The sequence below is a fragment of the Pocillopora damicornis genome, chromosome 9 (assembly GCF_964200805.1).
Source record: "Pocillopora damicornis chromosome 9, jaPocDami1.2, whole genome shotgun sequence".
NCBI lineage: Eukaryota > Metazoa > Cnidaria > Anthozoa > Scleractinia > Pocilloporidae > Pocillopora > Pocillopora damicornis.
Window position 1 is genome coordinate 17,539,684 of NC_142678.1, and position 143,125 is coordinate 17,682,808.

The window sequence follows — 143,125 nt, forward strand, 5'->3', positions numbered from 1 at the left end:
TGTGACTGAAATAAACGCCATTTTGATTTAATGCGTTAACGGAATAGCTTTACACATTCTTGTAATCTGTTTTAGTACACTGTACAAACATCATTGAATAATATTCCGTGAGAGCAGGTTTAATGGTCACGGACACCAAACGACAGAAGAAAGGGTAAAATAACCACACTCAGTGCCGGCCCTCCTTTCCGGGTGGGAAAAATCATTTGAATACAAATGATTTTTTAAGAAATTAATATTCATGTTTGCGACCAGTCTTGCACGTGGTTAAAGCTTGCGAACTACAAGAAATTTCAGCGTCTTTTGCAGCTATTTTGGGGCAAGAAACAAGTCAGTTCAACGTTAGTACCTTGAATTCCGTCAGTTCATTCAAGGCAGACTTGCGTTTCTTTGAAGTTGGCGAAGCAAGGCTGTGGTTTAAATTCGACCTCGTGGATTTATGGATGTCGTTTTATCACGAAACTCCTCGCGGTAAGTTACCTACGAATAAATTCCTTAATGTAAAGAAACACAGTTTAAGTGCTCTTGAAATTTAATAACGGAGTCAAATGTTAAAGGAAGAACATTTTGTACACTTTTAAGAGTGAGACACATCCTCACTTGTGGCCGCCATGACAGCTTTTATTGAATCACGGGACTTGTAAGGAAAAATCGAAAACTTCGCAGTTTATAGTTGAGGTATCGTCCGTTCGTTTTATTTACTGGTATATCTATTTTTATCAGTGTGCTTCTTTTAATACTGTATGCAGTTAAACCTATCAACCCCTGAGAGTGATAAGCCCCTAATTTCTCCTTTACACAATTGTCCCCGAATCACACATTTAGGTCACAAGAATGTAGGAATTGATCACCAACTAAAGAAGCTCTTAATTGTTCAACAAATTCTCCTTTTCAGCGTCTTTGAAAATGTATAGAGTATAGTTTGGAGAGTTTGCATATTGATGTTAGGGTGCAAGGGGTTAATATATATGCTGATGGTGTTTTAACATTAACTTGCTGCAGTTTAATTGTCCTTTTTTTATTTCGCCCGCCTCTTGTATAGAAGCTAGAGCCATTTTTCTCGAGTGGACATTGGGGGCCTTATTCCCATTTCCAGACAGGATTGTATAGCTTCTTGTTGTCTCCCAATCCTGAGCGTGTGGCAATAATCATTGTAATTTTATGCCATAGCAGCTAAACATGTCCATCTCTTACAAAGGGATGACCTCTATCTCGCGTATCTTTATTCCACCTGTCTTAACCCTTTAACCTCTACGAGTGGCTAGCATCTAATTCCTCCTTACAATATCACCCCTGAATCATGCAGTAAGATCATGAGAATACAGGAAATGGTCACTTACTAGAGAAGCTCAAACAAATTCTCCTAATCAGCTCCTTAGGGATTGTATAGAGAACATTATGGAAAATATGCACACTGATATTAGGGTGGAAAGGGTTGAGGATGTGCCTCACAGTATCAGACCCGCACCTTAACTGACAGTCTTTCGAAGAACGCCATCTATCTTACTTCATTAATCCCTTTACACCCTAACATCAGTTTGCATATTCTCTATACTGTATTCTATTCATTTCCCAAGGTGTTGACAAGGAGAATTTGTTTAACAATCAAGAGCTTTTCAGGCTGGTGATTATTTTCCTTATTCTCATGACCTTAATGTTTGATTCAGGGGTGATCTTGTAAGGAGAAATTAGATGCTGGTCACTCTTAGGGGTTAGAAGGTTAAACAAGACTATCACTGTTAGAAATGAGGGATTCAACCTAGTTTTTCCTTTTTCTTTCGATTACAAATAGTTCTCAACCGAAAAAACAGGCTCTATGCATGTAATTTTTGCAAATTCCTCATTTTTCTTCTTTGTAGGACAGTAGCAAGCGCAGGATGAAAATAAGCAGTTAAATTGAAGGAAAGAAAAAGGTTAACATCTAAAAAGGTTGGTTGTCCATTATTTGTTACAATGTCACTTATCAGAACCTGTTTGTCTGATCAATTTTCAACATCAAACCATCTATTCAGCAATTATTTTCAATCTATAGCTTACTTACGCGTGTTACACGAACTGAAGAAACTCAAAGGAAGACAGCACAACAGAATAACTTCCAACGAGGTTAGAAATTTAGTTCATTTTTTAATTTTTTTTAACTTTTATTATTTTTTTTATTTTTAAAGTTGTATTAATCAGAGTGAGCCCGGCAATCCCTGTTCTGTGTTATAAAGGATTTATGAACTTATTCGAATTGAAAAAAATAACATATTTTGTTTCCCTCATTCACAGTTAACGATCTGCCAATTACGTTGGGTTGGTCTGCATTAAACGATTACACCTTGATTAAACGAACGTCTGAAAATTTCAAATGTAAGACAGCAGAAGAAAACCTACAAACGAAGAAAAACAGTCATGTTTCTTTTATTTTTGTTTCCTTAGATATCTCTATCACGTTTTAATTGGTTTTCAGTGGTCGTGAGACTAAGGTTGTTTTTAATAAATCAGACTACAATTTTGTCTCTTTGATATTAAAACACTGGTGTCAAAGAAATACCCAGCGCTTTGGTCCATGTTATGATCAGTCATCTTATGGTTGAAATTACTATAGCAACGGTTTAGCTGGTCGAATGCTCGTTAATTTCAAGAATATGTTGATAGTCAGAATTAGCTCGGTTATCCCCTTTGACATAAATCGAGAAAATGCAATACGAGAAAAGCTAAGAGAGCTAAGACTGATAATAGTCTTGTGTCCTACGAACAAACGAAATCCCAAGAATGTATTCCGACTCAAATTGTTAGCAGAATTTCTTCGTATATGTGCGATAAGCTTAAATTTCCACTAAGTATTTCATTTTTTTTAATTGAAAAATAGAAACCTCTTAATTTAGCTTTAATCAGCCAAACAATTGGAACCCGAATGTGAAAAGTCTTTATCTCTGGGGCTAACACCAAACTCACATTGAAAATTCTCGAATTATTTAAATCATTTGTAAATCTTTATCTATTGTTTTGTTCTTTTTTAGGCTCCTATAAATTTAATGCGCCTGTTATTTTTAAGCAATGGTGTTTTTACTCGATTCAATGATAATATTGTCACCTCTTTTTGGCTGAAGCCAAATTCAATATCAACTTTTTTGAGGATCCTTTCTAGACCTCTTTTTCTTTGAATAAGACCAGTTGGCTTAATTCAGTGAAAATATTGAAACCTTGTTGTGTAGCGTTGAGACTCTGGAGGCTGAATTGAATACTAGAGGCTGAAACCGAATAAAATGAACTTGTATTGCCGTAAACAAATATAGCTAAATTGTTTCAAGGATTCATTTTCAAAGCACGGAAAGGTATTTACTATTGAACGAGAATTGACCATTTCTACTTTTTCAGCATAGCTCGGAACTTTTTTTAAAAAATGCATCCTCACTCATAATTTCAATTTCCAGGTGCCCGATTTTTTATCACCTCACCTAGAAATGATACGACTCTAAACCAGGCTGACTCTAAACAAAGCTGGTTTTAAATGACAACAAAAATTTATCGGAAAATTGATTGAATAATTTTCCAACGAGGAAGAGTAAATCAAAGGAACAGATGACATGATTTCATTTTAAAAGATCATTTGTATTCAAATTATTTTCCCACTCTGAAGGGTGGGCCTACACTGAATGTGGTTGCTTCACCCTTCCTTCCTTTTGTCATTTGGTGTCCATGACCATTAAACCTGCTTTCGCGGAATGTTATTCGATGATATTTGCACATTCTACTAAAACAAATTACAAGAATGTGTAAAGCTATTCCGATAACGCATTAAGTCAAAAATGGCGTTTATTTCAGTCACATTTCTCAGTCGAATTAGACACAATATTTATGAATGTAAAATAGTGAAACATGTGTAGCGTTCCAATTTGTCGCGTTTTAGAGATGGAATCGTTATTGACGAGCTTAAGATGCGTAAAACAAAGATGTGGTAGATTATCGAGTTGTACCATACGTGAATTTTTTTATTGTAATCTTCGATTTAACTCTGCATGTTTTTGATTGGGAGCAGTTAGGTGATGAGTAATTAGCTATCGAAAGAAATATTTTTATTATGGAAAAAAAATTAATCAAGCAGGAGTTAGAATTAAGATAACCGTTCGTATCAAGAAAAGTGGATCAGCTTAGATTACAGCAGGCTTTGTTAAACGATTAACAATGACCACGCTTTTGATTGAAAACGAGAATAACTCAAAATAGATGTTCTCTCAAAAACTAGAGATAATTTCCTCCATCAGTACATATTGTGCCATCAACATCGTTGCAAGAATTCTGTGATTTTGTAAAAAAGGAATCCTCTTCTTAGGTAGACATGTGGGTTCTAGAAAGTGAGCGCCTCATTAGAAAACAGCTGTGCGCCAGCGCCTGCTCTCTGTGAAAATTTGGAGAAGCTGTTGATAGCTCCTTAATTTAACACAGATTGTTAGAATCCGCTGTAAAACTCTGATAGTTTTTAATGGGAGAGACTTAATTTTAAGCAAGACCTGCTTTATTTTCAAAAGATAAATTAAAAAAACTCGCACCTTCTTATTTGTGAGACTTGTGAGTGAAAAAAATATCGCACCCTCATCTTGCCACGCGTTTGATTAAAAAAAGGAAAATAAATAAAATACATGCTCTTGCAAAAACTAGAAATCATTGCTTTGATCAGTATATCTTGTATCATCAACACAGTTACACGAATTCGGCGCTTTTGCAAAGAAGGATCCTCGTGTTAGGTAAACATGTTGGTTCTAAAAAATGAGCGCCTCGTTTGAAAACAGCTGTGCGCCAGAAACAAGGTTTTTAATCGCCTCGAGGCTCTCCACAGAAAACCGTCACTTTCGATTGCATTTAACATTTAACAGTAGTAAGACCAAAAATATATTTGTGCGTTGACTTTTTACCAGGCGACTTGACTAACATATGGAGAGAGGTGGTTTAAATGAGTCACTGCAATACGGATAACTTTAATTATTTTTGAATTTGTTTCCAGGCTAGAAAAAACCAACGAGGTGGAAATAAGGCGATAAGAACAAGGATTGCTAAATATGGCAAGAAATGACATAGATTGCAGATTATGGTAAAACGCAGGCCTCCATTTAAGCTAAATGCCCTACTTATACCCTATTGATTCCCTTGCTACGCAGGATATCAATAGAGAACTTATTTACTGGCGTTTATAAATGTATAAATAGCACTCCTCTAACTGCTTCTCCAGTAGAAAAGGAATCTTTTCCTTGTTTAAAAGCCTCCATCGTCCAGCTTCTTCCAGCTCTTTAAACTTTTGTATGTAATTCCTCTCTTCCAAGAAGCTTATATTGAAGCACAATAAGCCACCTGCAAAACGTAACAAAAAGTTATTTCGCCGAAAACAGCTGGGTATTAGAGATGTCGTTTTCTTGCAACTCCATTGTTGCCGTGTTGATTGGACCAAGGGGCGTGGCTAAGGGGAGTTAGGAAGCCTCTTTCCCTCACCTTTTCTAAATACAATAGTCAAACGAACGTCCTAATTCAAAAATGCGCGCACCCGAAGAATCTACACGACATGGAAAAGATCGCCTTTGATAAAACACAGCGTGGGTGTTGATTAAACAGTAGGGTAGGCAAGATAATTTTTTTTAATCAATTGAGTTGATAATATAAATCGGACACCGTTAAGAGTTTCTAAGTTGACATTACGAGCGTTGGCCCTTCGTCAGAGGGAAAGGGAAGGGCCAACGCTCTGAACGCCACCTTAGAAACTCTTTACGGTGTCCAATTTATATGGTTTACTCAGTTGATAAACGATCGTATCTTGTTATAATCCACCACCGACGCAGCACTACAGTTTCTTTAGATAAAAATCCTCGCTACACACTGGGATCACATCACTTATTTAAGATGTAGAGAAGCTACAAAGAACGAGCGGAGGAATGGGGAGGAATCTTTATCCTTCCTTACCAGGCTTCACCATCATTAGCATCTCGCTAAAAGCACTGGGTTGAACTTGCCCAGCACATACTGCAGAGCTGCATGTCAGTGCATCATACTCCGCGGTCTCGATACCGTTTATCTGCTGATCATTTACGGCAGTGCAGATGAGTTTGGTGTAAACTTTCTTGTTTTTAGCTCTGTTTAGCATTTCTTGCGACATGTCAAGGGCGTCAATATAAGTATATCCAAGTTTGTTTAATTCTAAACCCAACAGTCCTGTTCCAGCCGCCACGTCAAGAACTTTAAAACTTTTCTTGTCGACATCTGGAAACAGATTGCACACTGTAGCGTCGAAGTGCCTGACAAACGGCCGAGGTACGCTGTATTCGGGTTCCTGCATGATCTGAATGAAATAAAACAAAAAAATAATGTGACGCTAGCGACATGTTTTTTTTTTATTGTACCACCAGTTCCCTGTCTAATGATCAACGCTCCGTGTTACCTGATCATATTGTTCTGCCCATTCGTCGAACAGTCGGATGACTTCGTTGAGCGAAGATTCATTTGTAAATAGCCAGAGTTGATCATGATAGTACTTGAAAATCTAAAGATAAGATGATAACAATTTTAATGGGGTAGGCTGCAAGGGTCATCTCTTTTCGCCCTATGGGGTCTCACGATATTCGTAACGTATTTTACAATTGTAGTTGTAATGTATTTACAAAACTGTAAACTGGTAAAATTAGTGTACAGACTAGAATGACCATAGGGGCTTACAAAGCTCTCTCTTGGTTTCTGACCTCCTCAAAGTAAACAGATGTTGGTCGTCATGAAAAGCCTTCTCAGTCCTTACTAACATGATACGATTCTAATCATGCCATGTTACACAGGTGAGGGTAGCTGGCGGGATTTTGCGCGCTGAATTCAAACGGCAAGTCCTCCAATTTGAATACGAGCGGAGCAGCTGCGGAGTAGTAGCAAGAACTGGGTGACTCAGAGAAGTGACCGAGGGACTTTCTTTCTTAGATTGCGGAAAATCGACCTATCTCTTAGGGAAATGTCAGGGAGTGGGGCTTTGCCATTATAGCTTTACGGAGAAACTGAAATGCCATGTATTCTTCTGTTCCACTTGTATTATACCCCATGGTGAAATACACATGGACAATTGTACCACTCCACTTGTTTAATTTTGGAATGTTAAGAACCCAGAGATTCACAGAAAACAGTCCAAAAGGAACACGGTCACCTCTCAAACGGGAAAAAAAAGATTAACTTCCTATAGGCAGTTGGGAAAAAAGAAAAAAACTCCCACAAGTGATCAAGACAGAATTTCTCCTTTCAATATCAATACAATATCAAGCAGAAAAGTGACGAGAAGAAAGTTAAACAACAATTTGGAGATTGAAAGTTGATCCAACACCAAATTCTCAGAACTAACATTATAAGAATTGTATGACAGATAGTAAAGAGAATTACTTATGAAAATTTGAAAGTGAAAGGTTTAACAAGAGACATAAAACTGAATATTCTCATTTGAGTGGTTGTCATCACCAACAATGCAAGATTCTAAATTAACCCTTTAACTCCCAGAAGATTAACATGAAAATTCTCCCTATAATATCCATACATTATTCAGCAAACAGGAAATGAGAATATACAAACTTATCAGGTTAAAGCTGCTATTTTGATCAAGCACCAAGTTCTCATAACTAAGTGATTTTATGATCTGCCAATGAGAGGAAAAGGTATTCTTGAGGAATTCGGTGAATATCATTCCTGACTAACGGGCATTTAGGGACCGGCTGGTTACGTCGAGATAAAATTAACCAATTCACCCCACTCCCCCACCCCCTCCCCCACCTTATAGGCTCTGTAGTGTGCTAATGATCCTCCTAATGGGCGGTCAGTTTCCCTTAGTCCCCCCTTTTAGACTTTATAGGCAATCATGTGACTCCCCCAGCCCCCCAAAAAATCTCTAACTCCGCCCCTCCTCCCTGAAGGGGACGAATAGTGACTGGTCCCTCAGTTTATTTGAGACCTTGCCCCACTGCGAAAAACATCAAATAGACTTGTCACGCATTCCAAAGTAGACCATTCACCGCGCTATTGGATTTGATACTGGATCATTTCATCGACGTAAGACTATTCCATATCAGAATATATGTACTCATGACACCAAACCACCCCTCTAATCCGTCAGCGCCGTAACAGTCATTCGCTATTTTCTGTGACATTTTATACATTACGCAACGTAATCATATTCACTGTCACGCAAGCATACAACGGGTGACGATCTCGCTGACATTCTTTCAAAGCTGGTTCACGCAATGCTGTTTCATAGTACAGACGAAAAAGCCTCCTCTTTTATCAAGTGGCTATTATACCTGGAGGTCATAGCTATTAAAATTAGGTATAAAACTTACGGCCGACTGGCTACATAACATAAAATTCGTTTGTAGTATCCCAGGGTCATGCTCGGTTAATCTGGGTATTGTCATGTGCGTGACATTTCAGCAATATCATACCGGCAAAATTATTATCATACCGGACGACAGCGAAAACGCTGGTAATCCTCACCGATCGCCTAGGCTTCTTTCGTCAAAAGAGAACCAGGCTTTGCACGGGAGTTTTTAATTGACCTTGGGGAGAGCTTGAATGATTGTGACTGATGTAATTAAATGGGTATAGATGTCGAATTTTTGGCTGAGGTAAATATTTCATCTGAAGCAACTGGCTTGCATCGATTCAGTTCGACACGAATCGACTAATTAAACCCCAGATTCACTCTTCAAGAACAAAGGAAAAAAATGGGCTTTCTTACCTTACTCGCCATTTATATTTGATCTTACTTCATAACACCACGTTTAACCAGAGCAACGATAACCTGATATTGATTTCACCGTCAGGTTTATTTCAGGGATGGGAGGGTGAAGATTAAAATATAGCAGGAGATGGGTGGGGGTAAGGCATCTTGATTTGGATATCATCCTTTTTCGGTGATGTCAATTTCACGAATTAACCACAATTCTCGCATGTCTATCCTTTTAACGACTATTTGAGTTAGAATTTTTGGCGTAATTTCTGCTATTATAGCTTTAAGAGATTGACATCAATTATTTTCAACACAAAAATTAGCGAAAGAAATGTACGATGTTTCCACATCGCCGGATCTCAAAGTCAAGTAAATGTGTAGCTATCGTTAAGTGCCAACGAGACAAGTCAAGGCTTTGACCTTTTGGCACGCTGGCCGGTAGATCCACAGATGGCCCAAGCTTCAGCTGTGAGAAGACCATCCTGCGAAATACGAGTCATGGCGAAATTATAAGAGTTTTTATGGGAAAATTTACGACTGCTCTTAGGAATAAAAAAATACAGTCAAATTCTCAATGAAAATACCTCACCTTACTTTCGCAGTGCGTTGCTTGTTATCTGACAGCTTTCTATGTTGAAAATAACCAATTTTAGCGAGTTCTCCATTTCAAGGTTCACCGCATAAGAGAAGCCCAAGGCGGCACGCGCCCGATCCGAGAGGCGAAAAATCCAAGCTCCAAATGACTGGGCGGCCACAAATCCAATAATTTGTTGGATCAATTGTAAGAAAGAGAGGAAAGAGAGAAGAAAGTTGTGATCGATTCACTACATATTTAGTAGAAAAGTCGAGTAGCAATTTCTGCTTAAGCTTTTAAAAAATACAGTCGAACTTGTATTTTAATACAGGTTAAACTGTACTAGCGGCACGTGCACCCACGGGGAATGGCGGGATGACTGATACAGTTCACAGAATAAAGGTATTGTTAAAAACGATAAAAACGACATATTATGCCATAATTGACCACTTAATGCTCATGAACTCGCTCAAAAATACTAAACGAGGATTAAATTTTACTCGAAAGATTCTTCCTAGTTTCGAATTTATTCGAGTAGTTCCGCTTTAATGACCGTTCAATACAGGTGGAGAACGATACAAGCAGGCCATTGGGACTCAGTCAAGGGTGACTACGACCACTTAATCCTTAAACTCCCATGAGTGACCAAGACAGAATTTCTCCTTACAATATCTATACAATATTAAGCAAATAAGTGATGAGAAGAAAGAAAAAGATCAATTTGGGGCTAAGTAGTCGATCCAATGCTAAATTCTCTGAACTAATATTATAAGAATTGTATGGTTGATAATAAGAGGAATTACAAATTTGATCTGGGAGTTAAAGGGTTGATAAGAATGAAAATTACAGTAATTAGAGGGGAAGAATCTCGAGAATTTGAAAACCGACTGCCTTACATAGGGTGACTGCTTAATACAAGTTCGACCGTTCAAAATTTGAACGTGAGAAGATGTAACTGAGATTTTGAAAGGGCAACAAAGAGTGCAGCGAGATTACGTCCTCTTTCAGCCGGGCAAACATCATCATTAAGTGATGTTCGTTAGTATTCATAAGCCCATTTTATCTTTCGTGACAGAAACAGCACGACTATCATTACTTGATAGTAAGGGTTAATCAACCGTGAACAAGTCGAATACTCTGCGTTCAGTTGGAACTTTGCTATATTGGTCTTTAACTACGGAAAGCGAGGAAAATTTCAGAAGATAATACCACATCTGGCAAAGTAAAAATTTCCCTCTCAGTATAAATTGTATAATCCTAATTAAAGTCGATGAAAATTCAAGAAAATGTACCCACAGTTGTGGTTGTTACCCACAATGCAGTATGAACCTAATTCTTTTCTGTAACGGAAAAAAATCTTGCCAGCCGAAAAAAAAAAAGTTCCAATTGTTCCCCGATATTGTTATTCTTGACAATTTTGTTTTGTTCGTAGAAGAAATAATTTTCAGCAGAAAGAAACATTCGCAAAAATGAAAATTCGTGATCGGTCCCTCATATTATCTTTAGAACCAACAGTTTGTGATGTGCAACCCGCAGGTCTTTTTAGTCATTAAGAAACTACCCTGTTGTAAAATCATATTTAATTTGTTAAAAATGACACTCTTGTGATACTCGGGGTCAGAACACCCGCGAGACAGGTGTACTCGCTACGCGGATTGGCCATAAAAAGGCCAAAAAGTTCTATTGGATCTCTTTTTCATAGGTGTGCCACCAAATGGGGTTAAGAAGTTTGCCTGGGGTCAGTAAGCTAACGCCAAACTAAATACTGACCACCTCGAAGGCGAATTAGGATTTTGATTAAAGACAGTCAGAAAGAAGGAAATATGAAAGAAGAAAAAATAACGAAAATTGCATTTTTGCTTATGGTGGCGCAGATTTCTTTAGCCGTGGAATTTGAAACATTCGCAGCGTTCTCTAACCACAAACAAGGAAAAAGCAGGTTCAGTATTTAAAAATCTTGATTTGACGCAAATTTCTCCTTCGTCTTTTAACGTTTTCGAGCATTTCTCTCGATTTTTTTTATATATTCATTTCCGGCTCCTATACAACCTTCTAACCTATTTCCGATCCTAAATCACAGAAATGACGAGAAGACAGTCAACTGTTGTCCAATTATTGGTAAGTGAGTAAGCAAACTTTTTGAAAAATAATAATATGCCAGTGAAAGGGTTGTCGTCATATGAAAAGGTCTGTTATTATTATTGTAGTTTGGCTGTCTTGCCAAGACTTGTTTGGTCATACGGTGAAACTACAATTATATTCTTCTCTTGCTTTAGAAACGAAAGTAAGAACTGCGATTTGGCCTTAAGAATTAATGAATAAAACGCCTCTGAAAGACACTCTTATCAATACTATGCGCGATGTTTTCTTAGGAAAAATAGAAATAAACAGCGAGCACCGTCTTATAAGACAAAGGAAGGGGAAACACCTATAAGCTCGAGCATAACGCTTGATTACGCCACGAGCGCAGATTGACAAAAGGACAATGAAAAGGTCGTTCAATTATTATTGTTTCCTATTTCTGTTTCACTAAAGGCGTGCTCGCTCAAGAAACGGATGGAAGTGTGACGAAATTCGGAAGTCAATTAATTGCAGCCACTTACGCCAAGTTTATCGAGTCTGCAGGAGGGAGAATGGTGCCTATTTTGTATCCTTTATAAATCTGGCCCTCTTGGAATCATGTATTGGCTCAACCTCTTAAAGATGTGACTTAACTTGACATAACTTGCCTCTCTCCACCCGGGAGTATAAATGGATACCGGCGAATTATCAGGGTAACCTGATTGTAACCGAGGTCATGCAAGGAATCGAGAGATCCTTTCGAACACGAAGGAAGGAAATGCTGAAAAGCAATAAGAGGAATCCCCCGAAGGGGTCTTAATACGATACGCTCCGAACTGTTTATTTTTTTAAGATTATTTCAGATATAGCAGTTATTCATGGACGTTTTCATAAGTCTCCCTCAGATTACTTACGAAAAGGTAGGCCTGTTTGGCCAAGTGCCTTTCGAGGCCGCTACTAAATGGCGAAACTTATTGTCATACCGTTTCCCTGTGTGTATAGTGTTTTTACGTTTCATTACGATATGAGCTCCACTTATATAGATAGAACATTCTATATGATTAGATAAAATGCTTTTTTTAAATCAGTAGCAGCATGGCTACGCATAACATGATAAATAACGGAACATTCCGGAATATTCTGGAACATGACCCTATAGGGAAAGAAGCGTTCCTTGTGAACGTTTTATATTTAAAAAAAAACTGGAATAAATTACAGCTGGATAGGACTCTTGGCTCAAATGCAAACTTTATCTTTTACTTATACCCATTTATTATGAGTCCATGAACCATGAGCCCATGAACCATGAGCCCATGAAATAATTTCCCCTGAAGGCCATGGTTGCTATTGTGCAAAAAAAAAAAAAAATGGAGGAGTTGGGAAAAGAATATGGAAACCTTTCTCAAAGCTTTCTCCCTACAAAACCGACAACATCTCTTTAAATTCACAGAGGTTTCCATGTTTGATTTTCTTGTGGTCGTGTTGTCGGCTTGTTCAGGGGCGTTACACGTCAGTATGCTTAACCGGGGAGACTTTCTGTAGTCTTTATAACATTCCCAGCGATTTGTTGTAAATGTATGATTCTTAACCCTTAAATCAACATCCTGCAGCATTAACTCCACTGCTAAAGAAATTGAAAAATTATTTTATTCAATTAATGGGTAAGTAGAACGACAGTCAAAGCCGACCTCAAAAGATGGAACCGGCAAAATTCTTTACTATTAAGGTATTCTTTACGGTTAATAATAATTAATTATTAATAATTAATTAATTATTAATAATTAATAAATAATTCTTTACGGTTAGAATAGAAAGACCGGAAACGTGGTATGGTGTAAACGTCGATTAAGACTATCATTTCTCACAATGTTCGCTCTCGCTTGTTTCAAGGGCGTAGGCGAAATTAAGAGAAGGGGGGAGGGTCTGCTTACAGCTTGCGCCACTTTCTGAAATAATTAGGGTTTTTATCATTATAGTTTTATTATTTTGAGGTCTACAAAATTCACGTTTTATGAATCAGATTTGCAAAAACGTGAAAATCCTAAGGGTCTTTGTGGCGCGACTTTTCTCCGGTGTCAGATGCCCTATTTGCTGGTCCCTCTCACTGCTTAAATATCAGTCCTCTGATACACAATATAGACCCGCGTTATAAGCCACCTCATGTAAGACACTCGGAAATTCATACCTGGGATACCTCCCTTTGAAAAACCCTTGCTATTGCGCTACGAACCTATACTGCCTCATTCCCGCTCACCCCCCCTTCACCGGGCCACTTCTCATCATACATTTCATTTGTTCCTCATTCTCGACTTATTTTACTTTCGCTACTTTTCCTTGTCTATGACTTTTACGTATTTTAGTGCCATATATCCCGGAGGTCATAGGTTATTACACCACACAAACTACACACGAGTAGGGAAACAGATATTAGAGCTGGCAATGAAGGTAAAGTTTCAAAACCAAATAAATTAACTTCTACGGTGATTTAGTGTTATCAACTGAGTTGATAGCGTAAATCGGCCATCGTAAAGAGTTTAAGAGCTTTTCAACTCTTTACGGTAGCCAATTTACGTTATTAACTCAGCTGATAATACTAAATTACCCTGTTATACTCTCCCACCGACGCAGCACCAAAGTTTCTTCAGAAACTTACCCTCTTTATTCAGTAAACTTCCACAATTCTTCCACTAACTCGCACTGAAGTATGTCACTTGTAGATCAGTTTAGGTACCCTAATCTCCTTCAGTGAGAGTGATTAGTTATTTATAAAATTTATCAAGCAGTAGTTTTTGGAAGGAAGAAGCCTTAAAGATATGTCAGTGAAATGCAGCCATTTATCATCACCAAGCTGAATGGAATGAACAAAAAAATGCTACTTTGTGAAAACGCAAATAAACTGTCAATTAAAGAACTAAATTGTGTCCCTGAACCACCAAGAATGGCAGCCTATGATTTATATTTAGGCACTTTTGTTGGAATCTACCCAAATTCATCTTAAAGCAAACTCTCTCAGTACTAAATTAATACTATTATATTGCTGTTATTATTAATATTATTGTTATTATTATTATCATTATTATTATATTCATCACTATTATTATTGTCATCTAATGATTAAAATATACGATCCAAATTTATCATTATGAAAAAAAACTAGATTGTGCACAATTGCCTAAAATACATCATCTAATTAATAACGATAAAATTATTATTATTATCTTTTTCTGTCGTTACTGATGATGATATTTTTGGATCTACTCGCTCTCCGACCATCTGTACCAAGTTAATTGCAAAAGGATCCCAATTGGCTGATGGGTTTTACGGTAGTGGTTTAAATTGTGGCATTTTAATGACTAACGGTTATCACAAAATGACACAAAATGACACATTATAAGAGAGTAAAATATTTTTACGGTTAACTTTTCTCACGACTAACAGTTAAAATTTATCAGTTTTTACGCATAACGTTTAGATTTTATGACCGTTTCACGGCTAACGATGAACTCCATGGAGACCCTCTCAGAAAGTGAACAGCTTTTTATTACAAAGTATAACAAATATTTTTACAAAGAGCAACGATTTTATTACAAAGTACTTCAGGACAGAGGTAGACATGCCAACCCTAACAGGAAATTCAATTCCGCTGTCATTTCAGAAAAAATGTCATTCCAATATCGTTACACACAGATTTCTTTTCCCCATTGCAGGCCAATGATAAAGGCGATATCTTTCCGATCTGGGGAGAATGTCTGGGCTTAGAGTTGCTTTCAATGCTGGTTGCTGGGAGAGATTTACGAGTGGGGCAACTTGACCACGAGTTTTTCAGCGAAGTCGATGCAAAAAATGTCAGCCTGAAATTAATTCTTCCAAGAAGTTGGTGATGCATCTGTTTTATTATTTATACTAACAATCATGTAGCCAATTAGTATTTCAACTCTGTTATAGCAGTACCGCCACTGTTTTTGTTTAGTTTTGGTGGATAACGCTTACCTGTAAGATGGATTCAGGTGATGCAATAACATCTTTAGAAAAGAATTCCAAAGACATTCCGAAATTTTAGTTTGTATTATCTATTTAGTTTAGATGGATGACTGAGCACTGGACATTGGCCCGATGTTACAGGGATCTTCAAACTGTACAGTTTATCAAGAGGTTCTTCATGGGGTCAACCTTTGGCCGTAAAGCAGCAAAAAAAATTACAGTCAGCCATAAAATGGCAGGAATCTTAACTATTAGCCGTAAAGGCCATCACCCTTTTATCAAAACATTCGATAGATTAAATTCGCAGCAAAGGGACACTTGAATCGGAAGATCACAGTTCGGTTTAAGCTGTCAAATAGACACAGATGTGACCCTCTACTGATACAAATCATTTTCGTTTTGCAGATTATAAAACGACTTCTCTATGGAAATTTGCTCCAAGACACGTTGTGAAATTCTTACAGAATAACAATGCAGCATACAACAATCACAGGAAGGCCATCACACTACAGGTTAGATGAAATTTTATTTCTTCTATCCTTGACGGAGGAATCTAAGTTATTATTATTATTATTGTCATCATATTATCGATTTCTATTTTGGTACAATTCATTGCGACAGTTTTAAGGGAACAGTCCGTTTATTTTTTGCTTGGTGTTAGAGGGGGATTTTGGGATGGATCACATGGTTTTCAGGGGGTACGGAACGGGGATCAGTTATTGCCAATTGCAACATAGCACATTGGGGAACTATAGAAAATTAACTGCACAATAATTGCTAATAAGGAGGAGCATAAGAATATTACAGTCAGCCTTATGATGAGGAAATAAGGTAAATTTCATTGTGACATCATCCAATCCTTCCCCCCCCAACCCCTGACAAAAATATCAACCGGTCCCTAAACCTAAAAAATTATCGTATTGTTAATTTTGAGATCTTTCCAACAATTTTTTTAGTGTTGGTGATTCTGTAGATGCGAAAATAAGGACAATAAAAAGAGAGAAGAACAGTATCGAGAAGTTTTAGCATCCATTACAGGACCTCCATGCTAAAGAACAACACCCACTAAACAGAGGGAGAGTTAACTTTAGCCTTGTGATTTAACCCTTCATCTAACCCCCTTAGAGTGACCAGCATCTGATTTCTCCTTACAGTACAACCCCTGAATCAAACATTGAGGTCATGAGAATAAAGGAAATGATCACCAACTTAAGAAGTTGTTTATTGTAAAACAAATTCTCCTTGTCAGCATCTCAAGAAATGTATAGAGAACAGTGAGGAGAATATGCATACTAATGATAAGGTATAAAGGGTTATTAAGTCTTTACGCCCTCACTTGTTTCAGATTATACATTGACCCATACTACTCTGTTCTTTCGCGCCAGAATTATGGCAAGTACAGACGTCTAAATGCTTTTTTCAGAATCGTTTCAACCAGCAAAGATCGCAACGGGGTTGAATTTATTTCAACTATGGAAGGTAAGAACAAAAAGTATAAGGAATCTTAAAAAACAAACCCAAATATCATAAGCTTCGTCTAGCTTCCTCGCTCCAATAGTTGACTCTTTTCAAGTTACAGTTTGTTCTGAAAAAATTATCAGTTCTAAATTTCTTACTTGTAATGTTTTTGTGCAAATAGAAAAGATAAATAGGAAGAATTCTTTTATCATATACTTTTGGTGATGGCAAGAGTCTAATTGTATTATTTACAGGTAAGCGTTATCCCGTCTACCTTTTCCACTGGCACCCGGCTAAATCCCAGTTTGAATGGCGCAGAGATCTGGACATTAATCACTCGCTGTCCGATGTTCTTTCAGGCCAGTATTTTGCAAATTTCCTAATTCAAAAAGGTGAGCTTGGAAAAAGATTTTAGTTCCTCTTCCATAACAAAAAATAGCTGTAACTGATAGCAGATAATTTTTGTAATGATATTCCAGTGCCATTATTATTATAATGATCCGCTGACCAAAAAAAATCTCAGTAATCAAATTACACAAAACTAGTGGATCAAAATGCAGAGACGGAACTAGAAAAAATAACAGAAACTCAGGCAACGATCTCTTCTATTCAAAGCACGTGATTCAAGGCGAAAAAATGCTTCCCTACATACGGGGGATCAGAGTCAAAACAACACGTCACACAACATGTCACAACCAATGATGAACAACACCTGAACTTTTTGTTATATTTTGCTTGTTTTGCCTAAAATTTGAATTGAATTGGAATCATTGTTTATTTCCTTTAGTGTGATCGGTTAATTTCGTTTAAGTGATCCTGGTAACAGCAGTGAACTTATGAGAGTGTTGCGATCTAGACATGTTCTATTCTGAGCTTGTAGTATCATGGAAGAAGATACTTTATTTATTAACCCTTTAACTCCCTTTGGTGACCAGGACAGAATTTCTCCTTACACTACCAACACAATATCAAGCAGACAAGTGATGAGAATAAAGAAAATATCAATTAGAGGATTAGTTGATCCAATACCAAATTCCCTAAACTAGCATCATAAGAATCATATGGCAGAGAACAAGACAAATTATTAATAATGAAATCTAGGGAGGGAAAAGGTTAATTATAACAACAATAATTGTAATGATAGTAATTCCTCTCTGTTGTCGGCAGCGCGCTTCAGCACTCATCGATTCTCAAGAGCAGAGGAAGAGAGGGCTTCTTTAATTTATAACTACAAACAAACTGCTGTACAAGACTACTTGCCTTTTATACAAGCTTACTTTTTTTAAGGTCACTCAACGACGACCTGTAGAAATCCTGTATAGAAAAGATCACTTAAACGAACAACAGGCGAGTAAACCAAACGGCGGTAAAGGTTTTCACGATCGCCAACGGAAATTACCGCCAACAAAACCTTTTTCTATCTGTATTTTCCACACTAGTGAAACAATACTAACAACATACAGGGAATGTGAATTTATGAAAGGTCTAGTTTTTGTAATTATTCATCTTTCTATGCCCTAATTATGGCTGAAATGACTATTGTAAAAGTAAGTTTATTATCCTTTTAAATCAAACTATAAAAACAACAAATCTGCGTGCGTGCGTTTCGTGGTCGTTTCTATCGGCGAGGGGGGAGGTGGGGGGAGGTGTGGGAGGGGCTGGAGCATCAGGTTTGTCGTTAAGATTCATCTCAGTTGAATTTAAATCTGATTAATTTAAGCTGAAACATTCAATGATATCAGTTAGGGATATATTTTAGTGCATCACCTTCGTCCACCTAACTCTTCAATGGTTATTTCTGAATCCTCATTGAGATATCCTCCAATGGGAATAAGCGATTTCAGAGCTAATGTCGTCATGCATCAGACAAACAGCGGCAAGTCCCCAAAATTCGTTTTCTCTCCTACTTTCATATTCTGTAGCCCAATATGTCCTAATAATTGTGGTGTAGTTTTTTGGTGAAAATATATTTTAGTTTTAGAGAAATGATCTTTTTCGTTCGACCGCTCAAATATGCAAATTTTCACCGTGAATATTACCCGAATTGTGTGACCTCATGTAACGAATTTACTTGACCTCCGATATTTCTGTCAGCATAATCCTTTGTTTTAGTAGTAGGGGAGAAAACGAATTTTGGGCGACTTGCCACAATATTTCACATTTGTTCGATGGATGCTGACATCCTCTCTTAAAAAAAGGGACATATGCGGGGTTTTGTTTCAAACCGGGATCCTTTCTTATTTCTTAAACAGAAACAAACAAAATGGATCCAAATCTACCCTATTTATGATAGTGAAAGTTACCTTTTAACCATATTTACAAAACTGCCTCGAAAGGTCCGCGAAGGTAGCGTAACACCCAATTTGCACAATTCCTCTGAGCATTAGACAGCTCACTAGAACTCCCCTGTATCCCGCGCTGTTTTACGCTTCCCTAAACAGTTCAAATACACGGAGTTCCATTGACTTAAACTCGTAAAAATTCAGCCTGATTTCCAAGAACTTTCTTGAATCTGGCCTTTCGGGAATCAAGTGTTTAAACTTGAACCCTGCAGAGTCACTACGAATGTTGGGTCAAAATTCTTCCGAACTGACTGAGGAACCAAGAAACAAAAGGATTCGTATTCTTTCCGATCAGTAAAATTCCATCACTTTGCAGGACTTTTTACAAGACCTTGTTAATGTTTTCCATACCCTTTTACCAAAAAGTTGCTTTCACGGATGGTACGCGATCATTGGATTAGGGCATTTCTTCGTTGCTGATTATTTTGGGAAAATCCGCAGGAAAACTTCCACGACTTTCTAGGTTAACGATAAGTTCATTAGGTTTTCCAGCTGCAATATATTTTTAGGTTTCCTTACAGGAACGCTCTCAAATCGGGGGAAATAGCTCGGCGGGAACGGAAACTTGATATCATTTCCTGGCACACGGAGATCAACCTCAGACAAGGATTTTTAAAATAGTCAGCACTCGGTTCCAACATTAATTTATTGGGAATTTATCGTAATAAGTAATGGTAATCGGTCTGTAATCATACGAGTAATAACACTGAGGATTCCCTGTGAACGCGGCAAGGTGTACATCGGAGAGACTGGAATTAAGGAGCATGATCGAGACATCCGACTCGCCCGTACCGAGACCTCCGCCGTTTCAGAGCATGCCCACAACACCAGACACAAGCCACTCTGGAACGAAGTAAAGTTTATTGATCGTGACCCATATTACTACACGCGCAGGGTCAAAGAGGCAATTCATATAAGACTTCACCCTGACAACATCAACAGGGATAGTGGAATAGAAATTCCAGAAGCGTGGATGCCCACGATAAAAAAACACAACAGGAGAGCCGCGCGACAGCGGACCGCCGAGGGAGCAAACCACTGGGTGAAACAGCAAGGATCGAAATGCACCAATCAGAGCTATTGAAAAACAACCAGTCACAGCAGAGCATCATGCTTTATAACATCGCGCATGACCAGTCGACCTCATAGCCTGAAGAAGAATAGCAGTATGCAGTCGAAACGTCGCGATCTACATCACACGTGACTACATCGTGAGACAAACGAAAAACATAGCTGTTATTGTTATTCACCACGATGACTAACCACGGTCTTTTTTACGAAATTATTTCGAGAATATAATGTCCAAGTAAAGTAACAGGAAGATAACTTTTTCGATTGATAAGAACTTATTGAGATTATCGCAAGGATATCTTTTCAGCTGCACGCCTATAATTATGAGTACAAACACGGCTCGATAAAATTGAAAACGTAGGATGTTTGGCTACTAAATGAGCTAAGGCTACGATAGCATCGTCAAAGGAACAGTTTCCAAACATAATAAGTGCAGTTTGTGCTCGTTAATTGAAAAGCTGAACTACTGTTGACTTTAACACTTTTCTTCACAGCAAAGCTGTCTAAGATTAAAAAAAAAATTGCCAGATAAGAATTGCCTCATGTTTGACAAAAGATAAAAAATATCCTGATTTAAACTTATAAAAAGAAGAGGAAAGCCAATCGAAACAAGTCAAAACACGAACAAGTCCATTCCACCTATTCGGAAAGGTTTTGATGTCAAGAAACATGCTGAACACGGACTGTTACGAACAATACTAATTTAATCTCGTGAGTTGTATGTAAATCTTCGGGTTATGTTACGAAACAATTCCTTTCATTGTCTCGTCTGGGAATCTCAGCAATTCAAGAAAATGACTTGTAACTAATTCTTACGATTTCTGTCCTCCTATTTCTCATTCCTTTTTTGTCTTTCGCTTTTTAGAGGATTTAACACTACTTTCAAACGAGCTTTGACTCAAGGCATCGACCCCATCGTTTATAACTGGAGCAAGACTATCTCCACCTGCACGTTTCCGGGAACAGTAGTTAGTGGCAGGAACATGACACCCCTCGGTTTGCTGTAAAATGTCTTGGGCCGAATGAACAGACCTCACGAGACTTTTGGTAACTGGTACAGACGCATCATAAACACGCACAGGTCGTGGCTTTTTCTGGTAAATACTCAGAGCAAGTTCGTGATACTCCTTGGCCTTCTCAAAGTCGCCCAGTTTGTTGTGCACCAGACCCAAGTTATTGTAACTAGTTGCCACTTGTACATTCTCAGGTCCTAGCTTTTTCTTTTCAATACTCAGAGCAAGTTCGTGATACTTCTTGGCCTTCTCAAAGTCGCCCAGTTTGGAGTGCACCAGACCCAAGTTATTGTAACTAGTTGCCACTGATACATTCTCAGGTCCTAGCTTTTTCTGGAAAATACTCAGAGCAAGTTCGTGATACTCCTTGCTCTTTTCAAAGTCGCCTAGTTCTTTGTGAACAGAACCCAAGTTATTGTAACTATTTGCCACTTTTACATTCTCAGGTCCTAGCGTTTTCTGGCAAATACTCAGAGCAAGTTCGTGATACTCCTTGGCCTTCTCAAAGTCGCCCAGTTTGTTGTGCACCAGACCCAAGTTATTGTAACAAGTTACTACGTATACATTCTCAGGTCCTAGCTTTTTCTGTGTAATACTCAGAGCAAGTTCGTGATACTCCTTGGCCTTCTCAAAGTCGCCCAGTTTGCGGTGTACCACAGCCAAGTTATTGTAACTATTTGCCACGTCTACATTCTCAGGTCCTAGCGTTTTCTGTCTAATACTCAGAGCAAGTTCGTAATACTCCTTCGCCTTCTCAAAGTCGCTTAGTTGGTCGTGAACAGAACCCAAGTAATTGTAACTATTTGCCACTGATACATTCTCAGGTCCTAGCTTTTTCTGGTAAATACTCAGAGCAAGTTCGTGATACTCCTTGGCCTTCTCAAAGTCGCTTAGTTGTGCGTGAACAGAACCCAAGTTATTGTAACTAGTTGCTACGTATACATTCTCAGGTCCTAGCTTTTTCTGTGTAATACTCAGAGCAAGTTCGTGATACTCCTTGGCCTTCTCAAAGTCGCCCAGTTTGCGGTGTACCACAGCCAAGTTATTGTAACTATTTGCCACGTCTACATTCTCAGGTCCTAGCGTTTTCTGTCTAATACTCAGAGCAAGTTCGTGATACTCCTTGGCCTTCTCAAAGTCGCCTAGTTCTTCGTGAACAGAACCCAAGTTATTGTAACTAGTTGCCACGTTTACATTCTCAGCTCCTAGCTTTTTCTGGTAAATACTCAGAGCAAGTTCGTGATACTCCTTGGCCTTCTCAAAGTCGCTTAGTTGTGCGTGAACAGAACCCAAGTTATTGTAACTAGTTGCCACTTGTACATTCTCAGCTCCTAGCTTTTTCTGTGTAATACTCAGAGCAAGTTCGTGATACTCCTTGGCCTTCTCAAAGTCGCCCAGTTTGTGGTGGAACACACCTAAGTTATTGTAACTAGTTGCCACTTGTACATTCTCAGGTCCGAGCTTTTTCTGTTTAATACTCAGAGCAAGTTCGTGATACTCCTTGGCCTTCTCAAAGTCGCCCAGTGTAGAGTGCACCAGACCCAAGTTATTGTAACTAGTTGCCACGTCTACATTCTCAGCTCCTAGCTTTTTCTGTGTAATACTCAGAGCAAGTTCGTGATACTCCTTGGCCTTCTCAAAGTCGCCCAGTTTGCGGTGGAACACACCTAAGTTATTGTAACTAGTTGCCACTTGTACATTCTCAGGTCCGAGCTTTTTCTGTTTAATACTCAGAGCAAGTTCGTGATACTCCTTGGCCTTCTCAAAGTCGCCCAGTGTAGAGTGCACCAGACCCAAGTTATTGTAACCAGTTGCCACGTCTACATTCTCAGCTCCTAGCTTTTTCTGTGTAATACTCAGAGCAAGTTCGTGATACTCCTTGGCCTTCTCAAAGTCGCCCAGTTTGTCGTGCACCAGACCCAAGTTATTGTAACTAGTTGCAACTCTGGTGTGCTTAGGTCCAAACTTTTGGAGGAAAAATTGCAATGAAAATTTATAGAATTTCTTTGTGGCCTGAAAATGACAATGGTTCTCACATATCTTGCCGAATTTTTCCATTTCTGGCTGGAAGACTTGAGGAAGGGCAACTTTCGAAAGTACGTTTTCAAAACTAAGAATGAAATTTTTTAAATGTAGGGCAAGGGCGTGGCTTTGCAAAATTGAATCTGACGATTCCTTCGGTAGGTTGTCATCTATAAACTGGTTAAACGCCGCAACAGCGCTTTTGAAAGTTTTCATGTGACGGCTTTCCAGATAGTCCTTAATCAAAGACTTTACGACATCGCGCACAACCTGATGTACCCGTATGTGGAAACCAAACTCATCTTCATGTGTTAAAATTAACGAACATCTTTGGAGTTTCATTGTAATCATCTCTTCATCTTTTATTCCTTCATCGACGCTTACGATATAATTCACTACGATATCCCCATTTAAGGGCTGTGACGAAAGGAGGGAGAGAAAACTTAATGCATGATCTATGATTCTGTCTGATTGCATCACTTCTGTAATGGCCAGTATTGTTGCTCTTGTCATCGATTTCTTGTAACATGGGTTGGTCTCTGTAAGTAGTTTCTCTGTCGCATCACGTTGCCCTTTCTCTACTTTCCTCAGAAAGTTATTCCATCCAAACTCTGAGAAAGGTTTGCTCTGTCGGAGTTGCTTCACATAGGTGGCTGCGCTTGCTAAAGCAAGAGGTTGGTAGTCGAGTTCTCTAGCTACTAGTTCTCCTATCTCACTATCACTGATACCAGAAATAAGGGCTAACAAAGAACACGCCTCTTGGGACTGCATACCCTCGCTTACTGAGATATGTCGAATGGAAGTGCTTGTTAACGGTATACATGTACTGTCTTGGGTTGTGATCAACAGATACCCCTTTCCCCATTGTCCATGTCCTTGCTGGGGTAAATGAACATGCATTTCAGATAAGCTTTTCACGTTGTCAGCCAACAGAAGCCAGGACTCGTACTGACCGATCTTTGAGCTGATTAAGGATATCAGGCTGCTAATCTTGTCCTTTGTCTTCAAATCTTTGGAGATATGGATTTGTGTAATCGCATCTTCGGGGCACTTTATTTGTCGAGCGAACGTGATGTAAGAATCCAAAAGTGAGCCTAGCGTCTCGGCATTCAGTGTCATTACAAACACTTCAGAGCAGGAATCTTCTTGGGCTTTCTCGTAAAATCTCTTGGCTACAAGACCTGCCAGTTGGGATTTACCGCTGCCAGGATTCCCGGATATATACAAGATACTTAAGTTGCTCGCATCAGCTTGCTTAAGCTCCTGCAACTGGTCTGTGATGTTAGCAACCTCGATATCGCGACTTGCTATGTCGTGTGAAGGTTTAGGAGGAAGAATGCAAAACGGGGAGGTGTCGTTCAGTAGTTGTTCTGAAAGAACCTTAAGCTGTTTTCCTTTCTCTTGTAACTGATCTTCGAGGCTCTTTCGTCTCTCTTCTGTTTCCTTTAAGTTATCTTGAAGGTTCCTTTGTCGTTCTTCTGTTTCCTGTAGTTCATTTTCTTTTTTCTCTAAGAGGTCCCCAAGACCCACTCGTTTTTCTTCTGTTTCGTTAATCTCATTTTTAAGAACCTGTAGTTGTTTTTCAGTTTCCTTGAGCTGATCTTCAAGAAAAAATTGTTTTTTTCTTGTTTCCTTCAGCTGATCTTCCAGATCCTGGCGTTGACTCTTTGTCTTCTTCAGCTGATCTTCAAGGTCCTTGTTATCTTTCTCTTTGATGTCCAAGTCTTTCTTTAAAGCTTTCACTTTGTCTAAGAGATCTCTTACCTCCTCTGTCAGAAACGTCTTTTGGTTTTTGATCTCTTGAATTTCTACAGTGGAAAGACCTAGTGCTTGGAATGCATAACAAACTTTGGCAATAGCATTTTTAAATTCTAACTCCGAAAGTTGACCTTGTGGCATATGAGCAAATTCATTGCGAAATTTTCTGAGACCGTTCACATGCTTTCTCACCACCGCCTTTAGATTGTTGATGCAATCTGCGTAGAGAATGGCGTAAAACAACATGGTACAATCCCATTCCGCTCTATTTCCTCTTATCATGGTCGACAACATATGCTTGTTCCTCCTTTGGTTTCTCGGGGACTCGTTACTATAAAAGTCTTTCCCGTTACTAGGATCATCTTTCCATTCTCCAAAAGTCGTCCTGTAACGACTGTCCCATTCTTGTTTGAAAATTATTCGCAAACCTTCGGTCAGGATATGAGTTGCGACGTGACAAATCTTGAAATAGTTTAGTTGCTCATCAGTATATTCTTTTGCAGCGGTCATGTCTTTTGTGGGCGTGTCTTGTAAACCTTTGTTAAAAATACTAATATCAGCTAACAGTCCAAAATAATTACCAAATCTAAAACTTTAGTAATGAAACCATTTTAAGCGACAGCAAAAAACTGGTAACAGTATTTTTAAGACCTGTGCAAGCGTCAAAGGAGCTCCGTGCTGAAAGATATCATGCAGTCTATTAAAAGGGTGTTAATCAAATAATTAGTTAATTAATTGATAAATTAATTTCGAACCAATCAGTTATAAAATCAGTTAAACGAAGTAGAGAGTAAAGGAGAGAAAATAAAGCGTTGGGTTTAAGGACCATTGATAAAACCAGGTCCATGGAACATTCTGGCAAATTCCGTAACATTCCTGAACATTCTATATTACAAATAGAGAAGCCTTGACTGTGTTCTGTTCTGTTGTAAAGCACGCAGGAAGCGGCTAGAGCGCGAAAGAAGTGAGGTGTTTTGTCTCTGCTCACGTTATAACGTAAATAACGGCGCCTGGCCTGTTGCTAAATGGTTGGACCTAGTACACGCACCTGAGATGCGCACCAACATGGCGAACGTTTAACCTGCATAAATGTATGACGTTAGCTGCAAACCGAGAATTTGGCAGATAACGTGACAGCTTTAGCTCAGCTCTGTGCTTTGTACTCTGATAGATCTGAGGTGTTTTGTCTCCACTCACGTTATAATAACGTAAATTACGGCGCTTGGCATGTTTGCAAGGCTTTGTTTGGTTCTCTTGTTGCTACATGGCGGCTCGCTTGTTCCGAAATTTCACTATCAATTAACGAAAAAAAGCTAGAGAGAAGGCCGAATATTTTGGCGTTACAGCTTTAGCTCAGCTCTATTCTTTATACCTGGATCGAGCACGCTTTTTCAACCAATGACAGCGCGCATTATATACGAACTTTATCATAAAACATCCTGGATAATTTTTGAATAATCCCAAAAACCCCAAAAAGTCAACGATTGCGAAGATTGTGAAAAAAATAAAAGTATCTACAGCCCACAATTCATCAGTTTGCATCTTTTAGGTACATTTTAGTGTACAAATTAATTTTTCTTAATACCCAGTTTCATGCAAAATTTCTGTCAAGCAATCAAGCGAGGAAGGTAGTCATAGAAATAAGGCAATAGGATGAATTTTTTTCATTTTACATTTAATGTGAATACATCTGAAAAAACCCCCCAACTAATGGTTATCGCTTAACCTTTTAATCCCTTAGAGTGACCAGCACCTAATTTCTCCTTACAATATCATCCCTGAATTTCACATTAAAGTCATGAGAATAAGGAAAATGATCACCAGTTAGAGAAGCACTTGATTGTTAAACAAATTCTCCTTGTCAGCACCTTAGGAAATGTATAGAAGACAGTATGGAGAATATACAAACTGATGTTAGGGTGTATATGATGTTATATGATGGCACATAGATCATGTTTTATTGATATGATCGTTATATATGTACTTATATTTCATGTCAGCTTGGTGACAGGAAAATTAAATACCATCCCCTTTGCTCTCTATACAAAGAACGACGTGTTATCCTCGCTCCCTGAATGAGTTTTACATACTGCCCCCTTCTCGATTTTAGCTCCCTCCCTTCTGACAATTGTTGCACAATCTCTAAAAAGGAATATAAAAGCGCATGCGTCACCAAGTCAGCCGCAGCAATCGAGCTTCGGGCGCGATATACACCATTTTAAAGAAGATAAATAATCAATTTGGATGTTTGGATGATAAACCTTTACCAGTTTGTATCCAAATCATGTGACTGAAGTTGTGTCGAAACGACTTTCGACGTGTATCGGATCGACTTAATCGATGTATCGAATCAACTTCAGCTTGTTTCGAACCACCTCATAAGGAAACGATCGTAAACGGTTAAATTTATTCTACGCCCGGCGTGGTGAAACATCGCATGACCTAACGTACTCCCTTAAAGCCTGTCACGCAATTGCAAAGTGCACGCATCGCCGAACATGTGTTGTTTCCAAATGAGTAGTTGTATGGGAAATTGTGCCCTTTCACGACAAGACATTGTGGAAAAGTACCTTATATATTCCTGAAACTATTCCAACCCGCACAAAAACGAAGAAAAAAATGAATTCTAAGATACTGATTTTCTGGTTTCAATTCTAAAAATAAGCGTAATCACATCATCAAGAACTCGAAGGTCAGTCTTTTACGTACAGTGCCTGGTCGATGTGGTCGCCACTGTGATATCGAACGATGTACGATGTTTAGTCGCCTTCTCTGAAAACAGGCGACGAAAAATTTCTAAAGATCACTGATTTAAGAGACTATTGTATGGATAGTGCCTACAATGAGTTATTGCACTCGTCTAGTGAATCTTTGGTAGTGAGCCACCAGGTGCACCGAAACAACATTAGCAGACGTATACAAAAAAAGAATCAGTAATCCTATCACAATATTTTATCTAACATCGTGTAATCGCCTGTAGCGAAGGCGGAAATTTCTCAAGTAGGACTCGCTGTTTATCACTGCAGTGCAAGATAGTGGTTCTTCTGTTGGGTTTGTGGTGACCGGAGCGTTACATTGAATTAGTTGATTGGTTCGTGACGGAACAAACTCACAATCAATCAACCCAATCTCACTCATCTGTTCCACCATACAATCTCAATCTCATCTGTTCCACCATACAAGCCAGCTACCAAACCGCCTCAATCTAAAAGTTTTCAAGCAAATCAACGTGAAGTAAAAAGAAGACCACGCGTCTATTGCGACCAGCCAAACCACTCATCGACAAACTGTGATAACGTCACGTCGGTCTCCGAGCGAAGAAAGCTTCTTATTCAAAAGCAATTACGTTTTTTAACTGCACCGGTCCAAATCACAGAGCGGAGGAGTGCCGCTGCGTTACGAAATGTTCACACTGCCGAAGGAGACACCACTCATCAATCTGCGAGAACATCTCTGGATACAAAAAACCTGAGCACCTGTTAGACGCTACTGGGAAAAGCAGTGTAACATACCCGCTGGTTGTCGTTGAAGTTTGTGGTATTCGGTGCCGTGCGCTACCGGACACCGGGGCCGGAAGCTCATACGCCTCAGCAGCCTTACTTGATTGAATAGGTAAACAGCTAGTGCGGAAAGAGTTCAGAAATATCGAAATGCTCATGTAAACAACAGTTCAAGAAATCGAAATCCATGATGGGGTGATTGAAAACCTCTCGGGAAATTTTCGCCTGCGCACAGAGATAACAAAGGTGAAGCGTGGTGTGCCGCTAACTCTAACCAATCCTTGGTAAAAAGACATCTTGGCGGAGTACGACCACGAGAGAAGTGGAAATAAATGACGTTGATTTGAAGAAAGAGCTCCCCGCCCACTTAATCCTCGGAACGAGCGAATACGCAAGAATTAAAACGGAGACCACACCCAAAATGGGGAAACCTGCAGAACCGGTAGTTGAACTAACGCACTTTGGATGGATCCCCATGTCTTCTGGAAGCGAACCACTCCTAACCCAGTTGTTTCTGAACCAGACATCCAAAGTTGATTATGAAAAGCTTTGCAGACTCGATGCATGTGCTTGGATTAGAGGATTGTTCCGATGGCAACCAAAACCTAGTGTACGAGGAGTTTAAAGAGAAGTGAGTGAAGAAGCCCCGAAGGATGGTACGTATCCAGTCTACTCTGGAAGGGAAACTATCCACCCTTGCCTCACAACAAGCATGGGAGTTTGAAGCGCTTGGAAAACCTGATGAGAAAATTGGAGAAGCAGCCAGGCATGTTGCCAAAGTGTGATAACATCACCCAGGACCAGTTGACGCAAGCAATATTGGAACGAGTGCTCAAGGAACCAGAAGAAAAAGAGTTTTACCTTCCACACAAAGCCGTAGTGCGGGAGGCAGCAGAGAGCACTAAGACCCAAATCGTCTACGATGGACCTGCCCGAAGCAGTAAATCAGCACCCTCCCTTAATAAGTGTTCAGAGACAGGTTCCACCCCCGCAGAATAAGCTTTAGAGTGTACTCGCTCGGAACAGATTCTATCCCGTGGTTCAAGCAGGTGATCTAAAACAAGCGTCTTGCAAGTAAGGACCAGAGAGGGAGACCGAGACACGATACGATTCCATTGGTTGAAGGACCTAGAGACCACGAGCACTATTCGGGCTGTCCACGTCACCATTCAATCTTGGAGGAGTTATAGATCAGCACTTGCGAAACCTTCAGTAGAACTTCCCAAACGAAGTCGAAGAAGTTAAACGGAGCCTCTGTGTTGACAACCTGACTAAAAACAATTCCGACCTTTGTCGTCTCGTGATCTCTTCGCACAACTGTGTGATGTGGCGAGTATTGAATTCGTTTGTGTTAAGTTTGCTTTTATCGAGCGTTTGATCTTCGGTCTCCGGCACAGTTTTCGACGATCCCTTTCTTTCTTTTTCTTCCTTCAGCAAATTCGGCTCCCTCTTCGATTTTGAATGCAATGACCGTTACACACATTTCATAATTGTTAGATTGGGGTAAGCAGTCACCCCTTCAAGGCAGTTCGACTTCATAATTGAACGTAATGTCTCCCTTTCGTTTGACTTATTCGCTTTCGTAGTTGGTTTCCACTATTCCTAGGCCTTCAACGTCCCAGAGTCTTTCCAGCATGCCCGCCATCTCGTCGCTTTCCTTTGCACCGTGCGAAAAAGACTCGCCCGTTATGACCAAATCAGAAACGACATTTGTTTCGTTTTGTGAATTATTGGTGGGACCAGAAAGAAGCCATCCCAGCTTACTTTTAACGGCGGTGGGACCAAAATCTCCTCGAATAGATTCGCCTGTAACAAAGTCCCAGTAATGATCTGAACTACTCAAGATGTCGATTGAATTTAGACTCTGAGCACTGTCAGCTAGCTCTAATTCTTGTAAATGCAGATGATCTTGTAGGTGCACTCTTCCAGTCAGCGGTGAGCAAATCATCGGGAACTTGAGCGCTCTAACATATTCATCGTCATTGGTCCAAATCGGCAAACTGACGACTTCACACCTTTGTTTTCGATGAGTAAATTTTCCGAACGTATTTAGATGCAAGGTTTCGGTGTTCGCTGACTTCAGACCTAACTTCATACTTACATTGCCGGTCATGTAAGATCTCTGACTGCCGCCGTCGAACAGAATACGCACCGTCATCGATTTGTTCTGATCTTCATTGATTCATTCATTCATTCACAAAACACTCTCCTTGCTACTCGACGTCGAAGTTGTTCGTTGAGTTGTTGGGGTTTCTGTATCAGTTGTACTGACTCTCTTTTCGCTATTTGGGACTTGAGTCTCCGGTTCGCCTTGGGGCAATTTTTCCTCGGGAGGTGGCAGATGACAATTCAGTGTTTCACCGGGTGATTGTGCTTGACAGATCGATTGATGATGTCTTCGCTTGCAATTTCTACAACTCTTGTGGCAATGATCGACTAAATGTCCCTTCTTCTAACACATAAAACACCTTTTCTCGCGTCTAAGATTGTCTCTCCTGGCACTGATATCTGTTACCTTGTGGCAAGACGCTGAGGAATGTCTTTCAGTGCAGTAGGCACATTTTGGAATAGTTGACTATGTGTTTGAAGTAGCACCAAAAAACATTCCAGCTGTCGGTAGCGGGGGTTTTGAGGTCGGTGGACACTTAACTTGCTCGGTCGTGGCTTTCGTATAGGATCGAGCAAGGAGTCGATCTCCCCAACGTCTTCAGACGTATTTCTTGCCACTCGAGTTTGGCCATAATAATTGGAATGAGCAAACTACCGTACTGCTCGAACTTGACTCCCAGAGCTTCAAGTCCCCTGATGTTAACACTTATTTTGTCGAACACAAAACTATGTTGACCTGGTTTATCCACCGCACAGATGTTAAGTTTGAGGAGCTCTTCATATAACTGGTGAAACAACTGCAGCTGCATTAATGGCATTCAAATGTGTCATCCATGGACGAGCCACCATCCTCAGAGAAAGCGGCAGAAGAACATTCAACCACTCAACAGGAGGCAAGTCACAGCTTTGCCACGCCCGTGGAGGAAACAGCAGGACAACAAGGCAAAGCTTCGCCAAGTATCATATGGGTATAAAGACGGGGGAGACCAAACTGCCAGGCGCGTACCGTGGAACAAAACATTGGACACAATAGAAGTCGCCTTTCCCGCCCCAATCGTCAAAGTAACCAAGAGAGAAATCCTCAGGAAGATATCTAAGGCTTACGACCTTTTAGGATTAGTCGAGTACCGAGAAGAAATCTTAAGTACCGACCCTCACGCTTTCGGAGATGCTGGTAGCAAAGACAATTCAGCAGCCGTGTATGCAGTCACACACAAATCGTCAGGCATCACCCAAGGTCTGGTAGCCTCAAAGTCCAGACTGGCGAAGAAAGGTTTAACCACACCAAGGCTCGAGTTAGTCGCTGGGCACATGACAACCAACCTTGTGGACAACGTGAAGGAAGCCCTACAAGGATTCCCAATTAGGAGCGTGTATGGTCGGCTCAACAGCAGTGTAGCCCTACATTGGATCAAAGGGGGTGGAAATTACAAACAATTTGTGGGAAATCGAGTTTCGAAGATCTAGGACAAGAATTACATCCGTTGGCGACACGTCGGGACGACGGACAACCCTGCCGATCTCGGAAGCCGAGGTGGTCAGTTATTTGAGACAACAGACGTGTGCTGGCGTGGACCTCTATGGTTAGCAGATCAACAACAGTGGCCTCCAGATATTGTGACAAGTCCGACCAGAGAGACGCAAGCTGAGGCCACACTTATCAGGGAAGTACTAGCAGTCACCATTGAAACAAATGACGGACATGATGAGCTGATGCAGAAATGGGACCTATGGACAACCATCCGGGACCAGTGGTGGGTTTCGCGCTTTATTCGAAACTGCAGAGCCAAACACTAGTAGGCAGATGAAGTTCTGGGAAAAAGGGACACAGGTCAGATGTCAGGGTACGAGCGGTTTTCAGAAGATCAGCAACGTCTCAATCTCCAGAAGAATGCAGATGGACTGTACGAATGCAGAGGGCGTATCCAGGGAGACTACCCCATTTACCTTCCAGATGATGCTTTGTTCAGCAAAAGGCTGGTATTGCACGCCCACCTTCAGACCCTTCATGAGGGAGTCAGTTTGACAATGGCGAAGATACGAGAGAAATATTGGATACCTCGCTTCAGAAGACGAACAAAGAGAGTGATAAATTAGTGCGTTGAGTGTATACGCTTTCAAGTAACCGCCTTAGCAAACCCACTGACTGGAAACCTACCCAAGGAAAGAACAGAAGGATCAGTACCCATCAAGTCAATCGGAGTCGACTTTGCTGGGCCTATCAAGTACTTCAGCAAGAATAAAAGCGATATGAAGGCATACATTCTACTATATGCGTGCGGCTCAACCCGTGCCGTCTATTTGGATCTACTACCAGATCAAACAACGGAACACTTGTTGGGCAGTCTGAAACTTTTCGTGGCGAAACGAGGACGGCCAGAGAAAATCTTCTCCGATAATGGGAGAACCTACGTTTCAACATCCAAATAGCTAAAGAAAGTTCAACAAGATGAGAAAATGAACGACTGGCTAGCCAAGCAAAACATCCGGTGGCAGTGTAATCTCAATAGAGCTCCGTAGTGGGACAGTTAGTTCGAAAGACTGATTGGCATCATGAAGCAGAGTATGTACGAAGCAATCGAAAACGGTCACCTGCGCTGGCATGAATCGGAAGAAGTCATCTTGGATGTGGAGACAACCCTTAACAACAAACTTCTTGGTTATGTAGAAGACGATATTTAAATGCTAGTTTTGACCCCTAACCCCAAATTCCTTAAGAAGAACCAACCAACGTTGAAGATTATGAGCTCAGAAAACGCGCCAAGTACCTACGGAAATGGAAGGACGTCCTATGGAAAAGATGGACAATTGAGTACCCAAAGGCCCTAAGAGAGCGTCACAATCTCAACCATTAAACGAAAGAAGCTTCCTTGAAAGAATAAGACGTAATGCCTATCAAGGGAAAGGAGCGTAACGGAAGCAAATGGAAGATTGGTGTGGTGGAACGCCTGATTCAAGGTCAGGATGGAGTGATAAGAGGGGCGCAGCTAAAAGCTGGGAAGACACACACAGAGAGACCACTGCAGCTGCTTTATCCTCTTGAATTAACCTGCAACAGACCTGAACGAACGAGAGGAGAGACGCTAAGAGATGACGTCAGAGAATTCCAACCGAGAAGAGCCGCATCAGATGATTTGGGTTGATTGATTGTAAGATCGGAGTTACTAGTGAGTAGGGGAATAAAAATAGTGTGCATCAAACCAGTGTGATTGTTTGTTGCGAGATCATTTACGACACATAAGCAAAGAGCTTCCACGTGTGAACTTTGTCAAATGCGCGATGTAAACAAAACGAGCCCCAAGATGAGCCGTTGCCGCGGAAATTCTCTTAGGGTACTCGCCCAGGTACGAGATTATGACCCCTTCCTGATTATTAACTTTTATTTGAAATTACGTTTTTCTAAATAACTCGGGTGCTTTTGGGGATTTTTTTTCTTGGACAGGTAAAATGTTTTAATTCCGTTTAGTCAAATAAAAGAAAAAACAATTTTTTTTCGGTCTTTGAAGGTGGGAAGTAACCTTAAAGGGCGTTAATCAATTAATTGATAAATCAATTTCAAATCAATCAGTTATAAAATCAATAAAACGAAGTAGAGAGTAAAGGAGAGAGAATAAAGCGTTGGGTTTAAGGACCATTGATAAAACCAGGCCCATGGAACATTCTGGCAAATTTCGTAACAGTCCTGGACATTCTAATTAACAAATAGAGAAGCCTTGACTATGCTCTGTTGTTTTGCAAGCAAGCAGGAAGCGGCTTTACAACTACCTCTCGTGTTTCTCCCCACTTCTTAAGTAGCGATCGCTGTAAGAGTGGTTCAGGCATCTCGCATTGGAAAAAGTTTTGCCTCATACTTTGCCCATTAAGATATCTTTGGTAGTTAGTAAATAGAACCACGTTGGTTTTTGGAAATACGCTAAAAAAAGCTTGAAGAGAGCTCTCAATAAAAAAAGCTGCAAAAGGCTCTTTTTTGACCTCTTGAGAAATTTTTTCATTTTTTTTTTTGACAAGCTCGCTCCTCGTGACACACTACATGCAGCAAGAAATCGATTGTGTTCCTGACTATTGTGTGACATCTAAGGGGTTTGGAAAGTATTTCAATTTTGATATGTGTTTATACAGAGCTTCGCCATAATTTATTAAAAAACACCCGTTAGATAGCTTTCTGAAATTGGACGAAAGTACTCTTTCTTTCCTGGGTGATATTTCTTAAGTCCGGACCGGACCATTAAAAACTCCGGTTGACTTCCTCTAATAAGATGTTCGAAAGCATAGAAATGTAAAAACATCTTGCAGTTATTAATTTCTTTTGCCGTTGTGACTTCAAACTTTTGGTGATTTTGCTAGCGTGACGGCAAAATTATGCAAATTAGTCTGTTGAACAAACTCTGACCGTTCTTTATTAGTAGCCTTATAAATCTCAGATTGTAACAATTTTGAAAAGGAAAGATAGTAGGATTGAGCTTTTTAGAACACACCGATTGATTCTCAAAAAAATTAAACGGCTAAAATCTGGCAAACGATTCTGTTTCGTGACGAAAAAGATGAGCAAAACGTATCGAATATCATATAAAAAAAATTTTTAATGTATCTTCAGAAACCAATGTGGTCTTATTTACTAGCTACCAAAGATAGTTCAATGGGCAAAATTTGAGGCAAAATTTTTTTCCGATGAGAAATCCCCTGAACGGCTCTAACAGAGATCGCCACTTTATTTGCATGTTTGGTTTGTAAACCTTTACTAGTTTGTATCGAAATCATGTGACTGAAATTCTGTCGAAACGACTTTCGGCGTGTACTACAGATAGACTAAATCGATGTTTCAAATCAACTTCAACTTGTATCGAATCGCCTTATTTGGAAACGACCGAAAACAGTTACCTTTATTTTACGCCCGGCGTGGTGAAATCGCGTGACCTAACTTGTCCCATTACAGCCTGTCAAGCAAATTGCAATCATCGCCGAACATGTGTCATTTCCAAACGCGTAGTTGTATGGAAAATTGTGCCATTTCACGACGAGAAATTGATGAAAAATACCTTATTTATTCCAGAAACTATTCCATCCCGCACAGAAACGAGGAAAAAAAGTGAATTCTACGATGCTGATTTTTTTGGTTTCAATTCTAAAAATAAGCTTGATTACATCATTAAGAACACGAAAGGTCTTCTATTACGTACAGCGCTTATTTGATGTCGCCGCCACTGCGAGATCGAACGATGCAAAATGTTCGGTCGCCTTCCTTGAAAACAAGCGACGAAAAATTTCTTGAGAAGATAATTGATTTCAGAGACTACTGTTTGTTTGTCTGTTTGTTTATGATTGCGAGAGCGAGAGCGAACTGATTGGATAATGTGAAGCGCATCAGCGGTGCGATCCTACGTAGAAAGTGACGACTTTATCAGACAAACAATAACTATTTTACTGCTGAAGTAGTCACCGCCGTGAATAACCACAACAAGCTGTAGGCCAATACGTGACAATATATGAAAGAAGAGATTTGTAAAGGCAAAATCAAATTAACATTGTCATTGCCCATTTGAAAAATAATTCCCAGTGAGGTACTGCACTTGTCTAGTAAATCTTTGGTAGTGAGTCACCAAGTGCATAGGAACAACATTAACAGACATAAAGAGAAAAATGAATCAGTAATCTTACCGCAATACTTGATCTCACATCGTGTAATCACCGGTGGCTAAGGCGGATTTTTCTCAACTAGGACTCTGTTTATCAGTGCAGTGCAAGATGTTGGCCCTTCTGTTGGGTTTGACGTGAAACAGCAGTCACCTCAACGTCACCGTAAGTAAAGATTACGGTCTTGAAGCGATTTATCAAAGTTCCCAAGTTGTCACACAGCAATTCAACGACCGGCTGACCAACTACAAAATCGGTGAATTAAGGCGTAAGCGGAAGTCGAAACTGAAAGTACTTGGTCAGCACAATAGTTATGGTTCGTTTGGAGCCTGGGAATAGTGAAAGGAGGATAAGAAGAAATGTACAGGGTGGAATTACGAGATGGGAAATGACAACATTTTAAAAAGGATAAATAATTAATTTAGATGTTTGGATGATAAACCTTTACAAGTTTGTATCTACATCATGAGACTGAAGTTGTTTCGAAACGGCTTTTTACGTATATCGGATCGACTTAGTCGATGTATCGAATCAACTCCAGCTTGTGCTGAATCACCCTATATGAAAACGACCGTAAACGGTTACAATTATTTTACGCCCGACGTGGTGAAACATCGCGTGACCTAACATATCACATTAAGGCCTGTCACGGAAATTGCATGCATCACCCAACATGTGTCGTTTTCAAATGCGCAGTTGCATGGAAAACTGCGCTATTTCACGACAGGAAATCGTTAAAAAATACCTTACATATTCCAGAAACTATTCCATCCGGCACAGAAACGAGGAAAAAAATGAATTCTAAGAGACTGATTTTTTGGGTTTCAATTCCAAAAATAGGCGTGATCACATCATCAATAACACGATGGTCTTCATTTACTGTTCTACTTACACTGCTTTATTGATGTGGTCGCCGCTGCAAGATCGAACGATGCACAATGTTCAGTCGCCTTCCCTGAAAACAAGCAACGAAGAATTTCTTACGAAGATAACTTATTTAGGAGACTATTGTATAGAGAGTGCGTCTTGAGCGGAGCAAACTGATTAAATAAAAGTGAGGCGCATCAACACTGCGATCCTACTTTGAAGTTGACGACTTCATCAGACAAACAATAACATTTTTCATTACTGAAGTAACCACCGCGGTGAATAACCACAACAAGCTGTAGGCCATTGCGTGAAAATACATGAAACTTAACTCTTTCCTTGGAGGGCATTTTTGGTACAAGAGTCGAGATACAAATACGAACGCACCAATTTACGATTACGAAGCAGTTCGTTTACATTCTCCTCTAAATGATACAGTTCACATGCACCCTAACTTAACTACAGTGATTTGTTACTTGTTCCAACAAAGGCATGTATCACGCACAAACAATCGGTGAACTGCGAAATGAATTTTGATCATCATAATTTCTAGTGATTTGTAAAGGCAAAGTCAAATTAATACTGTTATTGCCCATTTGAAAAACAATTCCCAATGATGTATTGCACTTGTCCAATGAATCTTTGATAGTGAGCCACCAAGTGCACGAAAATAACATCAGCAGACATAAACAGAAAAAAGAATCAGTAATCTTACCACATTACTTGATCTCACTTCGTGTAATCACTAGTAGCGAAGGCGGAAATTTCTCAAGCAGGACTCTCTGTTTATCACTGCAGTGCAAGATGTTAGCCCTTCTGTTGGGTTTGATGTGAAACAGCAGTCACCTTAGTGCCACCGTACGTAAAGATTACGTCTTGAAGCGATTGATCAAAGTTTTCAAGTTGTCAGACAGCAATTGAACGACCAGCTGACCAGCTACGAAATCAGTGAATCAGGGCGTAAGCGGAGGTCGAAACTGAAAGAGGTCGGCACAATAGTTACAATTCGTTTGGAGCCTGGGAATAGTAAAAGGAGGATAAGAGGAAATGGATAGTGTGGAATACGGGATGGGAAATGAAAACATTTTAAAAAGGATAAATAATTAATTTAGATGTTTGGATGATAAACCTTTACTGGTTTGTATCTACATCATGTGACTAAAGTTTTTGGCGAAACATCGCGTGACCTAAGGTATTCCTTTATAGCCTGTCACGGAAATTACATGCATCGCCCAACGTGTGTCATTTTCAAATGCGTAGTTGCATGGAAAACTGTGCCATTTCATGACGAGAAATTGCTAAAAATACTTTATATATTCAAGAAACTATTCCATACCGCACAGAAACGAGGAAAAAATGAATTCTACGATACTGATTTTCTGGTTTCAGTTCTAAAATAAGCATGATCCCATCATCAACAACACGAAGGTCTTCTTTTACGTACATTTCTTAGTTGATGTGGTCGCCACTGCGAGATCGAATGATGCACAATGTTCAGTCGCCTTCCTTGAAAACAAGTGACGAAGAATTCGTTCAGAAGATAACTGATTTTAGAGACTATTGTAGGGAGAGTGCCTCTTGAGCAGAGCGAACTGAGTGAATTAATGTGAGGCGCATCAACAGTGCGATCTTAAGTAGAAAGTGACTACTTTATCAGACAAACAATAAAACACTTCATTGCTGAATTAGTCACCGCTGCAAATAACCACAACAAGCTGTAGGCCATTGCGTGAAAATACAGGAAACTTAACCCTTTCATTGATGTGCATTTTTGGCACAAGAGTCGGGAATTTCAAATATGAACATGCCAATTTACGATTGTGTAGCAGCTCGATTTACACTCTTTACTAAAGGATTCACTTCGCATGCACCCTAACTAAAACTATTGTGATTTTTCATTTGTTCCGTCAGAGGCATGCTTCAAGCACAAACAATCGATAAACTGTGAAATGAATATTGATCATCATTTCTAGTGATTTGTGAAGGCAAAAAGGCAAAAAGATTACGATCCTGAAGCGATTGATCAAAGTTTCCAAGATTTTACACAGCAATTCAACAACCGTCTGACCAACTACGAATTCGGCGAATTACAACAGCTTAGAACGTAAGCGAAAGTCAAAACTGAAAGTACTTGGTCAGCTCAATAGTTATGGTTTGGAGCCTGGGAATAGTGAAAGGAGGATAAGAGGAAATTACAAGATGGGAAATGAAAATATACTGCAGCTCAAGTTTGCTGTTGTTGTTGTCTTTTTTAAATGTAATTTTCTCATTTTCCCTCGGTTTTCCTTGGGACGTAATATTTTATCCCAGTGGCTTACTTTATAATTTTTTCTGGGTATTTTTTAGTATAGTGTGTCTCTACTATCATTTATTGCTATTAAAAAAAAAACCAAAAAAACAAAAAAACCACAACATCATCAGGTCTAACAGAGGTCCCTGACAGATACATGTAAGCTTTCAAAAAAAGGAACATCATTTACGTAGATTATTTAAAACATCCTTTTCTTTTATTCTATACCACTCCCTCCTATATCATTTAAATAATATGTTTTATTTTAGTCTTGGTCCCATGTTTCTCTCTGCATTCTTGAGGGGCTGGGGAGTGGTATCCTTTGACATTTTAACTGTAACTATCATGACAACTGAAAGTTAGTTACAACTTTGGGCAAGACATTGAAAATTGTTGTGCCATTAACCATCGAATACACTGAAGAAAACTTTTAAACTGTTTTCTTTTTCAATTGTTTTGACAATCTGTGAATAATGGACAATACAGGCTAGTCACAACATAGAACTGTATACAAAAATGAGCTCACACAAATGTTTGATTCCTTTCTAAAGGAACATTGTTTCTGTATCAATGAACTATTTGTCACAGACTCTCATCCCTCTAATAACCAAGCTCATCTCCACTCTAATCTATTTTAAAAGAATTATTCCAAATTAGAGACAAAATTTTAAACTCTCCATATATTTTAAACAATCTTGGATCATTCAGTTACATCTGTTGAGTAGAGTTTCCATTCCATGTGTTATTGTCGTCATCTTCATCATCTCTGTTGTGAAGCCGATGAATTCCGCCTTCTTTCTTTACAGATGAAACACCACCTGGGACTCTATGACGTACACCAGAACTGCCATGGGAAAAAAAAACAAAAAAAAAACAAAAAAAAACAGCAAGAAGGTTGGCATGTAACCTTAGGAAGGAAGGGGCTTAGATATTGTTCATGACTCTGAATTTGACTAGAAGAGCATTTCTTTCATTACATTTTGTTTTTGCTGTGTTTTCTCATAAGATAGAAAAGCTTATGAGCCCAAATTCACAAGAAAGCAATATTCTACTTGCTGAAATGACAATCTAAAACAAGAGACCATCTTTGTTTTTGTGAAATTTGCAAATTGTGATAATTAAATATTTAGTATAGTCACCAGTGGAAAAATATGTGTACTTTCAAGCATTCACAAGTTGATTAATTCTCCAAAACTTTTATCTGTCTAACAACAAGCCAAAAAACACAATAGACAATAAAATTGACTGTAAATAAGATTCTTCAAACTTAATATCTGGGAATTCTTTATGCTTTTTCTTTTTTGGCTCTTGAGAAAAGAATTTCATTCTTAACACCAACAAGCAAACAACCAAACTAGTGTGATAAAGTTGAACAATAAGCTATGCAGCTGTTTACAAAAGGCAAACCACCGAAAAAAGACTCACTTTGATGGTTGTGACTGTGTGCTGCTGTTTGTTCTCTGTGAAGGAGGATTCTGTGTCCCTCTAGACTGATCAGGACTACCAAATAGGAAAGCTTTCAGGAAGTTAATCAGTGTGAACAGAGGTGAAAGAATCCATAACAACAGTTCGGGGAATGATGAAGTCCCAGATGGAGTGAGGGAATTACTTCCTCTCTGTAAAATGAAAGTTTAGTATTGATTATTTATCTTTTCAAGTTTTGGGAAATTTCTGAATGATGGGAGAATGTGGAAATTCACTCAAAAAGAATTTAAGGAAACATTTTTCACAAATACAATTATAATTAACCAATGAAAAATAAAAACAAACACAACAAAAGATTAAACATTTATTGGGATTGAAGAAAAAGCTAAAGTTGGTTGCATGTGGTACCCAAGCTTTCCTAAAACACTACCTTCCTTTGATTTCCTAAAGTTTTAACTTCCATTACCTAACTCTGAGTTACACAAATTAAACAAAACTCATTGGTAAGCCAGGCCATATGCCAGGTTCACATGAGACAAATATTCACTCTTTCCAATGGATGAATGTTTTAAAAACAACCTAATATTGATCTTAAACTTACCACAGCTACAATTAAAGTGGAACTTGGTGCCAGACCTAACTCAGCCAAACTCTTTAACAGGTCTTCTTCAGTCAGCTCCCGCCTAGGGTAGGTGGTGAACATTGTTATTGAGCTGGAACTGGGTCCTAGTTGCTGAGAACAATTGAAAAGATTCACATAATTAATAAAACTTATTTTCAGTAAATTTATTACAATTTGGTCAAAAGATCTCACTTATGTTTTGGAGGGGTTGATGGCTGTGAGGACAATTGACAAAAATCAAATGGTCTTGAAGATAATCTTTGATTGGACACACACAGGCAAGGTTGCAGATATTAAGAATCTAATGCAGACCTAAGAATTGGGATATCTAGTCTGTTTAGGAGGAAGATTAAGAAAACTATTTCTGGCCCCTAAAATAAGAACCTAACAATTATAGTTCCAATACATTTAACACTGAATTCTCCTCTACTTATCTGGATAGAATTCTCTGAAAGCTCCTTAAATTTTGCTCATTTTTATAATTATATACACACATGTGTTCTTGTAAAAATCAACTACTCACAGTGATGATATACTGTTGGATGGTCTCCAAAGGAGTATCAGGTGGGAAAGAGTTTGTTAACAAACTGCCATCTGGAAGATGAAACTGGAGCCGGGCAGAAATGCTAAGTAAAAACAAAAAGTCTCTGTTGCATGTACAGAGCAGTTAATAACAATACAATACAACAATGTATAACTAAAGTAATCATGGCTGATGTTATAAATCACATGTACTTTAATTACTTTTACAATGTAAGTGAAGGATATTCAAGAACTCTAAGCCTGTACAAATGATATGTTTCAGTGTATTTCTACTTTACTTACCACTCAGTCTTTCCCAACGCTTCACTGCCCCCAGTCATGGTAGTTGAAGGTGAGGGTGAGGCAGCTTGAGCACGCTGTCTCTCCTGCACCTCATTCTGCCGCCTAGCTTCCCTTTCTGCTTTATCTCTAGCAATCTGCTGCCGCACAGCTTCCCTGTGGGCCCGCTCTTTGGCTCTGTCTTCTTTGATTTGATTCACAATATTTTGTGCCTGTCTCTCTTCTCGGTCCCTTTTTGCTTTACCAAGTTCTTGTCCCTGATGACGTCTATCAAATTCTTTCTTCTTGGTTTCTGAGAATGCAAAGAATTCTCTTTATCATCTCTTCACTACCCAGGTGGAAATCTTATTAAGATCTTGGAAGATCTTGTAAGATCTTGGAAGATCTTGTAAGAATCTTATAAGATGGCAATTAAGATGAAGATCTTACTAAGATCTTATTAAGAATTAATAATCTTAATAAGATCTTGCCAAATTTCTTGAACAAATCTTAACCAGGTTTGAGCATTGTAAGATCTTAAAAGATCTTATTAAGTTTATACAAGAATCTTGTAAGAATCTTGACAAAATTTTACAACACATGGGAATTAAGATCTTGGAAGGTTCTTAACAAGATCTTATTAAGTTTATTTAAGAATCTTGTAAGAATCCTCACAAAATTTTACAAGAAATGGGGGTTAAGATCTTGAAAGGTTCTCAACAAGATCTTATTAAGTTTATTTAAGAATCTTTTAAGAATCCTAAAAAAAAATTTTACAACACGTGGGCATTAAGATCTTGAAAGTTCTTAACAACATCATATAAAGTTCACTTAAGAATCTCAGTTGTAAGAATCCTAATCTTTAAGAAAAGGAAGATCTTACAAGCTTCTTGACAAGATCTTGGTAAGTTTGTCAAGAATCTTAATAATTAAGTAAGATTTGTAAATGTAACATCATAAAGATTCTAGACAGGATTTCATCTAAAGTTCATCTAAGAGTTTTGTAAGAATCAAAATTTTAAGATCAATAGGAATTTAAATGTTCTTGACAAGATTTTATCAAGTTCATTCCAGTACATTCTTGAATAACTTGAAATGCTTATCCTGTTCTGTTCATAAGAGAGCATGGGGATGTATAAGGCTTGAAACCTCTCACACATGATGTGAAAAATCCCATGTCCAAAAGGGGATCAAATAACGTCAAGTAAGCTTCTATGGTATGGTGTGCAAATTTCAGACCCGAGAACATAATACACATGCAGCTGCTTTCTAACGAGGTAATTGTTCCTCTGGAATTATGGTATCAACCGATTAAATTTGGACAGACTTTTCAGATTACATTTGATGATTGATTATGAAATATACTGAACAGCTAGTTTAAATAATCTCTAATCATGTTCATAGGGAGTGTCTAGAAAGGGATTAAACCTTCCCATCTTTGCCTTGAACATAAAGACACCCATAGATAATGTCACCACATTCCACAAGCAAGAGACTTTCGCTGATATGGTTCAGAAAAAAAAATATGGCAGTATGCAGACAGATGGCAGAATGAAAAGATGTATTTAAAAAAAATTCATAGCTAGCTACTTGTAAAAATATTTTTCAAGAAAGTTGCACGAAATTTGAACTTTCACCAAGGCATTCCACGCCACAGTGCATACGCAGAATTGCAAATTGTACACTTGATCGTTGTTGTTAACCGTTTTTGCACCATATCGTTTCGGACAAAGTTCGACAAAAATTCTACTTTGGTCGAGTGATATCTGCTTGGTTGCGAAATTTAACTGTGCCTTACAGCCCTAAAGAAGAAGAATGATTTTGAGAATTAGGATTTTACCGACCAAATTCTTTACAAAATAACTAACAAATAAACGTCGAAAATTTGCAGACCGGTCAGATAGCAGAAATTAAAAGTATTTTTAAAAAGTTTATAGGTAGTTACTTACAAAATACTTGCGAGAGTTGCGTGACATTTTGTACTTTCACTAAGGCTCTCCCCAGTCTCCCGCTACGGCCGGCGCAAAATTACAAATTGTTCACTCGACCGTTGTTGTCAACCGTTCACGCGCCATTTCGTTTCGGCAAAGTTCTACAGAAATTTTACTTTGGTTGAGTGTTATCTACCTCGTTGCGAAATTTAATTGTGTCTAAAGCCCTGGCGAAGAATAATGATCTCGAGAATTAGGATTTTACAAGCCAAGTTCTTTGCAAAATCACTAATGTTACTGTCGCTCAAAATACAGAAAATGACGCAGTCGGTAAGTAACATGAGTTTACAGCACACCAGAGAAGATAAATCGCGTTTTGCTTTTCTTGTGAAAGAACACTACGATTACACATTCAAGGTTGCGATATCCTTGTTTTATTCTGTCACGTGAAGTGGTCTCAGGTGCACATAGAAAGCACACGTATGATTGTGCACGACACTCGCTTCATAACTCAAGGAACACATTGGTCTTGGTAGTTTAAGTATCTTGAGAAGATTTCCAAAAGAGCAACTAGTGCACGACTGCAACTGAAGCAAATGAAGGCAAATCATCCCGAAGGTAAGTGCAACTGACTTTTATTCATTAAGTTCACGTTATCAACATTACACATCTGGAAGGTGATGCGATAGACTTGTTTCTCGCACTTTTTAGATTCTTTTAGCATGGACGAAAAAAGTGACGATAAGTTTATGTAATTGCAAGGCCACGGTATTTTTATATAAGGCAAATCATAAAATCTCGTTAGGGTTCGATTTCGTCAGGAAGCGTTTTTGTTTAGAATTGAGTGGAAACTGACACGAGATGTAACGCTATCATCATCAAAACCCCGTAACGGCGGCTGCTAACCTTACTGCACTTGTAGCAATTCTCTCAAGTCAGTTTTAAAAGAGAGATTGTTCCGGATTTAAGTGTTGTAGGCAGAATCATCGTAGCTTCCAGTCGTCTCGCATGGAAATGGTTCACAATAAACAATTAATTTGTCTTCGGCTTTACTAATAACCACTAGAAGTTAAACTAGAAGGGTGCAATAACAACGCGAAATCGATTATGGAATTACTTTATTCCCAAATAATGAATTATAAATTTCCACGTTCTACTTAAAAGTTTCCACTGATGATGATGATGATGAAAGCCAAACTGGGTTTGATTATCACGACCATGTCCACAGTGATGGGAATCTTCCCAAAGCAAACAAAAATTACCAAAAAATGGGAAGTTCTTCTGATGATGTAAGAACTCTAAATATTCAATGTTGGTGCATGATAGTTTATTTCCCTCCCTCCTTCAAGACTTCATTGACTTAAATGGCTTAAGGCAGAATTTTGGCACTGTTATCCTGTTAATTTTTACTCTAACACATTCTATACCTGTATTAATTCCATGCAACATTTTTTGTATTTTGTTTGGTTCTGTTTAGTTTTTATTTGTTTTGTTTTGTGAATGTGTGTGTATTTTTTTCTGGTTTTCATTTAATGCTGAGTTATGATTCCTTGCTTCCCTTTCTCACAATTTTCTTTGTTCTAAAGGTTAATGAAACTTAATTCAGTGGAGGGATTGCTCAACAAATGTGAACATTTTTTCAATTCATATTCACAGGAGAACTGGAGAGATAGGATCACCTGTAAAAATGATTTTATCCTGAATAAAGTAGACTTTGAGTCCCATATTGATGCTACAAACACAGAATGGGATAGAAGGGTGGCAACTCCTGATTGTAAAAAGGTAATTTTTCATTTATCAACTTTTTGTGGGAATTTGGAATAGCTGTTTCAGCAGTGCAAAGTGTAAACAAAGTTTGTTGGATTGGAGTTGGGCAGTGCAAATTGCCAAGATTCATAACTGGGAACCTGTGCATAAAAATTTCGCTCTTCAAGATGATAAATTCTTGTTAAAGATAGTCACTACCTCCTTTTCTTTGCGTACAGATGAGGCATGATGGTGATCAAGGAGAACCATTGAGAAGCTCCTCCCCTCTATTTTACTAAGTACTCCTCACAATGAAACCAAGCTCCTATTACTCCTCTCTGGCAGGGATTTTAAAAAATACGCTCTCAAGGTTTTAGTATATTTTGTACCTGTATACAAATTACTATTTTCTTTTTTTCTTTTTTTCTTCCCACAGGAGCCATAAAACAGAAATTTGGTGATGCCCAAATGAATAAGAGGTGGTCTCAAATAAGGCTTTACTTGAATAAAAAAAATTGCTTGGATTCCAAGAGAAAAGTTCACAATGTAGAGGGCAATGTTGAATGAACTAAGGCTTGGTTGATATTTGTACAAAATTGAAATATTTGCAAATTTGCTTGTCAAATAGCTGTCAAATTGACCAAAATGCCAACTGAGATGAGTGATAGTGAGCTTTAATTCTTTGAACACGTTTGCTGCAATACAAAATTTTGTTGTTTTTTTTGTTTTCATGCTTAAATTATTCTAAAAGAAGAAAAACCATTGCAGTTTGAATCAAACGAAGAACAATTTAAAACTGGGACATGCCTTAAGTTATTATGGCTTTTTTGTGCAAGGATAACTATGGTAGTTCAAATCAAACTGTCAAATGACTCCAACAATTAAAACAATTGTTTTTTTAAATTTTTAAAACACACCAAAGGGAAGAACAAGAACTCTTCTTGTACAGTTGTCATTTAAATCGTGCATGTTTACCAGTTAACGCTTCTTATCAAGATCTTTTTTAGTAATTAATTTCACAGTGTTGAGAATTTGCAATAAATTTTGCTTGATGTTGGATGAAGAAATTCTTTCTTAGTGGTGATCTCCATTCCTCAATCATCCAGTTACTGCATATTGCATAAACCATCAGTTACCTACTATGGTCTGAAAAAAATATGATACTTAAGAATTTTTACAGATTCTGCAAAAATTCTTGTAAGTTGTTTGAAAATCTCACAAGTTCTTGTAAGTTCTTTTAGAGATCGTTAAGACATTGTTGAGAATCTTAACAAGTTCTTTTGAAAACTTGTGAAGGTACCTAATTAAGATTCTTGTCACAGGAATCCTACCAGATCTTGTAAGATTCTTGTAAGTTTCTTACTAAGATACTTATCAAGATTCTTAGTTAAGAATCTTAAAGAATCTGGTAAGATCTTGTCACAAGATTCTTGCAAGAATCTTGTAAGATCTTACAAGATCTGGTAAGATCTTGTCACAAGATTCTTACAAGAATCTTGTAAGATCTTACAAGATCAGGTAAGATCTTGTCACAAGATTCTTACAAGAATCTTGTAAGATCTTACAAGACCAGGTAAGATCTTGTCACAAGATTCTTACAAGATCTTGTAAGATCTTACAAGATTCTTAATTAAGAATCTTAATAAGAATCTTAGTAAGAAACTTACAAGAATCTTAGTAAGATCTTAATAAGATTTCCACCTGGGTAGTGAAGATAACAAATTTGTATTTTGCCAAATCATAGTGCTAAAGCAGTGAGTGGTTTATAACATTTATTTCACTATTATAAACTCAATAAAAACTGAAACATAATTGCCTATTGGCTAGAAGTAAGACACTGGACTTCAGATTAAAAGGATCAGAAGGTCATTTTGTGGTGTTCTTAAGAACAAGACAATACATTCTCACAGTATCTCTCTCCACCAAGGTTTATAAACATTTAAATGGGGTACTGTCTGGGAAACATGAAAGAGTGCAAAAGGATATCTTGGAATGGACTACCTTGCTTTTAAGGGAATTTCGTAACTCTTAGTGATGTCATGCTCCAGAAAATGAGATAAGCTTGATGTTGGCTTATTAACAAAAAAGCTTTGTTTCAAGGGAAAAAACTGCTTAGAAAAGTCATGAAGTTCTGGACAAAATAAAAACATAACCGAGAACTTGAATAGGATTGATAATGATAAGAACAATAAAACTTACAAAAACAATAATACTAATAATTATTTTAATATGAACAATTATACTTCATATAATAATAGTAATAATGATGAGTTTGTGCCTTAGAGAGAAAAATATTTGGAGATTGATTGATGACATTGTTCATTTTTAGAAGGTGTTCAAACAAGTACATGTTAGTGACTATATTGTGTATTTCACAGAAATATCTACTAAAAAGATTAATTTACAAGTAGATAATTCATCCATAATTTACAAAGTGCAGAGCTACACCATGAGTTTTAACAACCACAAAAAGAATACTACAACTATAATATTTATTTAGATTAGAAAATTGGACTCACCTGATTTTCTGATTCCTCTTTCTCAAGTCTCCTCTGTTCAATAAGTTGCTTTACTCTGCTCAACAACAGGAAGAAAGAGTTAAAATTAATAGTAGCAGTAACTTATTAACTTAACTTACTCAAGAATCTGACACGATCAACCATAAGATGGAGAAGAGTTTCAAACTGCCTACTGCTCTTACTTTCGAGACTAAAACATAAATACCATATTTTCTTGATAAAATGCAGCAGGCTTATGTTTAAAAATGGGCAGGTGTGACCCGCTTCTTTGTGAGGCTGTAATTGGGGTCTGTGGTTTATTAATGAAATGAAATTTTAAGCCATTTTAGCAAGGTGATTTATTATTACTGATTCGCAGAGACCTAGGGGCAGTTTCTTGGTGCAGGACAATTTCTCCCTTTGACATGCACCTGGATTACCCAAAGTTACAGTATTATGGTACTGAACATATGGCATGTGTACCATGTTGCAATCAAGATTTGTGTCCCTAACAAACTGAGCATAAACAAAATGTGAATGATGTAGGAGCAAGTAAATGATATGAGTACAAAGTTTTAATTAACTTTATAAACAGCAATGTTGCCAATGTCCTCCTCATTTTAATTAACTTTATAAACAGCAATGTTGCCAACGTCCTCCTTGTTTGTGTCAGCCAATGTACGGTACACAAATAATTTATGTTTTTAATAACATACTAATCTTCATTCATTAAGTTCTTGTGTGTAAATGTCTGGCTCTTAATTAACAAAGGTCTCATTTTCATCTACAAGAGTGGCTTATTCCAGCACATTGAAAAATGCAGCCACCCTTTCTGTGAACTCATGCTTTCCATTGCTTAGTGGACCTACTGCCTTAAAACAGTGGATTTTCTCATCCTCTGATCTATTTATAGGCAAGAGATTACTACTTACTTATGACTGGTCTATGTGACCTCAACTGCAAATAAACACCGGGACATTGATCAAATGCCAGGGCCCCCATTAAATGCATCTGGCATTTATTTAAGAAATTGACAGTTTGAACCTGATGTTTATTAAGGGTCTGGCACAACCATTCCTTGTATCAAGCCTAGCACCACAGGCTACTTTCTCAAGCTTATGTACATTGTGTAGATTGGTGACCTGTACAAAACTTTTCAACAGAAATATGACTAACCTTTCCACTTTGTCTTCTAATAATTCCCCCTGTTGGTCTCTGCCATAAGGCTCCTAAGAATCAAACAATAAATAAATTACCAACTGTAGTTCACACTTTTCCTAAGTTTACAATCCTCAAATCCATTCACTTATGATTTTTTTGTCTAAAAACTACATGTACAATCATAGCCTGGGCCAAAACTAACCATCTTCACTTGAAAAATTTCCAATTTAGACAATATCATTTTAAAAACAGTGGACACTGTGGTAGAAATCAAATCCACACTTTTCCTGTTCAAGGAAATTGTCATATTCCTTGACAATGCCATAGATCTGCAAACCTTGGAATTAAAAAGAAGTACAGCTGTAGCTCATGGCCTTCTTAACTGAATTATCCATTTAAGCAACATGCTACTGAATGACAACTTCATATGTTAACTATCTCTACAGTAAATGGTTTGAACCTAGGGGTAACATGTAATACTGTTGTTAGAGACAAGGAATTAACTCTAATGATGATGATGATGTTGAAACTTCTGTTACCACTACCAACAACTGTTGCACTATATAACTGTCACCTTTTGCACTTGCACAGCATGCACAACTATGCAATTAGCAAAAGCACAAGCACTGCACTTTGTATAAACTATAATGATTTCCTAATAAATAAAGGTTATCAGTTTTAACATGGAACTGAGCAAGTTACACAACAGTCCTTCTCAGGACTACACTCACCTGAATAACCAAACTACACTATAACATGAACTATCTCATGTATTTTTTCCCACCTCTGATGGTCCTGGTCTAGGTTCAGTCTCTCTGTTAGAAACCTCTTGGTTCTCTTGTGATGCAGGCTCTGCTGCAGGAGAGCTACTCACTGAAGATTGCTCACTTGAAATAGAAGCTTCACTGTTTTGAGACACAGTGCTTGATACAGGTTTGATTGAAGTTGACCTCAAGTGAGTCTAAAATGTAATAAAGCCCAAAATTCAAAAAGGTAAACATTGCACAACTAGATGGGTACAAAAAATTGAATACCTCAAGACAATTTACAATTATATAAAGCTAGAAGGAAACCTGCTTTTGGTGGATGGCACATTTTGTAATCTTTCCATTGATACAGAGTTTATAATGGTTACCCATCAAATAGTGCAAATTTGAGTAAGAAAGTATACCACATCCTGAATAAAAATATTTACAGTACCTCAAAAACTTTCTCTGCTTTTGTAACAAATTGGTCCACAGGAAGACTTCCACCAACAACCTCTAAAGGCAAACCACTTTCACCAATAAAATATGTGGCAGGAATGCAAACTAGAGGGTCTACATATTTAAGATGGCAAGTTAAGGCCTCTTTTATATTGCATCAAAAAAAAATTTTTGCAAGCAGCAATATGATTAAAATTTTCTTAGGATCTGTATGTGAATATCAACAATTGACATAATAATAATAATAATAATAATAATTATAATAATAATAATAATAGCATCACTAAATTACCTTTTGGAAGAGTTGATTGGTCATTGAGCGCTCATTTGGTTGCCTTACAATCACCTGAGAGTTACACATCTATTGACTATATAACTAGGAGTGAGTTATAAATGTAGCAAATTAAAGCATATTTTAATGCAGTTTTTACCATTAACCATTCCAAGCAATTAGCAATTTTGGGGCACTTGAAAAAATATGATAATCCGATGGCGTTTCCCATACATGTGTATCTTTAAAAAAAAGTCTACAATTCTTTAGATGCATCTACAACAGTTTCAATCACATGTGACTTCCATGCTCTCAAAGGATACAAAGTTTAGAAAACTGCTTGTAGTCCTCACTAGAGTAGATCAAGAAGAAAGTAAAAGACTGAAATTTTCTGACTGAATTATGTTGCTAAGCAAAACAGAATAAGTGTAATCATTTCCCTAAAAACTGAAAAATGCACAACCATAGTATTGGGGATGCTTTCTCATATGCAGAGATCTCAACTCAAACATAACCTCTATATTTAAACATTCAAATAAGCCACATTCACTTTAAGGGGTTAGGATTAATTGATTAAAATTTGTTTCTTTATTCTTTAGCAGCCATGAGCAAACATAACAATTTCTTAAACTGCTCTGTCAGCTGCTTACAGACACCATTCTTGTACATGTAAATAGTTTCAGTATAACTCCTTTTCAGTGTCCTTGGGGAATCGGTTCCTAGAACTTCTATTATTCAACCAAAAAAAAAAACTTACACCTGACAGGAAGTGGTAATCTACAGACTGTACAAAAATACATATTTTAGATGCGGACAAAGATCGCATTTTAAGACTACTGCAGCTAACCATTTAACCATAACCAGCTAATCAAAATAAGTTTCACAAAAGATACACTGAAGTGTTCCTGTACCTGTTTAAGGTTAATATGGTGTCTGTTAGTAGTATACAAGTTTATCGATTGGTTACTGATAAATATTACATTATAAATAAATAAATTTTGCATTCCAAAGGAAAAATTGTATTTTCTACTGAGTAATTACCTCTTGTGATCCAATTTTATTGCCATGCATTTCTCTCTTGAAAATATCCCTGCAATCTGAATTTAACATTCATTAGCTTTTCCTATCACTTATTAGTAAAGCTCTTAAATTTTAGTTCAGTGTAGGGTATGAAATTTTTATTTTTACTATTATGGGAATTATGGAGCAGAGGGAATTCTTATCCAAAATCCAACTCCCTCTTTTCGTAACAAATGCAAAAGTGAGGTTCTTTTCTGCAACCATAATTCTTGGAGCTGAAGTTTGAAAAAAGCAAATAAAACAAACAACAAAACAAACAAGCAAGTGCATCTCAGTTCTACCAATCTTAGGGAGGATCTGACAGGATTGAAATTACATGAACAGTTACATGTACCTTAGGATCTTCCCATGTTGCATTCATTCTGATTGTTTCTCCATTGTCTCCTGTGGAAGATTCAAAAGCTTTTTAACTCTTTACAGTGGCCAATTTACGTTATCAACTCAAATGATAATACTAAATTACCCTGCTATACTCTCCCACCAACCCAACACCACAGTTTCTTCAGAAACTTACCCCTTTGTTCAACTGACCTCCACAATTGCTTTCAATAACTTATTTCGTGCAGAAGCATACCACTTATAGACCAGTTTTGCTACCCTAATCTCACTAAGTGAGAGCGATTAGTTATTTTATCATATTTATCAAGCAATAGTTTTTGGAAGGAAAAAGCCTTAAAGACATGTCAGCAAAATGCAGCCATTTATCATCACCTAGCTGGATGGAATGAAAAAAAATGCCACTTCGCGAAAACACAAATAAAGAACTAAATTGTGTCCTTGAATGACCAAGAATAGCAACCTATGATTTTTGTTTACTGGAATGTACCCCTAATCATCTTAGAGTGAAGTCTCTCAGTACTAAATTAACCCTTTCACTGCCAAGATTTCATCAGTAATTCTTCTTACTGTATTTCATACAATTCTTTAGATTTCATTCGGAGAATTTGGTATTCAATCAACTAATAATCTCATTATTTATATTTTTCTCTAATCTCATCACCATCCTGCTTGATATTGTATTGATATCGTAAGGAGAAATTCTGTCTTGGTCACTCATGGGAGTTAAAGGGTTAATACAATTATTATTTTTATAATACATCATTAACAACTATTATTCTTATAAAACATCATTAACAACTATTATTCTTATAAAACATCATTAACAAAGTCACGAGCTGGACAGAAGAAATGGCCAAGCTAGCCGAGTTTGCACTGTCACAGCCTCAAGAATGCTATGTTGCTTTCACCTTTGGCCTGAAACACAGCTGGATCTATTTCCTTCCAACACTGCCTGATATTCAGGATCTTATACGGAGGAACCTCTGGATAATGCAATATCAAATGTCCTTATTCCAGCTATAGCGGAACGTAGCTGCAGTTCAAGTGGGCGACATATTCTGGTGGCCTTAGAATCACGAACCCCTGTCATGAAGCAAATCGTGAGGATCAATCGTCAGTGAAAGTAACTATGCCATCAATTGAGAAAATCGTTCCCCAAACACATGAGCTACCAGACGACTTCAGTCACAGGCGGCCCAAACATCAGCTGTGAGATGCTCACCTTGCGAAATAAGAGTTACGGTAAAATTATAATTTGTATGGGAATATTTACGACCTCTCTTAGGAATATAAAAATACAATCAAATACTCAATAAAAATACCTCACCTTACTTCCACAGTGTATCGCTTGTTATCTGACAGCTTACTATTTTGAAAAGAAGCCATTTTTGCGAGTTATCCATTTCTAGGTTTACTACATAAGAGAAGCTCAAGGCTGCTCACTCCATTCTCGAACGTCCGATCCTATATATAAAAGCAAAAAATCCAACGCAGAATCCAAGACATATGTTTTAGTTTCATTTCAATTCACTAGAACTTCAATCTTCCAAGTGAAACCGACGCTAAGCCGCACCTTCCTTCAAAAATTTCCAGTTTAGATGTTTCAGATAGCAGCACGACACACAACCGTTGAAAACGGTCAGCATTAGATTCCATCCACCAAAACCACCTCGGTCGAGAGGGACTGAGATGGAATATTTAATGACTTGCAAAACATAACCGAAGATTCTCGGAAATCCGCAAGTGATGTAGCCGAACATCCGAAGCTGTAAATCCCATGATTCTTGAGGAACAAACAGAAACAGCATAGCGAGAATTTTAAGTCGCGAACCATTGATGGTAGACATGCAGATAATTTAGGATACGTAAATTCTGTTGATGAGGCGCTTAAACTTATTGCGGAATTTGAAACAGGATTGACGACGAAGTTTTCTTTCTTTAAAGCTGTCAAAGGTTTCGGGAACATATATTTATATATATTTGATATAGCTCTTTAGCATTACAAAGCTTTGCTATCGCTATTGTGCATTCTCACTAGTTTGTCTAGTTCAAGTCCTCTGGCATGGCTTGGATGATACCACAATCGTGGAATCATTCGGGTTAATTTAATGCTTACACCTCCTTCCTCGGACAGAAGTCACAAAATACTGGGGGAAGATGCATGAGATATTTAAGGAGCAAAAATTCGTTTTTTACTGGTGTGCCTTTCCTAATTTTGGGAAGGAAAGTGTTCAATTGCCAGCACGGCATAGATTGAACAGCTGGAGAGAAAAGGAAACGAAAAGATACAGAAGAAGTACTGTATATAATAATTTCTTTTTATCCTCAACCTTTGTGTTTCTGTCAACTATGGCTTGCTAATTTGAAAGGTCAAATACATGAATGGGTCATATGACATTGATCTCAGAATACTTTTATGACAAACGTGATAACAGTTCAATCTTGGCTAAATTGAAGATGGTTTAGAAGTTAACAATTGTAAGAACTTTTCACTAACATATGCTGCTGACAAAGGAGAAAATATATGCAATTCTGCATTTTTTGCATTCTATCAAGCAATCATATGTTTGCTCCTTATCACGCTACGACACTTCCGTTTTGTCACATTCCAAAAAATAACTTGAGAAATACACTGTCACTCATCTTACACTGTTATATTTACCTATTACAGAAGGCTGGAAACAAAGATTTTGTTTTCAAGAAAATAAGATTTCTTGTCCAAGACACAAGGAAGTTTGACTGCAAAGCACAGATAAAAATGTGAGAAATTTTATTTTTTTCAGAGAACAAGGTAGTTCTACTCATGTATAAACAGAACAAATGCGATTTAATAAATCAGATATGCGGCATGACTCCTTTTCTTCCATCCCCACTCAAAACAAGCAAACACACCTATAGAGGTTCCAGTCTGGTCTGCAAATCAAAAGGAGGAAGGTGATCACTGCAAAATTAAGCATTAGGGTTCTTATTTATAACATATTGATTATTGTATACTGATATCTAGAAATTAAGGTTGCAAGTAGCAGCCAGCTGAGTTATAGTTTGAGTTTTATCAAGTCCATTACTTTGTTAAATTTAGAGTAACCTTGACTTGAGAGAGGAAAATTGAGGAGCTGTAATATACTAATCATCAATTAGGGACCACAAAGAAAAATTTATTTATAGAGACTTTTGAAGGAGAGGGGTAAGACTTGTGACAAGCTGGCAGACATATAGATAAACTTTACTGCTAAATGGGTTACAATACAAAGTGCTCAGTATTTGGATCAGCTATGGCTCAACTTAAACTTTGCTCTAGCTTCAAGTTTAATCCTTTGTGGTTTCCTTTCTCTGTGTTTATTTTTCAAGTTATGTACACAGAAGAACACAAAAATGACAAGGAATGCTTTTGAATATCAAGAGGCTGGAATAAGCAAGAAACCAAAACTGAATTTTAAACAGTACAAAGTTAATTTGATCTTCCAATGTTATTTAATTTTAACCATAGAATTTGCTATTTAAATTTATCCCCTCCATTTTTCTGGGTATTGTGAGCAAAAACAAACAATTATCACAAAATGCATGGTATACAATGGTTTGATTCACCAATGTGGCAAAGGCCTTTCACTGTCTATCCATAAAAAGGGAAATAGTTTGTAAACTGTAAGACATTCTGCATGTTGAGTGTATACTTATTCATCCATGTGAAATTAAAGGTTACTTGAAATAAATGTGAAAGATTTATAGGATTTTCAGACCCCTGATAACAATTACTAATGTGCTGATTTGTTGTACTTAAAGGTTATGATTTTGGCGGAAATAGTGGAAGAAATTTCTGGACCTGGAATTTTGTTGCAAATGTTTGTTTAAATCAGTTTAAGTCAGTTAAAAACTCTCCTGTTTCAAGATTACATGATTACCACACCAGAACCTTTTGTATTCTATATTATGCACTATGTTATGATTATGGTTTCAATAATAAAAGGTGCTGACTCAAGAACTTTCCAAAATATCTCTACATACAAAGAAATAGATTGTGGTTATGTACTCCAAATAGCAGGTCACATCAGTCTTCTGTAAGGAAGTAGCAGAAATTTCTGTGGTGGTTTTGGTGGATGGAGAGAAACATCCACCAAAACCACTTTATTCTGTGTTAAGAGTTATGATAATCATTATGAACGTTTGGTCGGTCAGCAATTGTGCACCATAAAAAATAATTAGCCAGAGCACTAACTGCTAATTAGTGGTATAAATCTTTTGTCTCCCTGAACATCTAACGATGGCTATAGATAAAATTTAAAAAATATATTGTTGATGGTTTTGGTCAAAGTTTTGGTGGATGTTCCCTAACGACATCCACCATTATTTTTGTGTTCTTTGTGTAACATAACTTGAAAAATAAACACAGAGAAAGGAAAACACAAAAGATTAAACTTGAAGCTAAAGCAAGGTTAAAATTTGAGCCATAGCTGATCCAAATACTGAGCACTTAACCCATTTAGTAAAGTTCATGTATATGTCAGCCAGCTTGTCACAAGTTTTCCCCCTCTCTCCTCCAAAAGTCTCTGTAAACAAATTTTTCTATGTGGTCCCATATTGATAAGTATATTACAGCTCCTCGATCTCCTTCTCTCAAAACAAGATAACTCTAAATTTAATAATGTAAAGGACTTGATAAAACTCTAACTATAACTGGCTGTTACTCACAACATTAATTTCTTGATATTTAAACCAAACTGTTTTGTAGCCTTAATGTTTTGTGATCTTTACATTTTTGGCATTGCCATTTCCTCTTTGAGTTGATTGCCCACTCTGGTATTTGCACACATTCAGGGTGATACCAACTGGAACATCTAAAGCACATAACATATTCTTTCTTGTCATTTGGCAGTCGACATTTGCAAAAAATTTGTACCAATGTCTTGTTTTCAACGACATGACAAGGAACCCTTCTTATAGTCTTTGGAAAGGGAGTAACTTTGGCACTTTCAAGACATGTGACATAGTGCTGTCGCATCAGTGCTTGATCGTAACGCTGAGTCGTTGGATCTAAACCTTGGCATAAATCTGTGGCAAATGCTAAGGCAAAAAGACCACAGTCAGCAGAACCTATCTGCTTTTGTACCTTCTCATTGATGAAGGTGACTGTATCACCAGCATGCAGCAACATCCGACAGGCATGTTCAACAGCAATGGCATTTGGCTTGATGAACAGGCTGTCAAAGACTCTGACAGTGCCAGGATGTGACACACCAATTGTGCTTAAAGACATAGCCAGTGTCCTCCAACATTCATGATTTGCACAAACTCAGATGTTGCTGGATCGACCAAATGACCTCTTATGGCAGGATCACAAAGGCCGTCAACCAGAGGAAAGTGTTTCTTAAGAAGGATTTGGCCAGCATTGACTGGACGTTAGTGTTAAGGTTTTTATCGACGAATGATTGCTGTAGAAACTAACCTCTCGCTCTGCCAGCCACGTGTCTTGGAACCAGTGACGTAAGGCTTTGTTGCTTTTCCAAACGTGGAAATTTTCCAGCACTGTGACAGCGGACTCGAATTCCTCCCTCGTGGAAGCATGTGCTGTTCTTCGCAGCAAGGCGAGCAGTTCCTCTTTATGTGCCACAACACCATTAGCCGTTTTGGACACCCATCGTTCCCAGGCTTGTTCCCGATGGAAGTCGCAAAGTAGTACTTTGCATTCTAAAATATATTGAAAAAGTGTGTTCAATAGCTAACCTTTCCAGTCTACGGCCAAAAAGAAGGAACGACTTGTTTTTGGAAATCTTGGGGTGTTATTTTCAGAGACGTACCGTTGCATCTTGAAATTTAAATGCGGGCTGAGGTGCCATTAACTCAGACTTACCTGGGAACAAATTTTCGATGGCTTGTATCTCCTGTGAGCAGTTATCTGTCATGAATAGATGTGGTGACCAGTCTGGATTCCACTCTTTTACTACTTTAAGGGTAATTGTGAAGAAGAGCTCCCCAAAAAACCTGTCGGCCGACAGTCGACCGACTGTCGGCCGACAGACGGCCGACAGTCGGCCGACAGACGGCCGACAGTCGGCCGACAGTTGGCCGTCTGTCGGCCGACAGTCGGCCGACTGTCGGCCGACAGACGGCCGACAGGTTTTGCCTGAAATATAGGCTACCTGTCGGCCGACAGTCGGCCGACAGTCGGCCGACAGTTGGCCGACTGTTGGTAATGTGTCGGTAACCTGTCGGTAGCTTGTCGGTAGCTTGTCCGTGAAACGTTAACACAAACCTTAATATTTTCTCTCGGTTTTCGCTTGATACAACATCCAACATGTGTAATATGTTGACAATTGACTTTCAAAATTTGGTGGCTCCTAAAGGAGCCGTTTTGTGAGTGGTGAAATATACAAGATACTTCACTCGTAGAATCGTGATTTTAGCGGCGCGCGCCTAAATCAATTATCATAACGAGTAAAAAGATTCACAGTTGTATCGTTTATTAAACTTGAAATTGGAAATAGCAATTCATCCCAAACCTGCAAGATAGATTACGATGCTAGCAACAAATACATACATACATACATACTTAACATACCATAAGAGGCCGCGTTGCATTGTTGGGCGATTTGAACGAAATTGTTTGTATTGATACGTAGCTTATGGTTTTCAGAGTTTTTGGCCGAGTTTTCGATTAAATTATCTTCCCATGCGATTCTTAGATTGTCTGGTGTGTTGTAAATTACGCAAGTGATATATCCTATACGCATCTGATAACATTTTGGAAGAAACGTTTCTTTACATACTACCAACTTTGCCGTCGATCGGTAAGTAGGTGAAGTCTGTCGAGTCATACATCACCATTACGGATTGTTATGTCACGTTAACTGTTCGTTTTTAACACAATTTTTTCTTTTTTCTTAACCTGTCGGTAGACTGTCGGCCGATTGTCGGTCGACTGTCGGCCGACAGTCGGCCGACAGACGGCCGACAGGTTTTTTGGGGAGCTCTTCTTCACAATTACCACTTTAAGGGCTTCCTTTATTGAACACACAGTTTCATCTTCAGTCACGAAGGACCCTACCACCTGGTAATCAACATTAGTTTTTACTGCTAGAAAAAACAGAGGTAGTGCGTATCGCGTTGTCTTGTACGTAGCGTCAAGAAGGCAGATGTCGTTGCCATACAGACGAAGCAGTCGCTTCTGCCATGCTGTTTGATGCACAAATAACAATTTCCTGCTTTGTTCTCCCCCCTCTTGAGTGAGACGTATTTCCTCATCCAACTCATCTATAACAACAACAACATAAAAAAAGCGTTATGTTAAAATCAAGGGATGTCTCGTCAAGGCGGGGCAAAGATCACAGATATACGATAATCAATACGTAAGTAAGAACCCTAATGCTTAATTTTGCAGTGATAACCTTCTTCTTTTTCATTTTCAGACCAGACTGGAACCTCCATAGGCGTGTTTACTTGTTCTGAGTAGGGACGAAAGAAAAAGGAATCAGCGTTGTAAACTTTTCTCCACTCATCTGTCTTCATGTGGACATTTGCCTGGTCAATTCTTGACATGCGGTTTTTAACCGTAGCTCGATACATGTGCGTGCGCAGGTCAGATGTCCTAGGGAAGTATCTTCGGTTTGTGTCTTGTGGTGGCTGATCATCTCGAAACAAGACCTCTTTCACGAAGATTTTCAAATGCCGTCTCATTTCATATATTTCTTAAACTCCCTCCGCTACGAGCTCGTGGATCTTCCTGATGATCTTCTCATCAAGAGGTTGAGAGATTCCAGCGACCTATAGAAATAAAAAACTCGAATTGTGAAAATGCTCGCTATTTCAAGTGGGAACGCCCTAGTAATGCACACCTATACGTTATTTACTCCTTTCCAATTTTTTTTTATATTGTGTGAATGTTTGAAATTGTACTTTAACAACAACAAGGAAAACGAAATCGTGGCGAAAAATATACAGGCACTTTTATGTCCCATTTTGACCGGCTTGCCCGCCAACTCTGTAACAAGTCCCTGGGATTGAATTATTATCATGTATTTTAACGCAAGGTCAACACAAGGTGTAATTTTTTTCAATGATGGTTGCATTAGTTCGTGTTGAACACTAAGTTACCTCGCCAACGAAGTGATTCTGATGGTCTGTAATGAGAGGTAGATCAATGTAAATCCTTCTTTCGTACTTGGCGACTCCTTCTTCCAAAGCTTTTCGCAAATTTCTAGACGCAGTTTCCCGTCTCTTTTTGCTGTCTTCTTGAATCTGAAAGACGAAAAATGATACACTTGAAGGAAAAAAATGGATGCCTTGTAACGGTAAACTGAATGTGACTGATGCAGTGCACAAATAAGTTTTTCCCGCTGCTTGAACTCGATTTTTCTGTTTTAAAATTGATTCACGTTATGTGGATGAAAAGAAAACTTGGTGCTGGCAGCGTGTTAGCTTTGTTTGACCACACTCACGTCCCAGACAGAGGTAAAAAACATCAGAAAGTTCGAATTTTCTTGAATAACTAAGAAACGGGACCACCTTTCGTGAATCGTCATTCCAGTCAAAAAGGTGATTATGTAGCAGGAGTTTTGGACAGTACTGCATATCTGATTTATTCAGTAAACCGGATTCGTTCTGTTAATACACGAGTGGAACTACCTTGTGCTCTGCAAAAAATAAAATTTCACGCATTTTTATCTGTGCTTTGCAGTCAAACTTCCGTGTGTCTTGAACGAGAAATCTTCTTTTCTTGAATACGAAATCTTTGTGACCAGCCCTCTGTGAAAGATAAATATATCAGCGTGAGATGAGTGACAGTGTATTTCTCAAGTTATTTTCTGGAATGTGAAGAAACAGAAGTGTCATTGCGTGATGCCTTGAAAGATAAGGAGCCGACATACGACAGGGCCCGGTTGTTCAAAACCGCGATTAAACTAATCACCGATTAGGCCTAATCGGCAATTAAATTTCTTAATCGTGGGTTAGTTAATCGTTGGTTAAAAAACGGTTGTTCAAAGGGAGATTACTCGGTCGATTTACTAATCCGCGATTAAGCATAAAATGAATTATATTAATTAATTATAATTTATTTTGTGCCAGTTTACGTCATAAAATTGCCGGAAATTTATTTTTGTCAATATGGCTTCTCCAGCGAAGAAAGTGCGGAAAGCAAACTTTTCACCCGCTGAAATTTCCGTTTTAACGGAAAAATTTGAAGAAAATATGGACATTCTTCAAAGTAAATTTACCAACAGTATAACAAATGCAAAAAAAAAACAAGATTTGGGAAGAAATCTCGGAGGCGGTAAACGCCGTCGGTGTGACAGCAAGATCAACGCAGGAAGTACGAGACAAGTGGAAAAACCTCCAGAGTCACGCAAAAAGAGAATTCAGTTCCTTTAAAAGTGAACAGAAGAAGACAGGTGGTGGCCCTGCTCCCCCGAACCCATCAGAAGCCAGTTTAAAAATAATAAACATGTTCAGTGACACATCGTCATTTACTGGGTTACAGGGGTTTGAAACAGGTAAGTTTATAAATGGAAACATTATTGTAATACCTCTCAATGTCCATGCCTTGCATAAAATGCATACTTCGCTAACAAACACGGCAAAGTTTCCGCACAGCCCCATACTTCATTATGCATACAGTCCTTTGTTAGAAGAAAACAATAGCGCAAACAATAGATTACCTTTGGGACTATTCGCTTTGTTTTCAAGAAGTTGAATTTTTTTTTTACTTTTACTCAAACCTTTAAAAAATCGCCGTTTTTTAATTAAAAATTGCGCTTAATCGAGCGCTGATTTAAAATATGTAACAGTCAAATAAAAATTACTATGCTTTATGAAATCTATAAATCAAAACAGCTTAAATTCCGCCTCATATTAGCCTCAAAATTGTTGTTTTTGAAAGCAAACATTCGTAAAACGATGAAAATAACATCGATGCTCACCTTTAAAGTTGTTCATTGTCGTTGTCGTTTTTCCTTTTCTCTTTAACAGTAGAGTTGCTTATTTTTCTCTTTGCTTCCTTTTTCTTCGCCCATCAACACCAACACAACCATACAACAAGTCAGCCATGTTGTGATTTTTATTTTTTAATCTGCCGATTAAGGATTTAATCCACCTAGCGAGCAGGGTTAGATTTAACCCTTGGTTTGATCGAAGGTTAGGAATAATCGGGCTTTGAACAACAGAAACTAATCGGCGACTTAAATTTAATCGGCGATTAGCCTATTTAATCGTGGATTAGCGCTAATCGCAGTTTTGAACAACCGGGCCCAGCTTGATAGAAAGAAAAAAACGTAGAATTGCGTTAATTTTCTCTTTTGTCAGCAGCATACATCAGTTAGAGGTTTTTTTAACTGATAAGTTCTAAACCATCTTCAATTTAGCCGAGATTGAACTGTTATCGCGGTTGTCATAAAAGTATTTTTAGATCAATGTCATTTGACCCAGCGATATGTGTATTTGACCTTTCGGGTTAGCAAGCCAAAGGTGACAGTAGCAACACCAATGTCGCGGATTAAAAAAAGTATGTATGTACAGTACAATATTTTATTTACCTCTTCTGCATCTTGTCGTTTCCTTTTCTCTCCAGCTTTTCTATCTTTGCCGTGCTGACAATCGAACACTTTCCTTCCCAAAATTATGAAAGGCACACCAGTAAAACGAATTTTTGCTCCTTTTATGTCTCGTGGATCTTCCCAGAGTATTTTGTGACTTCTGTTCGAGTGATCTGTTGTTCAATGGTAATGGAAGATAGGCTCAGTAGAGCAAGGACGAGAGAGATACAAGCTAGCGCGACGTAACGCTTTCAAATATATATATGCATACCAGTGTTTCCGAAACCTTTGTCAGCCTTAAAGCAAGAAAACTTCGTCGTCGATCCTCTTTCGAACTCCGCAATGAGTTTATACGCCTCATCAACAGAATTTACGTATCCGAAATTATCCGCATCTCTACCATCAGGCGAAGGTTCGCGCTTTAAAATTCCCGCCATGTTGCTTCTGTTTGTTCTTCGGGTGTTCGGTTAAGTCTCTTCGCGGACTTCCGAGAATCTTCGGCTATGATTTGCAAGCTATTAAATATTCCATCTCAGTCCCTCTCGACCGAGGTGGTTTTGGTGGATGGAATCTAATGCTGACCGTTGAAAACCAGCTTGTTAACCCTGCCTCCTTTGCAAACTTTGCCTCGCCGGGGACCACACCGTCACTTAACACCCGTGGTTTGATGCCAAGTGACGGTCTGGTCCCCGGCAGGTATGGAAAAGGAATGCAACAGATACAATAGCTGACTAGTTGAGCTAATTTCAACTAAGAAAGGAGAGAGTTGTTCGGAGTTAATATTCATGTTTGTAAATAAAGCACAAGTTGTTTTCGTTCTACAGTTGAACCCTGGTAACTCGAATTGCCAACGGAAATTGAAATTACTTCGAGTTATCGGGCTTTCGAGTTATAAGGGTTTTGAACAAAAGACCAGAAACACTTGATTTAAGAGGTTCAATGTTTATACACGTATTATTGTGACACTAAATTTTGAGGGGAAGAAGAAACATGTCATTGATCTCAAGGGTGAACTGGGCAAAACTGACAAGTGATGACAAACAGCAGATTGATTCCAGATTACGCGCCATTATTTCTCTTCGCCGGGAAGAACTGTCAAAACTGTTTGTTTACGGACATACAAAAGTTGTGATATCGGTAAAGGTCAATTTGTCATAATATATAATTGATATTAATTTAATCTTCCGGCGCAAAATGTTATGGCTCATTGGTCCGCAAAACTGAAAATCGACGTCGAGTTATCGAGGGTAAAATTACAAAGAAAACAGGGAGAGAGTTAACCTCAGCCCACTTTTGTGATTTAACACTTTAACCCCGAGGAGTGACTGGCATCTGATTTGTCCTTACAGTACAACCGCGGAATCAAACATTAAGGTCACGAGAATAAAGGAAATGATCATCAACTGAAGAAGCTGTTGATTGTAAAACAAATTCTCCTTGACAGCACCTGAAGAAATGTATAGAGAACAGTGAGGAGAATATGCATACTAATGATAAGGTGTAAAGGGTTATTAAGTCTTTACGCCCTCACTTGTTTCAGATTATACATTGACCCATACTACTCTATTCTTTTACGCTAGAATTATGGCAAGTACAGACGCCTAAATGCTTTTTTCAGAATCGTTTCAAACAGTAAAGATCACAGCGAGGTTGAATTTATTTCAACCATAGAAGGTGAGAACCAAAAGCATAAGGAACCCTAAAAAAACAAACCCAAATATCATAAGCTTCGTCTGGCTTTCTCGCTTCATTAGTTGATTATTTTCTGGTTACAATTCTTCTAAGAAATTATCAGTTGTAAATTTCTTACTTGTGATGTTTTTGTGGAAATAGAAAAAATAAATAGGAAGAATTCCTTTATCATATCCTTTTGGTAAATCTTCACGAAAGAGAGGTCGACTTCCCTTTTAAAGAGCTTGCTCAGGAGTGATGGCAAGAGTCCAATTGCATTATTTACAGGCCACTGGCTAAATCCCAGTTTGAATGGCGCAGAGATCTGGACATTAAAGACTCGCTGGCCGATGTTCTGTCAGGCCAGTATTTTGCAAAGTTCCTAATTCAAAAAGGTGAGCTTGGAAAAAGATTTTAGTTCCTCTCCCATAACGTGAAATAGCTGTAACTGATGGCAAATAATGTTTGTAATGATATTTCAGTGCCACCATTGTTATAATGATCCACTGACCGAAAAAAAATATCAGTATTTAAATTACACAAAACTAGTGGAAAAAGATGCTGAGACAGAACTAGAAAAAAATAACAGAAACTCAGGCAACGATCTCTTCTATTCAAAGCACGCGATTCAAGGTGAAAAAACGCTTCCTAACATACGGGGGATCAGAGTCGAAATAACATGTCACACAACATGTCACAACCAACGATGAACAACACCTGAACTTTTCGTTCTATTTTGATTGTTTTGCCTATAATTGAACTGAGTTGGAATCATTGTTTATTTTCTATAGTGTGATCGGTTAATTTTGTTTAAGTGATCCTGATAACAGTAGTGAACTTATGAGAGTGTTGCGATCTAGACATGTTCTATTCTGAGCTTGTAGTATCATGGAAGAAGACACTTTATTCATTAACCCTTCAACTCCCTTTGGTGACCAGGACAGAATTTCTCCTTACACTACCAATACAATATCAAGCAGACAAGTGATGAGAATAAAGGAAATATCAACTAGGGGATGATTAGTTGATCCAATACCAAATTCCCTAAACTAGCATCTTAAGAATCGTATGGTAGACAGCAAGACAACTTACTAATAATGAAATCTATGAAATCTAGGGAGGGAAAAGGTTAATTATAACATGATTCAAACTTCAACTTTGAATGTGACTGGCTTATGGAACTGTCCGATAACAACTTGGTAAGTAAATTAGTGTAAAATAGGAGATTTTTAAACCAATCACAATCGAAGAAATTGTAATTTTTATGATTATCGATGTAATCATAATCAGAAAAGCTACACAATGTACTAGCTTGTATGCGTTCCTTTACATCTGAAGCATTTATCATTTGAACACAGCATTTCTTAGCACAGAACCCGAGCGAAATGCGCTGAGGTCAAAAGAACGAAGGAGCAAGTTTGAAAGTATTCACAATAACAAAATTCACAGCTTGAAATAAGAAATGAACTGGAAAGAAAGCAAGAAAAACAGAAATAAAATCTTGTAATAAACTTGTTACTATTTCCGAGAATATAATGTCCGAGTAAACGGCAAAAACGGCTCGATAAAATTGAAAACGTAGGATGTTTGGCTACTAAATGAACTAAGGCTACGAAAGCGTCGTCAAAGGAACAGTTTCCAAACATGATAAGAGTATTTCATACTCGTTCATTGAAAAGATGAACTACTGTTGGCTTCTAGACGTTCTTTTAAGCAAAGCTGTCTAAGATAAATTGTGTGACAAAAGATAAGGAATTTACTAACTCAAAACCAAGAAATATTAAGTCGAGTCTCGTAATATGCGTAAGAACTTAATCAATAATATCGTTGCGACTTAATTTAGTTTTTTAAAAAGTACGAGTATATGTAATTTAGACTAACTCTTGAAAGCTGTGAGAAATATGGATGGTTTTTATTATTTTTGAGGAATCTACGGACGCCGTTGAGGAGATAGCGAAAACTATCGATTTATCTTAACTGATATTTTGACAGCCCACGTTCCGTGTGTTTGAAAAAGAGCCAAGAAAATTGGGTCGACTACACAAAGCCAAGACTATCAAAAAACCTCCCTTTTGAATAAAAAACAATCAAGCAAAACAAAACAAAAACAAGAAAATGATCAAAACAGAAATCTGTCTTATGAAGTTCGTTTTTCGAGTTTGTCTTGAAAAAGATTGGTAGAAACTTATAAAAAAGAGGAGAACAGTCAATCGAAATAAGACAAACCATGAACAAGTCTACTCCACCCGGAAAGGTTTTGATGTCAAGAAATATATTGAACACGGGCTGTTACGAACCATACTAATTCAATGTTTAATCTCGTAAGTTGTATTCAAGTGTTCTGGTTATGTTACGAAATAATTCTTTCCATTATCTCGTCTAGGAATCTCAGCAATTCAAGAAAATGACTTGTGACTGACTCTAACGATTTCTGTCATCTTATTTCTCACTGCTTTTTAGTCTTTCGCTTTTAGAGGATTCAGCGCTTCTTTCGAACGCCATTGATCCCATCGTTTTTAACTGGAGCAAGACTATCTTTACCTGCGTCCTAGCTTCTTCTGTTTAATACTCAGAGCAAGTTCGCGATACTCTTTGGCCTTCTCAAAGTAACCCAGTTGTTCGTGAACATAACCCAAGTTATTGTAATTAGTTGCCGCTTGTACATTCTCAGGTCCTCGCTTTTTCTGTGTAATACTCAGAGCAAGTTCGTGATACTCCTTAGCCTTCTCAAAGTCGCCCAGTTTCTCGTGAACCAGACCCAAGTTATTGTAACTAGTTGCCAGTTGTACATTCTCAGGTCCTCGCTTTTTCTGTGTAATACTCAGCCTGTGAAGCTTAGATTAAAGCACAATAAGCCACCTGCAAAACGTGACAAAAAGTTATTTCGCCGAAAACAGCTGGGTATATTAGAGATGTCATGTCAATCAACATGCCATGTTGATTGGTTCGACTGGACCAAGGGGCGTGGCTATGGGGAGTTAGGAAGCCTCTTTCCCTCACCTTTTCTAAATACAATAGTCACACGAACGTCCTAATTTGAAAACGCGCCCACCCGAAGAATCTACACGACATGGAAAAGATCGCCTTTGGTAAACCACAGCGTGGATGTTGATTAAACAGTAGGGTAGGTAAGATAACTTTTTTTTCTTAAATGAGTTGATAATGTTGGCGCTTCTCTTTAGCTCTTCGTCAGAGCTAAAGTGAAGGGCCAACGCTCGAAACGCCACCTTAGAAACTCTTTACGGTGTCCAATTTATATGATTTACTCAGCTGATACAACGAAATCATCCCGTTATACTCCACTACCGACGAAGCACCACAGTTTCTTTAGATAAAAATCCTCACTGCACACTGGGATCACATCACTTATTCAACGATAAAGAGAAGCTACAAAGAACGAGCGGAGGAATGGGAAGGAATCTTTATCCTTCCTTACCAGGCTTCACTATCATTAGCATTTCGCTAAAAGCACTGGGTTTAACTTCCCCAGCACATACTGCAGAGCTGCATGTCAATGCATCATACGTCATACTCCGTGGTCTCGATGCCGTTTATCCGCTAATCATTCACGGCGGCGCAGATGAGTTTGGTGTAAACTTTCTTGTTTTTAGCTCTGTTTATCATTTCTTGTGACGTGTCAGGGGCGTCAATATAGGTATATCCAAGTTTATTTAATTCTAAACCCAACATGCAACAGGTCTGTTCCAGCCGCCACGTCAAGAACTTTAAAACTTTTCTTGTCGACATCTGGAAACAGCTTGTACACTGTAGCGTCGAAGTGCCTGACAAACGGCCGAGGTACACTGTATTCGGGTTCCTGCATGATCTGAATGAAATAAAACAAAAAAATAATGTGACTCTGACGTAGGTTTTTTCATGTACTCTACCAGTTCCCTGTCTGATGATTTTTTTTTTTTTTTGCGGTTGGCAAGATTTTTCGTCCGTTACAGAAAAGAATTAGATTCATACCACACTGTGGGTAACAACCACAACTGTGGGTACATTTTCTTGAATTTAACTAGGATTTTCCATTTAATACCAAGAGGGAGACTTTTGTTTTGCCAGGTTTGGTATCATTTGCTGAAATTTCTCCTCGCTTCCTGTAGTTAGAGATCGTTATAGCAAAGTCCCAACTGCTCATAGCTGATAAACCCTTACCGTCAAGTAATGGTAGTCGTGATGTTTCTGTCACCAGAGATAAAACGGGCTTGTGAACACAAATGAACATCACTTATGATGATGTTTACCCAGCTGAAAGCGGACGTAATCTCGCTGTCCTCTTTGTTTCCCTTTCAAAATCTCAGTTACATCCTTAGGCGTTCAAATTTTGTGCCGTCGAACTTTTATTAAGCAGTCACCCTGTATAAGGCAGTCGGTTTTCAAATTCTCGAGATTCTTATCCTCTAATTACTGTAATTTTTATTCCTATCAACCCTATAACTTTCTCATCACCTATCAGCTTAATATTGTATAAGTATTGTAAGAAAAACGCTTCTTGGATCGGGCGTTCGGAAATGGAGTGGGCCGCTCTAGGCTTCTCTTATCTAGTGAATTTTGAAATGAATAACTCCCTAACATGGGTTATTTTCAACATAGCAAGCGGTCAGATAGCAAGCAATGCACTGTGAAAGTAAGGTATTTTTATTAAGAATTTGACTGTTTTTTTTTATTCCTGAGAGCGATCGTAAATATTCCAATACAAACTCTCATAATTTCGCCATGACTCTTATTTCGCAAGATGGTCATTTTACAGCTGGAGCTGGGGCCGTCTGTGAAACTACCGACCTGCGTGCCAAACAGTCAAAGCCTTGACTTGTCTCGTTGGCACTTAACGATAACTACACATTTACTTGACTATGATATCCGACGATGTGGAAACGTCGCACTTTTTTCGCTAATTTTTGTGTTGAAAATAATTGATGTCAATTTTTAAAAGCTATAATAGCGGAAATTACGTCAAAAATTTTCACTCGAATAATCATTGAAAAGGATAGACAGAGGAGATTTGTGGTTAATTTGTTAAATGTACATCACCGAAAAAGGATGATATCCAAATCAAGATGCCTTACCGCCACCCGTCTCCTGTTATATTTTACTCTTCACCCTGAAATAAACCTGAAGGTGAACTCAATATCAGGTTATCGTTGCTCTGGTTAAACGTGGTGTTATGAAGTAAGACCAAATATAAATGGCGAGTAAGGTAATAAAGCCCATTTTTTCCCTTTGTTCTTGAAGAGTGAATCTGGGGTTTAATCAGTCGATTCGTATCGAACCGAATTGATGCACGCCTGGTGCTTCACATGAAATATTTGCCTCAACCAAAAATTCGACCTCTATACTCCTACGATTACAGCAGTCACAATCATTCAAGCTTCCCCTATGGTCAATTCAACAACACTCGCGCAAGGCGTTGTTCTCTTTTGACGAAAGAAGCCAAGGCGATCGGTGTGGATAACCGGCGTTTTCGCTGTCGTCCGATATGATAATAATTTTGCCGATGTGATATTGCTAAAATGTCACGCACACTATAAAGACAAAACGTAGATTAATTGAGCAATATTACGTTATTTAGCCAGGCGGCCGTAGAGTGTTATACCTAGTTTTTATAGCTATGACCTCCAGGTATGGTAGCTACTCGATAAAAGAGGAGGCTTTTTCGTCTGTACCACGATGCAGTGTTGCGTGTACCAGCTTTGAAAGAATGTCAGCAAGATCGTCAGTCGTTGTACGCTTGCGTGACAGTGAACATGATTACGCTGCATCGTGTATAAAACTGTCATGAATGATATTCACCGAATTCCTCTAGAATACCTTGATCAAACCTAATGAGAGTGTTAGAAGTTTGTCTAGAAAAGCCAAGCGATTCCAGAAATTACGATTGAATTTTCCTATCTTTGGCAGATAATAAAATCACTGAACAGTTGACACTTTCACGTTTCTAAATCTGATACTCTTTCCGAGAACCTTTCATTGGAAATCATGGAAAAACGTTTAGTCTTTTTAAGAAGGAGCCTGAATGGTGCCGGAATTTAGACTCATTTGCCTCTGGATTATGTCCTCTATTAGCTTCAATCTCGTGGTGATGAACAATTTGCTCTAGCTGTACTAACTGAAAGTTAGCGATAAAGTCTTTCACAGCTGTCTCAAGTTATTTTTGCTGTTTGTATTTATTTAGAATCATGTACTGTTGGTGATGACAGCCGCTCAAACAAGAATACTCAGTTTTGTCTCTTATTAATAAAACTTTCTCTTCCAAATTTTCATTTGTAAACTTCTCTTTACTGTCTGCCAAACAATTCTCATAATATTAGTTCTGAGAATTTGGTGTTGGATCAACTGTTAATCCCCGGATTGATATTTAACTTTCTTCTCATCACTTTTTCTGTCTTGATCACTTATGGGAGTTAAAGGGCAACGGTAACTGTCATTTACGCACCTTCAGAAGCCGTTGCTCTCCGAGTTTTACGGTGAATGCATAAAATCGAGCGGAGGCGGAAAGAGGTTTCCTCTCGCCGGAGGGAAACCTCGACACGCCTTGAAGGAGAAGCACTAAAAAACAGGCGAGAATTTTTCCCAACTGTCTATAGGAAATAAACCTTTTTTTTTCGTTTGAGAGGTGACCCTGTTCCTTTTGGACTGTTCTCTGTGAATCTCTGGGTTCTTAACCTTCCAAAATTGAACAAGTAGAGTGGTACAATTGTCCATGTGTATTTCACCATGGGGTATAATACAAGTGGAACAAAAGAATACATGGCATTTCAGTTTCACTGTAAAGCTATAATGGCAAAGCCTCACTCCCTGACATTCCCTTTAGAGAGAGGGCAATTTTCCTTAATCTAGAGAGAGAGAGAGAGAGAAATTCCCTCGGCCACTTCACTGAGTCAACAGGTTCTTGGTATTACTTCCGCAGCTGCTCCGCTCGTATTCAAATTGGTGGACCTTGTGTTTGAATTCAGCGCGCAAAATCCTGCTAGCTGCCCTCACCTGTGTAGCATGGCATGATTAGAATCGTATCATGTTAGTAAGGACTGAGAAGGCTTTCCATGACGACCAACATCTGTTTACTTTGAGGAGGTCACAAACCAAGAGAGAGCTTTGTAAGCCCCTATGGTCTTTCTAGTCTGTACACTAATTTTACTAGTTTACAGTTGTGTAAATACATTACAACTACAGTTGTAAATACGTTAGGAATACAGTGACACCCCATAGGTCGAAAAGAGATGACCCTCGCAGCCTACCTCATTTAAATTGTCCTCATCACATCTTCAGATTTTCAAGTACTATCGTGATCGACTCTGGCTATTTCCAAATTCAAATCTTAGTTAAATTCAAGAAAATGTACCCACGGTTCTGGTTGTTACCCACAATGTAGTATGAATCTAATTCTTTTCTGTAACAGACGAAAATCTTGCCAACCGCGAAAAAAGTTTCAATTGTTTCCTTATATTGTTATTCTCGACAATTTTGTTTTGTTTGTAGAAGAAATAATTTTCCGCAGAAAGAAACAGCCGCAAAAAATAAGAATTCGTGGTCGGTCTCTCATATTATCTTGAGAACCAACAGTTTGTGATGTGCAACCCGTAGGTCTTTTAATTTCTCAAGACCAGATCTTGTGTTTTAGTTATTAAGAAGCTACCCTGTTGTAAAATCCTAATTAACTTGTTAAAAATGACACCCTTGTGATACTCAGGGTCAGAACACCCGCGAGACAGTTGTACTCGCTACGGGGATTGGCCATGAAAGGCGACGTCCTCATGGATTTCTTTTTCATAGGTGTGCCACCAAATGATATTAATAACTTGGCCTGGTGTTAGTAAGCTCGTAGAGTTAACGCCAAACTAAATATTGACCAGCTTGAAGGCGAATTAGGATTTTCATTGAAGACAATCAAAAGGAAGGAAATATGAAAGGAGAAAAAATAACGGAAATTGAATTTTTGCTTATTGTGGCGCAGATTTCTTTAGCCGTGGAATTCGAAACATTCAAAGCGTTCTCTAACCACGGACAAGGGAAAAGTAGGTACAGTGTTTAAAAATCTTGTTTTTCTTGATTTAATAACGCAAATTTCTCCTTCGTTTTTTAACGTTTTCGAGCATTTCTGTCGACTTTTTTATATTACCTTCTGACTTATTTCCGACCCTAAATCACGGAGATAACGGGAGGGCTGTCAACTGTTGTCCAATTATTGGTAAGTGAGTTAGGAAACTTTTTGAAAAACAATAATATTCCAGTGAGAGTGTTGTCGTCATATGAAAAGGTCTATTATTATTATTGTAGACTTGTTTGGTCATACGGTGAAACTACAATTATAGTCTTCTCTTGTTTTAGAAACGAAAGTAAGAACTTCGATTTGGCCTTATGAATTCATGAGTAAAACGTCTCTGAAACACACTCTTATCAATATTTTGCGCGTTTTTTCCTACGACAAAGGAAAACGAAAACACTTATAAGCTCGAGTATAGCGATTGATTACGACACGGGCGTAGATTGTCAAAAGGACAATGAAAGGTCGTTCAATTATTATTGTTTCCTATTTCTATTTCACTGAAGGCGTGCTCGTTCAAGAAACGGATAGAAATGTGACGAAATTCGGAAGTCAATTAATTGCAGCCACTTACGCCAAGTTTATCGAGTCTGCAGGAGGGAGAATGGTGCCTATTTTGTATCCTTTATAAATCTGGCCCTCTCGTAATCATGTATTGGTTAATCCTCTTAAAGATGTAAAATAACTTGAAATAAAGAACAAGTATTGTAAGGTAGGATAAAGAAAGTGAGAGCTTAACAAAGGCAATTCTAGATCTATGAATATCTACGCCTTTCTGATGGGACCCACAGTAACCTAACAGATAACACACTACACTCTGGGTTCGAGGCCTGACTGGTTCATTGTGCTGTGTTCTTCGTTAAGACACATCACTTTCCCAGCGCCTCTCCCCACCCGGGAGCATAAATGGATATCGGCGAATTATCATGGTAACCTGATTGTAACCGAAGTCACGCAGGGAATGGAGAGATCCTACCGAACACGAAGGAAGGAAATAAGCTGCTGAAAGCAATACGAGGAATCTCCAGACAGAGTCTTTATACGATAAGCTCCGAACCGTTTATTTTTTAGGATTATTTCAGATGTAATAGTTATTCATAGACGTTTTCATAAGTTTCCCTTGGATTTCTTAGGAAAGGCAGGCCTGTTTGGCCAAGTGCGTTTCGAGGCCGGTATATAATAGCGAAACTTATTGTCATAACGTTTCCCGTGTGTATTGTGTTTACGTGTTCATTACCTGTCAGTGTTGTTATGGTTTCATTATGCTACGAGCTCCACTTAAATAGATAGAACATTCTATATGATTGCATTGAATTCTATTTGTGAATCAGTATCCACATGGCTACGCATAACATGATAAATAACATAACATTTCGAAGTATTCTGGAACGTAATGACCCTCTATGGGAGGTAGTGTTCCTCGTGCACGTTTCATATTAAGAAATATTTGGAATAAACTCCGGCTGGATGGGACTCGTGGCTCAAATGCAAACTTCACCTTTTACTTATACCCTTTTACCATGAGTCCATGAACCATGGGCCCAAGGAATGATTTTCCTTGAAGGCCATGAATGCTGTTGTGCAAATAAAAGAAAATGGAGGAGTTGGGAAACGAAAATGGAAACCTTTCTCCAAGCTTTCTCCCTACAAAACTGACAACATTCACAACGGTTTTCATGTTTGATTTTCTTGTGGTCGTGTTGTCGGCTTGTTCAGGGGCGTTACACGACAGTATGCCTGGCCGGAGAGACTTTTTGTAGTCTTTATACCATTCTCAGCGATTTGTTGTAAATGTATGATTCTTAACCCTTAATGGGTAGGTAGAACGATGGGCAAAGCCGACCGAAGGATGGAAACGGCAAAGTTCTCTACTTTTAAGGTATTCTTTACAGTTATAATAGAAAAACCGGAAACGTGGTACGGTGTAAACGTCGATTAAGACTATCATTTGTTACAATGTTCGCTTTCGCTTGTTTCAGGGGCGTAGGCGAAATTAAGAGAAGGGGGAGGGTCTGCTTACAGCTTACACCACTTTCTGAAATAATTAGGGTTGTTATCATTATAATTTTATTATTTTGAGGTCTACAAAATTCACATTTTATGAATCAGATTTGCAAAAACGTGAAAATCCTAAGGGTCTTTGTGGCGCAACTTTTCTCCAGTGTCAGATACCCCATTTGCTGGTCCCTCTCACTGCTTCAATATCAGTCCACTGATACACAATATAGACCCGCGTTATAAGCTACCTCACGTAAGACACTCGGAAATTTATACCTGGGATACCTCCCTTTGAAAAACCCTTGCTAAAGCGCTACGAACCTATACTGCCTCATCCCCGCCCACCCCCCCCTTCCCCCCTTCACCGGGCCACTTCCCATCATACATTTCAATTGTTCCTGATTCTCGACTTATTTTACTTTCGCTACTTTTCCTTGTCTATGACTTTTACGTATTTTAGTGCCATATATCCCGGACGTCATAGGTTATTACACCACACAAACTGCACACGAGTAGGGAAACAGATATTAGAGCTGGCAATGAAGGTAAAGTTTCAAAACCAAATAAATTAACTTCTACGGTGATTTAGTGTTATCAACTGAGTTGATAGCGTAAATCGGCCATCGTAAAGAGTTTAAGAGCATTTCAACTCTTTACGGTGGCCGATTTACGTTATCAACTCAACTGATAATGCTAAATTACCGTGTTATACTCTCCCACTGACGCAGCACCAAAGTTTCTTCAAAAACTTACCCTCTTTATTCAGTAAACTTCCACAATTGCTTTCAATAAGTTATCTCGGGCTGAAGTATGTCACTTGTAGATCAGTTTAGGTACCCTAATCTCCTTCAGTGAGAGTGATTAGTTATTTATCATATTTATCAAGCAGTAGTTTTTGGAAGGAAGAAGCCTTAAAGATATGTCAGTGAAATGCAGCCATTTATCATCACCAAGCTGAATGGAATGAACATAAAAATGCTACTTTGCGAAAACGCAAATTAACCTGTCAATTAAAGAACTAAATTGTGTCCCTGAACCACTAAGAATGGCAGCCTATGATTTATATTTAGGCACTTTTGTTGGAATCTACCCAAATTCATCTTAAAGCAAATTCTCTCAGTACTAAATTAATACTATTATATTCCTGTTATTATTATTGTTATTATTATTATTATTATTATTATCATTATTATCATTATTATTATATTCATTACTATTATTATTGTCATCTAATGATTAAAATACACGATCCAAATTTATCATTATGAAAAAGAACCAAATGGTGCACAATTGCCAAGAATACATCATCTAATTAATAATGATAAAATTATTATTATTATCTTTTTTTTGTCGTTACTGATGATGGTTATTTTTGGATCTACTCGCTCTTCGACCATCTGTACCAAGTTAATTACAAAAGGATCCCAATTGGCTGATGGGTTTTACGGTAGTGGTTTAAATTTTGGCATTTTAATGACTAATGGTTATCACAAAATGACACAAAATGACACATTGTAAGAGAGTAAAATATTTTTACGGTTAACTTTTATCACGACTAACGGTTAAAATTTATCAGTTTTTACGCATAACGTTTAAATTTTATGACCGTTTCACGGCTAACGATGAACTCCATGGAGACCCTCTCAGAAAGTGAACAGCTTTTTATTACAAAGTATAACAAATATTTTTACAAAGTGCGACGATTTTATTACAAAGTACTTCAGGACAGAGGTAGACATGCAAACCCTTACAGGAAATTCAATTTCGCTGTCATTTCAGAAAAAATGTCATTCCAATATCGTTACACACAGATTTCTTTTCCCCACTGCAGGCTTATGATAAAGGCGATATCTTTCCGATCTGGGGAGAATGTCTGGGCTTAGAGTTGCTTTCAATGCTGGTTGCTGGGAGAGATTTACGAGTGGGGCAACTGGACCACGAATTTTTCAGCGAAGTCGATGCAAAAAATGTCAACCTAAAATTAATTCTTCCAAGAAGTTGGTGATGCATCTGTTTTATTATTTATATTAACGATCATGTAGCCAATTAGTATTTCAACTCTGTTATAGCAGTACCGCCACTGTTTTTGTTTAGTTTTGGTGGATAACGCTTACCTGAAAGATGGATTCAGGTGATGCAATAACATCTTTAGAAAAGAATTCCAAAGACATTCCGAAATTTTAGTTTGTAGAATAACCCTCCGGGCATTTCAAAACTCTTCCTGTAAGCTTAATGTTTTTGTAGTCAAACGAACCTTACTTAGCTCGCTTTCTGATGGATGACTGAGCACTGGACATTGGCCCGATGTTACAGGGATCTTCAAACTGTACAGTTTATCAAGAGGTTCTTCATGGGGTCAACCTTTGGCCGTAAAGCAGCAAAAAAATTACAGTCAGCCATAAAATGGCAGGAATCTTAACTATTAGCCGTAAAGGCCATCACCCTTTTATCAAAACATTCGATAGATTAAATTCGCAGCAAAGGGGCACTTGAATCGGAAGATCACAGTTCGGTTTAAGCTGTCAAATAGACACAGATGTGACCCTCTACTGATACAAATCATTTTCGATTTGCAGATTATAAAACAACTTCTCTATGGAAATTTGCTCCAAGACACGTTGTGAAATTCTTACAGAGTAACAATGCAGCATACAACAATCACAGGAAGGCCATCACACTACAGGTTAGATGAAATTTTATTTCTTCTATCCTTGACGGAGGAATCTAAGTTATTATTATTATTATTATTATTATTATTATTATTATTGTCATCATATTATCGATTTCTATTTTGGCACAATTCATTGCGACAGTTTTAAGGGAACAGTCCGTTTATTTTTTGCTTGGTGTTAGAGGGGGATTTTGGGATGGATCACATGGTTTTCAGGGGGTACGGAACGGGGATCAGTCATTGCCAATTGCAACATAGCACATTGGGGAACTATAGAAAATTAACTGCACAATAATTGCTAATAAGGAGGAGCATAAGAATATTACAGTCAGCCTTCTAAGGAAATAAGGTAAATTTCATTGTGACTCATGACGAGCTTTGCTCACCAAAAGAATTTATGCAAATGAGGCTGAGGCGGATCTGAGATCCGCCTGGCAATTATTAACTGTAAGAGAAGAACTGACTTCGCGCCTACAGAACGACCGAGGTGTTGCGGATGAATTTTCAGTAATTACTTTTTTGGCACTTTTCGGCGTCAAAATTGCATGGCGAGAGTAACCCAAAACCTTAAAGCAGACCCTTCTTGTCACAATACGAATGTTTTCCAGATAGGGACAAGCGTTAATGTCAGCTCCACTCGCGTGATTGCATTTTTCAAGGTTAAACCCTCTCGTGGATCTAACAACTCAAGTTTACTTTAAAGCGTACAATGTAAGCCAAAGTAATTTTATAATTTAACTCCATGATCGAAATTTTGTTTACAAAGGATAGTAACGGATCAACATCGACCTAGAGCGTCAGCTTCACTCGCGGGGAGTCAACCATTTTCTCTTGCCCCTTGCGCAACATAGAATGCAAATTTGCTGACCCACTCTATTGATACACACAACTCGACAGTCGTTAAGAGTTGAAAAAGATTAAGGTTTTTTACCAAAACCATGTATTTCCGATTTTTAAACGCTAACAAAAATGTAGTAATGGTATGTCCACTCCGGAAAATAATACCGCAAACAACAGCAAGCCCTAACCGCGATGAGAACACTCATGGATCACACAGCGCAACAGAACTCATTTTGTTTGTTTGTTTGGGTTTTTTCCGATAATATTGGCCTGTAAAGAAATATATAATGGAGTTTTTTTGTACCCTCCGCCGGCATCATATAATTGGCTAAATGCTAAGGAAGTAATATACTTTAAAGAGATCATTAAAGGAGTAAAATCTTTAAAAAAATTTTTCCTGCTGGGGTTTCCTGGCGCACCACTGCGAACACAGCGAACCTTATGTATAAGGCTGCGAGAAAATAAACAAAGACAAGTAGAAAAAGTTCTTTACTCACAAATCTCTTTCACAATCTACGACCGATTTTACATCTCGTGTCTGAAGCAAGAGTTGGAAATGTAAATGCAATTTAATACGTTACGTGAAGAGGTATTTTACTCGTTGGTAATTTTATTCCTAAATTCGTTATTTATTTTTAATTGAAAAATCACGGGATTTGAGGACAGACACCACCAAGGCAAACACAACATCGACGTAAAAATTACCAGTCAACGGAACGTGCACTTATGATGTGTAATTAAGTTAAGGTTGGTTGGTCATCTAAACAGGAAAACTATCTTTTTCTATTAAAACAAACATTGCTTTTTCATCACGGCTTTTCGCGGTTAACGTTCAATTAAATCTGCAAAGGAAAAAAATCAAGACAAGTAAATTTAATTATGTCGCAATTCAAAATTAGTTTGTCATAAGATGAAAACGCACAGTCTAAAATGAAACAACTCCCAAAGAGAGACAGAACCAAATAAAAAAAAGGAAAGATTTTGCCTTCAGATAACAAAAGCCCAAATAGGACTGACTACCCAAGAGAGACAGAACCAGGTGAAAAAAAAGGGAAAGGTTCTGCCTTCAGATAACAACAGCCCAAACAGGACTGACTACCCAAGAGAGACAGAGCCAGGTGAAAAAAAGGGAAAGGTTCTGCCTTCAGATAACAACAGCCCAAATAGGACTGACTACCCAAGAGAGACAGAGCCAGGTGAAAAAAAGGGAAGGTTCTGCCTTCAGATAACAACAGCCCAAACAGGACTGACTACCCAAGAGAGACAGAACCAGGTAAAAAAAAAAAGGGAAAGGTTCTGCCTTCAGATAACAACAGCCCAAATAGGACTGACTACCCAAGAGGGACAGAGCCAGGTGAAAAAAAAGGGAAAGGTTCTGCCTTCAGATAACAACAGCCCAAATAAGACTGACTACCCAAGAGAGACAGAGCCAGGTGGAAAAAAAAGGAAAGGTTCTGCCTTCAGATAACAACAGCCCAAACAGAACTGACTACCCAAGAGAGACAGAGCCAGGTGAAAAAAAGGGAAAGGTTCTGCCTTCAGATAACAACAGCCCAAATAGGACTGACTACCCAAGAGAGACAGAACCAGATGAAAAAAAGGGAAAGGTTCTGCCTTCAGATAACAACAGCCCAAACAGAACTGACTACCCAAGAGAGACAGAACCAGGTGAAAAAAAAGGAAAGGTTCTGCCTTCAGATAACAACAGCTCACATACGAATGACAAAACCGGGAAAAAAATTAAAAAATGAAGGTTTTTCCCTTACGGAGATAAGTCTGATTACACGAGAAATAACAAAAGAACGAGAGTATCTTCAGGATTCTACTTTCGAAACTGCGAAATAGTACAGTACGATTAGTAAGAAAACACACTAACCTGCCAAGAGCGCGTCATCTTATAGGGAAGGGATATTTGAGCTGTGATGTCAGGGTTCATTCCATAATTAGTTCATCTTGCTCATGTTAGGTTTCAACAGTTTGATAATGCACCATGTGATTTTAAGCATCTGTCACCTAACTATCACAGAAATAATTCCTTCTCTTGCTTCGAAAGCACAGAAGTAAAGGTAAACCTTGCTTTGCTGATTAAATGGTTTGGGCATCATCATTTTCGACTCAAAGGTTATTAAGCAGCGAGATTTATCGCGCGTCATCATATAGCTCTAGACAGAAATTATCAGGCATACAACCTTATCTAAAAGCCAAATTGGACAGGCCAGCGAGTAGAATTTCTTCCTCGCGAAGTTTTACACAGTTAAGACCTTACCTTAAGGAAAGAACAATGGCCCCTTTTCGCAGATACCGCCGAATATACTCGTACCTTCGCACAGAATTTTCGCGGGATAAGTTCCCGCGCTTACCTGATGATTGGGACTACTGTCTATTTTATACTGAAAGAGCTCCTCAGTATGGACGCCAGAAAAGTATTATCAAAATATCTACCCAATCGTTTCAAGTGTTAAATGATACTCTTGTATCTCCAGAACATACTGCAGTCGAAATCTCTCTTGAAAACAAGGTCCTTACCGAGCGGCTCACCGGCTTCCATGTTGACTTAGGGTCAAAGGTCTGATCAGAGTGAAATATAAGTTGGCTAACACAATTTAATTTTGGTATTGTCGTGACAGAACAGATAATCGCTCTTTGCGTCACAAACCAATAAATCTGTAGATCACGAACAAAACATGCTGAGTACAATAACTGTTACTTGATAGTCATGTCACGCACTACAACCAGGCTATCCTCAAATGCCATGACACACTACGGCTTAGCTAAGCCGTTCTTGTCGCTGAATCATTCTACAATTATGAAAATTGCCATTCACGCCATGAATGCGTAGTTATCTCCAAAGAGAAAATTGTGCAAAAGAGTCCTAAATTTACGTAGCTCTCCTAACGCGCAAGCCGCGCGGATCCTCGCGCCTGTTTACATTTTAATTGTTAACGTCAATTAATTTCACGCTCGAAGCCAAACACCTCGCTTTCACTTGCTAATTGAGCCCTCTCGCTTTACTTTGACAAGCCTATGGATCATTTTACGCATCCCTGGTGAGAATTCTTTTCTTGAGCAAAGCTCGTCATGTCATCCAATCCTTCCCCCCCCCCCCCCCCCCAACCCCTGACAAAAATATCAACCGGTCCCTAAACCGAAAAAATTATCGTATTGTTAATTTTGAGATCTTTCCAACAAGTTTTTTCAGTGTTGGTGATTCTGTAGATGCGAAAATAAGGACAATAAAAAGAGAGAAGAACAGTATCGAGAAGTTTTAGCATCCATTACAGGACCTCCATGCTAAAGAACAACACCCACTAAACAGAGGGAGAGTTAACCTTAGCCTTGTGATTTAACCCTTAATCTAACCCCCTAAGAGAGACCAGCATATGATTACTCCTTACAGTACAACCCCTGAATCAAACATTGAGGTCACGAGAATAAAGGAAGTCTTGATTGTAAAACAAATTCTCCTCGACAGCACCTGAAGAAATGTATAGAGAACAGTGAGGAGAATATGCATACTAATGATAAGGTGTAAAGGGTTATTAAGTCTTTACGCCCTCACTTGTTTCAGATTATACATTGACCCATACTACTCTGTTCTTTTACGCCAGAATTATGGCAAGTACAGACGTCTAAATGCTTTTTTCAGAATCGTTTCAACCAGCAAAGATCGCAACGGGGTTGAATTTATTTCAACTATGGAAGGTAAGAACAAAAAGTATAAGGAATCTTAAAAAACAAACCCAAATATCATAAGCTTCGTCTGGCTTCCTCGCTCCAATAGTTGACTCTTTTCAAGTTACAGTTTGTTCTGAAAAAATTATCAGTTCTAAATTTCTTACTTGTAATGTTTTTGTGCAAATAGAAAAGATAAATAGGAAGAATTCTTTTATCATATACTTTTGGCGATGGCAAGAGTCTAATTGTATTATTTACAGGTAAGCGTTATCCCGTCTACCTTTTCCACTGGCACCCGGCTAAATCCCAGTTTGAATGGCGCAGAGATCTGGACATTAATCACTCGCTGTCCGATGTTCTTTCAGGCCAGTATTTTGCAAATTTCCTAATTCAAAAAGGTGAGCTTGGAAAAAGATTTTAGTTCCTCTTCCATAACAAAAAATAGCTGTAACTGATAGCAGATAATTTTTGTAATGATATTCCAGTGCCATTATTGTTATAATGATCCGCTGACCAAAAAAAATCTCAGTAATCAAATTACACAAAACTAGTGGATCAAAATGCAGAGACGGAACTAGAAAAAATAACAGAAACTCAGGCAACGATCTCTTCTATTCAAAGCACGTGATTCAAGGCGAAAAAATGCTTCCCTACATACGGGGGATCAGAGTCAAAACAACACGTCACACAACATGTCACAACCAACGATGAACAACACCTGAACTTTTTGATATATTTTGCTTGTTTTGCCTAAAAATTGAATTGAATTGGAATCATTGTTTGTTTCCTACAGTGTCATCGGTTAATTTCGTTTAAGTTATCCTGGTAACAGCAGTGAACTTATGAGAGTGTTGCGATCAAGACATGTTCTATTCTGAGCTTGTAGTATCATGGAAGAAGATACTTTATTCATTAACCCTTTAACTCCCTTTGGTGACCAGGACAGAATTTCTCCTTACACTACCAATACAATATCAAGCAGACACGTGATGAGAATAAAGAAAATATCAGTTAGAGGATGATTAGTTGATCCAATACCAAATTCCCTAAACTAGCATCATAAGAATCGTATGGCAGACAGCAAGACAAATTACTAATAATGAAATCTAGGGAGGGAAAAGGTTAATTATAACAACAATAGTTGTAATGATAGTAATTCCTCTCTGTTGTTGGCAGCGCGCTTCAGCACTCATCGGTTCTCCAGAGCAGAGGAAGAGAGGGCTTCTTTAATTTATAACTACAAACCAACTGCTGTACAAGACTATTTGCCTTTTATACAAGCTTACTTTTTTTAAGGTCACTCAACGACGACCTGTAGAAATCCTGTATAGAAAAGATCACTTATACGAACAACAGGCGAGTAAACCGAACGGCGGTAAAGGTTTTCACGATCGCTGATGGAAATTACCGCCAACAACACCTTTTTCTATCTCTGTATTTTCCACATTAGTTAAACAATACTAACAATATACAGGGAATATGAATTAGTGAAAAGTTTAGTTTTTGTAATTATTCATCTTTCTATGCCCTAATTATGGATGAAATGACTATTGTAAAAGTAAGTTTATTATCCTTTTAAATTAAACTATAAAAACAACAAATCTGCTTGCGTGCGTTTCGTGGTCGTTTCTATCGGAGAGGGGGGAGGCGGGGGAGGTGTGGGAGGGGCTAGAGCATCAGGTTTGTCGTTAAGATTCATCTCAGTTGAATTTAAGTCAGATTAAGCTGAAACATTCAATGATATCAGTTAAGGATATATTTTAGTGCATCACCTTCGTCCACCTAACTCTTAAATGGGTTATTTCTGAATCCTCACTGAGATATCCTCCAATGGGAATAAGCGATTTAGGAAACTTTAGGGGGAATTAACGCTTTGACACATGATTATTTTGGGAAAATCCGCAGGAAAACTTCCGCGACTTTCTAGGTTGACGATAAGTTCATTAACTACTGTGACAATAGGTTTTCCAGCTGCAATGTATTTTCAGGTTTCCTGACAGGAACGCTGTCAAATCGGGCGAAATAGCTCTTCGGGAACGGAAACTTGATATCATTTCCTGGCACACGGAGATCAACCTCAATGGCGTTCTTGCGGAGCTCAAGGAGACAAGGATTTTTAAAATAGTCAGCACTCGGTTCCAACAGTAATTTATTTGGAATTTCTTCTAATAAGTAATAGTAATAAGACTTAATGGAGTCCAATTCGGTCTGTAATCATACGAGTGATAATGCTGAGGATTCCCTGTGAATGCGGCAAGGTGTACATGGGAGAGACTGGAAGACCCATGCAAGACAGAATTAAGGAGCATGATCGAGACATCCGACACGCCCGTACCGAAACCTCCGCCGTTTCACTGCATGCCCACAACACCGGACACAAGCCACTCTGGAACGAAGTAAAGTTAATTGATCGTGACCCTTATTACTACACGCGCAGGGTCAAAAAGGCAATTCATATAAGACTTCACCCTGACAACATCAACAGGGATAGTGGAATAGAAATTCTAGAAGCGTGGATGCCCACGATCAAAAAACACAACAACAGGAGAGCCGTGCGACAGCGGACCAACGAGGGAGCAAATCACTGAGTGAAACAGCAGGGATCGAAATGCACCAATCAGAGCTGTTGAAAAACAACCAGTCACAGCAGAGCATCATGTTTTATAAGATCGCGCATAACCAGTCGACCTCATCGCCTGAAAGAAGAATAGCAGTATGCAGTCGAAACGTCGCGATCTACATCAAACGTGACTACATCGTGAGGCAAACGAAAAACTTAGCTTTTATTGTTATTCACCACGATGACTAACCATGGCCTTTTTTACGAAATTATTTCAAGAATAAAATGTCCAAGTAAACTAACAGGAAGACAACTTATTCGATTATAAGAACTCGTGAAATTTTCGCAAGGATATCTTTTCAACTGCACGCCTGTAATTATGAGTGGAAAAACGGCTCGCTAAAATTGAAAACGTAGGATCTTTGGCTACTAAATGAACTAAGGCTACGATAGCATCGTCAAAGGAACAGTTTCCAAACATAATAAGTGCAGTTGTGCTCGTTAATTGAAAAGCTGAACTACTGTTGGCTTCAACACTTTTCTTCGCGGCAAAGCTGTCTAAGATTGCCAGATAAGAATTGCCTGTTGTTTGACAAAAGATAAAAAATATCTTGATTTAAACTTATAAAAAGAAGAGGACAGCCAATCGAAACAAGTCAAAACACGAACAAGTCTATTCCACCTATTCGGAAAGGTTTTGATGTCAAGAAACACGCTGAACACGGGCCGTTATGAACAATACTTATTCGAAATTTAATCTCGTGAGTTGTATTCAAATCTTTCGGTTACGTTACGAAATAATTCCTTTCATTGTCTCGTATGGGAATCTCAGCAATTCAAGAAAATGACTTGTAACTAATTCGTACGATTTCTGTCCTCCTATTTCTCACTCCTTTTTTGTCTTTCGCTTTTTAGAGGATTTAACAATACTTTCAAACGAGCTTTGACTCAAGGCATCGATCCCATCGTTTATAACTGGAGCAAGACTGTCTCCGCCTGCACGTTTCCGGGAACGGTAGTTAGTGGCAGGAACATGACACTCCTCAGCTTCCTGTAAAATGTCCTGAGCCGAATAAACAGACCTCACGAGACTTTTCGTAGCTAGTACAGACGCATCATAAACACGCACAGGTCGTGGCTTTTTCTGGTAATTACTACGAGCAAGTTCGTGATACTCCTTGGCCTTCTCAAAGTCGCCCAGTTGTTCGTGAACAGAACCCAAGTTATTGTAACTAGTTGCCACTTGTACATTCTCAGGTCCTAGCTTTTTCTGTTTAATACTCAGAGCAAGTTCGTGATACTCCTTGGCCTTCTCAAAGTCGCCCAGTTTGGAGTGCACCAGACCCAAGTTATTGTAACTAGTTGCCACTTGTACATTCTCAGGTCCTAGCTTTTTCTGTGTAATACTCAGAGCAAGTTCGTGATACTCCTTGGCCTTCTCAAAGTCGCCCAGTTTGGAGTGCACCAGACCCAAGTTATTGTAACTAGTTGCCACTTGTACATTCTCAGGTCCTAGCTTTTTCTGTTTAATACTCAGAGCAAGTTCGTGATACTCCTTGGCCTTCTCAAAGTCGCCTAGTTCTTCGTGAACTGAACCCAAGTTATTGTAACTAGTTGCCACTTAAACATTCTCAGGTCCTAGCTTTTTCTGTTTAATACTCAGAGCAAGTTCGTGATACTCCTTGGCCTTCTCAAAGTCGCCCAGTTGTTCGTGAACAGAACCCAAGTTATTGTAACTAGTTGCCACTTGTACATTCTCAGGTCCTAGCTTTTTCTGTTTAATACTCAGAGCAAGTTCGTGATACTCCTTGGCCTTCTCAAAGTCGCCTAGTTTTTCGTGAACTGAACCCAAGTTATTGTAACTAGTTGCCACTTGTACATTCTCAGGTCCTAGCTTTTTCTGTTCAATACTCAGAGCAAGTTCGTGATACTCCTTGGCCTTCTCAAAGTCGCCCAGTTTGGAGTGCACCAGACCCAAGTTATTGTAACTAGTTGCCACTTGTACATTCTCAGGTCCTAGCTTTTTCTGTTCAATACTCAGAGCAAGTTCGTAATACTCCTTGGCCTTCTCAAAGTCGCCTAGTTTGGAGTGCACCAGACCCAAGTTATTGTAACTAGTTGCCACTTGTACATTCTCAGGTCCTAGCTTTTTCTGTTTAATACTCAGAGCAAGTTCGTGATACTCCTTGGCCTTCTCAAAGTCGCCTAGTTTGGAGTGCACCAGACCCAAGTTATTGTAACTAGTTGCCACTTGTACATTCTCAGGTCCTAGCTTTTTCTGTGTAATACTCAGAGCAAGTTCGTGATACTCCTTGGCCTTCTCAAAGTCGCCTAGTTTGGAGTGCACCAGACCCAAGTTATTGTAACTAGTTACCACTTGTACATTCTCAGGTCCTAGCTTTTTCTGTTCAATACTCAGAGCAAGTTCGTGATACTCCTTGGCCTTCTCAAAGTCGCCTAGTTTGGAGTGCACCAGACCCAAGTTATTGTAACTAGTTGCCACTTGTACATTCTCAGGTCCTAGCTTTTTCTGTGTAATACTCAGAGCAAGTTCGTGATACTCCTTGGCCTTCTCAAAGTCGCCCAGTTTGGAGTGCACCAGACCCAAGTTATTGTAACTAGTTGCCACTTGTACATTCTCAGGTCCTAGCTTTTTCTGTTCAATACTCAGAGCAAGTTCGTGATACTCCTTGGCCTTCTCAAAGTCGCCTAGTTCTTCGTGAACTGAACCCAAGTTATTGTAACTAGTTGCCACTTGTACATTCTCAGGTCCTAGCTTTTTCTGGTCAATACTCAGAGCAAGTTCGTAATACTCCTTGGCCTTCTCAAAGTCGCCTAGTTCTTCGTGAACTGAACCCAAGTTATTGTAACTAGTTGCCACTTGTACATTCTCAGGTCCTAGCTTTTTCTGGTCAATACTCAGAGCAAGTTCGTGATACTCCTTGGCCTTCTCAAAGTCGCCCAGTTTGAAGTGCACCAGACCCAAGCTAATGTAACTAGTAGTAACACTAGTGTGCTTTGGTCCAAACTTTTGGAGGAAAAATTGCAATGAAAATGCATAGAATTTCTTTGCGGCCTGAAAATGACAATGGTTCTCACATATCTCGCCGAGATGTTCCATTCCAGGCTGGAATATTTGAGGAAGGACAGCTTTCGAAAGTATGTTTTCAAAACTAAGAATGAAAGTTTCCAAATGTAGGGCAAGGGCGCGGCTTTGCAAAATGGAATCTGATGATTCCTTCGGTAGGTTGTCATCTATAAACTGGTTAAACGCCGCAACAGCGCTTTTCAAAGTTTTTATGTGACGGCTTTCCAGGTGGCCCTTAATCAAAGACTTTACGACATCGCGCACAACCTGATGTACCCGTATGTGGAAACCAAACTCATCTTCATGTGTTAAAATTAGCGAACATCTTTGGAGTTTCATAATTATCATCTCTTCATCTTTTATTCCTTCATCGACGCTTACGATATAATTCACCACGATATCTGCATTTAAGGGCTGTGACGAAAGGAGGTAGAGAAAACTTAATGCATGATCTATGATTTTGTCTGATTGCATCACTTCTTTAATGGCCAGTATTGTTGCTGTTGTCATCGATTTCTTGTAACATGGGTTGATCTCTGTAAGTAGAGTCTCTGTCGCATCACGTTGCCCTTTCTCTACTTTCCTCAGAAAGTCATTCCATCCAAACTCTGAGAAACGTTTGCTCTGTCGGAGTTGCTTCACATAGGTGGCTGCGCTTGCTAAAGCAAGAGGTTGGTAGTCGAGTTCTCTAGCTACTATTTCTTCTATCTCACTATCGCTGATACCAGAAATAAGGGCTAACAAAGAACACGCCTCTTGGGACTGCATACCCTCGCTTACTGAGATGTGTCGAATGGAAGTGCTTGTTAACGGTATACATGTACTATCTTGGGTTGTGATCAACAGATACCCCTTTCCCCATTGTCCGTGTCCTTGCTGGGGTAAATGAACATGCATTTCAGATAAGCTTTTGACGTTGTCAGCCAACAGAAGCCAGGACTCGTACTGACCGATCTTTGAGCTGATTAAGGATATCAGGCTGTTAATCTTGTCCTCTGTCTTCAAATCTTTGGAGATATGGATTTGTGTAATCGCATCTTCGGGGCACTTCATTTGTCTAGCGAACGTGATGTAAGAATCCAAAAGTGTGCCCAGCGTCTCGGCATTCAGTGTCATAACAAACACTTCAGAGCAAGAATCTTCTTGGGCTTTCTCGTAAAATCTCTTGGCTACAAGACCTGCCAGTTGGGATTTACCGCTTCCAGGATTCCCGGATATATACAAGATACTTAAGTTGCTCGCATCAGCTTGCTTAAGCTCCTGCAGCTGGTTTGTGATGTCAGCAACCTCAACATCGCGACTTGCTATGTCGTGCGAAGGTTTAGGAGGAAGAATGCAAAACGGGGAGGTGTCGTTCAGTAGTTGTTCTGAAAGAACCTTAACTTGTTTTTCTTTCTCTTGTAACTGATCTTCGAGGCTCTTCCGTCTCTCTTCTGTCTCCTTTAGGTTATCTTTAAGGTTCCTTTGTCGTTCTTCTGTTGTCTCAAGCTGGTCTATAAGGTTCCTGCGTTTTTCTTCTGTTTCCTGTAGCTCATTTTCTTTTTTCTCTAAGAGGTCCTCAAGGTCCACTCGTTTTTCTTCTGTTTCCTGTAGCTCATTTTCTTTTTTCTCTAAGAGGTCCTCAAGGCCCACTCGTTTTTCTTCTGTTTCCTGTAGCTCATTTTCTTTTTTCTCTAAGAGATCCTCAAGGTCCACTCGTTTTTCTTCTGTTTCGTTAATCTCATTTTTAAGAACCTGTAGTTGTTTTTCAGTTTCCTTAAGCTGATCTTCAAGACAAACTCGTTGTTTTCTTGTTTCCTTCAGCTGATCTTCCAGATCCTGGCGTTGACTCTCTATCCTCTTCAACTGATCTTCAAGGTCCTTATTGTCTTTCTCTTTTATGTGTAAGTCTTTCTTTAAAGCTTTCACTTTGTCTAAGAGATCTCTTAACTCCTCTGTCGGAAACGTCTTTTGGTTTGTGATCTCTTGAATTTCTACAGTGGAAAGACCTAGTGCTTGGAATGCAGCAAAAACTTTGACAATAGCATTTTTGAAGTCTAACTCCGAAAGTTGACCGTGTGGCATATGAGCAAATTCTTCATTGCGAAATTTTCTGAGATCGTTGATATTCTTTCTCACCACAGCGTTTAGCCTGAAGATGCAATCTGAGTAGAGGATGGCGTAAAACAACATGGCACAATCCCATTCCGCTCTATTTCCTTTAATCATGGTCGACAACTTATCCTTGTGCCTCCTTTGGTTTGGCGGGGACTCTTTACTGTAAAAGTCTTTCCCGTTACTAGGATCATCTTTCCATTCTCCAAGAGTCGTTCTGTAACGACTGTCCCATTCTTGTTTGAAAATTATTCGCAAACCTTCAGTTAGGATATCAGTTGTGACGTGACAAATCTTGAAATAGTTTAGTTGCTCATCAGTATATTCTTTTGCAGCGGCCATGTCTTTTGTAGGCGTGTCTTGTAAACCTTTGTTAAAAATACCAATATCAGCTAACAGTGAAAAATAATTACCAAATCTAAACCTTTAGTAATTAAACCATTTTAAGCGACAGCAAAAAACTGGTAACAGTATTTTTAAGACCTGTGCAAACGTCAAAGGAGCTCCGTGCTGAAAGATATCATGCAGTCTATTTAAAGGGCGTTTATCAAATAATTAGTTAATTAATTGATAGATGAATTTCAAACCAATCAGTTATAAAATCAATTAAACGAAGTAGAGAGTAAAGGAGAAGGAATAAAGCGCTGGGTTTAAGGACCATTGATAAAACCAGGCCCATGGAACATTCTGGCAAATTCCGTAACATTCCTGAACATTCTATATTACAAATAGAGAAGCCTTGACTGTGTTCTGTTCTGTTGTAAAGCACGCAGGAAGCGGCTAGAGCGCGAAAGAAGTGAGGTGTTTTGTCTCTGCTCACGGTATAGTAACGTAAATAACGGCGCTTGGCATGTTTACAAAGCTATGTTGGTCCTCCTGTTGCTAAATGGTCGGACTTAGTACACGCACCTGAGATGGGCACCAACATGGCGGACGCTTAACTTGCATAAATGTATGACGTCAGCTGCAAACCGAGAATTTGGCAGATAACGTGACAGCCTTAGCTCAGCTCCGTGCTTCGTACTCTGATAGAGCACGTTCTTTTAACCAATAACAGCGCGTGTTTTATACGAACTTTGTTATAAAACATCCTGAATCATTTTTGAATCATCCCACACACCCCAAAAAGTCAACAATCGTGAAGATTGTGACAAAAAAAAAGTTTCTACAGCCCACTATTGATCAGTTTGCATCTTTTAGGTACATTTTGGTGTACAAATTAATTTTTTTAAAACTCAGTTTCATGCAAAATTGCTATCCAGCAATCAAGCGAGGGAGGTAGTCATAGAAATAAGGCAAGAGAATGAATTTTTTTTATTTTACATTTAATGTGAATGCATCTGAAGAGACCCTCCCTCTGATGGTTTTTTCTTAACTTTTTAACCCCTAAGAGTGACTAGCATCTAATTTCTCCTTACAATATCACCCTTGAATTTCATATTAAGGTCATGAGAATATGGAAAATGATCACCAGTTAGAGAAACTCTTGATTGATAAACAAATTCTCCTTGTCAACACCTCAGGAAATGTATAGAAGATAGTATGGAGAATATGCAAACTGATGTTAGGGTGTATATGATGTTATATGTGATGTTATATGATGGCACATAGATCATGTTTTATTGATATGATGTTATATATGTACTTGTACTTCATGTCAGCTTGGTGACAGGAAAATTAAATAGCATCCCTTTTGCTCTCTATACAAAGAACGACGTGTTATCCTCGCTCCTTGAATGAGTTTTACACACTGCCCCCTTCTCGATTTTATCTCCCTCCCTTCTCACAATTGTTGCACAATCTCTAAAAAGGAATATTGGGAAGAGCGCATGCGTCACCATGTCAGCCACAGCAATCGAGCTGCGGGCGCGATGTACACCATTTTAAAGAAGATAAATGATTAATTGGGATGTTTGGATGATGAACATTTACCAGTTTGTATCCAAATCATGTGACTGAAGTTGTGTCGAAACGACTTTTTACCTGTATCGGATCGGCTTAATCGATGTATCGTATCAACTTCAGCTTGTTTCGAATCACCCTATATGGAAATGATCGTAAACAGTTTCATTTATTCTACGCCCGGCGTGGTGAAACATCGCGTGACCTAACGTATTCTCTTAAAACCTGTCACGCAAATTACACGCATCGCCGAACACGTGTCGTTTCCAAATGCGTAGTTGTATAGCAAACTGTTATAAACTGTGCCATTTCACGACAAGATAGTGTCGAAAAGTACCTTATATATTCCAGAAACCATTCCATCCCGCACAGAAACAAGGAAAAGAATGAGTTCTAAGATACAGATTCTCTGGTTTCAATTCTAAAAATTAGCGTAATCACATCATCAAAAACACGAAGGTCTTCTTTTATGTACAGTGCCTGGTTGATGTGGTCGCCACTGTGAGATCGAAGGATGCACAATGTTTAGTCGCCTTCTCTGAAAACAAGCGACGAAAAATTTCTAAAGAAGATAACTGATTTAAGAGACTATTTTATAGGAGGTGCCTACAATGAGGTATTGCACTCGTCTGGTGAATCTTTGGTAGTGAGCCACCAGGTGCACCGAAACAACATTAGCAGACGTACACAGAAAAAGAATCAGTAATCTTACCACAATATTTTATCTAACATCGTGTAATCGCCTGTAGCGAAGGCGGAAATTTCTCAAGTAGGACTCACTTGAGATCGAAGCGTTACATTGCATTTGTTGATTGGTTCGTGACGTAGTGCAGATATATTATGATAGGTGATTTGGGTTGATTGATTGTGAGATCGGAGTTACTGTACATGAAACCAGTGTTACTGTTTGTCGCGAGATCATTTACGACAAAAGTGACAACCCTGCCAGGACAAACCAAGCATCATGACCAAAACAACCGAACGGCTATCTAAGGCAATGGACGCGAAGCTAGAAATCCTCAAGATTAAGATGGGGCAATTGGTCACCGCGATTGAGAAGAAGAACATCACGTCGGCGGACAGATTGCGTAACACGTTGAAAAAGAAAGTCGATGAAGTTCACAACCTCAAGATAAACATTCAAGAAAATAGTTTTGAAGCCGAAGAAGATAAGGAGGACATTTTAGAATGCAGCGCGCAAATTGGAAGAAAGAATGAGCGAATTTGAGAAAGCCATCAATGACATCGAGTTAGCGATTAAAGAATTAAGGAGTGCCGAAATGGAAACGACAGCGAAGGAAGAAGAAAAGCGAGCCGAAAACAGAGAAAGAAGAAATTCGACGATGAAATGAAGTTATAGAAAACCAAACTAGAGCAGAAACTTAAATATGAGAAGAAAATCGACGAGAAAAAAGATCAAAACATCAACGCCAAGCTGCCAAAATTGGTTATTACAAAGTTCAAAGGCACCCCCAAAGAGACCAAGCAAGCGGAGTCACTCAGATTCTCACGAGTACTATTCGGGCTGTCCACATCACCATTCCATCTTGGAGGAGTTATAGATCAGCACCTGCGAAACCTTCAGCAGAACTTCCCAAACGAAGTCGAAGAAGTTAAACGGAGCCTCCATGTTGACGATCTGATTACTGGTGTAACAACTGTGGTCGAGAAAAAAGCAGCCCAAGCTATTTTCAGAGAAGGGAGATTCCAGCTGCACAAATGGCATTCAAATCTGCCATCCCTAGAAGAGCCACCATCCTCAGAGAAAGTGGCAGAAGAAAATTCAACCACTCAATAGGAAGCAAGTCACAGCCTTGCCACGCCCGCGGAGGAAACAGCGGGACAACAACCAACTACTGTGCTAGATACAGGTCAAATCTTCGCCAAGTACCATGTGGGTGTAAAGACGTGGGAAACCAAACTGCTAGGCGCACCGTGGAACAAAGCAGTGGACTCAATAAAAGTTGCCTTTCCTGCCCCAATCGTCAAAGTAACCAAGATAGAAATCCTCCGGAAGATATCTAAGATATACGACCATTTAGGATTAGCTTCACCCGTCACCTTGGCTGGAAAGATGCTGTACAGAGAAATATGCGACACCCGAGTACCTTGGGACCATGATCTTCCCAGAGAGCTAAAGAACACATGGGAGAACTGGGAAAGAATGCTGACTAGAAAAGTAGAATTCCAAAGAAGCCTTGTCGAATACCGGGAAGAAATCTTAAGTATCGACCTTTATGCTGACTGACGAAGAAAGGTGTAACCACACCAAGGCTCGGGTTAGTCGCTGGGTACATGGCAACCAATGTTGAGGACAAATTAAAGGAAGCTCTACAAGGATTCACAATCAGGAGCATGTATGGTTGGCTCGACAGCAGTGTAGCTAGACAATGGATCAAAGGGGGTGGAAATTACAAACAATTTGTGAGAAATAGAGTTCGAAAGATCAGGACAAGAATTACATCCGTTGGCGAAACGTTGGAACGACGGACAACCCTGCTGATCTCGGAAGCCGAGGTGGTCATTTATTCGAGACAACAGACCTGTGGTGGCGTAGACCACTATGGTTAGCACATCAGCAACAGTGGCCTCCAGATAATGTGACATGTCGAACCAGAGAGACGCAAGCTGAGGGCCACAGTCATCAGGGAAGTACTAGCAGTCACCATTGAAACAAATGAAGGACATGATGAGCTGATGCAGAAATGGGACCTATGGACAACCATCCGAGACGAGTGGTAGGTTTCGCGCTTTATTCGAAACTGCAGAGCCAAACACCAGCAAAGAATCACCGGACCAATCACTACTCAAGAAACTAGTAGGCTGACGAGGTTCTGGGAAAAAGGGACACATGTCAGATGCCAAGATACGAGCGGTTTTCAGGAAGATCAGCAACGTCTAAATCTCCAGAAGAACGCAGATAAACTGTACGAATGCAGAGGGCTTATCCAGGGAGACTACCCTATTTACCTTCGGATGATGCTTTGTTCAGCAAAAGGCTGGTATTGCGCGCCCAACTTCAGACTCTCCATGAGGGAGTCAGTTTGACAATCGCGAAGATACGAGAGAAATATTGGATACCTCCCCTTAGAAGACTTACAAAGAGAGTGATAAATGAGTGCCCTGGGTGTAAACGCTTTCAAGTAACCGCCCTAGCAAACCCACCGACTGGAAACCTACCCAAGAAAAGAACAGAGGGATCAGTGCCCTTCAAGTCAATCGGAGTCGAATTTGCCGATCAAGTACTTCAGCAAGAATAAAAGCGAGAAGAAACCATGCATTCTACTTCATGCATACAGCTCAACCCGTGCCGTCTATTTGGATCTACTACCAGTTTAAACAACGGAACACTTGTTGCGCAGTCTGAAACGTTTCATGGCGAGACGAGGGCGGCCAGAGAAAATCTTCTCCGATAATGGGAGAACCTACGTTTCCGCATCCAAATAGCTAAAGAAAGTTCGACGGGCTAGCCAAGCAAAACATCCAGTGGCAATGTAATCTCAAAAGAGCTCCATGGTGGGACGGTCAGTTCGAAAGATTGATTGGCATCATGAAGCAGAGTATGTACGAAGCAATCGGAAACGGTCACCTGCGCTGGCATGAATTGGAAGGGGTCATCTTGGATGTGGAGACAACCCTTAACAACAACTTCTTGGTTATATAGAAGACGATATTTAAATGCCAGTTTTGACCCCTAACCCTAAGCTATTTGGACAGCCAAATCAAATTCCTTAATAGGAACCAACCAACGTTGAAATTGTGACCTCAGAAAACGCGCCAAGTACCTACGGAAATGGAAGGACGTCCTATGGAAAAGATGGACAATCTAGCACCTAAAGGCCCTAAGAGAGCGTCACAGTCTCAACCATCAAACGAAAGAAGCTACCTTGAAAGAAGAAGACGTAATGCCTATCAAGGGAGAGGGGCGTAACAGAGGCAAATGGAAGATTGGTGTGGTGGAACGCCTGATTCAAGGTCGGGATAGAATGATAAGAAGGGCGCAGCTAAAAGCTGGGAAGACACTCATAGAGATACCACTGCAGCTGCTTTATCCTCTTGAATTAACCTGCAACAGACCTGAACGAAGGAGAGGAGAGACGCTAAGAGCTGACGCCAGAGAATTCCAGCCGAGAAGAGCCGCATCAGATGATTTGGGTTGATTGATTGTGAGATCGGAGTTACTAGTGAGTAGGAGAATAAAAATAGAGTACCTCAAACCAGTGTGATTGTTTGTCGCGTGATCATTTACGACATCTATGCAAAGAGCTTCCACGTGTGAATTTTGTCAAATGGGCGATGTAAACAAAACGAGCCCCAAGATGAGCGGTTGCCGCGGAAATTCCCTCAGGGTACTCGGCCAGATAGGAGATTATGACACCTTCCTGATTATTAACTTTTATTTGAAATTACTTTTTTCTAAATAACTCAGGTGCTTTTGGGGATTTTTTTTCTTGGACAGGTAAAATGTTTTAATTCCGTTTGGTCAAATAAAAGAAAAAACTTTTTTTTTTCGGCCTTTGAAGGTGGGAAGTAACCTTAAAGGGCGTTAATCAATTAATTGATAAATCAATTCCAAATCAATCAGTTATAAAATCAATAAAACAAAGTAGAGAGTAAAGGAGAGAGAATAAAGCGCTGGGTTTAAGAACCATTCATGAAACCAGGCTCATGGAACATTCTGGCAAATTCCGTAACAGTTCTGAACATTCTAATTAACAAATAGAGAAGCCTTGACTATGCTCTGTTCTTTTGCAAAGCACACAGGAAGCGGCTTTACAACTACGTCTCGCGTTTCTCCCCACTTCTTAAGTAGCGATCTCTGTAAGAGCGGTTCAGGCATCTCGCATTGGAAAAAGTTTTGCCTCATACTTTTGCCCATTAAGATATCTTTGGTAGTTAGTAAATAGAACCACGTTGGTTTCTGGAAATACTAAAAAGCTTGAAGAGAGCTCTTAATAAAAAAAGCTGCAAAAGGCTCTTTTTTGACCTCTTGAGACATTTTTTCATTCTTTTTTGACAAGCTCGCTCCTCGTCACACACCACATGCAGCAAGAAATCGATTGTGTTCGAAGATGTTCGAAAGCATAGAGATGTAAAAACATCTTGCAGTTATTAATTTCTTTTGCCGTTGTGACTTCAAACTTTTGGTGATTTTGCTAGCGTGACGGCAAAATTATGCAAATTAGTCTGTTGAACAAACTCTGACCGTTCTTTATTAGTAGCCTTATAAATCTCAGATTGTAACAATTTTGAAAAGGAAAGATAGTAGGATTGAGCGTTTAAATTAAACGGCTAAAATTTGGCAAACGATTCTGTTTCGTGACGAAAAAGGTGAACAAAACGTATCGAATATCAGATAAAAAATTTTTAGTGTATCTTCAGAAACCAATGTGGTCTTATTTACTAGCTACCAAAGATAGTTCAATGAGCAAAATTTGAGGCAAAATTTTTTTCCGATGAGAAATCCCCTGAACGGCTCTAACAGAGATCGCCACTTTATTTGCATGTTTGGTTTGTAAACCTTTACTAGTTTGTATCGAAATCATGTGACTGAAATTGTGTCGAAACGACTTTCGACGTGTACTGCAGATCGACTAAATCGATGTTTCAAATCAACTTAAGCTTGTATCGAATCGCCTTATTTGGAAACGACCGAAAACAGTTACCTTTATTTTACGCCCGGCGTGGTGAAATCGCGTGACCTAACTTGTCCCATTACAGCCTGTCAAAGCAAATTGCAATCATCGTCGAACATGTGTCATTTCCAAATGCGTAGTTGTATGGAAAATTATGCCATTTCACGACGAGAAATTGATGAAAAATACCTTATTTATTCCAGAAACTATTCCATCCCGCACAGAAACGAGGAAAAAAAGTGAATTCTACGATGCTGATTTTTTTGGTTTCAATTCTAAAAATAAGCTTGATTACATCATTAAGAACACGAAAGGTCTTCTATTATGTACAGCGCTTAGTTGATGTAGTCGCCACTGCGAGATCGAACGATGCAAAATGTTCAGTCGCCTTCCTTGAAAACAAGCGACGAAAAATTTCTTGAGAAGATAACTGATTTCAGAGGCTATTGTTTGTTTGTCTGTTTGTTTATGATTGCGAGAGCGAGAGCGAACTGATTGGATTAATGTGAGGCGCATAAGCGGTGCGATCCTCCGTAGAAAGTGACGACTTTATCAGACAAATAATAACTATTTTACTGCTGAAGTAGTCACCGCCGTGAATAACCACAACAAGCTGTAGGCCAATACGTGACAATATATGAAAGAAGAGATTTGTAAAGGCAAAATCAAATTAACATTGTCATTGCCCATTTGAAAAATAATTCCCAGTGAGGTACTGCACTTGTCTAGTAAATCTTTGGTAGTGAGCCACCAAGTGCATAGGAACAACATTAACAGACATAAAGAGAATCAAAGTGCTCTGTGAGCAAACTCGTGAATTGACACATGATTTTTGAGATTATGTTTAATGTTATCTGGTTTAGGGAATTTTGTGGTTGATTGTCATCTAGAGTACGAGCAGTAGTTCAGTGTTCGCTAATGTAGCAAAGAAAAAAAGTAACGTTGGGACAAGAAGGCATTACAATTGAAATGATCATGCTATTACATTTAACAAGGTGGATGATGTAATGTGTTTTAAACGTCTATCATTTTTGTTTCTGGTTCAAAAGAAAAGGTTGGAAGTAAATGTGGGTGAAAAGTGAAATTTACTGTCTTTCGTTGTAAATATTAGAAAGTCAAGGCAATACTGTCTTAATGAAAACATTAACGATTCCCTCTTTATCAAATGAGACAAACGGGAACGAGTTTTGAGTGATATAACTAAGCCAAGCCTGCCACCGTCATTTTAGGAAAGCACACTCCGACATCCGTCAGAAGGAGGTCATCTCGGGTAGATTTCCGATTACGAAATCCGAGCTCGCCCGATGTTGTCTTCGTGATGAAGGCCCTACACGTGCTTCGTTTTCGCTCATGACTTCGTATTAGGCGTAAGATAGTGCTTTTTTTTTTGTTGCTTACCTTCATTACAGACTCCACAAAATTTTTGCGATGCCTCCTTTTCACGGATGACCGATTACAACTACAACATAGTAACACCTCCACGAAATCTGTCAAAAGGAGGATTTTAAAACACCGGAAATGGAGAGGAAAGATAAATGATACGGTCGATTGACTCCCAGACAATTGAATGGTCCAAACTAGCAAAGGCGGGAAATTTGTGATCATGCGAGATATCAAAGTATCTGTTTGCTCACTCAATTCGTATTCAGCGTTCGGCCGTATTCCAATCGATAATTTCGCTTTCTGAACAAAATTTCCAATTCTATGATGGCACGTAAATTAACTTGTCAAGAAGTGAGTTCATTGTTTGAGAGAAAGTTGTCTGAAAGGTGAGGTCTCTCCTGAAGTCTACTATGAAAAAGAATTCGCGCAGGATGAAAAAAAAGAAAGTAGACTATAAAAGGCTGCCAGTATCTCAGAAGAAAAATCCTTTCACTGGACGTGTAGGGGAAAGAGGAAACAACATGAAAAGGGGGTATAACGTCAGCTTAAACGATATAGAACGCCAGCCTGCCAAACAGCCGAAACTCGCACACATCAAGAATGCCAACTCAAGCGCTGAGGCTCAAATAAACATAAACCCATAAAAAAATTCAAACGCCAATCAAACTGTAAAGGCAAGCACCCCTTACACACCAAACACGACCACATGCATCACCAACACCGCAAACGCAAACACCATCTCCTCCATTAACACAACCTCGAGCACGACCAGCACTGCAAACACATGCATCATCCTTACAGTAAACGCGACAACGAACACAAACCTGGCCCAGCAAAATAAAAAAGATGGTGAAGTAGAATTTGTAAAGACCTCTCACAGAAGCGCCTCAAAGGCCGGTAAATTCCATCTCTCGGAACAGGACATTAGCACCACTTCAACTGGAGACTGGCTCACCGACCACTCAGTCTGTTCTGAGGGAACAGTTCCCTCACGCAAGAGGATTGGAAAATACAACTTTGGGGCCTATTTTTAATTTTTCTGTTCAAAAAGGCCAATTTTCATAAATCCTGAATACTGGCAGCCATCATTGGGTGTTGGTATCTACTGTAGGATGCTACACTCCTTCTGTAGTTTATCTGTACGACAGCCTGTTTTCGGGAAGAATTGCAGCCCTCGTGCAGAAACAGATTGCATCAATTATATACGACGAAGGAACCAGTTTTAAGGTCATTGTACCAAATGTGCAACACCAGAACAATTCCGATGACTGTGGAGTTTATGCTATTGCTTTTCTGGTTTCGCTACTACATGGCCTCAATCCTTCTAATCTGACATTTGACAGGAAGCTGATAAGACAACATCTTTTAAAGAGCCTGGAGAGTGGATCATTCGACCTCTTTCCCCTCTCTAAAGTACCCGAGTGTCGAGACAGGAGGCCACTTTTTGTTCAAGAGGTCTCGGTAATGTGCGAGTGTAGAATGCCGAGGGAAGAGTCAGACTCGAAGTCTCCTTCTCGTTGTGTGAAATTTTGTAGCTGCAAGGAGTTTTTTCACAGGAAATGCATTTCAACAATTATTTTGGAAGATTCAAGTGCAAACTGGCGTTGTCCAAACTGCGAAAGAGCCCTTAAGCAGGAAGAGAAAAATAACCATTAATTTAACATGTAGTATTAAAAACTGATTCTCAGAACTTCCCATTAATTGTTTATTAAGATAATCGTCGAAGTGAAATATATATGTGTAGTAATTTTTTATCTATGTAGAAGTCAGCTAAAAGAATTTTTCAAATGTATTCATGAGAAACTGTTTCTTATAGATCTTTCCCTAAGTACGCTCTTGCGTTTAGAATTGAAAATCCTCATCTAAATATTGTAAAAAATATTATCGTAGAATATTTTCAATGATGATCATGGCACAACGCAGATAGAGAAAATATAATAGGTGAGACAAATCACGGATTATCCTTGTCGACAAAAGTAATATCGCCTGCTTTATTATATTCAAACTTAATCTCCGTCCAATCGAGGTAATGTACAATTTTTTTTATCAATTACCATATTAGAAATAACAATATATCGTAACTGCGTTAAATTTATTTCATCAGAAATCCAGAAAATTTCCGGTGTTTTAAAATCTCCTTTTGACAGATTTCGTGAAGATGTCATTACGTTGTAGTTGTGATCGGCCATCCGTGAAAAGTAGGCGTCAAATGTATTTTGTGGAATCTGTCATATAGGTTAGCAACGGAAAAAAATGCAAATATCTTAACGCTAATACAAAGTCATGAGCGAAAACGAAGTAAGTGTTCCTTTCTACTCTAATTTGCGGCTCTAAAATGCGAAATAGGGCCTTCATGAAAACATCGGGCGAGCTCGGATTTCGTCATAAGATATCTACCCGAGATGACCTCTGGTGTTGTAACATCCTCCTTTTGATAGATTTCGTGGAGGTGTTACTATGTTGTAGTTGTAATCGGCCATCCGTGAAAAGGAGGCATCGCAAAAATTTATTGGTGTCTGTAATATAGGTAAGCAACGGAAAAAAAATGCAAATATCTTAAGGCTAATACGAAGTCATGAGCGAAAACGAAGCACGTGTTCGTTTCTACTCTGTTTTGCGGGTCTAATATGCTAAATAGGGCCTTCATCACGAAGACAACATCGGGCGAGCTCGGATTTCGTAATCGGAAATCTACCCGAGATGACCTCCTTCTGACGGATGTCGGAGTGTGCTTTCCGTCATTTTAGATCTCCGCCTGGGTAGATTTAAGTCACGTGCTAGGCAACGTATAATCAATAACAAGATAGAATTTCATTTCAGGCCTATTTATCAATTTTGTGGTGTGTAATTTTCGCATTTTAGTACGTTGTATATATGTTGAATCTTCAAATTGTCTTGAAACTTACAAGAAATTTGTTCTTTAAAAATTCACTGAAAATCGGTAGCTAAAATTGTTTGTCTAAGTGTTATTTGATTTTCGTGTTAACTTGTTATTTAGTCAGTCGCCGGCATCTTTTGTTGCTTCACACAGGAAAAACACATGCGACGAAACGTAATGATCAATTTTGTCCTCAATCTCACGCTATAACAGAAAAAGCTTTTGAACATCTGTAAACTCCGAGCGCTTCGCAGTAAGTGATATTTTCAATGAATCTTCGGATTGTTTTCAAGTTCAAGGATTGTAAATTACAATTTTATGAAAACCGAAGGTTGTTGTTATTTCAGTGTGAATCCTTGAATGCTTGCCAGTCGCTGGCGCCGCTTGTTGAAACTAAAACGAAAAAAAAACTCTTTTAAGATTATCATTGGCTTCTTTTTCACCCCACCACTATTCTTAGCAACAAAGGTCGCCATTTCGTCTGTTTATTGCTCGCCAAAAACTATCAAATGTACTCAAAAGCCTAAAATCTAAAAAAAGTTTACAGGAATCGACCAATCGAGCGAGCGAGCGAATGCTATTCCCCACATCGTACCTATAACTCGCTCTTGCGCATGCGCGCAATTCACGAGTTAAAAATGAATCAGTAATGAATGAAAGTGATCTTCGCAGTGATGTGCACTACTTAGGCAGTAGTGAAAATAAGGCCTGAAAAAAAAAATTCAGGCCTGTACGGGATTTGAACCCATGATCTCTGCGATACAAGCCAACTGGGAGCTGGTCATGAGCTGGTCTTACCGCAATACTTGATCTCACATTGTGTAATCACCGGTGGCGAAGGCGGATTTTTCTCAACTAGGACTCTGTTTATCAGTGCAGTGCAAGATGTTGGCCCTTCTGTTGGGTTTGACGTGAAACAGCAGTCACCTCAACGTCACCGTAAGTAAAGATTACGGTCTTGAAGCGATTTATCAAAGTTCCCAAGTTGTCACACAGCAATTCAACGACCGGCTGACCAACCACAAAATCGGTGAATTAAGGCGTAAGCTGAAGTCGAAACTGAAAGTACTTGGTCAGCACAATAGTTATGGTTCGTTTGGAGCCTGGGAATAGTGAAAGGAGGATAACAAGAAATGTACAGGGTGGAATTACGAGATGGGAAATGACAACATTTTAAAAAGGATAAATAATTAATTTAGATGTTTGGATGATAAACCTTTACAAGTTTGTATCTACATCATGAGACTGAAGTTGTTTCGAAACGACTTTTTACGTATATCGGATCGACTTAGTCGATGTATCGAATCAACTCCAGCTTGTGCTGAATCACCCTATATGAAAACGACCGTAAACGGTTACAATTATTTTACGCCCGACGTGGTGAAACATCGCGTGACCTAACATATCACATTAAGGCCTGTCACGGAAATTGCATGCATCACCCAACATGTGTCGTTTTCAAATGCGCAGTTGCATGGAAAACTGCGCTATTTCGCGACAGGAAATCGTTAAAAAATACCTTACATATTCCAGAAACTATTCCATCCCGCACAGAAACGAGGAAAAAAATTAATTCCAGGAGACTGATTTTTTTGGTTTCAATTCTAAAAATAGACGTGATCACATCATCAACAACACGATGGTCTTCATTTACTGTTCTACTTACACTGCTTTATTGATGTGGTCGCCGCTGCAAGATCGAACGATGCACAATGTTCAGTCGCCTTCCCTGAAAACAAGCAATGAAGAATTTCTTACGAAGATAACTTATTTAGGAGACTATTGTATAGAGAGTGCCTCTTGAGCGGAGCAAACTGATTAAATAAAAGCGAGGCGCATCAACACTGCGATCCTACATCGAAATTGACGACTTGATCAGACAAACAATAAAGTTTTTCATTACTGAAGCAGCCACCGCGGAGAATAACCACAACAAGCTGTAGGCCATTGCGTGAAAATACATGAAACTTAACCCTTTCCTTGGAGGGCATTTTTGGTACAAGAGTCGAGATACAAATACGAACGCACCAATTTACGATTACGTAGCAGTTCGTTTACATTCTCCTCTACATGATTCAGTTCACATGCACCCTAACTTAACTACAGTGATTTGTTACTTGTTCCAATAAAGGCATGTATCACACACAAACAATCGGTAAACTGCGAAATGAATTTTGATCATCATAATTTCTAGTGATTTGTAAAGGCAAAATCAAATTGACACTGTTATTGCCCATTAGAAAAATAATTCCCAATGATGTATTGCACTTGTCCGGTGAATCTTTGATAGTGAACCACCAAGTGCACGAATATAACATCAGCAGACATAAACAGAAAAAAGAATCAGTAATCTTACCACAATACTTGATCTCACTTCGTGTAATCACTAGTAGCGAAGGCGGAAATTTCTCAAGCAGGACTCTCTGTTTATCACTGCAGTGCACGATGTTAGCCCTTCTGTTGGGTTTGATGTGAAATAGCAGTCACCTTAGTGCCACCGTAAGTAAAGATTACGTCTTGAAGCGACTGATCAAAGTTTTCAAGTTTTCAGACAGCAATTGAACGACCAGCTGACCAGCTACGAAATCGGTGAATCAGGGCGTAAGCGGAGGTCGAAACTGAAAGAACTTGGTCGGCACAATAGTTACAATTCGTTTGGAGCCTGGGAATAGTAAAAGGAGGATAAGAGGAAATGGAAAGTGTGGAATACGGGATGGGAAATGAAAACACTTTAAAAAGGATAAATAATTAATTTAGATGTTTGGATGATAAACCTTTACTGGTTTGTATCTACATCATGTGACTAAAGTTGTTGGCGAAACATCGCGTGACCTAAGGTATTCCTTTATAGCCTGTCACGGAAATTACATGCATCGCCCAACGCGTGTCATTTTCAAATGCGTAGTTGCATGGAAAACTGTGCCATTTCATGACGAGAAATTGTTAAAAATACTTTATATATTCAAGAAACTATTCCATACCGCACAGAAACGAGGAAAAAATAAATTCTACGATACTGATTTTCTGGTTTCAGTTCTAAAATAAGCATGATCCCATCATCAACAACACGAAGGTCTTCTTTTACGTACATTTCTTAGTTGATGTGGTCGCCACTGCGAGATCGAATGATGCACAATGTTCAGTCGCCTTCCTTGAAAACAAGTGACGAAGAATTCGTTCAGAAGATAACTGATTTTAGAGACTATTGTAAGGAGAGTGCCTCTTGAGCAGAGCGAACTGAGTGAATTAATGTGAGGCGCATCAACAGTGCGATCTTAAGTAGAAAGTGACTACTTTATCAGACAAACAATAAAACACTTCATTGCTGAATTAGTCACCGCTGCAAATAACCACAACAAGCTGTAGGCCATTGCGTGAAAATACAGGAAACTTAACCCTTTCATTGATGTGTATTTTTGGCACAAGAGTCGGGAATTTCAAATATGAACATGCTAATTTACGATTGTGTAGCAGCTCGATTTACACTCTTTACTAAAGGATTCACTTCGCATGCACCCTATAAACTATTGTGATTTTTCATTTGTTCCGTCAGAGGCATGCTTCAAGCACAAACAATCGATAAACTGTGAAATGAATATTGATCATCATTCCTAGTGATTTGTGAAGGCAAAAAGGCAAAAAGATTACGATCCTGAAGCGATTGATCAAAGTTTCCAAGATTTTACACAGCAATTCAACAACCGTCTGACCAACTACGAATTCGGCGAATTACAACAGCTTAGAACGTAAGCGAAAGTCAAAACTGAAAGTACTTGGTCAGCTCAATAGTTATGGTTTGGAGCCTGGGAATAGTGAAAGGAGGATAAGAGGAAATTACAAGATGGGAAATGAAAATATACTGCAGCTCAAGTTTGCTGTTGTTGTTGTCTTTTTTAAATGTAATTTTCTCATTTTCCCTCGCTTTTCCTTGGGACGTAATATTTTATCCCAGTAGCTTACTTTATAATTTTTTCTGGGTATTTTTTAGTATAGTGTGTCTCTACTATCATTTATTGCTATTAAAAAAAAAAAACCAAAAAAACAGAAAAACCACTACATCATCAGGTCTAACAGAGGTCCCTGACAGATACATGTAAGCTTTCAAAAAAAGGAACATCATTTACGTAGATTATTTAAAACATCCTTTTCTTTTATACAATACCACTCACTCCTATATCATTTAAATAGTATGTTTTATTTTAGTCTTGGTCCCATGTTTTTCTATGCATTCTTGAGGGACTGGGGAGTGATATCCTTTGACTTTTTAACTGTAACTGTCGTGACAACTGGAAGTTAGTTACAACTTTGGGCAAGACATTGAAAATTGTTGTGCCATTAACCATCGAACACACTGAAGAAAACTTTTAAACTGTTTTCTTTTTCAATTGTTTTGACAATCTGTGAATAATGGACAATACAGGCTAGTCACAACATAGAACAGTATACAAAAATAAGCTCACACAAATGTTTGATTCCTTTCTAAAGGAACATTGTTTCTGTATCAATGAATTATTTGTCACAGACTCTCATCCCTCTAATAACCAAGCTCATCTCCACTCTAATCTATTTTAAAAGAATTATTCCAAATTAGAGACAAAATTTTAAACTCTCCATATATTTTAAACAATCTTGGATCATTCAGTTACATCTGTTGAGTAGAGTTTCCACTCCATGTGTTATTGTCGTCATCTTCATCATCTCTGTTGTGAAGCCGATGAATTCCGCCTTCTTTCTTTACAGATGAAACACCACCTGGGACTCTATGACGTACACCAGAACTGCTATGGGAAAAAAAAACAAAAACAAAAAAAAAAACAGCAAGAAGGTTGGCATGTAACCTTAGGAAGGAAGGGGCTTAGATATTGTTCATGACTCTGAATTTGACTAAAAGAGCATTTCTTTCATTACATTTTGTTTTTGCTGTGTTTTCTCATAAGATAGAAAAGCTTATGAGCCCAAATTCACAAGAAAGCAATATTCTACTTGCTGAAATGACAATCTAAAACAAGAGACCATCTTTGTTTTTGTGAAATTTGCAAATTGTGATAATTGAATATTTAGTATAGTCACCAGTGGAAAAATATGTGTACTTTCAAGCATTCACAAGTTGATTAATTCTCCAAAACTTTTATCTGTCTAACAACAAGCCAAAAAACACAATAGACAATAAAATTGACTGTAAATAAGATTCTTCAAACTCAATATCTGGGAATTCTTTTTGCTTTTTCTTTTTTGGCTCTTGAGAAAAGAATTTCATTCTTAACACCAACAAGCAAACAACCAAACTAGTGTGATAAAGTTGAACAATAAACTATGCAGCTGTTTACAAAAGGCAAACCACCAAAAAAAGACTCACTTTGATGGTTGTGACTGTGTGCTGCTGTTTGTTCTCTGTGAAGGAGGATTCTGTGTCCCTCTAGACTGATCAGGACTACCAAATAGGAAAGCTTTCAGGAAGTTACCCTTGCGAAATGGCTTTTGGAATTCCTAGGAATTCCTAGGATTTTCCTAGGAATTCCTAGGAATTCCTAGGAATAAAGGTGTGAATTTTCACGGTAAATTCGGACTGGGAATTCCTAGGAATTCCTAGGAATTCCCAACCATAACAACTCTGGTTCTAAAAACCTAGAAATTCCTAGAAATTCCCAGAAATTCCCAGAAATTCCCAGAAATTCCCAGAAATTCCCAGAAATTCCCAGAAATTCCAAGTTTATAGCCAACAGGACTTGGAATTCCTAGGAATTCCTAGGAATTCCAACTCAGAGAACCAATTACTTTCCCTGAAAAGCTGTAAATCTAAAAAATTTCTAGGAATTTCTGGGAATTTTTGGGAATGTTTAAGAATTACTGGGAATTTTAAGCAAAAATTTGAGGCTTATGATATAAAATAAATACTTTAAATTAAAAAAAACCCAGCTAAAATTCAAGTATTCAATGAAATTTATTTAGAAGCTTAATTAAGGCTTACATGTAAAATATTTTTGATTAAATAACATCAATGTGTGGTAATATTAGGATGGAATTTGATTTTTTTTTTTCTTGAAAACTTCATATGGATTAATCCTCAATTACAGCTATTCATATAAAATAGTTCTAATCAATCATTAAATTTGGTTTGACACAAATTGTGAATAAAATCTGTTGATTCTTTTCCATAAAATACAATATCTTAAGTTATATTTGAAAACCAAGCACTCTTGGGAGTGAAGGGGCTAATTACAGACAAATAAAATTGATTTTTTGATTAAAATCTTGTTGTAACTGTAACAATAAATTAGAATGAAGTTATCCTAAACTGCAAACTTAGCTGCTGTTTGTACTGTTTGTATTTTTTTTCCTGGGCTCACAATGAGTTGGCCTTGAATGAGGTTGTCAACAAGAACCTTGGATATTTTGTATCTGGATTCCTTGATATCTGAATTTGAAAAAAAATAATATATTAAAATATGTATATTTAAAGCTCAGACCAGGCTTTTAAGATGGCTATGAGGAAAAGGGCATTCATTGGATTCTCAAATTGAGAAATCTCTGTTATATTGAGTGACTTTTATATTGGAGTTAGTACATCTCTCTCATGGATTTTACTAAAAAAGGGCTGAATACATTATTTTGTTTTTACCAAGGAGGGCTTCTTTATGTACTAAGGTTTGTTTAATAACAGTTCCTATTATGAATCTTGAATGTTCCCAAACGGGACTAGAGGAATCTTGAAACCTTACTGATAGGTTTATTTCATTGTAAAGCATAAGCTTAAGAAACTGCGGCATGCAAGTGACCGATTCGATTCTCAGAATTATTCTAGTTTCAGTTGCGCCGAGCGTTACGTAAGCTTAATTCAACCCGCTACATCTATTCTTTTATAAGATTTTGATCACGTAACGAATATCGCAATTTTTACTCACCACAAACTTTCAAAATCGTAGCTTTACAGATGGCCACTCGACCCTTGTTTGTACCAGTCAATATGTCAACTGTTGTCCCTTCTTTTAACTCCACGGCGCCAACGACTTTCTTTTCTTTTACAACACTCACGCTATTCTCGTTTTCCCATTGAACCACAATAAAAGCTATCTTTAGAAATGTTATATTAAGCAAAACAGTTGAGAAAAGCGATCAACCGATCCAAAGTACATTCAAAGATGAGCGCCAAATGGAGTCTTCTTTGTTTCCGATCACGGGCATGATCACGTGGATCTTTTAGGACTTGTCATTGGCTAGCAAAGTGAATCCGCTGGCTTGCCGATTGCAGTGTTAAGAGAAGCGCCCAACTTAATTCTGACTTCTCCGACCGGTTTTCTGCTTCTAGAAGATGGATAGCTTGGTGATACAAATAAAGATGTGAGCTCACTCTATGTAGAAATAATCGAAAAGAATCGATCGTATTACAAATGCACGATTTGTGGCCGAAAGTTGTCGAGGAAACAAGGACTCGAAACTCACTTGAGTTGTGTTAATGGCCAAGGTGAGAAATAACACAAGCCAATCACAGTTTTGAATGCGACTACAAATCGTCTTTTACCCTCATACTTATAAAAGAAGGATACCACATTCGGAAGTATAAGAGATACATAGATGATCCCAGTGTACCAGTACCTAAATCTACAAAGCTTGACCGTAGCAAGCGTTCAGCAACACGTTCCAACACCGCCATCTCGATTCCTCAGTCAGTCGTTTCCAATGAACTTAAAGCAGTATTGACAACAGAGTAGAGTGCGTCTTACAAAGGAGAAACATTTGTACAAGAGACAGGAGTAGCTATATGCGATTACAGAGGTGCGTTGGAACTCTGGTCCACAAATAGTTATGCACTGCCCGAAGTGAAAAGTGTGAAAGTGTAAAACAATCTTGTTGATAGCTGACAGACAGAGAAGAACAACAAGTAAACTTAAGAGCTGTTATTATTGAAGTGTGACTATCACTTTTCATTTTTATATAAAGAAGGACTTGTAATTTGCACCAAAAATAAAAAGATGTAATTTTTTTTTGGGAGATCCAGTGATTGGGACATTTAAGAAATTAAGTTATGAAAGGAAACTTGGTTGGTACTTCTCACTACTAACAAGTCTTGTTGACAAATATTTTCAGATCAGAGTTTCAAATAAAGTAAATTGAAGACGTCATATAAAAGGTGTTTTTCCTCTAAGGGAACATTGACTACCTCTGTCTTGTCTGCATGCCAAATGTTTGCAAAGTGTGTGGATGATCCACAAGTATTGGAACATATACAAAACATTTTTGTAAGAGTTCCAATACTTGTGGATCATCCACACACTTTGCAAACATTTGGCATGCAGACAAGATAGAGGTAGTCAATGTTCCCCTTTTCTTACAAAAATGTTTTGTAAGAATAAAAATAGCAAAACAAATTACAGCAATTAGTCATGAAAATAGAGCAAAAAACTGAAAAAAAAAGCAGCAACAACAATCATGAAAAAAGAGAGATTAATTAGGTGTTGAATTTGTTTGTCTAAGGCATGAAATTTCTACTAAAAGTATTGTCAACAAAAAGTCTCTGACAGCGTTTGAGGCAACTGAGCTTGACTTTTCCAAGGTTTTCTAACAAAGGCAACCAGTAATGTAGGTTAGGGAAGTAAGATAACAATGTAATTATTGTTAATTATTGTGGAAGTTGGCAATTTCCATTTAACATAACTGACAGCTGGTTCATGAGAAAATCCATATTAATGTCAAGATTTACTAAAACTTAGTTTGAGTAATAAATTTCATGATCTTTAAGTTATAAACATGTACATGTATGTATATCTCTTGGTAAGTTTTGTATAGCATACCTTTTATTGAGCCAAAGTTTTAAGCCTCTGAAATTACTCTTTTTCTTAAAACCTTCACATTCAAGGTATTGAGAATTTCTTAGAATTTATGTGGACCTCAGGGTATTAAAATTGCCTCAAATTCAATTCCCAGAAATTCCCAAGAGTTCCACACTTCTTAAATTATAGGTAGTTTGTAAAGCTGAGAATTCCTAGGAATTCCTAGGGATTCCAAGTCCTCACAAAACTGGAGTCTTCCTTTCCCAGAAATTCCCAGTAATTCCAAGCTTTTTAAATCAGAGTTAATTTGCATAGTTGGGAATTTTTGAGAATTCCTAGGAATTCCTAAGAATTCCTAGGAATTTTTAGGAATTCCTAGGAATTCCCAGAAATTCCCAGAAAACTGGGAATTCGGTTTGCAAGGGTCATTTGCATAATTGGGAATTTTTGAGAATTCTTAGGAATTCCTAGGAATTCCTAGGAATTCCCAGAAAACTGGGAATTCAGTTCGCAAGGGTAATCAGTGTGAACAGAGGTGAAAGAATCCATAACAACAGTTCGGGGAATGATGAAGTCCCAGATGGAGTGACGGAATTACTTCCTCTCTGTAAAATGAAAGTTTAGTATTGATTATTCATCTTTTCAAGTTTTGGGACATTTCTGAATGATGGGAGAATGTGGAAATTCACTCAAAGAATTTAAGGAAACATTTTTCACAAATACAATTATAATTAACCAATGAAAAATAAAAACAAACACAACAAAAGATTAAACATTTATTGGGATTGAAGAAAAAGCTAAAGTTGGTTGCATGTGGTACCCAAGCTTTCCTAAAACACTACCTTCCTTTGATTTCCTAAAGTTTTAACTTCCATTACCTAACTCTGAGTTACACAAATTAAACAAAACTCATTGATAAGCCAGGCCATATGCCAGGTTCACATGAGACAAATATTCACTCTTTCCAATGGATGAATGTTTTAAAAACAACCTAATATTGATCTTAAACTTACCACAGCTACAATTAAAGTGGAACTTGGTGCCAGACCTAACTCAGCCAAACTCTTTAACAGGTCTTCTTCAGTCAGCTCCCGCCTAGGGTAGGTGGTGAACATTGTTATTGAGCTGGAACTGGGTCCTAGTTGCTGAGAACAATTGAAAAGATTCACATAATTAATAAAACTTATTTTCAGTAAATTTATTACCAATTTGGTCAAAAGATCTCACTTATGTTTTGGAGGGGTTGATGGCTGTGAGGACAATTGACAAAAATCAAATGGTCTTGAAGAGAATCTTTGATTGGACACACACAGGCAAGGTTGCAGATATTAAGAATCTAATGCAAACCTAAGAATTGGGATATCTAGTCTGTTTAGGAGGAAGATTAAGAAAACTATATCTGGCCCCTAAAATAAGAACCTAACAATTATAGTTCCAATACATTTAACACTGAATTCTCCTCTACTTATCTAGATACAATTCTCTGAAAGCTCCTTAAATTTTGCTCATTTTTATAATTATATACACCTATGTGTTCTTGTAAAAATTAACTACTCACAGAGATGATATACTGTTGGATGGTCTCCAAAGGAGTATCAGGTGGGAAAGAGTTTGTTAACAAACTGCCATCTGGAAGACGAAACTGGAGCCGGGCAGAAATGCTAAGTAAAAACAAAAAGTCTCTGTTGCATGTACAGAGCAGTTAATAACAATACAATTCAACAATGTATAACTAAAGTAATCATGGCTGATGTTATAAATCACATGTACTTTAATTACTTTTACAATGTAAGTGAAGGATATTCAAGAACTCTAAGCCTGTACAAATGATATGTTTTAGTGTATTTCTACTTTACTTACCACTCAGTCTTTCCCAACCCCTCACTGCCTCCAGTCATGGTAGTTGAAGGTGAGGGTGAGGCAGCTTGAGCACGCTGTCTCTCCTGCACCTCATTCTGTCATCTAGCTTCCCTTTCTGCTTTATCTCTAGCAATCTGCTGCCGCACAGCTTCCCTGTGGGCCCGCTCTTTGGCTCTGTCTTCTTTGATTTGATTCACAATATTTTGTGCCTGTCTCTCTTCTCGGTCCCTTTTTGCTTTACCAAGTTCTTGTCCCTGATGACGTCTATCAAATTCTTTATTCTTGGTTTCCTAGAATGCAAAGAATTCTCTTTATCATCTCTTCACTAGTGAAGATAACAAATTTGTATTTTGCCAAATCATAGTGCTAAAGCAGTGAGTGGTTTATAACATTTATTTCACTATTATGAACTCATTAAAAACTGAAACATAATTTTCACTATTATTAACTCATTAAAAACTGAAACATAATTGCCTATTGGCTAGAAGTAAGATACTGGACTTCAGATTGAAAGGATCAGAAGGTCATTTTGTGGTGTTCTTAAGAATAAGACAATACATTCTCACAGTATCTCTCTCCACCAAGGTTTATAAACATTTAAATGGGGTACTGTCTGGGAAACATGAAAGAGTGCAAAAGGATATCTTGGAATGGACTACCTTGCTTTTAAGGGAATTTCGTAACTCTTAGTGATGTCATGCCCCAGAAAATGAGATAAGCTTGATGTTGGCTTATTAACAAAGAAGCTTTGCTTCAAGGGAAAAAACTGCTTAAAAAAGTCATGAAGTTCTGGACAAAATAAAAACATAACCTTAAGAGAACTTGAATAGGATTGATAATGATAAGAACAAACTTATAAAAACAATAATACTAATAATTATTTTAATATGAACAATTATACTTCATATAATAATAATAATAATGATAAGTTTGTGCCTTAGAGAGAAAAATATTTGGAGATTGATTGATGACATCGTTCATTTTTAGAAAGTGCTCAAACAAGTACATGTTAGTGACTATATTGTGTATTTCACAGAAATATCTACTAAAAAGATTAATTTACAAGTAGATAATTCATCCATAATTTACAAAGTGCAGAGCTACACCATGAGTTTTAACAACCACAAAAAGAATACTACAACTATATTTAGATTAGAAAATTGGACTCACCTGATTTTCTGATTCCTCTTTCTCAAGTCTCCTCTGTTCAATAAGTTGCTTTGCTCTGCTCAACAACAGGAAGAGAGAGTTAAAATTCATAGTAGCAGTAACTTATGAATAATTGTTGACACTTTCGTGCTAAAATTTACTCAAGAATCTGACACAATCAACCATAAGATGGAGAAGAGTTCCAAACTGCCTACTGCTCTTACTTTTGAGACTAAAACATAAATACCATATTTTCTTGATAAAATGTAGCAGGCTTATATTTAAAAATGGGCAGGTTTGACCTGCTTCTTTGTGAGGCCATAATAGGGGTCTACAGTTAATTTACTGAAATGAAATTTTAAGCCATTTTTGCAAGGTGATTTATTATTACTGATTCGCAGAGACCTAGGAACAGTTTCTTAGTGCAGGACAATATTTCTCCCTTTGTCATGTGCCTAGATTACCCAAAGTTACAGTATTATGGTACTGAACATATGGCATGTGTACCAAGTTGCAATCAAGATGTGTCCTTAACAAACAGAGCATAAACAAAATGTGAATAATGTAAGAGCAAGTAAATGATATGAGTACAAAGTTTTAATTAACTTTATAAACGGCAATGTTGCCAATGTCCTCCTCGTTTTAATTAACTTTATAAACGGCAATGTTGCCAATGTTCTCCTTGTTTGTGTCCACCAATGTACGGTACACAAATAATTTAAGTTTTTAATAATATACTAATCTTCATTCATTAAGTTCTTGTTCATAAATGTCTGGCTCTTAATTAACAAAGGCCTCATTTTTATCTACAGAAGTGGCTTGTTCCAGCACATTGAAAAATGCAGCCACCTTTTCTGTGACCTCATACTTTCCATTACTTAGTGGACCTACTGCCTTAAAACAGTGGATTTTCTCGCCCTCTGATCTGTTTATAGGCAAGAGATTACTACTTATTTATGACTGGTCTATGTGACCTCAACTGCAAATAAACACCACGACATTGATCAAATGCCAGGGCCCCCATTAAATGCATCTGACATTTATTTAAGAAATTGGCAGTTTGAACCTGATGTTTATTAGGGGTCTGGCACAACCATTCCTTGTATCAAGCCTAGCACCACAGGATACTCTCTCAAGCTTATGCACATTGTGTAGATTGGTGACCTGTACAAAACTTTTCAACAGAATGTGACTAACCTTTCTACTTTGTCTTCTAATAATTCCCCCTGTTGGTCTCTGCCACAAGGCTCCTAAGAATCAAACAATAAATGAATTATCAGCTGTGGTTCATACTTTTCCTAAGTTTACAATCCTCAAATCCATTCACTTATGATTTTTTTGTCTAAAAACTACATGTACAATCATAGCCTGGGCCAAAACCAACCATCTTCACTTGAAAAATTTCCAAAATAGACAATATTATTTAAACGGTGGACACTGTGGTAGAAATCATATCCAAACTTTTCCTGTTCAAGGGCATTGTCACATTCCTTGACAATGCCATAGATCTGCAAACCTTGGAATTAAAAAGAAGCACAGCTGTAGCTCATGGCCTTCTTAACTGAATTATCCATTTAAGCAACATGCTACTGATTGACAACTTCATATGTTAACTATCTCTACAGTAAATGGTTTGAACCTAGAGGTAACATGTAATACTGTTGTTAGAGACAAGGAATTAACTCTGATGATGATGATGTCGAAACTTCTGTTACCACTACCAACAACTGTTGCATTATATAACTGTCACCTTTTGCACTCGCACAGCACTCACAACTATGCAATTAGCAAAAGCACAAGCACTGCACTTTGTATAAATTATAATGATTTCCTAATAAATAAAGGTTGTCAGTTTTAACATGGAACTGAGTAAGTTACACAACAGCCTTTCTCAGGACTACACTCACCTGAACAATCAAACTACACTATTACATGCACTATCTCATGTATTTTTTCCCACCTCTGATGGTCCTGGTCTAGGTTCAGTCTCTCTGTTAGAAACCTCTTGGTTCTGTTGTGATGCAGGCTCTGCTGCAGGAGAGCTACTCACTGAAGATTGCTCACTTGAAATAGAAGCTTCACTGTTCTGAGACACAGTGCTTGATACAGGTTTGATTGAAGTTGACCTCAAGTGAGTCTAAAATGTAATAAAGCCCAAAATTCAAAAAGATAAAAATTGCACAACTAGATGGGTACAAAAAATTGAATACCTCAAGACAATTTACAATTATATAAGGCTAGAAGGAAACCTGCTTTTGGCAGATGGCACATTTTGTAACCTTTCCATTGATACAGAGTTTATAATGGTTATACCCATCAAATAGTGCAAATGTGAGTAAGAGGGTATTCCACATCCTGAATAAAAATATTTACAGTACCTCAAAAACTTTCTCTGCTTTTGTAACAAATTGGTCCACAGGAAGACTTCCACCAACAACCTCTAAAGGCAAACCACTTTCACCAATAAAATATGTGGCAGGAATGCAAACTAGAGGGTCTACATATTTAAGATGGCAAGTTAAGGCCTCTTTTATATTGCATCAAAAAAGTATTTTTGCAAGCAGCAATATGATTAAAATTTTCTTAGGATCTGCATGTGAATATCAACAATTGACATCATAATAATAACAATAATAGTAATAATAATAATAATAATAATAATAATAATAATAATAATATCACTTTAAATTACCTTTTGGAAGAGTTGATTGAGCTCTCATTTGGTTGCCTAACAATCACCTGAGAGTTACACATTTATTGACTATATAACTAGGAGTGAGTTATAAATGTAGCAAATTAAAGCATATTTTCATGTAGTTTTTACCATTAACCATTCTAAGCAATTCAGCAATTTTGGGGCACTTAAAAGAATATGATAATCCAATGGCGTTTCCCATACATGTGTATCTTTAAAAAAAAGCAACAGTTTCAATCACATGTGACTTCTATGCTCTCAAAGGATACAAAGTTTAGAAAACTGCTTGCAGTCCTCACTAGAGTATATCAAGAAGAAAATAAAAGACTGAAATTTTCTGACTGAATTATGTTGCTGAGCAAAATAGTCTTAGTGTACTCATTTCCTTAAAAACTGAAAAATGCACAACCATAGTATTGGGGATGCTTTCTCATACACAGAGATCTCAACTCACATGACACCATTGTATTTACACATTCAAGTAAACCTGACATTCACTTTAAGGGGTTAGGATTAAGTGATTAAAATTTTTTTCTTTATTCTTTAGCAGCCATGAGCAAACATTACAATTTCTTAAACTGCTCTGACGGCTGCTTACAGACACCATTCTCGTAAATAGTTTCAGTATAACACCTTTTCAGCATCCTTGGGGAATCTGCTCCTAGAACTTCTATTATTCAACTAAAAAAAAAAAGCCTAAACCTGACAGGAAGTTGTAATCTACAGACTGTACAAAAATACAAATTTTAGATGCGGAAAAAGATCGCATTTTAAGACTACTGCAGCTAACCATTTAACCATAACCAGCTAATCAAAATATGTTTCACAAAAGATACACTGAAGTGTTCCTGTACCTTTTTAAGGTTAATATGGTGTCTGTTAGTAGTATACAAGTTTATCTATTGGTTACTGATAAATATTACATTATAAATAAATAAATTTTGCATTCCAAAGGAAAAATTGTATTTTCTATTGAGTAATTACCTCTTGTGATCCAATTTTATTGCCACGCATTTCTCTCTTGAAAATATCCCTGCAATCTGAATTTAACATTCATTAGCTTTTCCTATCACTTATAAGTAAAGCTCTTAAGTTTTAGTTTAGTGCAGGGTATGAAATTTTTATTTTTACTATTATTGGGAATTATGGAGCAGAAGGAATTCTTATCCAAAATTCAACTCCCTCTTTTTGTAACAAATGCAAAAGTGTGGTTCTTTTCTGCAACCATAATTCTTGGAGCTGAAGTTTGAAAGAAGCAAATGAAACCAACAACAAAACAAACAAGCAAGTGCATCTCAGTTCTAACAATCTTAAGGAGGATCTGACAGGATTGAAATTACATGTACAGTTACATGTACCTTAGGATCTTCCCATGTTACATTCATTCTGATTGTTTCTTCATTGTCTCCTGTGGAAGATTCAAAAGCTTTTAAACTCTTTACAGTGGCCAATTTACTTTATCAACTCAAATGATAACACTAAATTACCCTGTTATACTCTCCCACCAACCCAACACCAGTTTCTTCAGAAACTTACCCCTTTGTTCAACTGACCTCCATAATTGCTTTCAATAACTTATTTCATGCAGAAGCATACCACTTATAGACCAGTTTTGCTACCCTAATCTCACTCAGTGAGAGTGATTAGTTATTTTATCATATTTATCAAGCAATAGTTTTTGGAAGGAAAAAGCCTTAAAGACATGTCAGCAAAATGCAGCCATTTATCATCACCTAGCTGGATGGAATGAAAAAAAATGCCACTTTGCAAAAACACAAATAAAGAACTAAATTGTGTCCTTGAATGACCAAGAATAGCAACCTATGATTTTTGTTTAGGCACTTTTATTGGAATGTACCCCCAATCATCTTAAAGTGAAGTCTCTCAGTACTAAATTAACCCTTTCACTGCCAAGATTTCATTAGTAATTCTTCTTACTGTATTTCATACAATTCTTTAGATTTCATTCAAAGAATTTGGTATTCAATCAACTAAAAATCTCCTTATTTATATTTTTCTCTAATCTCATCACTATCCTGCTTGAGTATGTATGTATGCGCCTTTCAAGGCAGCACGAGGTCTCATCTGCTTCCGTAATTTTTGAATTTTATTGCCTTAAATGTTATATCTGCTGCCGCAAAATGGTCCAGGTTCGCCCCTCTTTTGGTTTTCTTCGACTTCATGGTGGGAAATGGCCATCTTATCGCGGTACCAGAGCTGGACGACAAGTGAAGGAGCGAGAAGTTTATCGTCACCGCCATATTGCAGTTATTTCACCAAGGTCAGCCTACCGTTTGAAGTCCAGTCACAAATACTGTAATAACGCCAACCTTCTCGCTATTCCACCTACACCATCTAAAGCCGAACCTGCAAAGTCATCAAAGCTATTCATGCCGTCGTTCTTTCTCTCCAATGTCATGTCACTGGCGCCGAAAATAGATGAAGTCCGTGAAGTCGTCCATTATGCAGATTTCGACCTTGTATGCATAACAGAGACTTGGCTCAAAGACCACATTGACAATAATATTGTCGCTATTTCTGGCTATAACGTGATCCGCCGAGATCGAACTGAAGCAGTGCATGGGGGAGTGTGTCTGTACATTAAAGAGTCTATCCAATTCAAGATCATTGAGGACATTATGGATAGGAAGTTTGAAGTTGTTTGGACTCAAATACGGCCTTCGCGTCTCCCAAGGGGCATTACCAGCATTATTGTTGGAGTTGTTTATCATTCTCCGAGCGCCGCGGATTCGCCTATGCTGGATTATTTGTATAACTGTTTATCTTTGGTTGAGGCTCGCTTTCCTGGTTGCGGGATAATTTTACTTGGTGACTTCAATAAAACTCTGTTAAAAAAATCTTCGCGCCTTAGTAACGGCTTTAATTTGAAGCAAATCGTTACCTTTCCAACTCGCGGCAGAAATACCTTAGATCCGTTGTTAACAAATGTGAAGGAGTTCTATGCCCCTCCGATCCAGCGCCCTGCTCTCGGTTTGTCCGATCATTTCTCTGTGGAAGTTCAGCCGCTCGTGCGTTCCCAACAACCAAGAACTAAACTTATCGTGAAATCGAGGGACTTACGGCCTACAACGCGTATGGCTATGCGCACGTATCTTGGAAATGTGGACGTTAAGACACTTATCGATAGTAAAGATTCTTGCAAGGGCAAAGTGGAAATGCTGGAGACCATAGTTAAGACCGGAATGGACATTCTCCTCCCCCTGAAGTCTAAGTCGGTACAAACCAACGAGCCGCCCTGGGTCAATCAACAATTGAAGGGTCTCATTCACAGCCGCCAAAAGGCCCTCGCTCAAGGCGACCAGGAGCAGTACCGCACCCTACGAAATCGCGTTAATCGTGAGAGGAAAGCATGCCGTGCAAAGTTCTATAACTCCAAGGTTGAACATCTGAAGGACTGTAAACCCGCAGTTTGGTGGCGTGAGGTAAAGAAGCTCAGTGGTACGTCATACGCAGCTTGTAGAGGCGTTAATCCAGCTACCCTCTACCAACATATTGATTGTGGTCAGAGAGGTTCGCCTCCAAGCACGATAGACATTGCTAACACCATCAACCAGGCGTTCTTGGCTCCTATGCGCGTCTTCACCCCCCTTTCACCTAACACCTCAACCAACTCTGACCAGGAGAGTGCTTTCCAGGTATCAGAATTCTCTGTTTTAAAGAAGCTATCCGCCTTAAATCCAACTAAGGCAACCGGTCCGGACGGAATCCCCGGTTGGCTTCTTAAAGAGAATGCAGATTTACTAGCACTGCCTGTGACTGATATCCTTAACTGTTCGTTTAAGGAAGCACGGTTGCCTCAGTCTTGGAAGGACGCTAACATCACTCCAGTACCAAAGCAAAATCCAATACACGATGTAAACAAACATCTACGTCCAATATCCCTAACTCCCGTGCTTTCTAAGGTTGCTGAAGATTTCGTCGTGGAGAGTTTCCTCAAGCCTGTTGTTTTGGCGAAAGTGGATGTACGGCAGTTTGGGACTGTGCCAGGTTCCAGTACGACACAAGCACTAATAAGCATGGTCCACTCATGGCTTAGTGCTACGGATGGGAACGGTGCAACTGTCAGAACCATCCTCTTTGACTTCCGCAAGGCGTTTGACCTTATTGACCATCAGATCCTAGTTCAGAAGCTCATTTCATACGATCTTCCAAGCGGAATAATTAACTGGATAGTGGACTTTCTGTCCTGTCGCCGACAGCGTGTTAAACTTAGTCAGGACTGTTACTCGGAGTGGGGGGCCATCCCATCAGGGGTCCCACAGGGCACAAAACTTGGCCCCTGGTTATTTACTATTATGATAAACGACCTCATCATCCCGGGTACAGACATGTGGAAATATGTCGATGACTCCACTATTTCTGAAACAGTCATGAAGTCTGAGGTCAGCAAAGTCCAACAAGCGGTTGACGAACTCGCGACGCAAGCTTCTGCTGACAAGTTCCAATTAAATGAAACCAAGTGCAAGGAACTGCGCATAACATTCAGTCACTCTAGAAAGAACTTTGATCCAATTAAGGTTAATGATCAGGACTTAGAGTGTGTAGAGCAAGCAAAGATCTTAGGTTTGCAGATATCTTGCGATCTTACGTGGAATAATCACGTATCCGAAGTTGTAAAGAAAGTAAACAAGCGCCTGTATTTTTTGCGTCAGCTTAAGCGTGCACAAGTCAAGTCGGAGGAACTTTTGCTCTTCTATTTGACTTGTATTAGGCCTGTCACTGAATATGCATGCCCTGTTTATCATCATAGCCTCCCGCAATACCTTTCAGTAGATCTTGAGAGATGTCAAAGGCGAGCTTTACGTATTATCTATCCAGATTGTTCGTACAATGAGGCGCTTCTTTTGACTGGTCTAGTTCCCTTACACAACCGCCGCGAGTTCTTATGTGATAAGCTTTTTAATTCCATCCTGTCTAATCCCTCGCACAAGCTCTATAGCTTACTACCTCCCAAGAATGAGTGCGAAGTCAATTTAAGGAGTCAGCACTCTTTTACTACACGGCGCCTCCACACCATTCGTACTCGAAATAGTTTTATCCATCACTATGTCCATAAAGCAATGATGTAATATTGTTTTCCTCTTAATTATATATTTTTGTCTTTTTAATTAGTTCTTCTTAGCCATGTATTTTTTGTAGTATATATTTTATTGTAAATCAAACGTAATTCAGCCTGTGGCTGCAAGGTTCTTGATAATAAACTAACTATCTAACTATCTATCTAACTATCTATTGTATTGATATCGTAAGGAGAAATTCTGTCTTGGTCACTCATGGGAGTTATAGGGTTAATACAATTATTATTCTTATAAAACATCATTAACAAAGTCACGAGCTGGACAGAAGAAGTGGCCAAGCTAGCCGAGTTTACACTGTCACAGCCTCAAGAATGCTATGTTGCTTTCACCTTTGGCCTGAAACTCCGCTGGACCTATTTCCTTCGAACACTGCCTGATATTCAGGATCTTCTACGGAGGAACCACTAGAGAATACAATATCAAATGTCCTTATTCCAGCTATAACAAAACGTAGCTGCAGTTCAAGTGGGCGATATGTTCTGGTGGCCTTAGAATCACGAACCCCTGTCATGAAGCAAATCGTGAGGATCAATCGTCAGTGAAAGTAACTATGCCATCAATTGAGAAAATCGTTCCCCAAACACATGAGCTACCAGACGACTTCAATCACAGGCGACCCAAGCTTCAGCTGTGAGATGATCACCTTGCGAAATAAGAGTTATGGTAAAATTATAATTTGTATGGGAATATTTACGACCTCTCTTAGGAATATAAAAATACAGTCAAATACTCAATAAAAATACCTCACCTTACTTCCACAGTGTATCGCTTGTTATCTGACAGCTTACTATTTTGAAAAGAAGCCATTTTAGCGAGCTATCCATTTCTAGGTTTACAACTGTAACATAAAAGAAGCTCAAAGCTGCTCACTCCATTCTCGAACGTCCGATCCTATATATAGAAGCAAAAAATCCAACGCAGAATCCAAGACATATGCTTTAGTTTCATTTCAATGCACTAGAAATTCAATCTTCCCCGTGAAACCGACGCTTAGCCGCACTTTGCTTCACGACATGGCAGCACGACACAAGACCGTTGAAAACCAGCTTGTTAACCCTGCCTCCTTTGCAAACTTTGCCTCGCCGGGGACCACACCGTCACTTAGCACCCGTGGTTTGATGCCAAGTGACGGTGTGGTCCCCGGCAGGTATGGAAAAGGAGTGAAACAGATACAATAGCTGACTAGCTGAGCTAATTTCAACTAAGAAAGGAGAGAGTTGTTCGGAGTTAATATTCATGTTTGTAAATAAAGCAAAATTTGTGTTCGTTCTACAGTTGAACCCTGGTAACTCGAATTGCCAAGGGAAATTGAAATTACTTCGAGTTATCGGGCGTTCGAGTTATAGGGGTTTTGAACAAAAAGACCAGAAACACTTGATGTAAGAGGTTCAGTGCTTATACATGTTTTATTGTAACATTGAATTTTGAAGGGAAGAAGAAACATGCCATTGATCTCAAGGGTGAACTGGGCAAACTGAAAATAACAAACAACAGATTGGTTCTAGATTACGCGCCATTATTTCTCTTCGCCGGGAAGAACTGTCAAAAATGTTTGTTTACGGACATACAAAAGTTGTGATATCGGTAAAGGTCAATTTGTCATAACACATAATTGAGATTAAATTTAATCTTCCGGCGCAAAATGTTTTGGCTCATTGGTCCGCAAAACTGAAAATCGACGTCGAGTTATCGCGGGGAAAATTTCAAAGAGTACAGGGAGAGAGTTAACCTCAGCCCACTTTTGTGATTTAACACTTTAACCCCTAAGAGTGACTAGCATCTGATTTCTCCTTACAGTACAACCCCTGAATCAAACATTGAGGTCACGAGAATAAAGGAAATGATCAACAACTAAAGCTCTTGATGGTAAAACAAATTCTCCTTGTCAGCACCTCAAGAAATGTATAGCGAACAGTGAGGAGAATATGCATACTAATGAAGGTGTAAAGAATTGTTAAGTCTTTACGCCCTCACTTGTTTCAGATTATACATTGACCCATACTACTCTGTTCTTTTGCGCCAGAATTATGGCAAGTACAGACGTTGAAATGCTTTTTTCAGAATCGTTTCAAACAGTAAAGATCACAGTGGGGCTGAATTTATTTCAACTATAGAAGGTGAGAGCCAAAAGCATAAGGAACCCTAAAAAAACAAACCCAAATATCATGAGCTTCGTCTGACTTTCTCGCTACATTAGTTAATTCTTTTCTGGTTACAATTCTAAAAAAATATCAGTTGCAAATTTCTTACTTGTGATGTTTTTGTGCAAATAGAACAAATAAATAGGAAGAATTCCTTTATCATATGCTTTTGGTAAATCTTCACGAAAGAGAGGTCGACTTCCCTCTTAAAGAGCTTGCTCACGAGTGATGGCAAGAGTCCTATTGCATGATTTACAGTCACCCGGCTAAATCCCCAGTTTGAACGGCGCAGAAATCTGGACATTAATCACTCGCTGGCCGATGTTCTGTCAGGCCAGTGTTTTGCAAATTTCCTTATTCAAAAAGGTGAGCTTGGAAAACGGCTTTAGTTCCTCTCCCATAACAAAAAATAGGTGTAACTGATGGCGGATAATTTTTGTACTGATATTTCAGTGCAACCATTGTTATAAAGATCCACTGACCGAAAAAAAATCTCAGTATTTAGATTACACAAAACCAGTAGATCAAAATGTAGAGACAGAACTAGAAAAGAATAACAGAAACTCAGGCTACGATCTCTGCTATTCAAAGTACGTGATTCAAGGCGAAAAAACGCTTCCTTACATACGAGGGATCAGAGTGGAAATAGCACGTCACACAACATGTCACAACCAACGATGACAACACTTGAACTTTTTGTTATATTTTGCTTGTTTTGCCTATAATTGAATTGAGTTGAAATCATTGTTTCCTATAGTGTGATCGGTTAATTTTGTTGAAGTGATCACAGCAGTGAACTTATGAGAGTGCTGCGATCTAGACATGTTCTATTCTGAGCTTGTAGGATCATGGAAGAAGATACTTTATTCATTAACCTTTTAACTCCCTTTGGTGACCAGGACAGAATTTCTCCTTACACTACCAATACAATATCAAGCAGACAATTGATGAGAATAAAGAAAATATCAATTACAGGATGATTAGTTGATCCAATACCAAATTCCCTAAACTGGCATTATAAGAATCGTATGGCAAACAGCAAGACAAATTACTAATAATGAAATCTAGGGAGGGAAAAAGTTAATTATAACAACAATAGTTGTAATGATAGTAATTCCTCTCTGTTGTCGGCAACGCGCTTCAGCACTCATCGATTCTCCAGTGCAGAGGAAGAGAGGGCTTCTTTGATTTATAACTACAAACCGACTGATGTACAAGACTACTTGCCTTTTATACAAGCTTACTTTTTTAAAGTCACTCAACGAAGACCTGTAGAAATCCTGTAAAAAATGATCACTTAAACGAACAACAGGCGAGTAAACCGAACGGCGGTAAAGGTTTTCACGATCGCCAATGGAAATTACCGCCAACAAAACCTTTTGCTATCTCTGTATTTTCCACATTAGTTAAACAATACTAACAACATACAGGGTATGTGAATTTGTGAAAAGTTTAGTTTTTGTAATTATTCATCTTTCTATGCCCTAATTATGGCTTAAATTACTGTTGTAAAAGTAAATTTATTATCCTTTTAAATTAAACTATAAAAACAACAAATCTGCGTGCGTGCGTGCGTTTCGTGGTCGTTTCTATCGCAGAGGGGGGAGGAGGGGGGAGGTGTGGGAGGGGCTAGAGCATCAGGTTTGTCGTTAAGATTCATCTCAGTTGAATTTAAGTCAGATTAAGCTGAAACATTCAATGATATCAGTTAGGGATATATTTTAGTGCATCACCTTCGTCCACCTAACTCTTCAGTGGTTATTTCTGAATCCTCACTGAGATATCCTCCAATGGAAATAAGCGATTTGAGAAACTTTAACGGGAATTAACTCTGGGAAAACTGGGATCCTTTCAGAACAGAAAAAAACAAAATGGATCCAAATGTACCATATTTAGGATAGTGAAAGTTACCTTTTGAACCATATTTACAGAACTGCCTCGAAAGGTCCGCGAAGGTAGCGCAACACCCAATTTGCACAATTCCTCTAAGCATTAGACAGCTCACTCGAACTCCCCTGTATCTCGTGCTGTTTTACGCTTCCCTAAACAATTCAAATACACGGAATTCTATTGGCCTTCGTAAAAAATTCAGCCAGATTTCCAAGAACTTTCTTGAATCTGGCCTTCCTGGAATCAAGAGTTTAAACTTGAACCCTGCAGGGTCGTTACGAATGTTGGGTCAAAATTCTTCCAAACTGAGGAACCAGGAAACAAAAGGGTTCGTATTCCGATCCGATCAGTAAAATTCCATGACTCTGCAGGACATTTTTCAAGACTTTGTTGATGTTTTCCACACCCTTTTATCAAAAAGTTGCTTTCACGGATGGAACGCGATCATTGGATTGGGGTATTTTTTCATTGCTGATTATTTTGGGAAAATCCGCAGGAAAACTTGCACGACTTTCTCGGTTGACGATGAGTTCATTAACAACTGTGACAATAGGTTTTCCAGCTGCAACATATTTTCAGGTTTTCCGACAGGAACGCTGTCAAATCGGGGGAAAATAGCTCGGTGGGAACGGAAACTCGATATCATTTCCTGGCACACGGAGATCAACCTCAATGGCATTCTTGCGGAGCTAAAGGAAACAAGGACTTTTAAAATGGTCAGCACTCGGTTCCAAAAGTAATTTATTTGGAATTTCGCGTAATAAGTAATGGTGATAAGACTTAGTGGAGTCCAATTCAGTCTGTAATCATACGAGTGATAACAGGATTCCCTATGAATGCGGCAAGGTGTACATCGGAGAGACTGGACACAGAATTAAGGAGCATGATCAAGACATCCAACTCGCCCGTACCGAGACCTCCGCCGTTTCACAGCATGCCCACAACACCGGACACAAGCCACTCTGGAACGAAGTAGAGTTTATTGATCGTGACCCTTATTACTACACGCGCAGGGTCAAAGAGGCAATTCATATAACACCTCACCCTGACAACATCAACAGGGAAAGTAGAATAGAAATTCTAGAAGCGTGGACGCCCAAGATAAAAAACCCAACAACAGAAGAGCCGTGCGACAGCGGACCGCTGAGAAGTAAATCACCGAGTGAAACAGCAAGGATCGAAAAGCACCAATCAGAGCTTTTGAAAAACAACCAGTCACAGCAGGGCATCATGCTTTATAAGATCACGCATGACCAGTCGACCTCATCGCCTGAAACAGTATACAGTCGAAACGTCGCGATCTATATCACACATGACTACACCGTGAGACAAACAGAAAACTTAGCTTTTATTGTCATTCACCACGATGAATAACCACGGCCTTTTTTACGAAATTATTCAAAGAATATAATGTCCAAGTAAAGTAACAGGAAGATAACTTATTCGATTGATAAGAACTCGTGAAATTATCGCAAGGATATCTTTTCAGCTGCACGCCTGTAATTATGAGTGGAAAAACGGCTCGCTAAAATTGAAAACGTAGGATGTTTGGCTACTAAATGAACTAAGGCTACGATAGCATCATCAAAGGAACAGTTTCCAAACATAACAAGTATAGTTTGTGCTCGTTAATTGAAAAGCTGAACTACTGTTGACTTTAACACTTTTCTTCACAGCAAAGCTGTCTAAGATTAAAAAAAACATTGCCAGATAAGAATTGCCTGTTGTTTGACAAAAGATAAAAAATATCCTAATTTAAACTTATAAAAAGAAGAGGACAGCCAATCGAAACAAGTCAAAACACGAACAAGTCTATTCCACCTATTCGGAAAGGTTTTGATGTCAAGAAACATGCTGAACACGGGCTGTTACGAACAATACTAATTTGAAATTCAACCTCGTGAGTTGTAATCAAATCTTCGGGTTATGTTACGAGATAATTCCTTTCATTGTCTCGTCTGGAAATCTCAGTAATTCAAGAAATGACTTGTAACTAATTCGTACGATTTCTGTCCTCCTATTTCTCAGTCCTTTTTTGTCTTTCGCTTTTTAGAGGATTTAACACTACTTTCAAACGAGCTTTGACTCAAGGCATCGATCCCATCGTTTATAACTGCAGCAAGACTATCTCCACCTGCGCGTTTCCGGGAACGGTAGTTAGTGGCATGAACATCACACTCCTCGGCTTGCTGTAAAATATCCTGAGCCAAATAAACAGACCTCACGAGACTTTTGGTAGCTGGTACAGACGCATCATAAACACGCACAGGTCGTGCCTTTTTCTGGTAAATACTACGAGCAAGTTCGTGATACTCCTTGGCCTTCTCAAAGTCGCCCACTTTCTCGTGCACCACACCCAAGTTATTGTAGCTAGTTGCCACGTCTACATTCTCAGGTCCTGGCTTTTTCTGTCTAATACTCAGAGCAAGTTCGTGATACTCCTTGGCCTTCTCAAAGTCGCCCAGTTTGTCGTGTACCACACCCAAGTTATTGTAGCTAGTTGCCACGTCTACATTCTCAGGTCCTAGCTTTTTCTGTCTAATACTCAGAGCAAGCTCGTGATACTCCTTGGCCTTCTCGAAGTCGCCCAGTTTGTCGTGCACCAGACCCGAGTTATTGTAACTAGTTGCCACGTCTACATTCTCAGGTCCTAGCTTTTTCTGTCTAATACTCAGAGCCAGTTCGTGATACTCCTTGGCCTTCTCAAAGTCGCCCAGTTTGTCGTGCACCAAACCCAAGTTATTGTAACTAGTTGCCACGTCTACATTCTCAGGTCCTAGCTTTTTCTGTCTAATACTTAGAGAAAGTTCGTGATACTCCTTGGCCTCCGCAAAGTCGCCCAGTTTCTCGTGCACCAGTCCCAAGTTACTGTAACTCGTTGCCACGTCTACATTCTCAGGTCCTAGCTTTTTCTGTCTAATACTCAGAGCAAGTTCGTGATACTCCTTGGCCTTCTCAAAGTCGCCCAGTTTGTTGTGCACTACACCCATGTTATTGTAACTAGTTGCCACGTCTAAATTCTCAGGTCCTAGCTTTTTCTGGTAAATACTACGGGCAAGTTCGTGATACTTCTTGGCCTTCTCAAAGTCGCCCAGTTTGTAGTGCACCACACCCAAGTTATTGTAACTAGTTGCCACGTCGACATTCTTAGGTCCTAGCTTTTTCTGTCTAATACTCAGAGCAAGTTCGTGATACTCCTTGGCCTTCTCAAAGTCGCCAAATTTGTTGTGCACCACACCCAAGTTATTGTAACTATTTGTCACTTCAACATTCTCAGGTCCTAGCTTTTTCTGTCTAATACTTAGAGCAACTTCGTGATACTCCTTGGCCTCTGCAAAGTTGCCCAGTTTATCGTGCACCAGTCCACAGTTACTGTAACTAGTTGCCGCGTCTACATTCTCAGGTCCTAGCTTTTTCTGTCTAATACTCAGAGCAAGTTCATGATACTCCTTGGCCTTCTCAAAGTCGCCTAGTTTGTTGTGCACCACACCCAGGTTATTGTAGCTAGTTGCTACGTCTACATTCTCAGGTCCTAGCTTTTTCTGTCTAATACTCAGAGCAAGTTCGTGATACTCTTTGCCCTTCTCAAAGTCGCCCAGTTTGGAGTGCAACAGACCCAACTGATTGTAACTAGTTGCCACTTGTACATTCTCAGGTCCTAGCTTTTTCTGGTCAATACTCAAAGCAAGTTCGTGATACTCCTTGGCCCTCTCAAAGTCTCCCAATTTGTTGTGCACCACACCCAAGTTACTGTAACTAATTGCCACTTGTACATTCTCAGGTCCTAGCTTTTTCTGTCTAATACTCAGAGCAAGTTGGTAATACTCCTTGGCCTTCTCAAAGTCGCCTAGTCTGTCGTGCACCAGACCTAATTCGTTGTAACTAGTTGCCACGTCTACAATCTCAGTTCTTAGCCATTTCTGTCTAATACTCAGGGCAAGTTCGTGATACTCCTTGGCCTTCTCAAAGTCGCCCAGTCTGTCGTGCACCACACCGATGTTAAGGTAACTAGCTGCTACATCTACATTCTCAGGTCCTAGCTTTTTCTTTTTAATACTCAGAGCAAGTTCGTGATACTCCTTGGCCTTCTCAAAGTCGCCCAGTTGGTGGTGCACCAGACCCAAGTTATTGTAGCTAGTTGCCACGTCTACATTCTCAGGTCCTAGCTTTTTCTGTCTAATACTCAGAGCAAGTTCGTGATACTCCTTGGCCTTCTCAAAGTCGCCCAGTTTGTAGTGCACCAGACCCAAGTTATTGTAACTAGTTGCCACGTCTACATTCTCAGGTCCTAGCTTTTTCTGGTAAATACTCAGAACAAGTTCGTGATACTCCTTGGCCTTCTCAAAGTCGCACAGTTTGTAGTGCACAAGACCCAAGTTATTGTAACTAGTTGCCACTTGGACATTCTCAGTACCTAGCTTTTTCTGTCTAATACTCAGAGCACGTTCGTGATACGTCTTGGCCTTTGAAAAGTCGCCCAGTCTGTCGTGCACCAGACCCAAGTTACTGTAACTAGTTGCCACGTGTACATTCTCAGGTCCTAGCCTTTTCTGTCTAATACTCAGAGCAAGTTCGTGATACTCCTTGGCCTTCTCAAAGTCGCCCAGATTGTTGTGCACCAGGCCCAAGTTACTGTAAATAGTTGCCACGTCTACATTCTCAGGTCCTAGCTTTTCCTGGTAAATACTCAGAGCAAGTTCGTGATATTCCTTGGCCTCTGCAAAGTCGCCCAGTTTGTCGTGCACTAGACCCAAGTTACTGTAACTAGTTGCCACATCTACATTCTCAGGTCCTAACTTTTTCTGTCTAATACTCAGAGCAAGTTCGTGATACTCCTTGGCCTTCTTAAAGTCGCCCAGTTTGTAGTGCACCACACCCAAGTTATTGTAAATAGTTGCCACGTCTACATTGTCAGGTCCTTGCTTTTTCTGTGTAATGCTTAGAGAAAGTTCGAGATACTCCTTGGCCTTCTCAACGTCGCCCAGTTCGTCGTGCACCAGACCCAAGTTACTGTAACTAGTTGCCACTTCAACATTCTCAGGTCCTAGCTTTTTCTGATAAATACTCAGAGCAAGTTCTTGATACTCCTTGGCCTTCTCAAAGTCGCCCAGTCTGTCGTGCACCACACCCAAGTTATTGTAGCTAGTTGCCACTTTTACATCCTCAGGTCCTAGCTCTTCCTGGTAAATACTCAGAGCAAGTTCGTGATTCTCCTTGGCCTTCTCAAAGTCGCCCAGTTTGTAGTGCACCACACCCAAGTTATTGTAACTAGTTGCAACACAGGTGTTCTTAGGTCCAGACGTTTGGAGGAAAAAGTTCATTGAAAATTCATAGAATTTCTTTGTGGCCTGAAAATGACAATGGTTCTCACATATTTTGCCGAGATTCTGCATTTCAGGCTGGAGGATTTGATGAAGGGGAACTTTCGAAAGTACTTTTTCAAAACTAAGAATGAAATTTTTCAAATGTAGGGCAAGGGCGTGGCTTTGCAAAATTGAATCTGACGATTCCTTCGGTAGGTTGTCATCTATAAACTTGTTAAACGCCGCAACAGCGCTTTTGAAAGTTTTAATGTGATGGCTTTCCGGATAGCCCTTAATCAAAGACTTTAGGACATCGCGCACAACCTGATGTACCCGTATGTGGAAACCAAACTCATCTTCATGTGTTAAAATTAGCGAACATCTTTGGAGTTTCATAATTATCATCTCTTCATCTTTTATTCCTTCATCGACGCTTACGATATAATTTACCACGATATCCACATTTAAGGGCTGTGACGAAAGGAGGCAGAGAAAACTTAATGCATGTTCTATGATTCTGTCTGATTGCATCACTTCTTTAACGGCCAGCATTGTTGCTGTTGTCATCGATTTCTTGTAACATGAGTTGGTCTCTGTAAGTAGAGTCTCTGTCGCATCACGTTGCCCTTTCTCTACTTTCCTCAGAAAGTCATTCCATCCAAACTCTGAGAAACGTTTGCTCTGTCGGTGTTGCTTCACATAGGTGGCTGCGCTTGCTAAAGCAAGAGGTTGGTAGTCGAGTTCTCTAGCTACCAGTTCTCCTATCTCATTATCGCTGATACCAGAAATAAGGGCTAATGAAGAACACGCCTCTTGGGACTGCATACCCTCGCTGACTGAGATGTGTCGAATGGAAGTGCTTGTTAACGGTATGCATGTACTATCTTGGGTTGTGATCAACAGATACCCCCTTCCCCATTGTCCGTGTCCTTGCTGGGGTATATGAACATGCATTTCAGATAAGCTTTTCACGTTGTCAGCCAACAGCAGCCAGGACTCGTACTGACCGATCTTTGAGCTGATTAAGGATATCATGCTGTTAATCTTGTCCTCTGTCTTCAAATTTTCGGAGATATGGATTTGTGTAATGGCATCCTCGGGGCATTTCATTTGTCGAGCGAACGTGATATAAGAATCTAAAAGTGTACCTAGCGTCTCGGCATTCAATGTCATAACAAACACTTCAGATAAGGAATCTTTTTGGGCTTTCTCATAAAATCTCTCGGCTACAAGACCTGCCAGTTGGGATTTACCGCTGCCAGGATTTCCGGATATATACAAGATACTTAAAGTGCTCGCATCCGCTCGCTTAAGCTCCTGCAGGTGGTTAGTGATGTCAGCAACCTCAACATCACGACTTGCTATGTCGTGTGAAGGTTTAGGAGGGAGAATGCAAAACGGGGAGGTGTCGCTCAGTAGTTGTTCTGAAAGAACCTGTCGTAGAAGTTCGGATGTCTTCAGCTGATCGTCAAGGTTTTTCAGTTGTTTTTCTTTGTCTTGTAACTGTTCTTCAAGGCTCTTTCGTCTCTCTTCTGTTTCCTTTAAGCTATTTTTAAGGTTCTTTGGTCGTTCTTCTGTTGTCTTGAGCTGATCTTTAAGGTTCCTGCGATTTCCTTCTATTTCTTTTAGCTCATTTTCTTTTTTTTCTAAGAGGTCCTCAAGGTCCACTCGTTTTTCTTCTGTTTCGTTAATCTCATTTTTAAGAGCCTGTAGTTGTTTTTCAGTTTCCTTAAGCTGATCTTCAAGACAAATTCGTATTTTTCTTGTTTCCTTCACCTGATCTTCTAGATCCTGGTGTTGACTCTCTATCTTCTTCAGCTGATCTTCAAGGTCCTTGTTGTCTTCCTCTTTTTGGTCCAAGTCTTTCTTTAAAGCTTTCACTTTGTCTAAGAGATCTCTTACCTCCTCTGTCGGAAACGTCTTTTGGTTTGTGATGTCTTGAATTTCTACAGTGGAAAGACCGAGTGCTTGGAATGCAGCAAAAACTTTGCCAATAGCAATTTTAAAGTCTGACTCCGAAAGTTGACCTTGTGGCATATGAGCAAACTCTTCATTGCGAAATTTTCTGAGATCGTCGACATTCGTTCTCACCACCGCGGTTAGACTGTAGATGCAATCTGAGTAGAGAATGGCGTAAAACAACATCGTAGAATCCCATTCCGCTCTGTTTCCTTTAATCATGGTCGACAACATATGCTTGTTCCTCCTTTGGTTTCTCGGGGACTCGTTACTATAAAAGTTTTTCCCGTTGCTAAGATCATCTTTCCATTCTCCAAAAGTCGTCCTGTAACGACTGTCCCATTCTTGTTTGAAAATTATTCGCAAACCTTCGGTTATGATATCAGTTGTGACGTGACAAATCTTGAAATAGTTTAGTTGCTCATCAGTATATTCTTTTACAGCGGCCATGTCTTTTGTGGGCGTGTCTTGTAGGCCTTTGTTAAAAATACTAATATCAGCTAACAATCAAAAATAATTACCAAATTTAAAACTTTAGTAATTAAACCATTTCAAACGTCAAAGGAGCTCCGTGCTGAAAGATATCATGCAGTCTATACTATTTAAAGAGCGTTAATCAAATAATTAGTTAATTAATTGATAAATCAATTTCAAACCAATCAGTTATAAAATCAGTTAAACGAAGTAGGGAGTAAAGAAGAGAGAAGAAAGCGCTGGGTTTAGGGACCATTGATAAAACCAGGCCCATGGAACATTCTGGTAAATTCCGTAACATTCCTGAACATTCTATATAACAAATAGAGAAGCCTTGGCTGTGCTCTGTTCTGTTGTAAAGCACGCAGGAAGCGGCTAGAGCGCGAAAGAAGTGAGGTGTTTTGTCTCTGCACACGTTATAATAACGTAGATAACGGCGTTGTACTCTGATGGAGCACGTTCTTTTAACCAATAACAGCGCGCGTTTTATACGAACTTTATCATAAAACATCCTGAATCATTTTTGAATCATCCCACACACCCCAAAAAGTCAACAATTGTGAAGATTGTGACAAAAATAAAAGTTTCTACAGCCCACTATTGATCAGTTTGCATCTTTTAGGTACATTTTGGTGTACAATTAATTTTTTTAAAACCCAGTTTCATGCAAAATTGCTGTCCAGCAATCAAGCGAGAGAGGTAGTCATAGAAATAAGGCACAAGGATGTTCTACCGCTTACAACAGAAGGCTACCAACGAGCGAAAAATATACTAAGAGGCAGGAAAGAAAATGAAATTGTTAGCGCTTACGTCATCAGTATCATGTCACTTCCGACGATTCATGGAACCAACCCAAACAAAATCTTAGATTGCTATGAAAAGCTGTGTTCGAACGTGCTATCCCTTGAAACTATGGGAAAGTTAGGAGAAGTAAATGGGTATGTCTGGATGACTCTGAATAAGCTGAAAGGGATCAGAGGAGATTTAGTGCGAACCGATGACCAATGGCAGGAATGGAAATTTCCTCAAATTGTAGCAGCGTTACGGAAATGGACGGTGCGAAACCCGCCGAAATGCGATGACGTGGAAGATCAAGGAAAGCAATTCAAGCAATTAACGAAACCACCATACAATCAACATACCAAACTGCCTCAATCTGGAAGTTTTCAAGAAAATAAACGTGAAGTAAAAAGGAGACCACGCGTCTATTGCGACCAATCAAACCACTCATCGACAAACTGTGATAATGTTACGTCGGTCTCCGAGCGAAGAAAGCTACTTATTCAAAAGCAATTATGTTTTAACTGCACTGGTCCAAATCACAGAGCTGAGGAGTGCCGCTTCGTTACGAAATGTTCACACTGCCGAAGGAGAGACCACTCATCAATCAGCGAGAACATTTCTGGATACAAAAAACCTGAGCACATGTTAGACGCCACTGGGAAAAGCAGTGTGACCTACCCGCTGGTTGTCGTTTGAAGTTTGTGGTATTTGGTGCTGTACGTTACTGGCCACCGGAGCCGGAAGCTCATGCGCCTCAGCAGCCTTACTTGATCGAATAGGTAAACAGCCAGTGCGGAAGAGTTCCGAAATATTGAAATGCACATGTAAACAACAGATAAAGAGATCAAAATCCATGATGTGGTGATTGAAAACCTCTCGGGAAATTTTCGCCCGCGCACAGAGATAACAAAGGTGAACCGTGGTGTGCCGCTAACCCTAACCAATCCTTGGTACAAAGACATCTTAGTGAAGTACGACCACCTGAGAGAAGTGGAAATAGATGACGTTGATTTAAAGAAAGAGCTCCCCGTCCACTTAATCCTCGGAACAAGCGAATACACAAGAATTAAAACGGAGACCACACCCAAAATGGGGAAACCTGCAGAACCGATTTCTGAACTAACGCACTTTGGATGGATCTTCATGTCTTCTGGAAGCGAACCACTCCTAATCCAGATGTTCCTGACCCAGACATCTAAAATTGATTATGAAGAGCTTAGCAGACTCGATGCATGTGCTTGGATTAAAGGATTGTCCCGATGGCAACCAAAACCTAGTCTACGTGGAGTTTAAAGAACAGCTTGTGTGAAGCCCTAAAGGATGGTACGTGGCCGATCTACTCTGGAAGGGGAGCCATCCACTCTTACCTCACAACAAGCATGGGAGTTTGAAGCGCTTGGACAACCTGGTGAGAAAATTGGAGAAGTAGCCAGGCATGTTGCCAAAGTATGATGACATCACCCTGGACCAGTACACGCAGGCAATATTGGAACGAGCGCTCAAGGAACCAGAAGAAAAGGAGTTCTACCGTCCACAAAAACAGCAGAGAGCACTAAGATCCGCATCGGCTACGATGGACCTGCCCCAAGCAGTAAATCAGCACCCTCCCTTAGTGAGTGTTCAGAGACAGGTCCACCCTCGCAGAATAAGCTTTGGAGTGTTCTCGCTAGGAACAGATTCTATCCCGTGGTTCAAGCAAGTGATCTAAAACAAACGTTCTCGCAAGTTAGGACCAGAAAGGGAGACCGGGACACGATGCGATTTCATTGGTTGAAGGACCTGGAGACTAAGCAAGTGAAACCACTCAGATTCACACATGCACTTACCAAGTTCGAGTTGTCCACATCACCATTCAATCTTGGAGGATTTATAGATCAGCACCTGCGAAACCTTCAGCAGAACTTCCCAAACGAAGTCGAAGAAGTTAAACGGAGCCTCTCTGTTGACAACCCGACTAAAAACAATTCCAACGTTTGTCGTTCAGCGATATCTTTGCACAACTGTATAATATGGCGTGTGGCGAATTCGTTTCGTGTTAAGTTTGCTTTCATCTAGCGTTTGATCTTCGGTCTCCGGCACAATTTTCGATGATCCCTTTCTTTCTTTTTCTTCCTTCAGCAAATTCGGCTCCCTCTTCGATTTTGAATGCAATGACTGTTACACACATTCCATAATTGTTAGATTGTGGTAAGTTCGACTTTGCACCGACTCGCCCGTTATGACCAAATTGGAAACGACATTTCTTTCGTTTTGTGAATAGTTGGTGGGACCAGAAAGAAGCCATCCCAGCTTACTTTTAACACCAGTGGGACCAAAATCTCCTCGAATAGATTCGCCTGCAACAAAGTCCCAGTAATTATCTCAACCAATCAAGATGTCGATTGAATTTAGACTCTCAGCACTGTCAGCTAACTCTAATTCTTGTAAATGCGGATGATCTTGTAGGTGCGCCCTTTCAGTCAGCGGTGAGCAGATAATCGGGAAATTGAGCGCTGTAACATATTCATCGTCGTTGGTCCGAATCGGTAAACTGATTTCACACCTTTGTTTTCAATGAGTACTTTTTCCGAACGTATTTAGATGCAAGGTTTCGGTGTTCGCTGACTTCAGACTCAACTTCCTACTTACATTGTCGGTGATGTAAGATATTCGACTGCCGCCGTCGAACAGAATACACACCGTCATACAAAACACTCTCCTTGCTACTCGACGTCGAAGTTGTTCGATGAGTTGTTGGGGTTTCTGTATTAGTTGTACTGACTCTTGTTTCGCCATTTGGGACTTGAGTCTCCGGTTCGCCTTGAGGCCTCATGCTTCGGAGATGCTGGTAGTAAAGACAATTTAGCAGCCGTGTATGCAGTCACACACATACCGTCTGGCATCACCCAAGGTCTGGTAGCCTCAAAGTCCCGGCTGGCGAATAAATGTTTAACCACACCAAGGCTTGAGTTAGTCGCTGGGCACATGGCAACCAACCTTGTGGACAACGTGAAAGAAGCCCTACGAGGATTCCCAATCAGGAGCGTGTATGGTTGGCTCTACAGCAGTGTAGTCCTACATTGGATCAAATGGGGTGGAAATTACAAACAATTTGTGGGAAATCGAGTTCGGAAGATCAAGGACAAGAATTAAACGGAACAACGGACAACTCTGCCGATCTCGGAAGCCGAGGTGGTCGTTTATTTGAGACAACAGACCTGTGCTGGCGTGGACCTCTATGGTTAGCACATCAACAACAGTGGCCTCCAGATATTGTGACAAGTCCGACCAGAGAGACGCAAGCTGAGGCCACAGTCATCAAGGAAGTACCAGCAGTCACAACTGAAACAAATAACGAACATGATGAGCTGATGCAGCAATGGGACAACCATCCGGGATCAGTGGTGGGTTTCGCGCTTTATTCGAAACTGTAGAGCCAAACACCAGCAAAGAATCACCAAACCAATCACTACTCAAGAAACTAGTAGGCAGATGAAGTTCTGGGAAAAAGAGACACAAGTCAGATGCCAGGGTACGAGCGGTTTTCAGGTAGACCAGCAACGACTCAATCTCCAGAAGAACGCAGATGGACTGTACGAATGCAGAGGGCGTATCCAGGGAGACTGCCCCATTTACCTTCCAGACGATGCTTTGTTCAGCAAAAGGCTGGTATTGCGCGCCCACCTTCAGACTCTCTATGAGGGAGTCAGTTTGACAATGGCGAAGATACGAGAGAAATATTGGATACCTCGCCTCAGATGACTAACAGAGAGAGTGATAAATGAGTGCCTTGGGTGTAAACGCTTTCAAGTAACCGCCTTAGCAAACCCACCGACTGGAAACCTACCCAAGGAAAGAAGAGAAGGATCAGTGCCCTTCAAGTCCATCGGAGTCGACTTTGCTGGGCCTATCAAGTACTGAAGCAAGAGTAAAAGGGAGATGAAGCCATACATTCTGCTTTATGCATACAGCTCAACCCGTGCAGTCTATTTGGATCTACTACCAGTTGAAACAACGGAACGCTTGTTGCGCAGTCTGAAACGTTTCATAGCGAGACGAGGACGACTAGAGAAAATCTTCTCCGATAATGGGAGATTTCACGTTTCAACATCCAAATAGCTAAAGAAAGTTAAACAAGATGAGAAGATGAACAACTGGCTAGCCAAGCAAAACATCCAGTGGCAATGTAATCCTAATAGAGCTCCATCAAGGTGCGGTCAGGTCGAAAGATTGATTGGCATCATGAAGCAGAGTATGTACGAAGCAATCGGAAACGGTCACCTGTGCTGGCTGAATTGGAAGAGGTCATATTGGATGTGGAGACAACCCTTAACAACAGACCTCTTGGTTATGTAGAAGACGATATTTACATGCCAGTTTTGACCCCCTAACCCTATGCTATTTGGACAGCCAAACCAAATTCTTTAAGAAGAACCAACCAACGTTGAAGATTATGACCTCAGAAAACGCGCCAAGTATCTAAGGAATTATAAAGTCAATAAAACGAAGTTGAGGGTAAAAGAGAGAGAATGAAGCGCAAGTTTTAAGGACCATTGATAAAAGCAGGCCCATTGAACCTTCTGGCAAATTCTGTTACATTCCTGAACATTCTAATTGACAAATAGAGAGGCCTTGACTGTGCTCTGTTCTGTTGTAAAGCACGCAAGAAGCGGCTAAAGCACGAAAGAAGTGTAGGGAGAAACACGGGACATAGTCGAGTGTTGCCCGCTTCTTAAGTAGCGATCTCAGTAAGAGCGGTCCACGGCATTTCGCATCGGGAAAACGCTTTTGCCTCAAACTTTGCCCATTAAACTATTTTTGGTAGTTAGTACATACAACCACATCGGTTTCTGGAAATACATTCAAAAAACTTAAAGAGAGCTCTCAATAATCAAAGCTGCAAAAGACCCTTTTTTGATCTCCAGTGCGACATCAAAAGTTTCAAAAGTTGACAAGCTCGCTCCTCGTAACACACTACATGCAGCAAGAAATCGTTTTTACACTGTATTCCTAAATTGTACGATATCTAAGGGGCTTTGAACGTATTTCAATTTTGATGTGTGTTAATAGAGAGGTCAGCCATAATTTATTTAAAAAAAAAAAACCCGTAAGACAACGTTCTGAAATTGGTCAAAAGTACTCTTTGTTTCATGAGTGATATTTCTCAAGTCCAGACCAGATTTGAGTCACTTCGCCGTAGTGACTTCAAACTTTTGGAAATTTTGCTAGCATGACAAGATAATATGCAAATTACCTGTTAAGCAAACTCCGACCGTTCTTCATTAGTAGCCTCATAAATCTAAGATTTTAACAATTTTGGAAAGAAAAGACAGCAGGACAAAGCTTTTAGAACACACTGACTGATACTCTAAAAATTTTAAACGGCTAAAATCTGGCAAACGATTCTGTCTCGTGACGAAAAAGGTGAACAAAACGTATCCAATATCATATCATAGCACATTTTTAAACTTATTGCCAGAAACCCATGTGGTTTTATTTACTAGCTACCAAAGATAGTTCAATGGGCAAAATTTGGGGCAAAATTTGAGGCAAAATTTTTTTCCGATGCGAAATGCCCTGAACGGCTCTTACAGAGATCGCCACTTTATTTGAACGTTTGGTTTGTAAACCTTTACTGGTTTGTATCTAAGTCATGTGACTGAAGTTCTGTCGAAACGACTTTCTACGTATATCGAATCGACTAAATCGATGTATCGAATCAACTTCAGCTCGTATCGAATCACATTATATGGAAACGACCGTAAATAGTTGCATTTATTCTACGCCCGGCATGGTGAAACATTGCGTGACCTAAAGTATTCCTTTGAAGCCTGTCATGGAAATTGCATGCATCGCCGAACATGTGTCGTTTCCAAATGCATAGCTACATGGAAAACTGTGCCATTTCACGACATGAAATTGATGAGAAATACCTTTTATCACTTAAACTGCGGCGTTATACAGGGATTTCCGGCCCTGAGAAAAGCCGTAACAACACAAGTGAAAAAATATCGTCTTTTTTACGTGTGTTGGTATAGCCAATAGGCTGCTGACACGTCACTCGCCTTTGGCTCTTTCTCACTTCGTATTAAAAAACATCCGTCGCAGCGGGTTGGGAATTTGTTCAAAATAAATTTATTCTCAGTGTGTCGTTATTCGGTAGAATCAACTATGGCGCCCGTTTGTAGCCAGTTGTCCCCTTCTGAATGCAAATCCACGCGCGAATACTTATTTCATAGCTTTTTCATTTTTTCATGCTGTTCTCGAACTGGTTCATTCATCTCGCCATTTAAACAGAAACTAATAAGTTCTACTCGCTTACTTAAATGGTGTTGTATTACAGTATGGTTACCTGTCACGACTACATCTTGTTCTGACAAGTATGCAAATTTTTATGGGAAACTGGGTTTGCTTCTTGTTCCCATATTTGTCAAATCATCGATCGATGTTCATCAAATTGCTCGAAAAAGGGAGTCTGTTTTGAAAAACAGTAGTCTGTTGAAACGTTGTTGGTTTTCAGATGATTGCCATTGCAATTTGACATTGCAATTTACTATAACCACTGGCGGTCCAAGCTCCAGCTGTGAGATCATCTAACGAAATAACAGTCGAGGCGAAATTATAAGAGTTTATATGGGAATATTTACAACCGCTCCAAGGAATAAATATTACTGTATTCGTTTCGTTACTCGCTTAATAATACACATATTTCGAAGACTTGTGTAAGTGACCTTTTCCTTCTTAGCTTATTCATCAACAACTCAAATCAAGCAAATCTACTGCTACTGCTCGTTATTCAATAAATTCGCGAAGCGACACGACATGCGTGAGTGTGAAATGATAGCTTTTTTCATTATGTAAATTTTCCGTTGTCGACTCGCCGCTTTTTCAAACCTAAATGTTCTTTGCTTTACAGAACAATGTACTACGAAGAAAACTTATGGCACCGAATAACAAAGGCACATGAATCGCGCATTTTTATAGACCGTGTGCGCAAAAAAATCGTATATACGCGTCTGCCTACCCTGCGTCTGACCGTATGAAATTCGTCTGCGCAGTTAAAATAATAGGCAAGCGGTACTGTAGCAGGTCGTTTTACATCCTTTACTAAATGATTCAGTTCACATGCACCCTAACTAAACTACTGGGATTTTTCACTTGTTCCAACAGAGTCCTGTATCAAGTACAAACAATCGGTAAACTGCGAAATGAATTTTGATCTTCGTTATTTCTAGTGTTTTGTAAAGGCAGAATCAAATTGACACTGTTATTGCCAATTTGAAAAATGATTCCTGGTGAGGTATTGCACTTGTCTAGTAAATCTTTGGTAGTGTGCCACCAAGTGCACGGAAACAGCATTAGCAGACATACACAAAAAAACGAATCAGTAATCTTACCAAAATACTTGATCTCACGTCGTCTAATCGCCAATAGCGAAGGCGCGTATTTTTCTCAACTAGGACTCGGTTTATCACTGCAGTGAGAGATGTTGGTCCTTCTGTTGGGTTTGATGTGAAACAGCAGTCACCTCAATGCCACCGTAAGTAAAGATTACGGTCTTGAAGCGATTTTTACACAACAATTCAACGACCGGCTGACCAACTACGAAATCGGTGACTTAAGGCGTAAGCGGAAGTCGAAACTGAAAGTACTTGGTCAGCACAATAGTGATGGTTCGTTTGGAGCCTGGGAATAGTGAAAGGAGGATAACAAAAAATATATTACGAGATGGGAAATGAAAACATTTTAAAAGTGATAAATCATTAATTTGAATAATAAAACTTTACTAGTTTGTATCTACATCATGTGACTGAAGCTGTGTCGAAACGACTTTCTACGTGAATCGGATCGACTTATTCGATGTATCGAGTAAAAATTCAGCTGATATTGAATCACCTTATATGAAAACGACCGTACACGGTTTCATGTATTCTACGCCCGGCGTGGTAAAACATCGCGTTACGTATTCCCTGAAGCCTTTTACGCAAATTTCATGCATCGCCAAACATGTGTCGTTTCCAAATACGGAGTTGTAGGGAATATTGTGCCATGTCAAGACGAGACATTATCCTACATTAATAATGACGACTTCATTAGACAAACAATAAAATTTTTCATTGCTAAGGTAGTCACCGCTGTAAATAATCGCAACAAGCTGTATGCCATTGCGTGAAAATACATCAGTGAAACTTAACCCGTTCCTTGATGTGCATTCTTGGTGCAAGAGTGGATGATTTCAAATATGAACGTGCCAATTTACGATTACTTAGCAGGTCGTTCACATCCTTTTCTGAATGATTCAGTTCACATGCACTCTAACTAAACTAATTTGATTTTTTCTGTTTTAACAATCATGTATCAAGCACAATCAACCGGTAAAACTGTGAAATGCATGTCGATCATCATCATTTCTTGTGATTTGTAAAGGCAACTCAAATTAACACTGTTATTGCCATTTTGAAAATTTATTCCCCATGATGTATTGCACTTGTCTGGAGAATCTTTGGTAGTGAGCCACCAAGTACACGGAAACAACATTAGCAAACATAAACAGAAAAAAGAATCAGTAATCTTACCACAACACCCGATCTCACATCGTGTAATCATCGGTAGCGAAAGCGCAAATTTTTCAAATAAGACTCTCTGTTTATCACTGCAGTGCAAGATGTTGGTCCTTCTGTTGGGTTTGTGGGGAACCAGCAGTCACCTCAACGCCACCGTAAGTAAAGATTATGGTCTTGAAGCGATTGATCAAAGTTTTCAAGTTGTTACACAGCAATTCAACGACTGGCTGACCATGTACGAAATCGGTTAATTTTAAAAGGCTTAGGCGGAAGTCGAAACTGAAAAGTACTTTGTCAGCACAATAGTTACAATTCGTTTGGAGCCTGGGAATAGTAAAAGGAGGATAAGAGGAAATGGATAGTGTGGAATACGGGATGGGAAATGAAAACAAACTGCAGTTCAAGTTTTCTTTTGTTTTACCGGTAGTTGTCTATTTTTAATTATATCTTCTCAGTTTGCCTCGGCTTTTTTTGAGACGTAAATTCATGTCCCAGTGGCTTACTTATCAAATTTTTTCTGGGTATTTCATGGTTTATTGTGCCCTTAATATCATTTAACACTGTTAAAAAAAAAACCCCACTACATGATCAGGTCTAACAGAGGTCCCTGAAGGATAAGCTTTCGGAAAAAAAAAAAAATTGATATACATTATTTAAAACTTCCTTTTCTTTTATTCTATACCACTCACTCTAATATCATTTAAATAGTATGTTTTATTTTAGCCTGGGCCCATGTTTCTCTCTGCATTCTTGAGGGACTGGGGAGTGGTATCCTTTGACACTTTAACGGTAAGTGTCATGACAACTGGAAGGTGGTCACAACTTTGGGTGAAACGTTGAAAATTGTTGTGCCATTAACCATCGAATACACTGAAGAAAACTTTTAAACTGTTTTCTTTTTCAACTGTTTTGATATTCTGTGAATAATGGACAATACAGGTTAGTCACAACATAGAACTGTATACAAAAATGAGCTAAAACAAATGTTTGATTCCTTTCTAAAGGAACATTGTTTCTGTATCAATG

At 38.9% G+C, this 143,125-nt stretch overlaps 8 protein-coding genes, 4 long non-coding RNA genes and 3 pseudogenes across 23 annotated transcripts in view; 4 read left to right on the forward strand and 11 right to left on the reverse strand.

Annotated features, from left to right (window-relative positions):
- The first annotated feature begins 234 nt into the window (after positions 1 to 234).
- On the forward strand, positions 235 to 7,078 carry LOC149040445 (uncharacterized). 3 transcript variants are annotated; one of them, XR_016179587.1, is made up of 4 exons: positions 235 to 471; positions 1,860 to 1,929; positions 2,033 to 2,103; positions 2,272 to 2,499. It is a non-coding gene; the product is annotated as an uncharacterized LOC149040445 (long non-coding RNA). The 3 variants fall into 3 exon arrangements; XR_016179586.1 differs by having other exon boundaries at positions 277 to 471; positions 1,860 to 1,913; XR_016179588.1 differs by lacking the exon at positions 2,272 to 2,499 and adding an exon at positions 6,798 to 7,078 and having other exon boundaries at positions 331 to 471; positions 1,860 to 1,913.
- LOC113675395 (methyltransferase-like protein 27) lies at positions 4,978 to 8,807 on the reverse strand. Its single transcript, XM_089181786.1, has 4 exons — positions 8,729 to 8,807; positions 6,410 to 6,511; positions 5,935 to 6,310; positions 4,978 to 5,331 (listed from the first exon to the last, which is right to left on the reverse strand). The coding sequence occupies exons 1-4, from the start codon at positions 8,738 to 8,740 to the stop codon at positions 5,162 to 5,164; spliced, it is 660 nt and encodes a 219-aa protein (XP_089037912.1). The 5' UTR covers positions 8,741 to 8,807; the 3' UTR covers positions 4,978 to 5,161.
- Positions 8,808 to 10,985: 2,178 nt separating this feature from the next.
- Positions 10,986 to 18,391, forward strand: LOC113675393 (gamma-glutamyl hydrolase-like). The gene is made up of 10 exons (XM_089181348.1): positions 10,986 to 11,232; positions 11,374 to 11,411; positions 11,829 to 11,940; positions 12,965 to 13,015; positions 13,715 to 13,799; positions 15,062 to 15,227; positions 15,741 to 15,847; positions 16,721 to 16,814; positions 17,048 to 17,185; positions 17,961 to 18,391. The coding sequence occupies exons 1-10, from the start codon at positions 11,117 to 11,119 to the stop codon at positions 18,077 to 18,079; spliced, it is 1,026 nt and encodes a 341-aa protein (XP_089037474.1). The 5' UTR covers positions 10,986 to 11,116; the 3' UTR covers positions 18,080 to 18,391.
- A 1,956-nt stretch (positions 18,392 to 20,347) lies between these two features.
- LOC149040446 (uncharacterized) lies at positions 20,348 to 39,452 on the reverse strand. Of its 4 annotated transcripts, none has more exons than XM_089181354.1 (4): positions 37,840 to 39,452; positions 37,132 to 37,194; positions 36,264 to 36,484; positions 20,348 to 25,535 (listed from the first exon to the last, which is right to left on the reverse strand). In XM_089181354.1, exon 4 carries the CDS (start codon positions 25,507 to 25,509, stop codon positions 21,043 to 21,045), a length of 4,467 nt encoding a protein of 1,488 aa, XP_089037480.1. In that variant the 5' UTR covers positions 25,510 to 25,535; positions 36,264 to 36,484; positions 37,132 to 37,194; positions 37,840 to 39,452; the 3' UTR covers positions 20,348 to 21,042. The 4 variants fall into 4 exon arrangements, with proteins under 4 accessions (XP_089037480.1, XP_089037478.1, XP_089037479.1 ...); XM_089181352.1 differs by having other exon boundaries at positions 36,264 to 36,568; XM_089181353.1 differs by having other exon boundaries at positions 37,822 to 39,452.
- A 139-nt stretch (positions 39,453 to 39,591) lies between these two features.
- On the reverse strand, positions 39,592 to 56,419 carry LOC149040447 (UBX domain-containing protein 4-like). 2 transcript variants are annotated; one of them, XM_089181371.1, is made up of 14 exons: positions 53,803 to 56,419; positions 53,384 to 53,558; positions 52,471 to 52,520; positions 52,098 to 52,153; positions 51,380 to 51,408; positions 50,781 to 50,899; positions 50,365 to 50,541; positions 49,596 to 49,648; positions 48,440 to 48,495; positions 42,269 to 42,557; positions 41,967 to 42,069; positions 41,423 to 41,554; positions 40,822 to 41,012; positions 39,592 to 40,240 (listed from the first exon to the last, which is right to left on the reverse strand). In XM_089181371.1, exons 3-14 carry the CDS (start codon positions 52,495 to 52,497, stop codon positions 40,105 to 40,107), a joined length of 1,368 nt encoding a protein of 455 aa, XP_089037497.1. In that variant the 5' UTR covers positions 52,498 to 52,520; positions 53,384 to 53,558; positions 53,803 to 56,419; the 3' UTR covers positions 39,592 to 40,104. The 2 variants fall into 2 exon arrangements, with proteins under 2 accessions (XP_089037497.1, XP_089037498.1); XM_089181372.1 differs by having other exon boundaries at positions 53,384 to 53,692; positions 53,798 to 56,419.
- Positions 44,645 to 47,621, forward strand: LOC149040448 (uncharacterized). 2 transcript variants are annotated; one of them, XR_016179510.1, is made up of 3 exons: positions 44,645 to 44,793; positions 45,832 to 45,957; positions 46,161 to 47,621. It is a non-coding gene; the product is annotated as an uncharacterized LOC149040448 (long non-coding RNA). The 2 variants fall into 2 exon arrangements; XR_016179511.1 differs by having other exon boundaries at positions 46,358 to 47,621.
- A 402-nt stretch (positions 56,420 to 56,821) lies between the features above and the next one.
- LOC149040449 (uncharacterized) lies at positions 56,822 to 57,856 on the reverse strand (annotated as a pseudogene).
- LOC149040450 (uncharacterized) lies at positions 57,838 to 60,072 on the reverse strand. Its single transcript, XM_089181567.1, has 4 exons — positions 59,855 to 60,072; positions 59,458 to 59,720; positions 58,321 to 58,438; positions 57,838 to 58,157 (listed from the first exon to the last, which is right to left on the reverse strand). Exons 1-4 carry the CDS (start codon positions 60,030 to 60,032, stop codon positions 57,838 to 57,840), a joined length of 879 nt encoding a protein of 292 aa, XP_089037693.1. The 5' UTR covers positions 60,033 to 60,072.
- A 17-nt stretch (positions 60,073 to 60,089) lies between these two features.
- Positions 60,090 to 63,240, reverse strand: LOC149040451 (uncharacterized). The gene is made up of 4 exons (XR_016179507.1): positions 62,996 to 63,240; positions 61,092 to 61,211; positions 60,561 to 60,704; positions 60,090 to 60,230 (listed from the first exon to the last, which is right to left on the reverse strand). It is a non-coding gene; the product is annotated as an uncharacterized LOC149040451 (long non-coding RNA).
- Positions 63,241 to 75,079: 11,839 nt separating this feature from the next.
- LOC149040452 (gamma-glutamyl hydrolase-like) lies at positions 75,080 to 84,219 on the forward strand. The gene is made up of 6 exons (XM_089181387.1): positions 75,080 to 75,253; positions 76,540 to 76,705; positions 77,285 to 77,391; positions 81,828 to 81,921; positions 82,155 to 82,292; positions 83,071 to 84,219. Exons 1-6 carry the CDS (start codon positions 75,149 to 75,151, stop codon positions 83,187 to 83,189), a joined length of 729 nt encoding a protein of 242 aa, XP_089037513.1. The 5' UTR covers positions 75,080 to 75,148; the 3' UTR covers positions 83,190 to 84,219.
- A 434-nt stretch (positions 84,220 to 84,653) lies between these two features.
- LOC149040453 (uncharacterized) lies at positions 84,654 to 102,449 on the reverse strand (annotated as a pseudogene). Its single transcript, XR_016179504.1, has 2 exons — positions 102,234 to 102,449; positions 84,654 to 90,004 (listed from the first exon to the last, which is right to left on the reverse strand). The product of XR_016179504.1 is annotated as an uncharacterized LOC149040453 (transcript).
- Positions 102,450 to 105,427: 2,978 nt separating this feature from the next.
- Positions 105,428 to 143,125, reverse strand: part of LOC149040454 (UBX domain-containing protein 4-like) — a 43,123-nt pseudogene continuing 5,425 nt past the window's right edge. Inside the window, exons 2-14 of the transcript XR_016179508.1 lie at positions 117,266 to 117,315; positions 116,892 to 116,947; positions 116,177 to 116,205; positions 115,591 to 115,709; positions 115,173 to 115,349; positions 114,410 to 114,462; positions 113,234 to 113,288; positions 112,064 to 112,353; positions 111,762 to 111,864; positions 111,217 to 111,348; positions 110,716 to 110,808; positions 106,792 to 106,898; positions 105,428 to 106,216 (exon numbers count right to left, since the gene is read on the reverse strand). The product of XR_016179508.1 is annotated as a UBX domain-containing protein 4-like (transcript). The remainder of the gene's footprint in view (positions 106,217 to 106,791; positions 106,899 to 110,715; positions 110,809 to 111,216; positions 111,349 to 111,761; positions 111,865 to 112,063; positions 112,354 to 113,233; positions 113,289 to 114,409; positions 114,463 to 115,172; positions 115,350 to 115,590; positions 115,710 to 116,176; positions 116,206 to 116,891; positions 116,948 to 117,265; positions 117,316 to 143,125) is intronic.
- On the reverse strand, positions 107,358 to 108,759 carry LOC149040455 (uncharacterized). The gene is made up of 2 exons (XR_016179509.1): positions 108,338 to 108,759; positions 107,358 to 107,850 (listed from the first exon to the last, which is right to left on the reverse strand). It is a non-coding gene; the product is annotated as an uncharacterized LOC149040455 (long non-coding RNA).
- LOC149040456 (uncharacterized) lies at positions 126,362 to 132,766 on the reverse strand. The gene has a single exon (XM_089181349.1). The coding sequence runs from the start codon at positions 132,747 to 132,749 to the stop codon at positions 127,062 to 127,064; it is 5,688 nt and encodes a 1,895-aa protein (XP_089037475.1). The 5' UTR covers positions 132,750 to 132,766; the 3' UTR covers positions 126,362 to 127,061.
- The window catches only part of LOC149040457 (UBX domain-containing protein 4-like), a 5,296-nt gene continuing 4,922 nt past the window's right edge, over positions 142,752 to 143,125 (reverse strand). For all 3 annotated transcript variants that reach the window (XM_089181388.1, XM_089181389.1, XM_089181390.1), the window contains one exon: positions 142,752 to 143,125. This exon is cut by the window's right edge and continues 271 nt beyond it. The gene's annotated coding sequence lies outside the window, so the exon portion shown is untranslated.

Coding starts and splice junctions, on each gene's coding strand:
- LOC113675395 (XM_089181786.1), bottom strand. Junction 6,311..6,409: donor GGGCAGAACAATATGATCAG/GTAACACGGAGC, acceptor TATTTCATTCAG/ATCATGCAGGAACCCGAATA. Junction 5,332..5,934: donor GCTAATGATGGTGAAGCCTG/GTAAGGAAGGAT, acceptor TACGTTTTGCAG/GTGGCTTATTGTGCTTCAAT.
- LOC149040452 (XM_089181387.1), top strand. CDS start 75,149: ATGACTTTTACGTATTTTAGTGCCATATATCCCGGACGTCATAGGTTA. Junction 75,254..76,539: donor TATTAGAGCTGGCAATGAAG/GTAAAGTTTCAA, acceptor TCCCCACTGCAG/GCTTATGATAAAGGCGATAT. Junction 77,392..81,827: donor GGAAGGCCATCACACTACAG/GTTAGATGAAAT, acceptor CTTTTACGCCAG/AATTATGGCAAGTACAGACG.
- LOC149040450 (XM_089181567.1), bottom strand. CDS start 60,032: ATGTATCGAGCTACGGTTAAAAACCGCATGTCAAGAATTGACCAGGCA. Junction 58,439..59,457: donor CAATAAAGGAAGCCCTTAAA/GTGGTAATTGTG, acceptor TTTTTTGGGGAG/CTCTTCTTCACAATTACCCT. Junction 58,158..58,320: donor CATCGAAAATTTGTTCCCAG/GTAAGTCTGAGT, acceptor AATATATTTTAG/AATGCAAAGTACTACTTTGC.
- LOC149040446 (XM_089181354.1), bottom strand. CDS start 25,509: ATGACCGCTGCAAAAGAATATACTGATGAGCAACTAAACTATTTCAAG.
- LOC113675393 (XM_089181348.1), top strand. CDS start 11,117: ATGAAAGAAGAAAAAATAACGAAAATTGCATTTTTGCTTATGGTGGCG. Junction 11,233..11,373: donor CACAAACAAGGAAAAAGCAG/GTTCAGTATTTA, acceptor CCTAAATCACAG/AAATGACGAGAAGACAGTCA. Junction 17,186..17,960: donor AAATTTCCTAATTCAAAAAG/GTGAGCTTGGAA, acceptor TGTTGTCGGCAG/CGCGCTTCAGCACTCATCGA.
- LOC149040447 (XM_089181371.1), bottom strand. CDS start 52,497: ATGAATGCAACATGGGAAGATCCTAAG. Junction 48,496..49,595: donor TTAGAAGACAAAGTGGAAAG/GTTAGTCATATT, acceptor GTTGTTGAGCAG/AGTAAAGCAACTTATTGAAC. Junction 42,070..42,268: donor GCGTTGGGAAAGACTGAGTG/GTAAGTAAAGTA, acceptor GTTTTTACTTAG/CATTTCTGCCCGGCTCCAGT.
- LOC149040456 (XM_089181349.1), bottom strand. CDS start 132,749: ATGGCCGCTGTAAAAGAATATACTGATGAGCAACTAAACTATTTCAAG.